At 43.9% G+C, this 120307-nt stretch overlaps 1 protein-coding gene across 1 annotated transcript; it reads left to right on the forward strand.

Annotated features, from left to right (window-relative positions):
• Positions 1-49497: 49497 nt before the first annotated feature.
• Positions 49498-107980, forward strand: SYT3 (synaptotagmin 3). Its single transcript, XM_030198018.1, has 7 exons — positions 49498-49651; positions 59917-60286; positions 62254-62803; positions 98716-98836; positions 101568-101739; positions 102124-102253; positions 107894-107980. Exons 1-7 carry the CDS (start codon positions 49498-49500, stop codon positions 107978-107980), a joined length of 1584 nt encoding a protein of 527 aa, XP_030053878.1.
• The last annotated feature ends 12327 nt before the right edge of the window (positions 107981-120307 follow it).

Here is a 120307-nt window from a genome sequence, read left to right on the forward strand (position 1 = left end):
GATGCAGTTTTCTGCTAGCGTGTAGTATTTGCAGCCCTTTTTGTTTTGTTTTGTTTCACTAGGTTGTGTACTTGTGTTTTAGAGCCCGGTGTAATTACAGTACTGCCTTTCCACGCATAAGGTTGTAGCTCATCCTGTCCTTGGAATTAGTGTTGTTATGGTTTGGTAAGGTTATGAGTGTATTTTTGCACAAGTTTGTGTATAGTGTTTTGCAGTGGAGAGATTGTGTGTTGGCCTTACTGAGATGGCACCAAAACATCAGAAAGGGTGTAGAGCCTAAATCATGGCACACTACCTCAGTGATGGCGAACCTATGGCATGCATGCCAGAGAGGGCACGCAGAGCCCTCTCTGTTGGCATGCGCGCCATCGCTGGTCCGCCCACCCGCCCTCCCTCCCACCAAGCACCAGCCCGCCCGCCCGCCATCCTTCCAAGCATCAGGGCCCCCCCCTCCTCCGAAATTTAAAAGGCATACCTGGTCGGGGTTAAGGTGGCGTCGGCAGCGGCAGCGAAAAGTGTGTTATTTGCTCGGTGCGCCTTCGGCCTTCCCTTCTGTCTCTCAAGCTCTGGTCCAGCCCTCATTTCCTGTTTACGCAAGGGTGGGACCAGAGCTTGAGAGACAGAAGGGAAAGCCGAAGGCGCGCCGAGAAAACAACACACTTTTCACTGCTGACGCCACCTTAACCCCCGACCAGGTATGCCTTTTAAATTTTGGAGGAGGGGGGGCTCTGGTGCTGGGAGGGAGGGAGGCCTGGTGCTGGGTGGGAGGGAGGCATGCCTGATGCTGGTTGGGAGGGAGGGAGGGAGGGAGGCCTGGTGCTTGGTGGGAGGGAGGCCTGCCTGGTGCTGGGAGGGCAGGGGGAGAGGAGGGTGGCTGGACATGGGTGGCTGGAGGGGAGGGCAGGGGGAGAGGAGGGTGGCTGGAGGGGAGGGCAGGTTTAGAGGAGGGTGGCTGGACATGGGTGGCTGGAGGGGAGAGGAGGATGGCTGGGCATGGGTGGCTGAAGAGGAGAGGAGGGTTGCTGGACATGGATGGAGGGCAAGAAATGAAGAAGAAAGGAGGAAAGTAAAGAAATAAATGGAAAGGAAGCCCTGGAAACGGAGTTAAGAGAACAGATAGAGAGCAGCAGAATCAGAGACTAGGACCAGTATGGATAGAAGAACAAAATCACCAGACAACAAAGGTAGAAAAAATCATTTTATTTTCATTTTAGTGTTTGGACTATGTCCAATTTGAGAATTTACATCTGCGGTCTTATTTTGCACTGGGTATACCGGAGCTGTAACAGCTTACAGAAATGATTTACAATGAAAAAAAAATAATGTTATTTTTTTCTCCTATACTAGTATAATATTTTCAATGATGTCTGTTTATATGCGCCATGGCTGGTGTAAGGGGTGTGGCTATCATAGGGGTGGAGTCATATGTGGTGACCCCGCCCATAATGAGTACCGGCACCAGTTATTCAGGTTAAATTGCCCTGTTGGCACTTTGCGATAAATAAATAGATTTTTGGGTTGCTGTTTGGGCACTCGGTCTCTGAAAGGTTCGCCATCACTGCACTACCTCTTGAAGGATCTACATATGGTCGTTAATAAAAGGAGCTCATTGTGAACACTATCCACCCTAAAAGGGTGTTTTGTGGCTCTACATGAGAATGATCCCTTGTTTCAAATTGTTGACGGTCTGCATTTTCCGTATGGGTGGTATATTGGTGTATTAGGGTCTGCCCAGTGTAATATTTATGGTACAGTAAGGTTCTGAGTGTGTTTTTGCACAAAGTTGTGCATGGTGTTTTGCAGTTGAGCGATTGTGGTTAGTATATTCTTTGAGCAACCACTTTATTCTTTGACATATGATACATATCTAATATCTAAATGTAATAAAAGGTATTAATTGTGACAATTTTATTTTTACTTATTTTTTTTCTGTGTTTTGTCAGACAATTTTGGATGTAAGCTCTGCCCCTGGCCCCACCCCCTAACCCTTTAGCCTCCCCAAACAGTTGGGCCACTGACCGCTTATGGTTATGCTATTGGATTGGATGGGAATGAGTAGGGTCTGGCTGTGGTTGTATTTTTGGATTGGGTGTAGCTGAGTTGGATTGGACTGAAGTTATTCTATTGGATTGATGGGGTTGTGTGGGGTTGGGCTGCATTTATGTTTTTGCATTGGGTGGTAGTGTGTAGGGATTGACTGGTTATCCTGTTGGATTGGGTGGGGTTGTGTAGGAATTGACTGTGGTTTGCTGTTGGATTGGGTGGGGTTGAGTAGGGTTGGACTGTGGTTTGCTGTTGGATTGGGTGGAGTTGAGTAGGGTTGGACTGTGGTTATGCTATTGGATAGGGGAGGTTGAGTAGGATTTGGGCTGTGGGTGTGTCTTTCGATTGGGTGGAGATGAGTAGTGATGGACTGTAGTTATTCTTTTGGATTGGTGGGGTTGCATACGGTTGAGCTGCTTGTGTCTGGATTGGGTGGAGCTTATAGGGTTGGGCTGTGGTTGGGTGGATTTGAGTAGGGACTTTGCTTATACTATTGGATTGGGTAGGGTTGAATAGAATTGAGCTGTGTTTGTGTCTTTGGATTGGGTGATGGGTGATGTTGAGTAGGGATAGAATGTGGTTATGTTATTGGATTGGTGGGGTGGGATAGGGCTGGGCTGAGCTTGTGTATTTGGATTGGGTAGGGGATGAGTAGGGTTGGGCTGTGGTTGTGTCTTTGGACTTTGTGGGGTTGAGTATGGTTGAGTTGTGCTTGTGTCTTTGGACTGGGTGGGGCTGAGTAGGGTTGGGCTGTGGTTGTTTCTGGATTGGATGGATTTGTGTAAGGATGGACTGTGGTTGTGTCTTTGGATTGGGTGGGTTTGAGTAGGGAGGGACTTTGGTTGGTTTTGCTCTTGAATTGGCTGAGGATTAGTGGGACACTTTGGTCTAGGCTGTGACAGATGCTTCTGAAGATTTCTCCCTTTCACTGTTGGCATCTCGTTTTATCATTCTTGTCAGACAGTCCAGCACCGACTGGCACACTTAATGGGACGACTGCAGAATTGGCCTGTTCCCATAGAAACCGTTACCATGAAAACTGCATTTCTCACCCCGTCAGCTCAGTATTTCCTTTTAGAAGTTGCAGCCGTCAAGCTGCACACACGTGAAGAAAATACACATATGTGTACCCTGTGACACACACATTCTAGAAATATACACACCTTATGAATATGAGCGGATAGAGGTAGCCTTTGACACACAAATCCTTAGGATGTAGACAAAACACCCCTCAAACAGTCATACATGGATTTGCAAGCACAGTTATATCACTGACCCACAAATACACCTGCAGAGTAATTCTAAGTTAGTCTGCAAACTGATTTTGAAAGAGACCCCCCCCCTTCAGAATTTCTCTTTGAAAATCCTGTGACTGGCAAGTGCCACAGGGATGTTTTAATCTACATGACTTGCAGGTGCAAAGTCTGGAGATGAAACAAAGTGAAAACCCTGTGCAGATCACAGCAGGTCTTCCCGCAGAAGTGTGTGTGTGTGTGTGGGGGGATTTCATTTATACCCCCCTCTCTGGGCACACAGAGATATATTCATGCTGACAAAAGAAGCACATGAAAATACACACACACACACACACAGAGACAAATACATACAGAAGCACATACCCACATACATACACGTGCACACATACACACATGCATGGACATACACACACACACATATACACACACACACACCCCCATGTACACAAACCTAGACATGCACTCTCACACCTACACACACACATTACTGGAGTAATTCTATAAAGTGCTCATAAAAATTATATGCATATTAGTATTCGCCAATAAGATTGATGGGAGCCGTTCCCAGAGATGCTTCATCCTGTGCATTTGTCCCACAGAGGTATTTAAATGTCTCTATTGTATCTCCCCTCCCCCTCCCTCTGTGCATTTATACCACACAGGTATTTAAATGTCTCTATCCTATCTCCCCTCCCCCTCCTCCTGTGCATTTATAGCTTAGGGGTATTTACTCCACCATATGGCAGTCAGTGGGGTTTTTTAAAGCACTCACCTTCACTGATTAAGTTAGAGGGGGACATTTAGTGCTGGGTAATGTCCGGGTACTGGCTTTGAATAATTACATCTGACCAGACCTGGCTGCTATTACTTGTGCAGATATCAGCTGAATATTGGCCTGGATTCACGTAAGGGCAAATGTCGGACCAATGCACCTGATTTGTCAAGGCCCTCTTCTCCAACCCCCACAGCATGACTCCCCATCTTGTAGTCATTCCCCCTTTCTAATCCCACTCAGAATCCCCACTTCTCTATTGTAGCAAACCCCTGTCCGATACCACCAGAAGTCATACCTGGTGTCTACTGGGGCGGGATTCGAACTGTCCCTTTTCTCCTGCCCTATTGCTTCTGGGACTCGGAATGGTGGCACTGGCTCCTAGTGGTAGTCTTATGGTACTGCTGCTAGGGTCAGCCTTCCATAGCCCTCATATGCTAGACCTCCATGGGGGCTCAACAGTCCTTAAATTGCTGGGAATAGCTTCCTTGTTCCCAGCAACACCTTTCCTAGGCCTGAGGACCGATCCACTTCATAAAGGGCAAATTTTCTGGTTCTTCCAGCACACCTGGTGCAGCATGTGCTCTGTTTTTATTCATTTCGTGAGCGCCCCCCAGTGGCCTCCAAGCTATTGAAGCCCCCCCCCCCCCCATTTAAATGACAGCTATTGTTAACCTAGCTAAAAGTACACACGTGGGAAGGGAGCACGTGGGTTGTTTTCCGTTGGTAGAGGAGAAGGTTTACATAATCCAGTCTACCTGAGTACATCAGCAGGTTTAATATCTTTGAACATTATTTATTTTCTGTTCTTTTGTAACATCAATTGCAGTGTATTCCGAAGTTTGCTGATGTGCATGAGGCTTTAAGCACTAGTGCACGGTGTGTGTGTGTGTGTCCCCAAAGATGAGCAGCTGATCCCCACATAGCTAGCAAGACTCGATCTGTATTAAGTCATTGAATTTCTCAGCTACCCCAGAGGACCCTCTGCCTCTCTGAATGTGTTAGTAAGGACATGACCCCCTCTGACAACTTTCTGTGTGACACTGTTATAATCAGAACGTGCAGGAGACAGACAGGACTGCTGACCATTTCAGCTAAGCTAGTGAAAGACCGTAGAGAGGTGAGGTGGTGTGGTTGAGTATCCGCTTCGCTGCATCGAGTGTATATCACAGCCAGAGGGTTGCTTTCAAACTGCGTCCAGTCGGCCACCCACTGATCCCGTTTTGTGTCTGGACTGCAGATATTGACGATAAATACTGTGCAGACATGTGAAAATAATTGTGTAAAGCGGATTTCCTAATTGTTCCACAGGTCACTGTTCCTATTGAGACCTGTTCAGAGACTCAGCTGCTTTGATTTTGAAAGAATAATCATGCTCAATCAAATTGTGTTAGTTCTAACTATGTGGGGTGCGGGGAACTTTTCTGGATGTCACTCACTGGAATTTTCTTTGTGCTGCAGAAGAAAAGCCAGACTATCAAATGCAAGAAAGAGATTAGAGCTTTTCGGATAAGGAAAACCGTAGACAGGAAGGGCAGTTCTGCTTCCTGCTCTGCAGAATGCATAGCAGCTTCAAGAAGACTCAGGCGCCACCTAGGGGCCATAATTCTTTGGGGTATTAGCCTGGGCCCTAAAACACAACCAGAGCTTCTGCAGACCTTTCCGAAGCAAAAGCTCATGTAAGTGGGAGGGACGTGGTCTAGCTTTCCAATAAATGAGAAAGAAGAGCAGTTAAAGAGTGATTTGACTGACCTGTATCTTGGGTCAACATTCTCAAAGGATATCACCACACTCAAAGTTAGCAGGGCTGAATAGTTTATCCTTTCTTTCCTCAGAGCTAATCCTGGCACAAGGCTAATGTACAGCGAGCAAAGCCATTATCTTGGGATTCCAAAGAGACCCTCCAAGAGATCCCTGGAACAGAAACTTAATGCAAGTAATTGGCGTTCAAGCTTGCATGGGACCGACAGTAAAGGGATCTGTGAGATTAGGGGTTCTCAACCCATCCTTCGAGGCGTCTTATCTAATAGTTCGGCTTGTGCGTAGCTATTGGACTTGTTCAGTGATAACGGAACAGAGGCTTTCTTTTTGTGAAGAGAAGTCCATGATATCAACATGTGTTTCTGGCTTTGTGGCTTGAGGTATTCTGTCCTTCCCAAACTAAAAAAGAGATGAGCTTAGAGTTTTCATTGTTTACTTTCTGTGTCATGGCATTAGATTTGGGGGGAAATAAGTTGACTTTCTCTTGAGGCAAGCATGCTTGACATTGAGTGCTTGTATCATTTGACTTGTGATTGCTTCTATGATATCACTGATGGACCTGTATTTTTATTGTATCTTTGTTTGCTTGTACCATATTGTTTGAGCTGTGATTGCTTATATGGTGTCGCTGTTTGGCTTATGATTTTTCTTTGATATCACAGTTTGGCCCGTGATTTTATTGTATCACTGTTTACTTGTATCGTATCATTGTTTGTCCTGAGTTTGTATTGTATCATTGTTTTACATAATAACATAAGAGTAACCATACTGGGTGAGACCAGTGGTCCATCTAGTCCAGTATCCTGTTTTCCAAACAGTGGCCAAGTCAGGTCACAAGTACCTGGCAGAAACCCAAATCATGGCAACACTCCATACTACAAATCCCAGGGCAGAGCAGTTGCTTCCCATGTCTGTCTCAATAGCAGACTATGGACTACATTTGCCCAGATCTTTTTTAAACCCAGATACGCTAACCGCTGTTAACACATTCTGTGGTAAAGAGTTTCAGAGCTTAATTATTTGTTGAGTGAAAAAATATTTCCTCCTATTTTGTTTTAGAAGTATTTCCACGTAACTTCCTCGAGTGTCCCCTAGTTTTTGTACTTTTGGAATGAGTAAAAAATTGATTTACTTCTACTTGTTCTACACCACTCAGGATTTTGTAGCCCTCCAATCGTATCTCCCCTCATCTGTATCTTGTTTGTTTTGTATCATTATTTGGTCTGTGTATCTTTGTTTGATCTGGGATTATTGTCTCGTTACATGTCTATGGATACAATCTATTCCTATCATCCAATGCTTAAAATAATACTCTTATAAAGAAAGTAAATGCTGTGCTTTGTTGTCCAGTGACATGCTTTGTGCTAGGAACGTCTGACTGAACTGGAAACTTGGCAAAATGCAAGTGCAAGATGAAAAGGTGAATTACGGCTCTACCCGAGAGCAGATCTCACACTGGGATTTACCACCGAGCTGACAGCACTATCAGAAGGAAACTCATCATGACAGTAAGAGTCCTGCTGGGAATAGCTTGGGTTATGACTTTTAGAGAACAGTGACGAATAATGGAGGCATGTCTGAGGAGAGTGTGGTTAGGTCAGAATAGGATGTAGTGGAGAAAGTGATTGCCAGGAGACTGACAGAGGATCAGAAAGAGGAAATGTTTAGGTATGAGGAATGCTAAACTAAGTTCCTGGTGTTCAGATGAATGTCTCGGCATTTCCAACCCCCAATGAGATGTAAGTAAAGCCCTACTGCAGTCAGTGTCTCCTCCGCTCACGACCATTGTGTGTAGATGAGATTTTAAAGCTGCTTGGGGCAAAGTGTGTAGGAACCCCAGGGAATGGAAGATAAGAACTCAGGAATAGCCATATTGGTTCTGACCGATAGTCCATCAAGCCCAGTATCCTGTTTCCAACAGTGCCCAAGCCAGGTCACAGGTACCTGGCAGAATCCCAAAAAGGAGCAAGATTCATACTACCGATCCCAGGAATAAGTTGTGGCTTTCCACGGCTCATAATGGTTTATAGACTTTACCTCCAGGAACGTATCCAAACCTTTTTGAAACCCAGCTGCATTAACTGCTTTTATCTTTTGCTTCGGCAGTGAGTTACATAAGAATAGCCATACTGGGTCAGACCAGTGGTCCATTTAGACCAGTACCCTGTTTCCAACAGCGGCCAATCCAGGTCACAAGTTCCTGGCAGAAGCTCAAATAGTGGCAACATTCCATGCTACCAATCCCAGGGCAAGCAGTTGCTTCCCATGTCTGTCTCAATAGCAGACTATGGACTTTTCCTCCAGGAACTTGTCCAAATCTCTCTTAAACCCAGATACACTATCAGCTCCTACATCAGCATGTTGTGCGGGGCCTGCAATATCAATGTTACTGCTTCTATAAATATGGTAGCCGAGCTGGCACCTGCTTGGTGCATTTGGTCCAAACGAGGGCAGGTCCTTGATTTATTTCTGTATTTAGAGATCCGGGAGGTTGCTCGGTTGCAAAATGTTTACTAATTATTATAAGATCCTGTATATTTATTTATTTATTTGCAACATTTGTATCCCCTATTTTCCCACACATTAGCAGGCTCAATGTGGCTTACAAGTCACCGTATTGTGGAGCTCCAATACAGTCGATGTTAAAAAATACAAATAGAATCAGGGTAAGGGAAGGTAGGGGTAAATGAGAACAATAAATGGCAAAGATATAAGAAATAACATTGTCTTTTAAATCAGTGCAGTGTTGAGGCTGTTAATCAGAAACAGCAGGGTAGGCCTTACAAAACAGATAGGTCTTCAAAGTTCGCCTGAATTGTAGATGGTCATGTATCGTTTTCACTGCTTTTGGTAATGCATTCCACATTTGCGTACTTAAATAGGTGAAATTGGACGTGTAGGTCATCTTATATTTAAGGCCAATGCATTTAGGACAGTGACGATTCATATAGGTACGAGATGAGCTGCTACTATTCCGGGCTGGTAGATCAATGAGGCCAATCACATAACCAGGGGCATCACCGTAGAGTATCTTGTGAACTAGAGTACAAAGTTTGAAGGTAATGCGGGACATCATAGGGAGCCAATGCAGTTTCATGCGAAGAGGCGTAGCACTATCATATTTTGTTTTGTTGTATATCAATCTGGCCGCTGTGTTCTGGGCAGTCTGCAGTTTGTTCAGAAGCTGGACCTTACAACCCGCATATAATCCATTACAATAGTCCAAATGGCTTAGTGCCAGTGACTGCGTCAAGCGGCGGAATATTTCCCTCGGGAAGTAGGGTCTTATACGCTTAAGTTTCCACAGGGAGTAAAATATCTTCTTTACAACGGCTGTTACTTGACTTTCTAGGGTAAGATGGCTATCGAGAATAACACCTAAGATTTTAAGGCTAGTTGAGATAGGGATAGAATAAGCCGGGGTGTTTAGGGTTGTAGGCTTATAAGCAGTAAAGGGAGATGAGATGACAAGGCAATGAGTTTTTTCGGTGTTCAATTTCAGCTGAAATGAGTTGGCCCAGGAGTCCATGATGTTCAAGCAACGTTCAATATCATTTGAGATATTAGAGAGGTCATGACTGAAGGGGATATAAATCGTAATATCATCTGCATAAATGAATGAATGGATAGCTCTCTCTGGCTAAGAAGTTTGCCAGTGGGGACATCATTATATTGAAAAGAATCGGTGATAATGGGGAACCCTGAGGCACTCCACACTGTGCTCTCCACGGAGAAGAATGAGTAGTTTCTGATTTAACTTGGTACGTTCTCGTAGTTAAGAAACCCTTGATCCAACGAAGAATATCACCTCCAATCCCAAGACGATCAAGTAAACGGAGGAGTATGCTATGATTTATCATATCAAAAGCGCTTGACATGTCAAATTGGAGGAGGAAAACATTTTTACCTACTGTCACTTCCTGCTTGAATCTAGATACGAGAGTGACTAGGACAGTTTCTGTATTGTGTAAGGGACGGAATCCAGACTGTGATTCATGTAATAATGCAAATTTGTCCATGTAATCCATTAGTTGTTTGGACACCATACTCTCCATCAACTTCACTTCTAAAGGGATGGAAGCCACAGGACGATAATTAGTAAGGTCGTTTGCTTGTTTCTTTATGTCCTTAGGTACTGGGGTGAGGAAAGTGTTGCCATGATCCTCTGGGAAGAGACCCTTTTGAAGCATGTAATTTGTATAGGATGTAAGGTCTTCAATGAAGCATGTAGGTGCAGACTTAAGTAGATAACTGGGACAGGCATCTAACTTGCAGTATTTAGTGGAGAATTTCCGAAGAGCAGTGGTGACTGTTTCAACAGAGATCGGTGCGAATTTGGACCAGTAGCGATCAGCTGGAACTAATTCACTGTAAGAATACAGTCCACCAAGGAATATCTCCAAATCAGAGTTACATAAAGGAAGTGTATTACGCAGTTCAATTATTTTGTCCCTGAAGTAGTTGGCTATGTCTTGCAACAGGTGGACTCCCTGACTCGGGTGGCCTTTCTGGAGAGTAGATACAGATGTCTGATTTGGTTACTGTTAATTCTTCTCTCCATGAGCCAAAGTTGTTGTCCTATGACCTTCTTTGCCAGAGGTTTGATGACACATGGCCCTTGCCAGCAGTTCATAAAGGGTTTTTGGATAGGTATTATGAAACTTTGAAACAGCCCTTAGGCTGTTCTCCTTTTAAGTCTTTGCAGTTCCGTTGAACATTAGCAGAAAAGACTAAGAGGGTACTTGGCTAGTGGAGAATTTTTGATGTGGCTCTATATACATTCCTTTCGAGCACGTAAGATGGGCCACAGAGATGGACATTGTATGTGGGACTTTGCCCTTATAAATATATTTTGGGAGGATGTATGGACTTTTCTCAGTTCTATCTATAATCGGAATTGGGTGGTGACTCCACAGATCTGCCTTTTGGACATTGCAGAAGGTGTCCGGTTTGTTCCTCCGCAAGACAGTAATTAATAGCTAAGTGAGGCATGTTATTAGTGGACTCGTGGTGTTTCTCCTTTGTTGACTTTGTGGAGGAATCAGATGTACGCTTTAACTATGGAACACCTCTCCCTAAATACCAGAGGATGCAAAGCAAAGAAGCGATTTTTAAACATGTGGACTCCTTATCTAACACTCTTGCTCCACGTGTACGTTCTTCATTGTGGAATACCATTCGCTTTTAACTCTTCACTAATCCATTAGGTTGCTCGCTGTTGTTATACCATTCGTTGTGAGTGGTGTTGGGTTTGGGTGGGATTCAGGGTAGTTTGAAGTGTTTTGAGATTGAGACTTGGAGGATGGATGAATTACGTTTTGAAAATTGTTCATTGTCCTGTTTGCTTATCCATGGCTTTTGATTGTTGCTTCTTTGTGTGGATAATGAAAATAAGGATATTTAAACATAAACCCAGATACACTAACTGCTGTTACCACATCCTCTAGCAACAAGTTCTAGAGCTTAACTGTTCGTTGAGTGGAAAAATATTTCCTCTATTTATTTTAAAAGTGTTTCCCTGTAACTTCATTCGGTGTCTCTTATTCTTTGTACTTTTTGAAAGAGTAAAAAAATTGATTCACTTCTACTTGTTCTAGACCTTGATCATATGTCCCCTCGGCCTTCTCTTTTCCAAGCTGAAGAGCCCTAACCTCCTTAGCCTTTCCTCATATGAGAAAAGTTCCATCGCCTTTATTGTTTTGGTCGTTCTTCTTTGAACCTTTTCTAATTCCGCTATATCTTTTTTGAGATACAACGACCAGAACTAAATGCAGTATTCAAGGTAAGGTCACACCATAGAGTGATACAGAGTCATTAATAGTATTCTTGGTCTTATTTTGCATCCCTTTTCTAATAATTCCTAGCTTCCTGTTTGCTTTTTTTGGCCGCCACTGGACTTCAGTGTGTTGTCCACAATGACATCTAGATCTTTCTCCTGACTGCTGACACGCCTAAGGTGAACCCTGTTTCATGTTAGTCCTATCAATGTGCTTTTTTTCAAGTTTACCTCATTTACTGTATTTATGTTTATTCTCGGTTATTTTACTGTTGTTATGCTGTTAACAAAATTGTAAGTTTTATATTAAACTGTACCTGCTGTCCACTGCCTTGGGTGATTCTCTTCATAAAGGCGGTTAATAAATCCCAATAAATAAATAAAATTATCAGTACTAATTGGCAATAATTTAGAATTTATGTGCATATCTTTTAGGTGCATGAATTCCAGTTAATGCATCTGGAAAGGGGGCGTGGCTTTGAGAGTAGCATGGGCGGGTTGAAGGCGGTTCTAAAATTTACGTGCGTTGTTATAGGATTAGGAGGTTCTGTGCCCAATTTACACATGAGGAGTTCCACCAGATTTTCATTGGTGTAAATGGTCGCGACGGTTCCTGTGGAAACAGGAAAAAGAGCTTTTAGCAATTCCAGAAGATTTGGCCTTCTGGAAACAATGTGATGCCTGGAAATTTTCCCCCAGAGTTTTTGTTAATACTTAGTTGATCTTCTGTCAGATTTATTTATAGTTTTGCCATCTTCTTTGGCTTTACCATTTTTACTTGATTGAGTTTGTTTTTGTACATTGTGTAATTGCTTTACTGTTTGCTTTTGTTTAATTACAGTTTGTTTAGTATTGTGTAAATCGCCTGCAGCGGGTTGTTCACGATGATTAAAAAATGTGAGGTGAGATGGAGCATGTGCTAATTATGTTTCCTGCAAGATACTGCTGTTTAATCTAGTGAATATTCTACGTATTGGGCCTAGCGTAATGCGCTATTTTGGAAAAGTGTTCTATTGGAAGCAAAGCACTGAAACAGCCCGAAAACGGCAAATCTACTACTACTACAAATCATTTCTACAGCGCTACCAGTTGTACGCAGCGCTTCACAATTGAACATGAAGAAAAGACAGTCCCTGCTCAAAAGAGCTTACAATCTAAATCAGGACAGACAGACAGGACAAATAAGGGATAAGGGTAGGACAGACAGATAGGACACATAGGGAAAAGGGGACTATTGAAGAGAGGAAGTCAAGATAAAGGTTATGAGCAGGTGATAAGTTAGGAATTAAAAGCAGCATCAAACAGGTAGGCCTTTAGCCCGGATTTGAAGGCGGCCAGGGATGGAGCTTGACGTAATGGCGCAGGAAGTCTATTCCAGGCATAAGGTACGGCAAGATAAAAGGAACAGAGTCTTGAGTTAGCGATAGAGAAGAAGGGAGCAATTAGGAGAGATTTTCCTAGTGAACAGAGTTCCTGGGAAGGAGTGTAGGGAGAGATGAGGGTGGAGAGGTAGTGAGGGGCAGCAGAGTGAATGCACTTATAGGTCAATAAGAGGAGTTTGAACTGTATACGGATAGGGAGCCAGTGAAGTGACTTCAGAAGAGGGCTGATATGGGCATAGCGACTTTGGAGAAATATTAATCGTGCAGCAGAATTTTGAACAGATTGAAGAGGAGAGAGATGGTTGAGTGGAAGACCTGTGAGAAGCAAGTTGCAGTAGTCCAAGCGAGAGGTGATGAGAGTGTGGATGAGGGTTCTGGTAGCGTGCTCAGAAAGGAGAGGGCGAATTTTGAGGATATTATAGAGGAAGAAACGACAGGTTTTAGCAATCTGTTGAATATGTGCCAAAAAGGAGAGGGAGGAGTCGAAGATGACCCCAAGGTTACGAGCAGATGAGACAGGAAGAATGAGCGTGTTGTCGACAGAAATAGAGAGTGGGGGAAAGGGAGAAGTTGGTTTAGGTGGGACGATAAGGAGCTCAGTTTTGGACATATTGAGCTTCAGGTGGTGGTGAGACATTCAGGCAGCAATGTCAGACAGGCAGGCAGATATCTTGGCCTGGATTTCTGCCGAGGTATCTGGTGTGGAGAGGTAGATCTGGGAGTCATCAGCGTAAAGGTGATATTAAAAACCGTGGGCTGAGGTCAGAGCACCAAGGGAGGAAGTATAGATAGAGAAAAGGAGAGGTCCTAGGACAGATCCTTGAGGTACGCCCATTGAGAGTGGAATAGTTGAAGAGGAGGATCCACCAGAGTATACACTAAAAGTATGCTGAGAGAGATAAGAAGAAAACCAGGAAAGAGCAGAGTTCTGAAATCCAAGTGAGGACAGCGTGCCAAGGAGTAGGCTGTGATCAACAGTGTCAAAAGCAGCAGAAAGATCGAGAAGGATGAGGATAGAGTACAGCCCTTTGGATTTAGCCAGGAATAGATCACTGGAGACTTTAGCAAGTTGCTGTTTCAGTTGAATGAAGGGTGCAAAAGCCAGATTGGAGTGGATCAAGAATAGCTTGAGAAGAAAGAAAGTCAAGGCAGCGACGGTGGACAGCACGTTCTAGTATCTTGGATAAGAAAGGGAGGAGGGAGATGGGGCAATAGTTGGAAGGAGAAGTAGGATCCAGAGAAGGTTTTTTGAGGAGTGGGGTGACTACGGCATGTTTGAAGGCATCAGGAACAGTTGCAGTCGAAAGTGACAGATTGAGGATATGCCAGATGAAAGGGGTGACAGCAGGAGAGATAGTGTTGAGTAGATGAGTGGGGATAGGGTCAGTGGGGCAGGTGGTTAATTTTGAGGATGAAAGAAGTAAAGTTTCTTCAGTGATTTTAATTTTGAGAACCTTATCGTGGAAGTAATCAGCCAAAGTCTGGGGAGAAAGTGAAGGGGGAGTTGGAGGAGAAGGCACTTTGAGGAGAGAGTTTAGCGTGGCAAAGAGATGTTGAGGGTTTGAACCAATAGAGTTAGTCAATTGGATATAATAATCCTGTTTGGCAAGTTGGAGAGCAGATTGGAAGGAGGTCAGCAAGAATTTGAAGTGTATGAAGTCAGCATGGACAGATTTAAGCCAAAGGTGTTCAGCAGAGCGGGCACAAGAGCATAGGTAGCGGATAGTAGGGGTCAGCCAAGGCTGGGGTTTGGCACGTTTTACAGGACGAGACAAGGGAGGAGCGAGAGTGTCCAGAGTAGATCACAGAATAGTATTATAGGAAGAGACAGCCTCATTGACGGACTTGGTTGATATAGCAATAGAGAAAAGATTAGAGATACTGGAGGACAGGGTAGAAGGGTACATGGGTGGGTGTGGGGTTCCCTTAAAATGTGTGCAGTGGGATCTGCACCCAACTTGCACCCTGGGATTTACACCTAGTTTTGGTTGGACGTGGGTTCTGGAGTTACGGACTGTTCTATGAAGGGCGGCCCATCCCATTCAGTGCCAGTTTTTTTTTTTTTTGGGGGGGGGGGGGGCACCATATATAGGATCCAGCCCTATATGCCTTTTTTGTGGATAATTTCCATGTAGTGTACGTTGTTTTGACTTCACACATTGTAAGAGCAATCGGGGGGGGGGGGGGGGGGGGGGGCTATTGATCAAGCTGCCTTTTTTGCCCCTTAATACATGTTAAAGGGCTGTAATGCTGGTTGCTGTGTCCTAACAGTCACATTTAGGTCACCTTGTGCTATATAATAATGAGATGCAAAACATGTAAATACATGCAAAGCAGCTTATTACTATGTAAATACTAGTACTAATCATTTCTCTAGTGTAACTAGACATACAGTGGGGGAAATAAGTATTTGATCCCTTGCTGATTTTGTAAGTTTGCCCACTGACAAAGACATGAGCAGCCCATAATTGAAGGGTAGGTTATTGGTAACAGTGAGAGATAGCACATCACAAATTAAATCCGGAAAATCACATTGTGGAAAGTATATGAATTTATTTGCATTCTGCAGAGGGAAATAAGTATTTAATCCCTCTGGCAAACAAGACCTAATACTTGGTGGCAAAACCCTTGTTGGCAAGCACAGCGGTCAGACGTCTTCTGTAGTTGATGATGAGGTTTGCACACATGTCAGGAGGAATTTTGGTCCACTCCTCTTTGCAGATCATCTCTAAATCATTAAGAGTTCTGGGCTGTCGCTTGGCAACTCGCATCTTCAGCTCCCTCCATAAGTTTTCAATGGGATTAAGGTCTGGTGACTGGCTAGGCCACTCCATGACCCTAATGTGCTTCTTCCTGAGCCACTCCTTTGTTGCCTTGGCTGTATGTTTTGGGTCATTGTCGTGCTGGAAGACCCAGCCACGACCCATTTTTAAGGCCCTGGCGGAGGGAAGGAGGTTGTCACTCAGAATTGTACGGTACATGGCCCCATCCATTCTCCCATTGATGCGGTGAAGTAGTCCTGTGCCCTTAGCAGAGAAACACCCCCAAAACATAACATTTCCACCTCCATGCTTGACAGTGGGGACGGTGTTCTTTGGGTCATAGGCAGCATTTCTCTTCCTCCAAACACGGCGAGTTGAGTTCATGCCAAAGAGCTCAATTTTTGTCTCATCTGACCACAGCACCTTCTCCCAATCACTCTCGGCATCATCCAGGTGTTCACTGGCAAACTTCAGACGGGCCGTCACATGTGCCTTCCGGAGCAGGGGGACCTTGCGGGCACTGCAGGATTGCAATCCGTTATGTCGTAATGTGTTACCAATGGTTTTCGTGGTGACAGTGGTCCCAGCTGCCTTGAGATCATTGACAAGTTCCCCCCTTGTAGTTGTAGGCTGATTTCTAACCTTCCTCATGATCAAGGATACCCCACGAGGTGAGATTTTGCGTGGAGCCCCAGATCTTTGTCGATTGACAGTCATTTTGTACTTCTTCCATTTTCTTACTATGGCACCAACAGTTGTCTCCTTCTCGCCCAGCGTCTTACTGATGGTTTTGTAGCCCATTCCAGCCTTGTGCAGGTGTATGATCTTGTCCCTGACATCCTTAGACAGCTCCTTGCTCTTGGCCATTTTGTAGAGGTTAGAGTCTGACTGATTCACTGAGTCTGTGGACAGGTGTCTTTCATACAGGTGACCATTGCCGACAGCTGTCTGTCATGCAGGTAACGAGTTGATTTGGAGCATCTACCTGGTCTGTAGGGGCCAGATCTCTTACTGGTTGGTGGGGGATCAAATACTTATTTCCCTCTGCAGAATGCAAATAAATTCATATACTTTCCACAATGTGATTTTCCGGATTTAATTTGTGATGTGCTATCTCTCACTGTTACCAATAACCTACCCTTCAATTATGGGCTGCTCATGTCTTTGTCAGTGGGCAAACTTACAAAATCAGCAAGGGATCAAATACTTATTTCCCCCACTGTATACAGCACTGGTCACATTATATGAAAGTCTTCTTTCCTCTGTCCCTTGTAGTGTATATCTCGAGCTGTTTTACAGCTGCTAAAATAACCCCAGCTGAAAGCCTGGGTGCATCGGGCAGCCAAGTCACATGTTAAAGGGGTAAAGGGGCCAGTAGTGGCCAAAGCCCCCACCCTCCTGATATCTGTATGTGACATTATCAGCGTGAGCTGCGCCTGTGTTTTGTATGACTGTGATGGATGATTGGAGTGAGGTGGTGAGGGGGTGGGTGAGTTGGGGGATGGATGGGTAGATTATTGAAGTGGGGTGGATGGGTGGGTATATGGTTGGAGTGGGTGAGTAAGTGAGTGGGGTGGGTGAGTAGGGGATGGATGGGTGGATGATTGGAGTGAGGTGGGTGGGTTTATGGTTGGAGTGGGTGAGATGAGTGAGGGGGTGGGTGATTTGGGGGATGGATGGGTGCATATGGTTGGAGTGGGTGAGTGAGTGGGGTGGAGGATTAGAGGGGGTAGGTGAGTAGGGGGATGGGTAGGTGGATAATGTGAGTGGAGTCGGTGGGGTGGGTGAGTGAGTAGGGATGGGTGGGTAGATGATTGGAGTGGGGTAGGTGAGTGAGTGGGGTGGGTGGCTGATTGTAGTGGGATGGGTGAGTGGAGTGGCTGGAAGGGAAGATGTAGTTGAAATTCATCGTAACATCTAGATGCAGACACTGTAATTTCTCTTCAAGGAGCTTTCTGACTGAAGTCTTCTACCCCTCCCGATCGCTGTCTCCGTATCCTTCTGTCCCGGGTTTCCCCTTCCTTTCCTCAGAAGAAGAATAGAAGCCATGTGACAGCTGTGAGCAGATGTGCTGAGATAAAAGGTTTGCTCTGGTTTGTAAGTGGCTGTAAGGAAGGTTTCTGTCTGTGGATATTAATACTCTCGCTGCATTGTCTACTGTCCATCATGCCTCAGAACATGGACATCGGATTCTCACTTGGGTCTGAGCTGGCTGAAATGCAAAACAAATAGACGGATGTTTATTTGGAAGCAGGCAGCAGATGTCCTGTAATTGTAAGAGTGTGCCAAATTTCACAGAGCCCTGCTGCCAAGCGTAAGGTACAGGAGCTGAGGACTCCCCATTTCCATTTTGAAATATTGTGTGTATGCGGCACAGAGACACTGCAACATTTAATGCACATTTTCCCTTCCTCTCTGGCAATTCAGATCATAAGTAGAAGCTGTCCTCGTCAAGATACAGGGTTACCTCATTGGAGTGTGGCCTAGTTACAGTGATCGTGCACCAGCTTCTCTTATCCCAAGAGAAGGATCTAGATTTTCATGAGGGGGTGACGGGGTGTAATACATATCTCCTCTCTGCATTTGGCTGTTGGATTTTTTTCACTCACCTACCCAAATCCAAGCTCAAAGTGAGTAACATAGTAAATGTCAGCAGATAAAGGCCCTCCCAGTCCATCCAGTCTACCCCATAAGGTGGCCAGAATTGAATCCTGCAGTCTGGACATGTTCTGCTTCTTCATGGTTCAACACTGGGATACTTTATTTCTGTCTCTCCCTGCCATGTTGGACACAGCCTGTAAAAATCTGCCCTGCACTGTTTGTACTTCCCATCTACTGGAGTTCCTCTCGAAGACCGCTCCAGCCTTGAACCTGATCTGTCTTTCCCATTTATGAGACTTGGACCGTAGAAGCCTGCCCGGCATTGGTCTTACTTCCCAACCTCTGAAGCTGCCGTTGAATCTCACTCCAGTTAATGAGGTAATTTAAGTTTTGCTTTAATTGGATTTCATCCTTTTCCTATATAGTGATCCGCTGTGTTTACCCCACTCGTTCTTCAAAACGGTCTCTGTTTTTATTTTCGTAACCTCCTCTGGGAGGGCATTCCAGGCATCCATTATCTAGGTGCAACGTGAATTTCCCTGTTCACAAGAGCGTACAAATGTCTTTTTCTGCCTTCCTGGCTGTTATGTTCCTGCAGGTGCCCTAGTGCGATTAGGATAATGTTCAGAAGCAGACATGATGGGAAAGGAGCAGAATAATAAAGATTCCTTTTGATGGACATTTAATTTACCACCGTAGTGCTAAGACTTGGGGAATTTGCAATGTAAGGGTTGTTCTCTGAGGTCTTCAGCCACTGCCACCACCACGGGCAAGAGATTAGTGCCGTATACTGGAGGGGAAGTGATTTCTAAGACAAGAAAGACCCCAATCAGCCTTCATCTAGCATGAGGCAGCGAATGCAGGCTGCTTAGCACAGCTGATGGATGTTGCAGTTGATTAGGTTAGAGTCAAACATCTTTATCTGATGAGACGTGGAGAGACTGTATGAAAGTGGATGTTTTTAGCAAGTCTGAAACTGCTCTCCTGCATCTGAAACTGAGCATATTTACCTATGGGAAGAAAGAGAAACAATAAGCCAGTGATAAAATGGAGAATCATTTTGAAAGCATCTACATGTGTAAATTGTGTCTTATTCATGCGTAAATGGTCATTTCGGAAAGCTGCTATTTAAACACGGGACACAAATATTTCAACTGGGTGTGGATGTATTTAGGAAGGGCCCAGAATGACTACATAATTTATCCAGTGGGAATGTGCAGCTACATGAGCAAATTTTCCCATCAGCAAGGCGCACGCGGCATAAATGAAATTGCTCATTTGGCCAGGATGTTACACAGGGGATTAAAGAGTAGTTTTTCCTAATTTTGCCATAAAAGTAAAATGAATAGCTTTGTGTGGCTTCCATAAAGGGGCATAGGCCCTGAATGGGCCCTGGGAGGAAAACTTAAGATGAACCCTCTCTAACACCATCTCTCCCAAGGAGTGGAGACTGGGAGGAGGGGAGAGGAAACCCCTTCAGAGCTCCAATAAACAAACCCTGTAAAAAGCAAACACATCCCAGGCCTGTACAAAAAAAAAAAAAGCCTGTCACAGTAATAGAAATAGAAACTGAAATGCAAGATATCAGAAATTCACATTTACCAATAAATTCAGAAAAATTACATTTTTCTACATTTGTTGTTGGAGCGTTGCTTTAGTCCCAGTGTCACTTTTCTGCTTTTCTCAGGTTGTTTTTTTCTAAACTCTCTCCAGGGTCTCCTGTCCTTTTGACGTGGTTTCTCTCTGTGTCCATCATCTGTCTTTCCTCTGTCTCTCTTATCTTTCCTGTCCAGCATGTCCCCTCTGTCCCTGTTCCTATCCTTCCCCAATGTTCAGCATCCTCATTCTTGTCTTTGTTCCTCCCCTTCTGTCCAGCAATGAAGTAAAAATGATAAAGCCAAACAAAAGCAGCAAAATGTAAATAAATCTGACAGAATTCCTACCGATCATCTAATCATTAAGAAAAAGTTATAGGAAAACAAATTCCAGACTTTGCATTGCTCTCCCCGCCCCAGAATCCAGTATCTCTCTCCCTGCCTTGGGTCTCTCTCTCTCTGCTTCCCCTCCCCCCCCCCCCCCCCCCCCCCGATCTGCATGGCTTCCCCTGCCCTAGGTCGATCTCTCTCTCCTCTCTGCTTTCCCTCCAGCAACTATCTCTCCCCTTCTCTCCCCACTGTGTGGGTCTAACATCTTTCCAGCCTTCCCCCTGCCAATCCTCCAAATACATGGCAGTACTGAAAACAGGCTGCCTCTGTCCAAACCGCCATGGCAGGGCTTTTCCTATGCTATATCCCTCCCACAGGTTCACAGGGTAGGGGACACCAGCCTGATACATTCTTCCCTTTTAAGTTTGAACCATAAAAACTCTCAAAGAAGAAATTTGTTTTTCAAACAAGTCTTTAGGATTGTCTTAGCTGTTGTCGGTAAAGAATATGCCACAACAAAAAAAGCACCAAGGCCATTCAAGCATGGGATAGTGAAGAGTCCTTTATCGATATACCCGACATGGTTTTCTTCACTCAACGTGTAATTAAACTCTGGATTTCGTTGCCAGAGAATGTGATAAAGGTGGTTAGCTTAGCGGAGTAAGGTTTGGACGGCTTCCTAAAGGAAAAGTCCATAGACCATTATTAAATGGACTTGGGGAGAATCCACTATTTCTGGGATAAGCAGCATAAAATGTTTTGTACTTTTTTGGGATCTTGCCAGGTATTTGTGACCTGGATTGGCCACTGTTGGACACAGGATACTGGGCTTGATTGACCTTTGGTCTGTCCTAGTATGGCAATGCTTATGTACTTATGCTGTGTTTCGGCATAACGCCTGCAGCAGGGGTCAATGGAATAAATGTATATGTCTGAGATAATATCAAATAAAAAAACATAATTCATATAGAGGGGCATAATTGAAACAAACGCCCATGTGTAAGAACATCCATCTCCGAGAACGGGTCTGTGAAGGGGTGGGCCGAATCGTATTTTTGAAAAAGATGGATGTTTATCTTTAGTTTCGAACATACGGTTTGTGCCAGGCAAATGCATTGGATGTGGGCGTTTTTGAGATGTGGGCGTTTGTTTGAGCTGGGCGTTTTCGTTTTTCAGCGATAATCGAAACCGAAGCGTCCCAGCTCAAAAACGACCAAATCCAAGGCTTTGGGTCGTGGGAGGGGCCAGGAATTGTAGTGCACTGGTCCCCCTCACATGCCAGGACACCAACCGGGCACCCTAGGGGGCACTTTAAAAAATAGGAAAAAACATTAAATTACCTCCCAGGTGCATAGCTCCTTTACCTTGGGTGCTGAGACCCCCAAATCCCCCCCAAAACCCACTCCCCACAACTCAACACCATTACCATAGCACTTAATGGTGAAGGGGGGCACCTACATGTGGGTACAGTGGGTTGGGGGGGGGGGGGTTAGAGGGCTCCCATTTACCACCACAAGTGGTACAGGTAGGGGGGATGGGCCTGGGTCCGCCTGCCTGAAGTGCACTGCATTACCCACTAAAAGTGCTCCAGGGACAGGACTTGTTGCTGCTGTATAACCTTGGTACAGCAGTTCACACTGTAAGACTAATCTTGCTGAAAACGTCCTTTATTTCAATAACTGCGTTTACTCACAGTTAACTGCAGATCAGAGGTTGTGCCCCACTGGCAACGAGTGTCCCTGGTACTAAGATTAGCAGTAGCTCAGAGCTGGCAGAATGGTGTACAATGCCCTCGTTCAGCAACATTCAAGGTAAGAACTAAGTTCTGTAATGTGGCTAACACACGAAAGGGATCTAAAACGGACTTACAAAAATGGCCACTACCTCGTGGACTACCGGAAACAAAACAGGGCACACTCTGACCCAGTAAGCAGAGGGAAAAGCACCATGGGAGAAGAGCCTACCAACATCGTGAGACTGTAACACAAGCTAGTGAATTCACGGAGCCCAATACCCTACACCCAACACAATGCAATGCTGATGTGACCCTGCAGTGCACCCGAGAGCCACATCTGACCCAGGGAAAGGCTGTGAGAGGATCGAACACATTCTGCTGTCATTGAGGTGGGTACGGAATTTGAGGGTGGCATAGAGACTGGGAAATAAGGTTTTTGCAAGTGTTTTTTTTTGGTGGGAGGGGGTTAGTGACCACTGGGGGAGTGGTCATCTGGTCATTTAGGCCACTTTTTTTGGACCTGTTCGTGAGAAAAAAGGGACAAAAAAGTGTCATAAATTCTCACTAAAAACGCCTTTCTTTTTTCCATTATCGGCCCATCTCTGCTCGGCCGATAACCACACCCCAGTCCCGCCTTCACCACGCCTCCGGCACGCCCCATCAACTTTATTCGTTCCCGCGACGGAGTGCAGTTGAAGATGACCAAAATCGGCTTTCGATTATACCGATTTGGCCGCCCACGGGAAACGGACGCCCATCTCCCGAACATGGGCGTTTTTCTCCTTTCGAAAATAAGTAGGATGGTCAGCCAGCCGAGGCCGATTCAAAATATGTCATTTGCAAAAACAAGAGTGCGTCACCGCAAGCTGTTATCCTGAAATTTGTTTGAATATCACTGTTACCTGCCTGGAAATTCAATGCTGTTGTGCAGAGAATAGCCAGGGCCAAAGATCAGAAATCATTTAGCTGAAGTGGCAGTCGCAGATTTGAATACTGACCGGTTACCCTGCAAGCCCTTCAGGGACAGGGAAATACCTAGTCTGCCTGAATATGATATCTGTGACTGAAAGGTGGATCAGGAGCGCCAATAGGAATCCCATAGAGAAATATCGGTGGAAGTGGCTGAACAAGTTTATAAAAAGCTCTTTCCCCCATGGGAAAACCTTTATAAAATGATCCAGAGAAAGAAGTGCAAATGTCATTGGCTATTCAGAGGTCTCTGTATACAGTTACTGTGCCTTGGTTGGCGCAAGAGGCAGAATTACAAACCCATTCTTCAGAGTCAACTTGTGTATGTGGCTGAGGCTTGCGTTTGGGGCTGTTGTGTCTGCCACTGGGATTCCTTAATTCCTCTGAGTTGGAGAACAAGGGACTAAAAGGGGAAGAGAACCTGAGTCGGTGCTCAAAGAGTTGCCTCAGCTGTTCTGTCAGCAGTGCATTAAGGGGGCAGAAGGAGCTCTGAAGCTTCTGGTCGCTGGGGAGAAGGTTCCTGATTCCCTTTTTCTTGTGCATTCGTTTTCTGGAAGCTCCAGACTGCCCTCTGTCTGCCGAAGGGGGAAGGACAATGGAGGAGATTTCAGGGCAAGCTTCTGTTCTCTTCCTTATTCACTGGCAATAAGAGAAAGGGAGACAAGGAGGGAGAGAGAGAGAGAGAGAGAGAGCGAGGTGCACATTCAAACACACGTACATGCTGAGAAGCCCAGAGCAGTAGAGGGACACGCACAAACACACCCACCCACCCAGTGAGTAGGCAGGCAAGGAAGACATGCAGGAATACATAGCATCTGAAATTCTTGTACAGCTCAGTGACTGAAAAGGGCGAGAGCTGGCAGCCGAGGCCAGGGCTTGACAAGCTTGATTGGAAGTGCAGAAGGATCTTTGCTGGTGACTGTACCCTGTTTCTTCTTTAGGAGAAGAACGAACGAACGGAACGCCTGTGCAGGTAGGGAGCTGGTGCTCATGGCTTGCTCATTTTTTTTTTTTGGTTGCTTGCTGCTGCCAGAGAGCAGGAAAAAGAACAGAAGTGGGGGAGGGAAGGGAGCACTCCAGTGCTGTTTCCCTGATGCAGATGTGTCTTGGGGGCTTACCTCAGAGACACAGGCTATAATTAAAAAGGCTGGAGAGTAATACTTAGCTCCTGACAGTCAGGCTGCAGTAATGCTACTGAGGGCTTTGCAGAGGCTCCTGAACAATAGAGCAGCTAATGCTTGTTGTGCCAACAGGCTTCTAATTCAATTAGGATGTAAATCAAGGCACAATGCCACAGACAATCCATTCACAGACTCGGTGTGCCTCTCCAGCCCCCTTCAGTCGCCCACTGAGGGGAAGATCTCACATGGGGGAGGGGTGCTTGATGTTACTGCCTCCACCGTCCCTCAGCTCTTCGGAAGAGTTGGAGGCGATGGTGGTGGCACAGCAAAGGTTTTGAGTAAACCATAGGATGCCAAGTATGTGCTGGAGAAATCAGACAGCTCTGAAATTCCTGCCTGATGCCCAGGGCTGGAGCTGTACTGAGACTGGATCTTTGTCCATGGTGCTGAAGTGGTGACTCCGTTTCTGGTTTCATGGGATGACCAGCAGTTTACCTCTGGATAAGGTGAGCGACTCGCAACCAGAATGGGCTGTGTAAAATCACCGGGATTGGGAGCAGATATGTACATGGTAAATTTTAGAATTCTCCATCGGTAAATACATCAAGGTGGTTTACCTACAGAGACTGATTAGAAGACATCATCAAAAAAAGCATAAGCGTTATAAAGAGGTTTAGAGTGTGCATGATGGGGAACAGAGCTGGGGAGATGGGAAGCGTTATAAGGAAAGCTGGTGAAGTGTGTAAAGAGGCCCCAGTGAAAACAAACTTTAGCATTATAAAGGGGGCTGGCGAAGGTATAAGGAGCCAGGATTAGGTGTAGGCTGTTGAACTAGTGATCGATATAGATTATATGGTTGGATAATTCATACTGACATTATGAGGAAGAGACAAGGACCAGAAGGTGTTATAAAAATGGTTTGAAGGATATACCGGGGCCATGGAACAGAATTGAAGAGCAATTGAGCTAAAGGATATATAAAAACATTAAAATTGCCCATTGGGAGTTTAGGGTCTTTATATTAAAAAGAATTGACTGGTATATAATGGAAGAGAAGAGACATTCAGCAAGTGAGTGTTACCGATAGGTTTGGGTACTCTTTAAGAAGCTGCAGTTGTGACAGAGTTGGGGGCAGGCTGATGTGTATTTTAGGAAAGCCTGATTGGGGCACAGTTATAGAGCTGGGCTGTGCTGTAACAGGAATGAGGGAGCTATAAAGGGGGTGTGATTGAGACCCCAGCTGGGAGGTTTAAGGATTCACAGCGTGAGTAATTGTGGAGTGAGGTAAGTCCTGCATGCTCCAGCTGTAATCTGTTTTATGGATGGTGAGACAGAGGTGTGAAGGATCCAGCTAAAGCATTTCAAGTGATAAAATCTGAGATGAGGTTGACAAAGTCTCGCCTTTCACCATTTGCTAGATATAAGGTTCTCAGAGCATGGGATGAAGATGGAGATGTAGTAAGTTGCAGTTTAGGGGAGGGGTGTAGGAGGATCACGTTCACGTTCAATTAGATGGGGAAAGGGAGATGATGGAGGATCTCAGCCATGGGTAAGGAGGAGAGACAATCCTAGCATCAGGAAAGGGGGGTAGACCCAGTTCCAAAAAGGGGAAGGAGTGGAGGAAATTATGGGATTGAGGGGGATCCTAGTGGGCTGACCTCTTTTTCTGGTGAAGGAGTGGGGGAAATGATGGGATTGGGGGATCCTAGTGAGTGGACATCCTTTGTTGAAGGAGTGGGGGAAGTGATGGAATGGGGGAGGTCCTGGTGGACATATTTTGTTGGTAAAGGAGTAGGGGAAACAATGACATTGGGGGAGGGGGAGCCCAGTGGATGCTCCTGTTTTGCTAGTGATTGTCATAAGTAAGGTTTAACTCTGCTTGTGAAGTGGTGTGAAAGGGCAGAGTGGGACTTGCCAATAGCAGCCAGTGAGTCGTGAATGTCGGCTCTGTGTGAATGACTTGTGAACACTGTTTGCAGGTTGAGCTTTTGTTCTGTGCTTAAATACTCTCACTTCCTATTTTTGGCTCTGGAGTCTCATTACTCTTGTGTATGTTCTGTAGGTTCCCTGTTCAGTTATTCAGTCATGAAAATTGTAGAGTACTTAGACTAAGATTCAACTCCTATTCCAAGTACTAATTCTTTGCAGAAGAACAAGAGATTCTTGCGTGGGTAATGGGTAGAAATATGAGGAATAGGCCCATGTGTTGCCCCCACAATATGCAGTCAATATATAAATTGCCTCCCATTGATGCCACCCAATCTTTCTCTACTAATCATGTCCATCGCATTATTTGGAACTCTGACCCACTCTTTGGTTTGGTTCTAAGAGTAATAACGACCCCCATGATGGGGTCTGTCTGTGAAACCCTTTATGGTTTCTTCTCACATACAGTCTTGCTCTTGTAGACGGTCCCTGCGCATGAGGAGCGATAAAGTCTTCTTTACCATCGCCCTGTGGTTACATCTCCACTTCATTTGACACATGGGTGAACCCAAGCTTGGAATTTACGATGTAAGTGCAAGGCAGTTCTTAATTTTCCTTGCAACTCTGGGAGGTAGAGCCTTGCACATTGTTCAGTATTTCATAAACTGGAAAAGAGGGTGCTACAGACACAACGAGGTGACCCCCCCCCCCTGCACTAGATGAAGACTCTCCATCTAGTAGTGATATTGTACCACTTTTCCAGTCTTAAAAAATGCAAGAATATGGTCAGGTTTACAGCCGAGGTTCACATAAAGAACGAGGTTTGTGCTGCAAGACCATTGGCTTGAATTGGCCTCCCTGTATCTGCAGTATCGTTTAAGACATGCTGGAAATTAGTTCCTTCTGCATGCATGCTTGAGATGTTTATTGGAGGCTCTGGCTCTAACTTGCCAGTTCAGGTGTCACTTGTGGTGGACTTTTCCCATAGGTGAGGTTATCAGCTTTACTACATCTTAGATTCCCTCCCCCTCTTCCGACTGGGTAATGGTTCAGAAAATTTATTCTCCTCTTAACAGGCAGACAGTATCTGATTATGCAACGTGAAGCTATTGCTTTTTTTTTTTTCTTATATTGTCTAAATTGCTCTAAATATAACTAGATCCCTTGACTGTAACAGGAAACGAACACATCAAAGCTCACTCAGCTCTGCGTCCAAACTGAAATGCTACCTCGCTTCTTCAGCACTAAAAATCCTCAATTCTCGTTAGGTCCTCTCAAACCTTGATACCAGGGTCTCCTGTGTGAAAAGACCCTTCAGTCAGGAAACGATTCTTTGGTTTCCACGTTTTATTGTGGAAGGATGTGAGTTAACAGGCAGAAAAACAGTAGAGGAGAAAAGAAAAGAACCTCTCACAGATGGTATCCATCTGCGAGAGGTTCATTTCTTTTCTCCTCTTCTGATTTTTTGGCCTGGTGCATGAGGTTTTTTCTTCTGTTTGTGGCTGAGGATGTGAGTTAATACATATATAATATTTGCCCCATTAGGGTGTCGATATATCACCACAACCACCTCCTTTCTTGAGGATGGTGCTTACTGGGGACATTTTCAGTAGGTCACCTAACTTTTAGTCTTTAATACCTACTAAGAGCTTGTGAAGGAATTTTCAGTGTTAACTAAGTGGGTTATTTTTTAGCAGGATGGCTCGTTTGTGCTGCAGGTATGTATGTCAGGTATTTTCTGGATCTTGACAGGTATTGGGACTGGGATCTGCACCAGCTACTGTTAGAAACAGGATACTAGGCTTGATGGACCTTCGGTCTGAAGGTACAATGTGATACTACATATATATGCTTGAGCTTGATTTGTCCTTGCCATGCAAGTCTGCCCAGCCCTGTCCTTGTTCTCCAATACTGACGCTGTCATCAAAGCCTTTATTCCATCTGTCCAGCCACGATCTGGACACAGACCATAGAAATCTGCCCAGTACTAGCTTTGCTTCTCAATTACTGGTGTTGCCACCAAATTATTCTTAAGCTTGTTTGGTTCCAGGCCTTCTATACAGGATTCCTTTGTGTTTATCCCTCGCATTTTTGAATTCCGTTACAGTTTTCATCTCCACTGCCTCTCTGTGAAGGATTTCCAGGTATCTACCATCCTCTCCATGAAAAAGTACTTCCTGACATTATACCCGAGTCAGCCCCATTCAACGTCAATTCATGTCCTCTACTTCTTCCACGTTTCCATCTCTGGAAAAGGTTTGAATGTCTGTATCAGATCACCCTTGTCTCTCCTTTCCTCCAGGGTATACATAATCCAGTCTCTCCTCATACGTCTTATGACGCAAACCCCCTACCATTTTTGTCACCTTTTTCTGAACCATTTCAAGTCTTTTTACATCCTTAGCAGGAAGTGGCCTCCAAAACTGAACACAGTACTCCAAGTGGGGCCTCGCCAACAACTTGTACTGGTCGAATTTGCTAAACAAAAACTGCTTGTGTTCTTATGTACTTAAAGTGGAAGCGCACACATGGTTCCTTTGTGAAAATCATCCCGTAGAGAGAATCACGCATGTGAGTCCGTATTTAAACACTGGAGCAAGCATCTCTAGATTATTTAATGTTTTAAACACACAGATGCTTGCTCCAGTGTTTAAATACGGACTCACATGCGTGATTCTCTCTACAGGATGATTTTCTCAAAGGAACCATGTGTGCGCTTCCACTTTAAGTACATAAGAACACAAGCAATTCAGTGCCACCCTCCCAACAGGCAGTGTTGATAAATATAAGTGGACAGTTCTCCTGCCAGGGACTGTTAGGGCAGCAGTGATATTCATACACTAACCCAACTTAAACTGTGTCACAATATGGATAATAGTTGGATTTTGCTGTTTTTTGTACTGCTGATTGAAATATCTTTGCTGTGCCCCAGCTGGAATAGTTAGAGGTTACTGTCTGCATGCTTGTGTTGTTGGGATTGTATCTGTCATGCAGTGCAGGCATGTGTTGTTGGGGTTTTATCTGTTGTGTAGTGCAGGCGTGTGTTCTTGGGGTTTTATCTGTTGTGTAGTGCAGGCTTGTGTTCTTGGGGTTGTACCTGTTGTGTTATTGGGGTTCTGTCTGTTGTGTTGTACAGGCTTGTGGTGTTGGGGTTGTATCTGTTGTGTAATGCAGTCTTGTGTTGTTGGGATTGTATCTGTCATGCAGTGCAGGCATGTGTTGTTGGGGTTTTATCTGTTGTGTAGTGCAGGCGTGTGTTCTTGGGGTTTTATCTGTTGTGTAGTGCAGGCTTGTGTTCTTGGGGTTGTACCTGTTGTGTTATTGGGGTTCTGTCTGTTGTGTTGTACAGGCTTGTGTTTTTGGGGTTGTATCTATTGTGCAGTTCAGGCTTGTGCTGTTGTGGTTGTATCTGTCGTGCAGTTCAGGCTTGTGTTGTTGTGGTTGTATCTGATGTGCAGTGCAGGCTTGTGTTGTTGTGGTTGTATCTGATGTGCAGTGCAGGCTTGTGTTGTTGTGGTTGTATCTGTCGTGCAGTGCAGGCTTGTGTTCTTATGGTTTTACCTGTTGTGTAGTGCAGGCTTGTGTTATTGGGGTTCTGTCGTGTTGTACAGGCTTGTGTTATTGGGGTCCCATTCCCACCTACCTTCTTAATGCCATCTCTCCTGCTCTTATTCCTTTTATCTGTCACATTCTCAACCTCTCACTTTCCACTGCGACTGTCCCTGCTGCCTTTAAACATGCTGTGGTCACACCTCTCCTTAAGAAGCCTTCACTCGACCGTACTTGTACCTCTAATTACCGACCCATCTCCCTCCTTCCTTTTCTCTCCAAATTACTTGAGCGTGCTGTTCACCGCCGCTGCCTTGATTTTCTCTCCTCACATGCTATTCTTGACCTACTACAATCTGGTTTTCGCCCTCTCCACTCAACCGAAACTGCGCTTATTAAAGTCTCCAGTGACCTATTACTGGCTAAATCCAGAGGTCAATATTCCATCCTCATTCTTCTTGATCTTTCCGCTGCTTTTGACACTGTTGATCACAGCATACTTCTCGATACCCTGTCCTCACTTGGATTCCAGGGCTCTGTCCTTTCCTGGCTCTCTTCCTACCTCTCCCTCCACACCTTCAGTGTTCACTCTGGTGGATCCTCTTCTACTTCTATCCCTCTGCCTGTCGGCGTACCTCAGGGTTCTGTTCTTGGTCCCCTCCTCTTTTCTATCTACACTTCTTCCCTTGGTTCATTAATCTCATCCCATGGCTTTTCCTACCATCTCTATGCTGATGACTCCCAAATCTACCTTTCTACCCCTGATATCTCACCTTGCATCCAAACCAAAGTTTCAGCGTGCTTGTCTGACATTGCTGTCTGGATGTCTCAACGCCACCTGAAATTAAATATGACCAAAACCGAGCTTCTCATTTTCCCCCCCAAACCCACCTCCCCGCTCCCCCCGTTTTCTATTTCTGTTGATGGCTCTCTCATTCTCCCTGTCTCCTCAGCTCGAAACCTTGAGGTCATCTTTGACTCTTCTCTCTCCTTCTCTGCTCATATCCAGCAGATTGCCAAGATCTGTCGTTTCTTTCTTTACAACATCCGTAAAATCCGCCCCTTTCTTTCTGAGCACTCTACCAAAACCCTCATCCACACCCTTGTCACCTCTCGTTTAGACTACTGCATTCTGCTTCTTGCGGGCCTCCCACTTAGTCACCTCTCCCCTCTCCAGTCGGTTCAAAACTCTGCTGCCCGTCTCATCTTCCGCCAGGGTCGCTTTACTCATACTACCCCTCTCCTCAAGACCCTTCACTGGCTCCCTATCCGTTTTTGCATCCTGTTCAAACTTCTTCTACTAACCTATAAATGTACTCACTCTGCTGCTCCCCAGTATCTCTCCACACTCGTCCTTCCCTACACCCCTTCCCGTGCACTCCGCTCCATGGATAAATCCTTCTTATCTGTTCCCTTCTCCACTACTGCCAACTCCAGACCGCGCCTTCTGTCTCGCTGCACCCTACGCCTGGAATAAACTTCCTGAGCCCCTATGTCTTGCCCCATCCTTGGCCACCTTTAAATTTAGACTGAAAGCCCACCTCTTTAACATTGCTTTTGACTCGTAACCACTTGTAACCACTCGCCTCCACCTACCCTCCTCTCTTCCTTCCCGTTCACATTAATTGATTTGATTTGCTTACTTTATATATTTTTTGTCTATTAGATTGTAAGCTCTTTGAGCAGGGACTGTCTTTCTTCTATGTTTGTGCAGCACTGCGTATGCCTTGTAGCGCTATAGAAATGCTAAATAGTAGTAGTAGTAGGTTGTATCTGTTGTGCAGTTCAAGCTTGTGTTGTTGGGGTTCTACCTGCTTGAGTCAGGTTTTGATATCCTTCTCATTGCTGAAATGAGTCTATTCCATGATATTTTAATTTTTAAAAACTCCACCTGTTTTTCCAGGCCTTGTTTTTCTCTCTCTGTCTTATTCTCTCTGTTTTGGGCCTTCAGTGTTTCTTGGGGTTTTATGAAGTCCATCTTACCTTTTACAGGAGTGGACTGTCCTGCTGTGTTATTTGGTCGTTATTATAGAGGTCTAGTGAGCAGGTGTAACATGCACCTCGATGTTTGACCTACAGCTCTTGTAAGCATTTAGCTAATAAGCTGTGCGTTCCAATTTGTCACTGTTTTGCTGTTTCCGATGCAGGAGTTTGGTTTCTATGGTTGAAGCTCTTGGAGAGCAGCTTGTGTTGGCTACTGGCATGACCTCGATGTATCCTGCTGTCCTCTCCTGTCTGGTGAGCTGGGGAGTTAGGGCTCAGTTCTGTCTTGAAGGGCTTTCCTGCCATGTTTCCATCCAGAAATGATTCATACTGTGGAGGAGTAAAAAAAAAAAAGCCACCTCAAGTTTTCTCTGAATAGAAGTTTTTCCAGAAATCCCATGTAGGCGTGAAACTCACGGCTCCTAAGAGATGATTGAAGAGCTGCCATGAGTGGTCGGTATGGGTATCTGTGAGTGGGAGGGTGGAGGTGGGGAAGATTCTCTGTGTGGGCATTTGTGAGAAATGAAAGTCTAAGACTCAAATTGACATCAAACAAGGGAAGGAGAATAGAGTTTGGATTTAGGTTATGCCTAAGTGGAGTGGAAGAGTAGCCTAGTGGTTACCGCAGTGGACTTTGATCCTGGGGAACTGAGTTCGAGTCCCACTGCAGCTTCTTGTGACTCTGGGCAAGTCACTTAACCCTCCATTGCCCCTGGTACAAAATAAGTACCTGAATATATGTAAACCGCTTTGAATGTAGTTGCAAAAACCTCAGAAAGGCAGTATATCAAGTCCCATTTCCCTTTCCCTTTTTCATTTGTACCCCAAGAAGAGAAAGTTTGAATTTTGCTGTAGGAAATGATAACTTTACAACAGGAAATCTAATGGTCTAACCCCTCGTCTCCCCTTACTGCCCTGAATTCCTGTCTCAGTTCTGTCTCTTCCTGGCTCAAAGAGAATGGGCTCTTTCTGAACGCTTCTAAATGCGAATCCATCGCTTTTGCAAACCCACTCTCCCCTCTTCCTCCAGCCCCCTTGCTCGACAATAAACCTCTTACCTTTGGTGACTCCATTAAGATTCTGGGTCTTCTCTTTGACTCCAAACTAACCTTTAAGGCACAGCTCAATTCTGTGGTACACTCTGCTTTCTTTCCTCTCTGTCGCATTCACTATGTCCGTCCCTTCCCTCTCTGCTCTCTCATTCTCGCCCAGGTAATCTCCTATCTTGACTACTGTAATTCTCTTTATGCCGGCCTCTCTCTCTACTTTATGAAACACTTACAATTGATGTAGTCCACGTCTGTTAAACTTATCCATCACGCACGTCATTTTGATCATGCCACCCTTCTCCGCCTCAAATACTGGCTCCCTGTGTCCTTGTATCCATTTCAAGTTCCTTATGTTAATTTTTAAATGCCAATTTCCCTCCACCCCTGCTTACTTTAAACAAGCTCTTAATTCCTTACTCCCCCTCTCGCCCTCTCTGTTCTTCCTCTGATAACTTTCTCTGTGTCCCCTCTCCCTCCTCCCTTCAGCTTTCCCTCTCACGTGACACTGCTTTTAGTTATCTTGGGCCTAAGCTCTGAAACTCCCTTCTTTCCTCCCTTAGATCTCTTCAGGCTTTCTAGGCCCTCCTCAAAACCTTCCTCTTGTCTGTTTCTTTTGATTCCTCTCCCATTTCTACTTCCAGTCTATCCTGCCCTACTAACCCCTCTCCACCCCTCTGCCTTCCTCCCACCAACATTGAATTGTTTTTGTTTGTAAACTGCTTAGTCGCCAGTACTGGATCTATTTGTGGTATATCATATGCAATAAATAAATAATTATCTGTTCTCCAAGAAATTTTCTGATAAAGGAAATTGGTCCTGAAATTGTGAGAAGAGAAAAGATGGAGGGATAATGGCACAAATATTCAAAAAGTACAGTGGTACCTCTGTGACTGAAGAGGAAAAGCACCAGAAAGAGGTTCTAGAACAAGAGAAGGAGAAGGCTCCGGATCTTAGGCTGAGGGCATGGGGCAAGGATGTTATCTCTTCCTCCTGGCAGGGGAATTTAATATCCCAGAGGACTGGTATGGATGAGCCTTGGGACTAATGTCCCTACGCTGGAGTAGTTGTATACATAGTATAACAGAAATGAACCTCACTCCTAAACCAGGGTTTTCTGGAGACAATCTCACTCTTTCAGATTCATTAATGATGCTCATCTCAATGCTTGTGTTATTCCGAAGGAGTTCATAAGTTGTATTTTTTGTTATTCAATATACTAGCAATCAAATAAAATATCTAAGCAGCTTAGAAATCACAGAAACATTCAAGAGGAGAAAAGGGAGGTACAAAAGGTGACCTAGTTTACAAAATATTTGCAGTAGATAACACCAACTTCTAAACAAGTAGGACAAATCCATATAGGCTAAGACACAGGAGGGAGGAAGGGACAAAGGGAGAGAGAACTCGAGTTTTAACAGAAGGGCAGCGGACAACACTCAGTTGCAAAGTGTCCCTAGAGCCAAATGTATTCACGAGGGAATGCCCTCGGAGTAATGTGGAATGTATGCAGGCAACATATCAAGGTGCACTTGGAAACTGGTTTAAACCAGGCCAATGGCACCAGGTAGAATTGGGGCAACTTCTATATCTTTTCCAACATTTTCTTGGTCTGTGATGGCATTTCGTATTCAGTTTGTTACTGGCACAGTTATCTAGGGATTTGCTGAATTCTGATTCCTGTGCACCTTCGAAAGAAAATTTCTAAGTGTGTTCCTCAGGGGCGTTACCCTCTCAGACCGCTGCCACTATTTTCTAAAACACATTTATTGAGTTTGAGGTCCACACATGGCATGCGCTTTCAGTGGCTTGTGATCGAAAAAGGTTTTCTGCCGTTTACCAAAAGTTTTTCTCTGTTGCTTCTCCATGAATTTGGATGGAACATTTTTGGTGTTTTTGAATTCTTTTATTTTCTAAGTACATAAGTATTGCCATACTGGGGTAGACCGAAGGTCCATCAAGCTCAGCATCCTGTTTCCAACAGTGGCCAATCCAGGTCACAAGTACCTGACAAGATCCCCAAATAGTACAATACAAGTTATGCTGCTTATCCTAGAAATAAGCAGTGGATTTTCCCCAAGTTCATCTTAATAATGGTCTATAGACTTTTCCTTTAGAAAGCCATCTAAACCTTTTTTAAACCCCGCTAAATTAACTGCTTTTAATACATTCTCTGGCAACGAATTCCAGAGTTTAATTACATGTTGAGTGAAGACATTTTTTCTCCGATTCGTTTTAAATTTACTACTTTGTAGCTTCTTTGTGTGCCCCCTAGTCTTAGTATTTTTGGAAAGAGTAAACAAGCAATTCACGTCTACCCATTCCACTCCACTCATTATTTTATCGACCTCTATCATATCTCCCCTTAGCCATCTCTTCTCCAAGCTGAAGAGCCCTAGACGCTTCAGCCTTTCCTCATAGGGAAATCTTCCCATCCCCTTTATCATTTTTGTCGCCCTTCTCTGTTCCTTTTCTAATTCCACTATATCTTTGAGATGTGACAACCAGAATTGAACACAATATTCGAGGTGTGGTCGCATCGTGGAGCGATACAAAGGCATTATAACATCCTCGTTTTTATTTTCCATTCCTTTCCTAATAATACCTAACATTCTATTTGCTTTCTTTGCCGCCGCTGCACAATGAACTTGTATTTGTATTTCGTGTTTGTGGTTATTTTGTTTCGTACACTACGTACAGTACTTTTGTATGAGGGCCACAATCCACTTGGGTTTTCAAGGTTTCCACGATGAATGTGCATTCACTGCCTCCATTGTTTCCAACTAGATCTCATGCATATTCATTGTGGAAATCTCGAAAACTCGACCTGGCGAGGGCTGAGGTTGGAACCCCTGGTATAAATGAACATCAGCTGCCTTCAGCTCTTGGGATGCACAACCTTGGCGTACACTGGTCTCCAGTGGTGTGGATACCTAGGTGTATTGAACGGTGCTGAGCCTGTTATAAGGTAGGATAAGAGTCTGCACACATCGCTAGTTTTGGGTACAAAGTGAGACACCCCCAGATATGCAGAACTGATTTAGGGATTAGTAATTTTTTTTTCTGTTTTTTTAATTTTATTTTAATTGCATTAAAAAATATAACAACCATTACACTTGAAAAGAAAAACACGTTAGAAATATTTGATCAGAAAAAAAAGAAACTCCAAATCTGTTCTCATATGCACATTGAAAGAAAAAAATTGGTGTTTATCAGGCCACAAAAAGGAAGAGAGAAGAATCCAAAAAGCAAAAGAAAATAAATCCCTGAAGCCTGAGATTAAATAGCAAGAAATTAAACCACAGATTTTTTTTCTTTTAATATCTACCCAGCTTTTTCACATCTACAAACAATTTCAACTGCTCTTGGTCAAAAAAGACATATTTTTTAGAGGAATAGGCTACACAACATTTACATGGAAAATGTAATAAAAAATAAATTTCTTCCTGCGGTCTTGTGTAGCCTTTGTTAGATCAGGAAAAACCCAAATCTTTTGTCCTATGAAGAGCTTCTGTCTATGGTGAAAATAAAGTTTCATAATAAAGTCTCTGTCTTGTGTAAAAACAAAAGTTACAAGGAGAGTTACACGAGTCACATTTTTTTTTCTTGATTACAAATGTGCATTTTTAAAATGGTTTAGTGCAGACATATGAGGCTGAAAGAGGAGAGACTCGGAAAAAAGGTCAGGCAATATTTTTGTATTGGGCAGCTGGGCAGTGTCCAGCCCAACTAGCCATGACAAAGGCGAAAGTATTGGAAATGGTTCAAGAATTCAGACCTGCCTGGGACAGAGACAGAGTGGAGGAAGGGTGAAGTAAAATGAGGATGGTCTCAAAGGGAGATGGGAATGCCACATGCTTAGAGGATAGCAGCTCTTCTGATTTTAATAGGAAACATTATCTGTAATGAATAACCCTACAGTTGAAAATGAAATTCAGAACTTCAGTAAGCGGACACTTAGCAGGAGAGTTGTCGGTAAGAGAAAGTAACATTCATGAAGGTAAACAGATATATTGCATATCCCTCAGTGTGAATAAAGAACACATGTGGGAAGAGATGTCCCTTGCAAGGATTGTATTTTCAAATCTATGCATGCTAATTGCATGAAAAGTAATGAATGCAGCAGAACTGGGAGGGTTCAGGACAGAATCAAAGGTAGGAGTAACACAAAGCTTCACCACCCAAGGTCAGGGAGATGTGTGGTAGAGACATTGCCAGTGAAGTTAACTGAAGGGAAGAAAGGACTCCCTGAGGTGCAGTTCCAGGAAATGAATGGGACGCAATGAATGTGGTGCTCAGATCAGTTTTAGGATTCCTAAGTCACTGGGTTTTCAAGATACACTGATTCCAGTGTATGAAAATGTACATCATGCATGTTCATCTAACTGGCTATTGGGGGATCTGAGGACACATTTGCCTTCCTGGCAGGCCTGTGGTGGTGGTGGGGATAGAAGGAGATTGGAACAGAGATTTCCTGTTGAAGCCCCTGGGAGGAGTTTCACACTCCTGATCACAGGGGTGATGGTGGTGTGTGTGTGTGTATGTGGAGAGGGGGTGGTGATGGAAGGAAATTGGAGCAGATTTCTCATTGAAGCCCCTGGAAGGAGTTTGGGGCTTCTGATCCCAGTGGTGGTGGTGATGGGGGAGAAGGATTGGAGGAGCTTAGACTAGAGATTTACCGTTGAAGCCCCTGGAAGGAGTTTGGGGCTTCTGACTTCAGTGGTGGTAATGGTGATGGGGGAGAGGGATTGGAGGAGATTGGAGTAGAGATTTCCCGTTGAAGCCCTGGGAGGAGTACGGGGCTTCTGACCACAGGGGTCGTGGTGGCTCATCTTGGATCTCTTCAGATGTTCTAAATCCAGGACTTTTTTTGAGGGGGTACTTGTGGGTACTGAGTACTGGCACCTTTTACAATGTCTGCTAAAATTGACCCAGGGACCCCAAATTTTAATGAAAGAGCTCAGGATGTACACACCAATTCTGCCGTGTCATGGATTCTTTGGTGCAGGGGGCCTGGCTATTGTGAGGTGGGTTCTACAGTGATCATCCCAGCCCTGAAGGGTGAACTAGCATTTGAGTACTGACACCTTTTTTGCTAGAAAAAATGCACAGTCTAAATCCCAGCCTTAAACTAGGACATCCATCTCCTTGATGTTTTGCTGAGCAAACTGGACCCTTTGTTTTCCTGGTGGAAAGTCCTTAACCTGTTATTAAGATGGACTTGGGGAAAATCTACTGCTTATTTCTGGGATAAGCAGCATAAAATGTATTGAGCTTTTTGGGGATCTTGCCAGGTATTTGTGATCTGGATTGGCCACTGTTGGAACCAGGATACTGGACCTTCGGTCTGTCCCAGGTCAAGTTATTTCTCTCTCTCTCTAACATGCAATTATTTGCTATTTATAAACAGCTAAATCCCTAAGTAGATCCAAAGCAGTGTACTCTAGGCCTTGGGTCTGTATATGGATTACTCTGTTCATATTAACCCTTGTGTCTGTATATGGATTACCCTGTATCATCTTGGCCTTGTATCAGTATATGGGTTACTCTGTATGTTTCAGGCCTTACGTGTGTATGTGGGTTACTCTGTGTTTTTTTTTGTTACATTTGTACCCCGCGCTTTCCCACTCATGGCAGGCTCAATGCGGCTTACATGGGGCAATGGAGGGTTAAGTGACTTGCCCAGAGTCACAAGGAGCTGCCTGTGTCTGAAGTGGGAATCGAACTCAGTTCCTCAGTTCCCCAGGACCAATGTCCACCAGGCCTTACGTGTGTATGTGGGTTACTTTGTGTGTTTCAGGCCTTATGTGTGTATGTGGGTTACTCTGTGTGTGTTTCAGGCCTTACGTGTGTATCTGGGTTACTCTGTGTGTTTCAGGCCTTGTATGTGTATATGGATTACTCTATACTAGGTTTTATAGACTGTATTCTCTGAGTCTTGTTTGTGTTTACAGACTACTCTGGGTTTTCTGGTTTGTGGACTGCATTCTCTGGGTCTTGTGTGTATTCAGAGGTTTCTCTAGGCCCTTGTTTGGGTTATTCGCTAAGGGTAGGGTTACCATATGGGCTCCAGAAAAAGGAGGACGGATTGAGCCAGCTGGGTTTTACTTCCATTGTTTTCCATTGAAAGCAATGGAAGTAAAACCTGGCTGGCTCAATTACTTCCATTGGCCTTTTGCCTCTATCTAGGTAACTGTTTGCTAGGGCCCTTAAAGGCCTCAAGGGGGGGTGGGATTGCTCTTCCAGCCTCTGCTATGCATTTGCATTGACAGGGAATGGGGTTTTCACACTTATTGCTTTGTTTTGCTCCACATGTGCTCAATTTGTTTTTGTTTTAGAATTAGCTTTAAAAAGTGAAGACGCATAATGTTAGCATGGTTATTTTTAACTCAAGGCTCTTATGTTCAAGTGAGAAACGTCTAAAAATGTCCACCAAGGTCTTTTAAATCCAGCAGTGGTGGTTAAATTGTCCTGGGATATGTGGTGGTCATATCCAGACACCAAGCAGCACTAAATATACGTTTGAAACCTCTGTTTCTATGCAGCTGAAACTGTGCCTGCCGTGAAAGTCCAGGCTCTGCTCTGGATTTGACTGACTTAGGCCGTGTTCCTCTCTCCAAAATGCTAAAGTCCTGTCGGCTTCTTATCCTGGCATTGCAGTTCTTTGCTTCCTACTGCTGTGGAGGGGAGATTAGGGAATTTTACAGGGAAGAGCAGTTGCTAACACTTTGTCTTGCTAATTGGAAAGTGCACCTTTGCTGGTGAACTGCTAAATAGAGTCTTGGCGTAGCTACCGGATTCTTTTTCAGGATAAGAAATTAATTTTGCCGCCTCCTGCTGAGGCTTTTGATGAATGAATCTGAGCGAAGGCAGACTGGGGGTGAGGGAGCGAACAGTAGCGCTGGTTGACTATGTCCTGTTTCATTAGGGCAGGCCTGGTTTCTGCTCTTGGCACACCCTCTGCTTGGGTGACTTCTGGATCCCAGGACTGTACAAAAAGGTAGCTCAGTTCTCTAGGGAGCAGTGGGCTCATGCGTCTGGCATTAGCTGCACACAGTGGTCTTCACTCCCAGTCCTTGGGGGCCACCAGTCAGGTTTTCAGGATATCCCTAATGAATGTGCATAATAACAAAATCTAGGTAACTGAGTTTCCATGTAGTTGCAACATCAAATAATCAAAATACTCCCCTGTCAATGACATTTAAAGGAAGAGAGCGGTATAGTGGAAACATCAGCTACATAAGTACATAAGTATTGCCATACTGGAAAAGACCAAAGGTCCATCAAGCCCAGCATCCTGTTTCCAACAGTGGCCAATCCAGGTCACAAATACCTGGCAAGATCCCAAAAAAGTACAAAACATTTTATACTGCTTATCCCAGAAATAGTGGATTTTCCCCAAGTCCATTTAATAATGGTCTATGGACTTTTCCTTTAGGAAGCCGTCCAAACCTTTTTAAAACCCCGCTAAGCTAACCACCTTTATCACATTCTCTGGCAACGAATTCCAGAGTTCAATTACATGTTGAGTGAAGAAAGAAATTTCTCTGATTCATATTAAATTTACTACTTTGTAGCTTAATCACATGCCCCCTAGTCCTAGTATTTTTGGAAAGCGTAAACAGACGCTTCACATCTACCCATTCAAGTCCACTCATTATTTTATAGACCTCTATCATATCTCCCCTCAGCCACCTTTCTCCAAGCTGAAGAGCCCTAGCTGCTTTAGCCTTTCCTCATAGGGAAGTCGTCCCATCCCCTTTATCATTTTCTTCCCCCTTCTCTGTACCAAGCTCTAGGAGTAGATATTATCCTGGTTGTACCTAGGAGGACACCACGGCACCCCCTCTGTATTCAGCATGTTGGACTCCTTTATGTTTTTTCATGGCTTTGACAAGAGTCTTACCGAGTGAATGCATCGACGAGGATTTATTAACTGTGCTTTATTCTGTTGACCATACTGACACCATAGTTGTCGCGGTGGAGGACAGTGTGGACCCTGTTGGAAAGACTATTGGAAGGACTTTGGAGATAAGTACACCATTTATTATTGGGACTTTCAGTTGTTCGCTGCATGAGGGGGTGTGGGTTGGTACTGTTACTTCATTGATGCTGTTCTGTTTTTTAATAGTTTGGGTATATGTATATACATGAGTAGGGAAACTGTACTGTCGCAATATATTTTTTAGATGTTTGGATAATTTTTATTACTTTTGTTATAATTAGAATAAAAATTTTTGTAATTGGTCATAGTTGTGAGAGTATTTTGATTAAGGAATATGCACGAGAGAGATTTGCAATGCATACAGAAAGCATTCAGATCTATCCCATGTATTTTCATTGTGGATATCATGAAAAACCGAATGTCCTCCTGTTGGATGGACATGCATGAGCTTTTAGAAGTTTGCTGAACGGTTAAATAGCATTTCAGTGCCTAACCGTGAATATTCACGAAAGCCAGTTGGTCACTCTGCTGAACATTCATAGTTGGCACCAACAAGTTATTATTATTTAGATTTTGCTCACACCTTTTTCAGTAGTAGCTCAAGGTGAGTTACATTCAGGTACTCTGGATATTTATCTGTCCCAGGAGGGCTCACAATCTAAGTTTGTACCTGAGGCAATGGAGGGTTAAGTGACTTGCCCAAGATCACAAGGAGCAGCAGTGGGATTTGAACCGGCCACCTCAGGATTGCACTAGGCCACTCCTCCACTCTTAGCTAGCTATATCGCTCAATAACCAGCAATATTCAGCACTGACTGGCTAAGTTTAGCAGGTAAATCAGACAGTATGAACAGCTTCTATCTTTGCCCGCTATTAACCGGCCAGTGCCTGAATATTCACTTAGCCAGTTGGGTTAACGCCGGCCAACATAAGTACATAAGTACATAAGTAATGCCACACTGGGAAAAGACAAAGGGTCCATCGAGCCCAGCATCCTGTCCACGACAGCGGCCAATCCAGGCCAAGGGCACCTGGCAAGCTTCCCAAACGTACAAACACTCTACACATGTTATTCCTGGAATTGTGGATTCTTCCCAAGTCCATTTAGTAGCGGTTTATGGACTTGTCCATTAGGAAACCATCTAACCCCTTTTTAAACTCCGCCAAGCTAATTGCCTTCACCACATTCTCCGGCAATGAATTCCAGAGCTTAATTACGCGTTGGGTGAAGAAAAAATTTCTCCGATTTGTTTTAAATTTACTACACTGTAATTTTATCGCATGCCCCCTAGTCCTAGTATTTTTGGAAAGCATGAACAGACGCTTCACATCCACCTGTTCCACTCCACTCATTATTTTATAGACCTCTTATCATATCTCCCCTCAGCCATCTCTTCTCCAAGCTGAAAAGCCCTAGCCTCCTTAGCCTTTCCTCATAGGGAAGTCGTCCCATCCCCGCTATCATTTTAGTCGCCCTTCGCTGCACCTTTTCCAATTCCACTATATCTTTCTTGAGATGCGGCGACCAGAATTGAACACAATACTCAAGGTGCGGTCGCACCATGGAGTGATATAACGGCATTATAACATCCTCACACCTGTTTTCTATACCTTTCCTAATAATACCCAACATTCTACTCGCTTTCCGAGCCGCAGCAGCACACTGAGCAGAAGGTTTCAGTGTATTATCGACGACGCCACCCAGATCCCTTTCTTGGTCCGTAACTCCTAACGTGGAACCTTGCATGACGTAGCTATAATTCGGGTTCTTTTTTACCACATGCATCACCTTGCACTTGCTCACAGAAAAACGGATATTCAGTGCCAGTCACTGGAAACAGCGTTGACCTTGGCACTTATGCGGGCTGCCTCCAAGACCTGGGAGCATGAAAGGGAGAAGAGTAGAATTGGGTGGAACGGTTAACTAGAAAACTGCTGTTTAACCTTTCAAAGAACAGAAAGTTGAGAGGAAACTGCGTAAAACTAATGACCAACAGATTGGAAGCAAATCATAGCCTAATGGCTCAATTCCCACTGCTCTTCATACGATCTTAGCCAATTCGATGTGAGTGTGATTCTGTAAATATTTAGAATAATCAACAACAAAATGTTTCTCTTCCAAAAGAACTCGCTTGTATCTCAACTAAAATAAACATAGAGCAGGTAGACGCAGAAATGATAAAAGAAATCAGAGACCCCTTTTTAAACTCTGCCAAGCTAACCGCCTTCACCACGTTCTGAGGCAACGAATTCCAGAGTTTACGCGTTGGGTGAAGAAAAAGTTTCTCCGATTTGTTTTAAATTTACTACACTGTAGTTTCATCGCATGCCCCCTAGTCCTAGTATTTTTGGAAAGCGTGAACAGATGCTTCACATCCACCTGTTCCACTCCACTCATTATTTTATATACCTCTATCATGTCTCCCCTCAGCAGTCTCTTCTCCAAGCTGAAAAGCCATAGCCTCCTTAGTCTTTCTTCATAGGGAAGTCGTCCCACCCCCGCTATCATTTTAGTCGCCCTCACTGGAACTACTGAGAAAGGGGTGAATTAAATCCAAAGCCCTATTTTTTCTCTCAATGCCAGGGCTTCAGGTAGGGATTCTGGAGGAAAAGTCCATAAACCATTATAACCTGGTACACTTGAGAAGCCACCACCTGAGAGTGAAGAGCATGGAACTCATGCTCAATTTGTAATCCACTGGGTTCTTCTTAATAACCCGGCTTGGCCTTGGAGACATTGATGGAATTTTTGTCTAATCCAGCATGGCGCCCTTATGTTTTTGATTTTAAAAGCATACAGATAGGGGCCAGGATGGGGCTTGACTGGTGTGGAGATTTTTCCCATTTACTTATTTTGCTGTTCGTGTCACATTTGTCTTTGTACATTCAGTTGTATGTTTAGCTGATTAGGGTGTAAATAAATATTGTGTGTAAGGCAGGTCCTGCTGTATGTCCAGATTCGGGGGGGGGGGGGGGGGGGGGAATTGCTCACATAAAGAATTTCTTGGCTTGGGACCAGGGCCGGGCATGACACAGGTGGGAGGCCATAGACAGTTTCACCATATGCTCTTCACACTCTGTTCACACAGTAAGGAAGACCACTCCAGGTTTGGTGTTCTGAACTAACAAATTTAGTAAAGTCTTCTTGATGGTGTGGATACCATGAGGAAGGACCTAGGAAAGCTTAAAGAATGTTCCAAAATTTGGCAGTTAAGATTTCATGCAATAAATGCAGGGTCATCCATTTGGGCGTCTAAAACCCAACGGAGGGGGTGAAGACCTTTTGTGCATGAAAGAGGAGCAGGACTTGGGTGTGATCATATGTGATGATGTTAAGGTGGCCAAACAAGTAGAAAAGGCGAAGGCGAAAGATAGAAGGATGCTTGGGTGCACAGGGAGAGGAATAGCCAGTAGGAAAAAGGAGGTGATGATGCCCCTGTATGAGACTCTGGTAAGACCTCATTTAGAATATTGTGTACAGTTCTGGAGACTGAAATTTCAAAAAGATATAAACAGGATGGAGTTGGTCCAGAGGGCGGCTACTACAATGGTCACTGGTCTTTGTCATAAAGTGTCTGGGGACAGACTTAAAGATCTCAATATATTTGTTTTGGAAGACAGGAGGAAGAAGGGAGATATGATAGAGACATTTAAATACCTATGCAGCATAAATGCACAGGAGACAAGTCCCTTTCAATTGAAAGGAAGCTCTGAAACGAGGGGGCATAGAATGAAGGTGAAAGAGGATAGAATCAGAAGTAACTGAGGAAATACTTCTTCACGGAAAGGGTGGTAAATTTGTGGAATGGCCTCTCCCGGTGCAGATGAAAACAGTGTCTGAATTCAAGAGAGCTTGAGACAAGTACATAGGATCTCTGAGGGAGTGTTAGGGAGAGTAGATGGCATGGATGGGCAGACTGGATAGGCCGTATGGTCTTTTTCTGCCTTCATTTTTCTGTTTCTATGTAGTTTCAATAACAAAGGCAATTATTTAAAAAAAGTATTTACAATATCTCTTTAGCTTTTTCTACTCCTTTCTCATGTTCTCTATCTTTAATTATTCTTTCCTTAACACTCTCTTTTAATAGATGTAGTAGAAGGTTTTCCCTTTCAGTCTTTGTTAGAGGTACTGAGAGACTTGGGGATGCCGAGGCTCTGAAGAGGCAGTTCAGGTGGCTTGATCCTAGCCGAAAGCGGGTTGGTCCCCAAGAGACATGTGGTTCTTATACCTTCAGCCCCTTGGGTGGTTCCAGGATCCTCATGAGATGAAAGGAGGTCCTTGGCACCCTCTTAGAAATACACATTTAAAAAAAATCATATAAACCGCAGTTACTATTCAGTTTCAAAACGGGTAACTATAAGAGCAAGTACACAATAACTCGGAATTACATTAAAATAGAAATTATTATAAAAATCAACACAATGACATACATCCAATGTACTGTAAATCCACTATTTCCCCAGGAGTGGGTACAGTGAATTTCTCGTTCCCACTATCTTGGCAACAGTACAAAGCTTAAACGGCTGCTCTTACTGCTGGATGCTCTTAGGTAGCTCCTAACTGTTCTGTATAGAGTAGCCAGAACTCTCTTTTATACTTATGCTGTAGCTAGTTGGCTGTTAGACTGGATGGGATCTTCCCTCACATGCAGGTCAGTGGCCAGGGAGGCAGGAGCCAAAGACAAAGAATTTAAATTGTATTAAAGGCTTTATCCCAAAACTAATCCCCTCCCCTTGGTCAAAGGGGATCCTCCTTCTTTCTAGAAGCAGTGAGGTGATAGTAAAGCTGTAGTAGGTGTCACTCTGGGTGGCCTTAATCAGGACCCTAGTTCTCTACATGTGCATCACATGTTAAGTGATGTCTTAGTGCCTCTATTGTTTAGAAAGATTATGCTAAGAAGTGTTTGCACTGCATCGATCCCATAATATTCATATAGCTCTGTTTTTATTCCTCTCTAGACCTTGCACTTGTCTAAACAAAGAAATGGACCAGTGTGATCAGTGGCTGGAAGGACACCCAGGTATATCACCTCTTCCTTCCTTCTGTCCCTTCTATCCATTTATTCTTGGCACATCATGGTGCACTGGCTTGAAAACTCATCACAGAGATGTTACTCGAATGTAAAGGTTTCATCTTCTGCCTAGCTATTGACCTGTATTTCTGCGTATCTAAGTGGACAAACATGGCCACCAGATGATGACTTTGTTCTTTAAGAAAAGCAAGGCTTGGGGAGTGCCAGGGGACACACAAGCACGTTTGTGACCAAGTTGTCTGGTTAGTGGGGGGAGGGGGTGATGATGGATGCAATCTAGAAAGGCCATAGGGGGAACAGGAAGATGGACGTCTGGGTTATACCTAGACTGGTGATTGTGGCTGTTTTTGATTGTTGTGGTTGGACGTGGGAAGGGAGGGGGTGTTACTGCAGTCTGAGATCTTTAGACAGGTGGACTCAGTGATGGAAGATGGTTAACACTATCCCACGTAGAGAGATCCTATGGGAAGAATACTGGGCAGACTGCCATTCAGAGTGGAGGGGGGGGGTGTTTAATTTTATAAAGGTGTTTCCATATCATGGTGGTTTTCCATGTGGAAAAGACCTTTTATAAACATGTCCCTCAGTATACACGTATATCAGCACACATTCTAACAAGACAGCATGAATTCGTACACACACTGTGTGCTTTGGGGGTTTCCCAGAGCTTGGGCAGAGCAGATAGAGAGTTGAGGTCCACCTCCATATTTTTATGAAATGCCAACACATGTTTACAATTGTGTTGGTGCAGGTGTAAATTAAATTTGTGTGTGAGCATTACACACTGTTGGCGTTGGGTCTGGGAGCCTGTTGACGGTATCTATACACCTATCTTGCTTTTTAAAATAGGCTTTCAAGAGATGCCTTTTTGGACTCCTCACATAGACATTCTGTTATAAAATCAGGTCTGTTGTGTTTGTTCCATGGCAGAGGAAATAGTTTCTACCCATTCATGCATCCAAGAAACACAGAAAAATGTAGGCAGATAAAGACCATATGGCCTGTCCAGTTTGCTCGTCCATGCCACCTACTCTCTCTATCACTCCCTTAGAGATCCTATGTTCTTGTCCCAAGCTCTCTTGAATTCAGATACTGTTTTCATCTTCACCACATCCACCAGGAGGCCGTTCCACAAATTCACCTTCCTTTCTGTGAAGAAGTATTTCCTCATGTTACTTCCGAGTCTGTCCCCTTTCACCTTCATCCTGTGTCCCCTCGTTCAAGAGACTGGCCTCCTGTGCATTTATATTATGGAGGTATTTAAATGTCTCTATGATATCTCCCCTCTCTTGCCTTCCTTCCAGAGTACACATATTGAGATCTTTGTCTGTCCCCAGACGCTTTATGACTAAGACCACTGACTATTTTAGTAGCCGCCCTCTGGACCGACTCCATCCTGTTTCTATCTTTTTGAAAGCTCAAGCTCCAGAATCGTACATAGTACTCTAAATGAGGTCTCACCAGAGCCTTATACAGGGGCATCATCACCTCCTTATTCCTACTGGCTGTTCCTCTCCTTATGCACCCAAGTATCCTTCTGGCTTTTGCCATCACCTTTTCTACCTGTTTGGCCAACTCAAGTTCATCAATGGACTTGAATCCCCAATCCTTTGTTACAAAAGCAGGAATGCATTCCAGTAGGCCACCACTGACTCAACAATGATAAACATCTGGCTATCTGGATGATTATTTTGCAGTTCTAATGGCTGAGGTGTTGAGAATTCCTCTGTCTCTGTTGTAGGATGTGGGTAGAAAGTGCCATGGAGGGAAGGGACCGAAGACTCGTGGAAATATGTTTTCACCAAATGGTACTGTTGCCTTCCCTATTTCCAGCAGGTCACTGAACAGCAGAAAACCTCAGAGCTGGTGTATGGGATCGTGGTTTACCTTGTACTTCCATCAGCTGGAAGAACTGGAGACACATCCATGAGAGAACCAGGCTACAGCTGGGAACCCTTTCCAGCAAAAACCTACTGGAGGAAGAAATGCAATGAGGGGGAGCATGAAACCCACCAGCAGGTGAGGGGAAGAGAGAGAGAGAGAGAGAGAGATAAGCAAAGAGTCTGACACCTACCAGCAGGTGAGAAAGAACAAGAGATAGAGAGTGGTAAGAAGGAGCCTGACACTCACCATCAGATGAGAAAGAGATAGAGAGAGATGAGAAGGAGCCTGACACCCACCAGCAGGTGAGAGAGAGAGAGAGAGAGAGAGAGTGGTGAGGAGGGAGAGGGAGGGAGCTATAGATAGGGAAGGTGGTTGGCATGAAAAGATGTCAAGAGACATGTGGAGATAGAGTATGAGGGGGAACAGGATACTCAGATCATGAGAAGGAAAGTGTGAAATGGCAAGTTGATGTAGTGGGATATAAGTGACTGGTTTTCCCCGAAAAGGCTTGTGAAAATGGTCACCAAAGCCACTCCGCTGCAGGTCCCTCATAGAGCCCCATTTTTTCGATGTCATTCACTCTCGCATCTGTCAAACTCCTTCCAAACTCTCACACAATGGCTTCAGGCTGAAGGTGGATTTACATCAGTTGAGTTCGGTCGTTTTTTGATGTTTTCTGCTGTAACACCCTACTTGCTGATTTATTTGCCTGGTGGGGGAGGAATTCTGTGCAAAAGGATGTAAAACTTCTGCCTACTTTATAATTCCTCACGTTTAGTAATAAGTAATTTAAACTGTAATATAGAAAAGTTACTGCCCAAAGATACAGAATGCTTCATGACTTGTACAGAATTTCTGTAGTTTTGTTTTACAGGTAAATGTTCCTTCATCCCCTTCTCATCTTCACTTCTCTTCTAGGGACTGTTGGATTGCGAGTTGCCAGAATTCTAGGCAAGGAAAGTTGTAGCCGACCGGCTGTGCTGAGTAAGTCCTGCCAACTGATTCTCAATATTCTTCAAACACCTCTAGATTTTTACTTTTGTGCTCTTAAACCCCAGCAGAGGGACCTTATTCACCCCTCACCCTCCAGTATTTGAGCCTCATTCACCCCTCACCCTCCAACACAGGGACCTCCGTTACCCCTCAGTCTCCAGCACAGGGAACTCTGTTACCCCTCAATCTCCAACACAGGGACCTCCGTTACCCCTCAGTCTCCAACACAGGGCCTCATTCACCCTTTCAACCTCCAACACAGGGGCCTCATTCAGCCCTCAGTCTTCAACACAGGGGCCTCATTCAGCCCTCAGTCTTCAACACAGGGGCCTCATTCAGCCCTCAGTCTTCAACACAGGGGCCTCATTCAGCCCTCAGTCTTCAACACAGGGGCCTCATTCAGCCCTCAGTCTTCAACACAGGGGCCTCATTCAGCCCTCAGTCTTCAACACAGGGGCCTCATTCAGCCCCCAGTCTTCAACACAGGGGCCTCATTCAGCCCCCAGTCTTCAACACAGGGGCCTCATTCAGCCCCCAGTCTTCAACACAGGGGCCTCATTCAGCCCCCAGTCTTCAACACAGGGGCCTCATTCAGCCCCCAGTCTTCAACACAGGGGCCTCATTCAGCCCCCAGTCTTCAACACAGGGGCCTCATTCAGCCCTCAACCTTCCTACGAGGGATAGTCATATCTTGTATTGAATTGACGGTGCTTCTTTCTCTTTCCACTCCCTGTGAGAAATGGGTTTATATTATACTCTGTTGATTGTGTTTATTTTTCTTTTCACTCCCCGTGAGAAATGCTTTTATGTTGTAGTTTTTTTGATTGTGTGTGTTTTTCTTTTCATTCCCTGTGAGAGATGCTTTTATGTTGTAGTCAGTTGATTGTTTTTCTTTTCATTCCCTGTGAGAGATGCTTTTATGTTGTGGTCAGTTGATTGTTTTTCTTTTTATTCCCTATGAGAAATGGTTTTATGTTATAGTCTGTTGATTGTGTGTATTTCTCTTTTTGGTCCTCCGAGAGATGGTTTTGAGCAATGTCCGGGGACGACGACGAGACTATTTGTCAGAGTGCCCTGAATCTGATGAAAGAGATCTGTTTTCAAGGGTCAACGTTCAAAGACCATAACAAGTGCCTGGAGTTCTCTGACCTTCTGCGCAAAAAAGGAATCCCCCTGCCCACATACTCAGGTAATTTCTTCTGAATGATTCCCATGGCAGGAGGGTTTGCAACTTAGCTCTAAGGGGAGCACCCCCCCTCTTGCCCACTCAGGTAAGTGGAGCTGTCCCAGGAGGGGTTTTGACTCATTTCTGTGGGATCCCCCTCCTCCCAACTACATAGTTATGTAATATCTGTTGTCACCAGCTCTGAAGGGAGGGGGGCGTGCTCTTACTGTGTCCTAATGGGAGGGACTTAGGGGGAGATGGGAACGGTAGCCTGGAGCTTCAGTGTGAATGTACCTCTAGGTGAAATGTAGTTGTTCTAAGTTCTAACTGTATTGAACAGCAGAACCGTGATGTGATGAGAAGAGGGATAAGAAAAAGATGGTGTTTATATAGAAAGAAAAGACATGTTCTAGCAATGTTTTCAATGTGAGAAGAGAGCAGTGCAGGCCAAGGAGATGGGGAGGATCATGCTGGGTGGGGGAAGTTTCTTTGGGAGAAGTAGGGAAGATGTTCTGTCTTGGCCATGTCATTGAAAGTGGTAGAGGGACATTCAGTCTGAGACTGGATTGCAGATGAAAGTTCTGGCGTAGAGAGATAGATCTGGATGTTATTGGTCTAACGGTAATATTGAAAGACATGAGAGAAGATCAGATCAACACGGGGAAGGCACATAAGGAGAGAAGAGGACTCAAAGGAGAGCCAAATAGGGAGCACGGCGACCAGTAGAAGGAGACAGAGCTGAGAAATCGGGTGGGACTGATCTTCAGTTTAGATCCCGAGAGGACAAGACATTTTCTGCTCTGTGACTGTAGCAAGAGGAGAAAGTCTAGGAAGAGGGTAAAGGGACAGGAGAATGGAGTGGGAGGGCGGAAGGAGGAAGGGAGGAGAGAGAAGAAGGAAAATGGAGAGGGAGGGCAGGAGCGGGAAGGAGGAAGGGAAAGGAGGGAAGGGGAGAGAGGGAGGCCATCAGAGGCCCAGCGAGCAACTCTCTTTGCACATGGTCTCACTTTTCAGCCCATCTGACTTATGCAAGTGAGGTTTCATAATAAGATCTACACATGGCCCCACACCCCTGGAGAGGTTGCAGTTCTGCAGTTGGGACGGGGGGGGGGGGGGGGGAAAGTTTGGAAGGTATATTTGGAGTTGGTCCTGTGGGTGGAGAGGAGGGGATACCACTGGAGTCTCTCTGGATTTTATGGTCAGGGGAGGGGGTGAGAGATACCTCCTTGGGTCCTATATTTACAGAGGTGGAGGTTGTTGAAAGGTCCCTCAGGAATTTTATATATAGGGGAGGGGGGTGGCAGGTACCTCAGTGAGTCATGTGGTTGTGGGGAGGGAGGGAACCTGTTCATTTTATGGTTGGAGGAAAAAGATGAGTGGTATCTCTGTGGATTATGTGGGGGGGGGGGGGGGGAGGGGGTTTGAAAGATAGCCATGGAGTCTCTGGATTGTATGGTCAGGGGTCACAATTTTTCCCAGTCTGTCCCTTCCTCAACATTTTCCTTCCACCCACTCCCAACTCCCCTCTGTACAGGAAACAGACCCCTCTCCCTCCAAGAATAGAGGGCAGTCCTCAGATATGTAAGTTTATCTGTGTGAATTACTTTGAACATCACCCTCTAAGTGCTTTTTTAGGTATATTAAAAGCAAGAAACCAACAAAAGAATCAGTTGGACCTCTAGATGACTGAGGGGTAAAAGGGGCACTCAGGGAAGACGAATGAATTCTTTGCTTCGGTGTTCACTGAGGAAGATGTGGAAGAGATACCGGTACCAAAAATGGTATACAATATTGATGAGTCAGAGGGACAGAATCAAATCTTTGTAAACCTGAAAGATGTAATGGGGGCAATTTCACAAATTGAAGAATAGCAAATTGCCAGGACCGGATGGTATACATCCCAAAGTATTGATAAAATTGAAAAATGAACTATTGTTAGTAATGTGTTAAATTGTCAGTATTCTCAATGGAGAAGGGTAGATAGCGGTGTTCCCCAGGGGTCTGTGCTGGCACCGCTGCTTTTTAACATAAATGATCTAGATATGGAAATAACTAGTGAGGCAATTAAATTTGCCTACAACACAAAGTTATTCAAAGTTGTTAAATCACAAGAGGATTGTGAAAAATTGCAAGACAACTGTACGAGACTGGGGAAACTGGGCATCCAAATTTCAGATGATGTTTAATGTGAGCAAGTTCAAAGTGATGCATGTGAGAAAGAGGAACCCAAAAAATTAGCTACATGACACAAGGTTCCGCGTTAGCAGTCACTGACCAAGAAAAGGATCTAGGAGTCATCGTTGATGATACGTTGAAACCGTTTGTTCAGTGTGCTGCGGCGCAAAGAAAGCAAATAGAATGTTAGGTATTCTTCGGAAAGGAATGGAATATAAAAATGAGGATGTTATAATGCCTTTGGAGGTGTAGTCTAGTGGTTAGTGCAGTGGACTTCGATCCTGGGGAACTGAGTTGGATTCCCACTGCAGCTCCTTGTGACTCTTGGCAAGTCACTTAACCCTCCATTGCCCCGGTACAAAATAAGTACCTGAAATATATATAAACTGCTTTGAATGTAGTTGCAAAAACCTCAGAAAGGCGGTATATCATGTCCCATTTTCCCTTTTCCCTTTCCATGGTGTGACTGCACCTTGAATATTGTATGCAGTCCTGGTCACTGCATCTCAAAAAAGATATAGTGGAATTAGAAAAGGTACAGAGAAGGGCGATGAAAATGATAAAGGGGATGGGACGACTTCCTTAAGAGGAAAGGCTAAAGCGGCTAGGGCTTTTCAGCTTGGAGAAAAGACGGCTGAGGGGAGATATGATAGAGGTCTATAAAATGAGTGGAGTTGAACGGGTAGATGTGAAGCGTCTGTTTACGCTTTCCAAAAATACTAGGACTAGGGGGCATGCAATGAAGCTATAAAGTAGTACATTTAAAACAAATTGGAGAAAATATTTCTTCATTCAACTTGTAATTAAAATCTGGAATTTATTGCCAGAGAATGTGGTAAAAGCAGTTAGTGGGGTTAAAAAAAGGTTTGGATAGTATCCTAAAAGAAAAGTCCATAAGCCATTATTAAAATGAACTTGGGAAAATCCACTGCCTATTTATTTATTTTTTTACATTTGTACCCTGCGCTTTTCAACTCATGGCAGGCTCAATGCGGCTTACATGGGGCAATGGAGGGTTAAGTGACTTGCCCAGAGTCACAAGGAGCTGCCTGTGCCTGAAGTGGGAATCGAACTCAGTTCCTCAGTTCCCCAGGACCAAAGTCCACCACCCTGGTTGACCTTTAACTTCCATAGAGAGAGAAATCATACCTGCTTGACAGCTTGTTGGAGCTTCTCCAGGTTGATTTCTTTGGCTTCTTTTAACAATGTTGTTTCATCCATCTGTAACATGGAAACTCTGTACTGGCAGAGCTCAACTACAACTACATCTGGCTGTACCTCCTGGATTGTCGTGGCCACATCTCTTCTGGGATAAGCAGCATAAAATGTATTGTACTGTTTTGGGATCTTGCCAGGTACTTGTGACCTGGGTTGGCCCATGTTGCAAACAGGATACTGGGCTTGATGGACCTTCAGTCTGCCCCACTATGGCAACACTTGTGTACTTATGCCCCTGAATAATTTCCAAAAGAAAGAGGTGGGGTGGGGGGGGGGGGGGGGGGAGGGAGGGAGGGAGAGATGCTGTGAAGCTGAGAAGTAGCTGGTTAGGATGCAGATCTGGGAAAGGCTGCAGTGATCTCAGTTCATGGACTCCTGTGCTTTCAGATGAACTGTGACTGGGCAGTGCAGCTCCCCTAGGAAAGAAACCAGGGCAGAAGGACAATGAGAGACACACACAGAGATCCTCAGACAGATCCTGGCTCAAAGAGAGACTGCACACATTCAGATTAGACATACAGATGGCACAGGTGCATGAGAGACTAGTGGCTGAAGTTTTAAGATCCTGCAAAGCTCTTGAGAGCGTAGCTGGCCGAGGTTCAGGTCTGAAAGGGGCTGAGCAGCGATGGCTGGTCACAGAGTAAAAAGTTTCTGATCCTGGAAACAAACCTGAACATTCTCTTCACTCTGCAGCCATCCAGCACCGTCCTGGCATCAGGCCTTCAGGTCTCAAGGAGATCTCAAGGGCGCTGATTAGATCAGAGGTTCTAAATCAAATCCTCAGTGCGCACCAAGCTGGTCAGGTTTTCAGAATCCCCTGAATGAATATGCAGGAGTTGGAGTCAGTGCCCTATCACTGTGGATATTTTGAAAATCAGACCTGCTGGGTGGGGTTGAGAAACCCTGCTAGACTGATGGCTGTGGAGCTGAGCTGGCCCAAATTGTATGACTCCTGCAGATATTGTAAATGTGTCAATTTCATGAGTGCATGATGTTTGTAGGTAGCTTCCTGCAGATTGATTCTGTGCTAAGGGCGCTGGAGGTGGGGGCAGAGTTCAGAGTGGATGTAAAGATTACTTTCAGCCGCATGTGGTTTCCAGCTTCACTGCCTCCCATGAGCCCGGATCATATTTCAGTGGTTAATTCTGGTAAGGGATCATTTCCCGATGTAATAAATATATTTATTCTGCTTGTGCTTTCAGCTCAGTCAGAACCAGCCTCTTTTGGGCTACAGGACTAAGGGCCCTGTTTACGAAGCTGCGCTGTAGGCACTCTACAAATTAGTGCACGCAAACGCTAGAGACGCCCATAGGAATATATGGGCATCTGTAGCGTTTAGCGCAGGCTAAAAATGCTAACACACCTTACTAAATGGGGTCCTAAGACCCTTAACTCACGTCAACCCAGTGGTTTTCCTATTTTGACCTCCTCCCAAACCTGGCTAACATGGACACTGGTCAGAGTGTTATCTATGAAAATGCTCTGTCTTTCTCCAAGAGTTGGTGAATACCTTGACTTGTATCTTTCTTAATGAATTATGACCCCAGGAGAAAGTTTAGCTAATATCCCTAGAAATAAATAGACTAAGCTCACTGATTGGACAAATTCTTCAAACCCACTTATGTCTGTGAACACACCGTGTGCGGGGATGAAGTGCAGATACCCCTGTGCGCACGAATAGTTCAGAGGTGGGGGTTGAATTAAAAGTACATTCACTCTGCAGCTCCTCAGTATCTGTTGACTCTTATCTCTCCCTATATCCCTCCCCGGGAATCGGGTAAATCTGTCTTATCTTGTACCCTTCTCCTCCACTGCCAACTCCAGACTCCATTCCTTTTATCTTCCCGAGTCGGTACATCGAGCACCAGCTCTGGCCCTACTTAAATCTAGGCTAAAAGACCACCTTTCCGAGGCTGCTTTTAACTCTTGACCCCGTGTTCAGTACCTATGTTTGTTTTAATAATTCCCACAATAAGTAATTCCCTAATCCCTTATTTGTCCTGTTTTGTCTGTCTTCATTACATTGTAAGTTCTGTCGAGCAAAGACCGTCTCATATGTTTTTAATGTACAGTAACATAGTAGATGATGGCAGAGGAAGACCTGCACGGTCCATCCAGTCTGCCCAACAAGATAACTCATATGTGCTACTTTTTGTATATACCTGACCTTGATTAGTATCTGCCATTTTCACGGCACAGACCGTAGAAGTCTGCCCAGCACTAGCCCCCTCCCCCCCCCCCCCCCCCCCCCCCCCCCCGGCTCTGCCACCCAATCTCCGCTAAGCTTCTGAGGATCCATTCCTTCTGAACAGGATTCCTTTATGTTTATCCCACACATTTTTGAATTCCGTTTTCATCTCCACCACCTCCCGCGGGAGAGCATTCCAAGCATTCACCACTCTCTCCATGAAAAAATACTTCCTGACATTTTTCTTGAGTCTGTCCCCCTTCAATCTCATTTCAGGTCCTCTAGTTCTACTGCCTTCCCATCTACGGAAAAGGTTCGTTTGCGGATTAATACCTTTCAAATATTTGAACGTCTGTATCATATCACCCCTGTTTCTCCTTTCCTCCAGGGTATACAAGTTCAGGTCAGCAAGTCTCTCCTCATACGTCTTGTAACGCAAATCCCATACCATTCTCATAGCTTTTCTGTGCACCACTTCAATTCTTTTTACATCCTTAGCAAGATACAGCCTCCAAAACTGAACACAATACTCCAGGTGGGGCCTCACCAACGACTTATACAGGGTCATCAACACTTCCTTTCTTCTGCTGGTCACACCTCTTTCTATACAGTCTAGCAACCTTCTAGCTACGGCCACCGCCTTGTCACACTGTTTCGTCGCCTTCAGATCCTCAGATATTATCACCCCAAGATCCCGCTCCCCGTCCGTACATATCAGACTCTCACTGCCTAACACATAGTCTCCCGTGGATTTCTACTCCCTAAGTCTCCCGTGGATTTCTACTCCCTAAGTGCATCACTTTGCATTTCTTCGCATTAAATTTTAATTGCCAAACCTTAGACCATTCTTCTAGCTTCCGCAGATCCTTTTTCTTGTTTTCCACTCCCTCTGGGGTGTCCACTCTGTTACAAATCTTAGTATCGTCCGCAAAAAGGCAAACTTTACCTTCTAACCCTTCGGCAATGTCACTCGCAAATATATTGAACAGAATCGGCCCCAGCACCAATCCCTGAGGCACTCCACTACTCACCTTTCCCTCATCCGAGCGAATTCCATTAACCACCACCCTCTGGCGTCTGTCCGTCAACCAGTTCCTAATCCAGTTCACCACGTCAGGTCCTATCTTCAGCCTGTCCAGTTTATTTAAGAGCCTCCTGTGGGGAACCGTGTCAAAAGCTTTGCTGAAATCTTAGTAGATTATGTCTATAGCACGTCCCTGATTCAATTCTCCGGTCACCCAGTCAAAGAATTCAATGAGATTCGTTTGGCACGATTTCCCTTTGGTAAAACCATGTTGTCTCGGATCTTGCAACTTATTGGCTTCCAGGAAATTCACTATCCTTTCCTTCAGCATCGCTTCCATTACTTTTCCAATAACCGAAGTGAGACTTACCGGCCTGTAGTTTCCAGCTTCTTCCCTATCACCACTTTTGTGAAGAGGGACCACCTCTGCCATTCTCCAATCCCACAGAACCTCTCCCGCCTCCAAGGATTTATTAAACAAATCTTTAAGAGGACCCGCCAGAACCTCTCTGAGCTCCCTCAATATCCTGGGGTGGATCCCTTCCGGTCCCATGGCTTTGTCCACCTTTAGATTTCCTAGTTGTTCATACACACTCTCTTCCGTGAACGGTGTTCTATCCACTCCATTCTCATATGTACTTTTACCAGTCAATCGCGGTCCTTCTCCAGGATTTTCTTCTGTGAAAACAGAACAAAAGTAACTGTTTAGCAAATTTGCTTTTTCTTCATCATTATCTACATAGCGGTTCGCAGCATCTCCCTTTTTAGTCATTCTCCTTTCACTAATATACCTGAAGACATTTTTGTCACCCCTCCTTACCTTTCTAGCCATTTGTTCTTCCGCTTGCGCTTTCGCCAGACATATCACTCTCTTGGCTTCTTTCAGTTTCATCCGGTATTCCTCTCCATGTTCCTGTTCTTGAGTTTTTAGGTATTTCTGGAATGCCAACTCTTTAGCCTTTATTTTCTCAGCCACTTGCTTGGAGAACCATATCGGTTTCCTTTTTCTCTTGCTTTTATGTACTCTCCTTTCATAAAGGTTTGTGGCTCTATTTATAGTTTCTTTCAGCCTGGACCACTGCCCTTCCACTTCTCATATGTCCTCCCAGCCCATCAGCTCCTTCCTCAGGTATTCCCCCATTTTACTAAAGTCAACATGCTTAAAATCCAGGACTTTGAATTTTGAGTGGCTGCCCTTCACTTTAGCTGTCATATCAAACCAAACCGTTTGATGGTCACTGCTGCCCAGGTGAGCACCCACTCAGACATTTGACACACTATCCCCATTTGTGAGCACCAGATCCAGCGTCGCTTCCTCCCTCGTGGGTTCTGTCACCATTTGTCTGAGCAGAGCACTTTGGAAAGCATCCACGATCTCTCTACTTCTTTCCAATTCCGCAGATGGAACCTTCCAATCTACATCCGGCAGATTGAAATCTCCCATCAACAGCACCTCTCTCTTCTTTCCCAACTTTTGAATATCTGCGATCAGATCTTTATCTAATTCCTCCAATTGTGTCGGAGGTCTGTAGACAACACCCACATGGACAGAGGTTCTATCATCTCTTTTTAAGGTGATCCATATAGCTTCTTCCTTTCCCCAGGCCCCTGTCATTTCAGTCGCTGCAATATTATTTCTCACATACAGAGCTACTCCTCCACATTTACGACAATCTCTATCCTTCCTAAATAGATTATAGCCTGGTATGTTTGCATCCCATTCATGGGAATCAGTGAGCCACGCCTCCGTGATTGCAACGTCTAAGTCTGCCTCCAACATCAGGGCTTGAAGGTCATGAACTTTATTGCTTAGACTGCGAGCATTTGTGGTCATCGCTTTCCATCTACATTTCCTGGTATGTGTTTCAACATTAGTGATTTGGGGGTGTCTTTTCTCTTTGTGTACCTTCATATCTTTTTGTTCTACCTTCATTGCTTTTTCTTCCACCTCAGTTCTATTTTCAGGAACATCACAGTGCTGTAATGGAGCAAAAGAATTCTGTAGGGGCAACACTTGTGAGAGCGGATGCTTCTGTGTCACATAACGAAGTCTGCCTGAATCTACAGTGAACCATCTATTCTTAGGTGGTTTTATCCTTTGAGGCAGTGGTGAGAATTTGGTATGATTCTGTGCAGTATGATTTTGTGCAGCCCTAGAAGCTGCTTTAAGTTCATCCAATTCCTGCTTTACTTTACTGAGCTCCTGTTTTAAATTAGCGAGCTGAAGACAGATAGGACAAGCCTTAAGTCTCCAGATGATTGGCCTTGAAACTAAAGCACCACAATTATTACAGAGAATAAAAGTGACTGTTTGAAATGGGTATGAACAGGTGTAATATGAGGGGTGGGGTGGGTGGGCGGGCTTAACCTTAAAACCTATGGAATGTGTTTGCTGAAACTTAAAACCTGTGGAATGTGTTTGCTGCATACAGCTCTGCATGTGTCTATTAGCGCTATAGAAATGATAATTAGCAGTGAGTAAACATTTTTGCATAGATCATTGTGAGAGGGGAAAGCTCAGCCCATTATCAGAAAACTGTTTCTCTGCCCTGGAGGAGCTGATGCCTTTCTCTTTTTCATCTCAGAGATGGTTCGGTCGACAAGCATCAGAGCTAGCTGCCTGCTTGCTGGGGATCAGGTTGAGATGTAGGGAAGGGAGCTAGGAGAGGTACTGATGAATATTTTCAGCATGGAGGGGAAGGTGTGATGAGTTGTCCCTTTCGGAAGAGCAGCTGGGCTGCTGGGTCCTGTTCTGTTTTCCCTTCCTTGTGTCCGTGAGCAAATCTTCCAGAAGGCCACGATGAGTAATTGTGGCCTGTTACTGCTGATTCAGGGGGATTAGAGAGCCTCACAGACATGTGTAGATTTATAATTTATCAGACAGAAGAGCAAAGCCATCCATTATTTAGCATTCAGATATCTCACGGAGCCAGGAGGAAAGAGAAGGGAGAAACTGTGCAGATGTGGGAACGTAACGGCACCCTCTTATCCCCAACTGAGGCCCCTGATCTGACCCTTTCCACTTGTACATGCCTATGTCTTTGCATGACAATGACATGCACAGACACACCCACTGTACGTCCAAATTGCGTGTCGCTGTGTGTTTGGGGTAATACAGCTCCAGGTCACCTCGCCAGAAAGGGTAGTGAGGACTGATGTCACCCTTGTCTTCTTGGCAGAAACTATTTGTAAAGTTAAATGTTGGAATCAAGGATTCCTTGTTTAATGTCATGAACTTAACCTGAGTTATTTGTAGAGCAAAGTAGGGAGCAGGGGGAGGGGAGGAGAGGAGTGACGAGAAAGTGTTGCTTTGCTGGACATTTTCTGACACTTGCCTGTAGTCTGAAGATGTAGTGATTTGCCTCACAGTGAATCTGGCCCTTGTACAAGTACTTGCGGATGAATGTATAACCACACTAAAAATGTAAGCCCTATTTCTCTCACCTCAGCTTTCTTGACATCAGAAGTGTCTCTAAATGGATTCTACCTGTGAAACTTTAAGGGCCACATTTAGCGTTTGTGCAGACATCCTGGTCCCTTTAATGCAGGATTTGGGGCTTAATTATGACATTTGTTTGTGCACGTTTGAATATGCAGTCATTTGATAGTCATGCTAAATTCACTGACCTTGGTTGTTTCTCTGATGTGTCTCCTTTCATGTTCTTCTCCTGCTCTCTCTTGCAGATGTCTCCGTTAGTTTGCTGTCCGTTATTGTCACATTCTGCGGAATCGTCTTGCTGGGGGTCTCCCTGTTTGTCTCTTGGAAGCTGTGCTGGATTCCCTGGAGAGACAAGGGGTCTTCACAGAGCCAACGCAAGGAGCATGGCCACCTCCATCACTCGCACTTTGGGGATCTGCTGGTGGAGCGGGTGGAACTGGGCCCTGAGTTGCCCGAACGCTCCTATCTGGACATGGACTCCTACCCAGAGGGCAACATTAAACTGAGCCAAACCTCCCCTGACATCCCTGTGGAGAACCAGCCTGTCCCCAAGGAAACCCAGCTCCCCAATGCCCATTCACACCAGCAAGTGTCAAGTATTGCACCAGCCCCCAGGTAAAATGTCATCCTCTTCCTCAGCTGATACAAGGTGGATGGACAGGTTGGGAACAGGTCAGGAATGATTAGTCCCTTTAACCGTTACCCAGTCAGCTATTCAAAGGTAGAGTCTTCTGCTGGCCCATACTGTTCTGTGTGCACCACAAGCTGTAACCAGTCCGTTTAACTGGAAAACGTGGGATATAAATGCCGAAATAAATAAGTAAATAATTTACGTAGAAATATGAAACATGGTGAAAGGCGATGACCCATCCAGTGTGTTCATTTGTGTCTTAGGCTGGAGTCTGCACAATCATAGCAGATCTCGTGATTTCCTGTTCCCCACTGGTACTATGTGACTTTTCATATTTTTGACCCTTTGTCTCCACCACCTCCCAGGGGAGGACGTTTCATAATCTGTTGCCCTTTTGATGATAAACTATTTCCCTGTGCCACTCACTAATCTTTCTCCTTCTAAAGCTTTCTTTCCACTAAAGAATGAGCGTTCCACAGTTATTGACTGTCTCTTTGATATGTTTGACCTCCGGGGAGACTTTTAAGTACCCCTTCATTTGTCATATGGGCTGGACGCTGCACTGTTTTCAGTAGCTCCCTCTAGGGATTGGCTGTTGGAGTTGAGGAGCAGGTGCAGGAATGAGGTGAGAGGAGGGAGAAAGCTGGTCTGCGTAGGGCATTCAATGAAACAAGGGCATCCAGAATCAGAAGCACTAACGCAGGTCCTCTTGGATGATAACGTTTGCAGTTTAAGAAACCGTAAGATTCACTAATAGGGCATCCGATAGGAGCTTATTCTAGAGAAGAACTTATGTGTCTTCTTCTTTATGGAATAGTAGCTCAACTACAGAAATGCACACCTATAATTTTAGGCACCTAAGTACCAAAGGTACGTGTACACCTTATGGTATTCTATATGGGTACGTGCGTAAGAGAGAGGCTCACCTCAGCTCTGCTCCTTGCAGATACTCATTGTGTAAGATAGTTCTTCGGGTTAATTTGGCACATACTCAAGTTACTACTCTAAACATTTACCCATGTTTCATAGAATGGCCCCTGAGATAGCAAACGTTATTCATTTTTATGTGGAGTGTTCTAGGGGGGTGTCTAAAAGTAATCAGCTGCGTATCAGACAACTTAGCCATCTAAGTCGGACTGCACGAAAAGCAATTACAAGTTGCCCATCTAAAGTTACGTGTTTATTTTCAGCGAACCTACTCAGATGAACAGGGTCACAGAAAGATTTGCAGTCTTCGCAGCACTAAAAATTAATCTCACCATCTGTCAGAAATGTAGAGTATGTGGGGCAGGAGGTCCCTGGGGATTTGAGTGTCTGTGGCATGAATTGGAATGGAAGTGGATGAACGGCCCTAACGTTATTGGGGGAAGGAATGTCCAAAGCGACAATCGGAGACAATATTCCCAATCATTTTTTATCTAGATAAACCCTCAGGCGCAGCTATTGAGTAATACCAGGGTAGAGCTGGAATGTACTGATAGTCATCCCACTCTCTAGTTAACTATTCAAGTAAAGTTACCTCAGAAAAGGTTCTTTATTTTAACCAGATATTTATCTCTCTACACAGCACTCTTAGTATCACCACGGTGGATGATGAATTTTGGGATTATCTGTAACCACCATGGCCTGGGTAAATGCCAACTGTGGCGGCTGAATTACGGGCTGGCTGATTAAAAAGGTGTTTTAAACATGGCCCTTGGTGGGAAAGTGAAGATAGCTCGGGATATTCTCGTGCATTGCAAAATATCGAGATGAAGGTGCCATCTCTGGGGTTCAGCTCTACAGGGCCCTTGGGTGATAAGTTATAGAGGGTGTTCAGGTTAATAGGACAGGAAGGCATCTAATTTAAGTCTGTTTTATAAAGACCCGGCTTTGGGCAAGGGATATCCTCACCTACAATGACCTGGTGAATTGTGATTTCAGCATTGGTGATCTGTCTTCTTTCAAACAGGTACAACACGCTGCCCCGCCCCACGACCCAGCAGCTCTCAAGTCCCGAATATGCAGGTCACGCAGATGAGAAACCGGAACAGGCAACAAGCATTGGCCACATCAAGCCGGAACTGTACAAGCAGCGTTCAGCGGACGCTGAAATGAAAAAGCAGGAAGCCACAAGCTGTGGCCGCATCAGCTTCATTCTCCGCTATCTCTACAGCACTGAGCAGCTGGCGGTCAAGATCCTGAAGGCCCTGGACTTGCCGGCCAAGGATGCCAATGGCTTTTCTGACCCCTATGTCAAAATCTATCTGTTGCCAGACCGCAAGAAGAAATTTCAGACCAAGGTGCATCGCAAGACTTTGAATCCCGTCTTCAACGAGACGTTTCACTTCAATGTCTCCTTCAACGAGCTGCAAAATCGGAAACTGCACTTCAGTGTTTACGACTTTGACCGGTTCACCCGTCATGACCTCATTGGGCAGGTTGTCCTGGATAATCTACTAGAGTTCTCTGAGCTCACGGATGACAAGCCCATTTGGAGAGACATCTTGGAGGCTAGCTCGGTAAGTTTGTCGCTTGCTTTATTCATCCTTGACTCCTTTCCGGAGTAGCCATTTTTCAGAGCATTGGAGCAACTATGTTAGAATGCCGGCCTTGCGTGTCGGGGAAGGATCACACAGTATTAATCTATGCTTGCTTTTATAGTTTAGTATATGTATAACTCCAACCTGTCTGCTCTAGTGGGGCAGTAAGAAAATGGTTTCTCCCAAGGGGCAGGAGCAGTGTCCATTCTTAATCTTTCTCGTTACCTGAGTGAACAGGATTGCTGGTTTGCTGGTGGGATATTTGTTTCTGTATTTGTTTTTTATTAGGGGGACTTTTTGAAGGTGTGTTTGGAGGGAGGGGGGCAGAGGGGAGGGGAGGGCAGGGCACGCATTGTGCAGTGATAGGCAAGAAATCCTAATGCTTCATATTGTAACTTAGTAAAGGCACATGTGGTCCATCCCAGTCTGCCCAACAAGATAAACTCATAAGAAGATAAGAATAGTCATATTTGGTCAGACCAATGGTCCATCTAGCCCGGTATTCTGCTTCCAGCAGTGGCCAATCCAGGTCACAAGTACCTGGCAGAAACCCATTTACTAACACTATTTCATGCTACCAATCCCAGGGCAAGCAGTGGCTTCTCCCATGTCCAACTGAATAACAGACTATGGACGTTTCCTCCAGAAACTTGTCCAAACCTTTTTTTTTTAACCCAGATATACTAACCGCCGTTACCACATCCTCTGGAAACGAGTTCCAGAACTTAACTATTCCCTGAGTGAAACAATATTTCCATTTAGTTTCATTGAGTGTCCCCTGGTCTTTCTACTTTTTGAATAAGTAAAAAATCGATTCATCTCCACCCACTCCACACCACTCAGGATTTTATAGACATCAATCATATCCCCCCTCAGCCGCCTCTTTTCCAAGCTGAAGAGCCCTAACCTCTTTAGCCTTTCCTCATATAGGAGCAGTTCCATCTCCTCTATCATTTTGGTTGCTCTTCTTTGAACCTTTTCTAATTCTGCTTTATCTTTTTTGAGTTACGGCAATCAGAATTGAATGTAATACTCAAGCGGAGGTCACACCATGGAATGATACAGAGGCGTTACACTATTCTTGGTCTTATTTACCATCCCTTTCTTAATAATTCCTAGCATCCTGTTTGCTTTTTTTGGCCACCGCCGCACACTGGGCAGAAGATTTCAGTGTATTGTCTACAATGACACCTAGATCTTTTTCTTGAGTGCTGACTCCTAAGGTGGACCCTAGCATCAGATAACTATGACTCAGATTATTTTTCCCCAATATGCATCACTTTGCGTTTGTCTACATTAAATTTCATCTGCCATTTGGATGTGCATTCTTCGAGTTTCCTAAGGTCTTCCTGCAATAGTCTGCATAAAAAATATTTTTATCAAGAAAGATACTTCTCAGTTCACCGCTACAATTTATAAAAAGCCTGCAGATAAAGATGCTTACCTTCACTATAGTAGTTTTCATAACAGAAATCTTGAAAATAATTTACCATATTGCCAGTTCCTTTGGCTGAAATGTTAATGTAAAGATTGGATAGTATTTATTTATTTGTTGCATTTGTACCCCACATTTTCCCACCTATTTGCAGGCTCAATGTGGCTTACATAGTACCGTCAAAGACATTTGCCCAGTCGGTGGATAACAATTACAAAGTTGTATAGTGATCGTATGAGGTATAAGTGGAGGGTCGGAATGGATGACGATTGCGTGTTGTCCTGTTCAATCATAGTCATGCTGTGTTGGTAGGTGAAGAGGGTTACGTGGGGTCGTTGGGGTAGGCCTTTTTGAAGAGGTTGGTTTTTAGTGATTTCCTGAAGTTCAAGTGGTTGTGGATTCTTTTCACAGCTTTTGGGAGCCCATTCCATATTTGTGCGATTATGTAGGAGAAGTCGGATGTGTAAGTTGTTTTGTATTTCAGTCCTTTGCAATTTGGGTAGTGTAGGTTTAGGTAGGATCTTGATGGTTTGACTTTGTTTCTTATTGGTAAGTCTATGAGGTCTGTCATGTATTCTGGGACTACGCCGTATATGATTTTGTGGACTAAGGTGCAGATTTTGAAGATGATCCGTTCTTTGATTGGAAGCCAATGCAACTTTTCTCGGAGGGGTTTGGCACTTTCAAAGCGTGTTTTGCTGAATATCAGCCTGGCTGCTGTATTTTGGGCGATCTGGAGTTTTTTTTTTATGAGTTGTTCTTTGCAGCCCATGTAAATTCCGTTGCAATAATCTGCATGGCTTAGGACCATTGATTGTATTAGGTATTGAAAAGTTGCTCTTGGGAAGAAAGGTTTTAATCGTTTGAGCTTCCACATTGAATAGAACATTTTCTTTGTTACAGAGTTTGCTTGGCTCTCGAGGGTAAGGTTGCGATCGAGTGTGACACCGAGTATTTTCAAACTGCCCGAGGTAGGGAGGGTATGTCCTGGAGTATTTATGGTTGTGGGTTTGTATTTGTTATATGGAGAGGAGAGGATGAGGCAATGTGTTTTTTTCGGTGTTCAGTTTCAGTTGGAATGAGTTTGTCCAGGAGTCCAATACAACATTACAATGTCAATACAATACGTAATAGAACATTTTAAGAGACAGTGTAGGGTAGAAGCAAAGATGGAGCATATAGATAGATAAAAGTAAGAGGATTTAGAAAATAAGGTGACTGATTTAAAGAAAGTTGCACATGAGGTCAGAGAGATGATTAAATATTATCTCAGGGCAGGTGTGGATAAACATGTCCTGCTGCAGTATGTGCAGCTTGTATCACTCCTTGTGTGTGTGAGTGAGACTAACAAGTTAGTTATTTCTTCCATTAAAGGCCTGGTTGAAGAGCCAAGCTTTCACCTGCTTCCTGAAGTTGAGATAGTCTTGTGTTAAGCGCAGCCTTTCAGGCAGTGCATTCCAGAGTGTGGGGTCTACTCCAGAGAAGGCTCGCTTGTGGGTATCACATCGTGTAATGTCTTTTGGAGAGAGTGTGGCTAAGGTTACCTCTTGGGAGGACCTTCGTCTCCTTGGAGGTGTGTAGATAGAGGGTCATCCTGTTCTTCAAGTACTTAGGTCCATTTCCTTTAGGAGCCTTGAAGATCACACATAGTGTTTTAAATTTAGCCCTGTATTGTACTGGTAGCCAGTGAAGTTTTTGCAAAAATGGTGTGATGTGGTCATGTCGCTTGCAACCTTCTGAATCAATTGGAGCTGATGCAGACCCTCTGTAGTCAGACCATTGTATAGTGCATTGCAGTAATTCAGTCTTGATGTTACCATGGCATGCACAACTGGGATAAGATTTACCTTCTCGATGTAAGGAGAGAGGCAGCGTAGTTGTTGCACATAGTAGAAGCAGCTCTTGAAGGTTGCTTGAAGTTGGGGAATTGGAGTAAGTGTTAAATTTAACTGTATTCCAAGGATCCTAACTTGTGATTTGAGGGGGAGTTCTTACTTCCCAAAAGAGATTTTGACGTCAGGTACGTTTCCACTTGTGTTAGGGACCCAGAGAAGGTTGGTTTTACTTGGGTTCAGGCAAAGTTTGTTGTGCTTATTCCATTCTTGAATTGATGTTAGACAGATAGTCAGTTTATTCAGGGCTGTAGGTAAGTCAGGTTCAATGGGTATGATGGCTGGACATTATCCACATAGATGTAGAACCGAGTGTCCACTGACTGAATCAGCTCAGCTAGTGGCTTGAGGTAGATATGAAACTGACATCCAAAATGCAATATGTCAATGAAATTATTTTTTTTTAAATATTTTTATCAAGAAAGATACTTATCAGTTCACCACTACAATTTATAAAAAGCCTACAGATTACCACAAATCAATGGCCCTCCCAATCCAACCAGAAATTCGAGAGCAATGGGCAGGTGATTTTCCTTTTCAATGGGCACAATCTAAAATTAAATATTTGGGGGTTTATATTCCCGTAGATCTCTCAGAGCTCTATAGGTTGAACATTACCCCCCTGAGGCAACAGACAAGCGAAGTTTTGCAAAGATGGCAAGCACTCCCGATTAACTTACTGGGTCGCATTGCACTGTACAATATGGTCCTATTCCCAAAGTGGACCTATGTGTTCCAGATGCTTCCTCTACTACTGCGGACTAGTGAGGGAAGTTGGCTAAGGAGGAAGCTAAATTACTTTTTGTGGCAGGGAAGAAGAGCTAGGATGCCACTATCTAGAGTAATGTTGCCGCGCTGAAGGGGGGGACTGGGCTTGTTAGATCTAAAGCTGTTCTCCATGGCTAGTAATATGAGACATCTGTCAGATTGGTTTCGTTCTACCAACTATTTTTCTTGCACAGAAGCAGAAGTGACAGCTTTAGGCAAAGTGCATTTTTCATATTGGCTCCATGCGCCTTCAAGGGAATTACCACAGTTAGGACCCTACAAATATATTTTTTCCCCGATGCGTGCCACGTGGAAGGGGCTAGGTAAGCTTCTCCACATAGATACCAAAGTTTCAGTATTATTGCCACTCAAGGGGAATTTAGCATTTCCGGTGGGAAGTTCCTCAATTTCTTTTCAGAAGTGGGCCGCAGCAGGGGTTAAGTACTTATTTCATGTGGTCACGGAACAGGGGGTTACAAAGTCATTCGAAGTGTTAAGAGAAGAGTATAAGTTGGGAGCAAATGAATGGCTAGCATATAAACAACTGCAACACTATATAAATTCCTTACCCACAGCCTCACTAAGTGCTGCTTCTTGGGAGAAGCTAAACGAACTGCTAGGACTGGATGCACAATTACGAGTTCCACTGAGGTACTTTCATCGCAATTTGAGAGATTCATTAAAGTCAATTGACTATCAGGTGGTGGTGCTCGCCTGGAATACAGAACTGCGGCTCAACCTCAAGGCAGAGCAAATTGGGGTGTGTCTCAAGTCCCTATACAAAATAACGGAGAACTCAGCTTGGTGGGAGATGCAGTATAAATTTCTGCTCCGTCTGCACATATCCCCCCATAGGGCATATAGAGCTACTATTAGAGATACGGATACTTGCCCAAAGTGCAATGGTGCTAATGCACATTTGGGGCATATGTATTGGAGTTGCACATTGATAAAACCTTTTTGGATTGAGTTGAACGCACACGTATCTCAGATATGGAATAATTTGTGGAAACCATCACCACGACAATTGTTTGATCTTTTCGGAATACAACAACCAGCCCCGGTGGGATTTAAAGCTTTTTTGAAAAGAGCAGTCTTGATGGCAAAGCGTGTCATTTTACAGTTGTGGTTGGTTGCGGATCGCCCAACCATATCCCACTGGAGGTCAGCAATGATTCAAGCCTGTGCGCTAGAGAAGAAAGGAATAAAGGACCTGGCCTCCAAGCGAGGCGAACAGTTTTGTGACATTTGGTCTCCATTTTGGGACACTCTCACTCCAGTAGCAAGAAGCAAAATATTGAACTGTTAAAATAAGGTCGGGAGGGTAGGTTTTGGGGGGGGGGGGGGGGGGGGGAAGAGGGGGGAAGGGGAGGGAGGGGGGAGGGAAGGGGGGGGTTTAGTTGAGACAAATGTTTAAAAAATCAAGCAACTCAAACACTGTACTTGTTTCTTGTTTAATCTGAGATTGATGTATATAGATATAGTTTGGCTTGCAATAAATAAGAATTAAAAAAAAAAAAAAGCCTACAGATAAAGATGCTTACCTTCAATATAGTAGGTTTCATAACAGAAATCTTGAAAATAATTTACCATACTGCCAGTTCCTTTGGCTTAAATGTTAATGTCCAGACTATAATGAGTTTGAAGAACAAACAGCAGCTATGAGTCTTCGATTCAAAAACAGAGGATACCCAACAATATGTACAAGAGGGGTATTCCAGAGCGAGAGCAATTATTAAATACACATACAGTGAGATCAACCCAATGGACCCAATATCCATTGTACATTGTGATATTCACATTTGACTAGTAATATTCAAAAAGTTCTTCAAAAACATTGGCACATTTTGGAGGGATACAAATGATTCAGAGATAAGAATGTAGTAGTTGCATATTCTAGGAGCAAAACTTTGTACCTTCAGCCCTACCTGATCTCCATTTACCAACTGAAGGGATTGATATTTTGGACACAAAAAGTGTGGTAAACGAGAACATAATTCAGATTGCAATGCGTCTCAAGTTCTTTCTATCATTCAGTGTCCATGCCCTCTTACGAATGTTGGAAAACTAAGAGGATGCTAAAGACACGTGTTGTTGAATACCGTAGATTTCTCTATGACACCTTTGGTAGACCTTTGGAATAAGACATGACGTACATTAGTGATTTACAATTTCTTGTTTTTAAGATCTTCCAACAAGGTTGGAGAGGGGGAGTTATGGACTCTTTCCATTTACGTGACGATATAAAGCTCGCTTTTTAATTGAACTCGATTACACCTCTTGGATTGAATGCAGAGATTGATTTTAACCCTTTTTATAAAGTTATATGTTCCTGTTCTTCCTTTTTTCTTAGCTGGTACCCTACATTTCTCCTTTTTTTCCTCTTCCATTTCGCAATTCCTCTTCTTCTCTTCCCCCCTCTCCCCTTCTTCCCCTCCACTTTCCCAACGTGTTTTTGGCATTTATTCACTGGGTAGCAGCATTCTTTTTTTTTTTCAACTTTAATAGTTATTGCAATGATGGAACATGAAATACAAAAAGCAACAGTACAATTCAAACAGTAGCTTATTACACACAAACCTCTGAAAGAAACCCAGTCAGTACCCCTCAACCCTTGCCCGGGTAGGTATGTAACCGCCAATGATGGTAGCAGGAATTGAAATAACCTAACTCCACCTACTGTTACCATGTAGTACCCCCTTAAACGAGTAATGAAAATCCCAGCACGTTCTATAGTACTTTCATTAACTAAACACAGACAAATTCATCCTCACTCCACCATGCTCCCCCTAACTCCCCCCCAATCCCCCATGTTCACAAACATGAATTGGATGTATGTCAAACATTTCAAAGAACAAATGAAATCAGGACAACAAATCCACACCTTACTAGAATATTGCGGAGCTAAGGACTCGGGTCCAGCGAATAGTTAAGGGGAACTTTGCTGCTCAGGATGTTCATTCAGCAACCACATGCCACTTATTCTCATAATGCTGCCCCTTTTCCTTCACTTCAAGAGTTATTTTATCAAAAATGCGAAACTCTGTAATGACTGACTTCCAGCTCCCTAAGGTAAGGCCCTCAGCTCCCCTCCAACACCTGGCTGTGCCCATTTTGGCAGCCAAAATTAGGAGGTCTGCTGCCCCCTGTGGAATCCCCTCTTCTGGAGAGACCTTGGGTGTGAGCCCCAATAAGCATGCCTGTTTATTATCCCTCCAGCCCTCACCCATCCATTTCTAGATGGCTGCCCAGACAGACCTCCAGTAAGTTTGGACAACAGCACACTCCCGTCACATATGCCCCAATGTTCCCCGCTGCCCACACAGCCTCCAGCAGTTACCTGTCCTCTCCCCCTCTCTATCTGGTGTCCAATATGTCCTGTGAAGATTCTGAAATTGCAGGGGAGCCCCACCCAGCTGAACCCTTTCTCCTCTTCCACCCATCGAGGACTGGGGTACAGGGAGAAAGCTCCGCATAGATATGGGATAGAAGCTTCCTTCTAGGCCCATCTTTAAACAATACCACTTCCATCTGGATCGGATCTCTGTGCAAAATCAACTTTAGTATTGGACCCTGAAAGAACTGGTAGAAGGGGATTCTTACTCCCAACAGGTCTTGAAGAATTCCTTGTGATATCAACCCCCCCCCCCCCCCTGAGAAAAAAGGTCTTTACAGGTAATAAATCCTACGGCTCCCAATATCTGACACAAACAAGAAAAATAAGGTGTTGACCATGGCTGGTAATCCTTCAGACTAAATGGATGAACCTTGCCTCCCGTCCTACATCCCACCCTCACCCTGCCTCCATACACCCACTAACAGAACAAGGAATTGGTGTCTTAAGGGGTCCTTGTTTCCACCCAGCCCTTAATTCCTTCCCTGACCCCTGAGTTCAAATATAGAATAAGGTTGCATTACACTTTTCTCCAGTGGAACCCAGCGCACCAAAGAAGCCTCAAAGTGAAATTCCCGCATGACCTTTAAAACAGCAGCTTGATAGTGTATTTTTAATTTGGGGAGCTCCACTGTACCCTTCTTCTTAGGGCATAATAGTTTGTTCCACCCCACTTTAGGCATCCGCTTGGCCCAAATAAAGGACTGCAACATCCTATCCCAGTGCTTAAACTGTTGGTTTGGGATTTTAATTGGTAGCTGGGCAAATAGAAATAAACATTTAGGTAACATCATCATTCGCAACACTGTGACCCTGCCCCTGCCCCACCAGGCTAACCAAAGTGAACTCCGTGAATCCAGGTCTCTCTGAATTTGGTATGGAAGCCTCACGTAATTCAACTGAAACAATTCAGAGCATTTATTAGAAAGAACGATCCCCAAATAATTAAATCCTTTATTCGCTACCTTAAAGGGGAACTGAGAGAATTCTGAGATCTCCACATTGACCAGCGGAGTCTCTGTTTTTGTCAATGTTAGTCTTGAAGCCTGAGATCTTACCAAAGTGCTCAAGTTCGTCCACCAGATGAGGCAGGGACTGGACTGGACCGGGTCTCTTTGCATACAGGAGAATTTTATGTGGATCTCCACTAATTACAATAGGTGCAATCAGTGAAGCATTCGGGCGGCTGCAAAGGGTTCAATAGCTATAGTGAAAAGCAGAGGGGACATAGAGCAACCTTGCCTGGTTCCCCTCCGAAGAGAAAACTCCTCAGAACAAATACCATTCACTAAGATGGTGCTGTTGGGCTTTGCAGATTGGCTAGGCCTTTGCCAAATAATGCTCCCTTTTCTTTCTGGCAGCCTCTTGAATAAGAATAGCTCTCATTAAAGGCTTTTCCAGTATCCCAAACTGTCCCTGTAGAGATTTTGCCGGTATCATGCCCCGGTCATGGAGGCGGTTGTCTTCCATAAGGACAAGGGTGGGGGTCATATGTGTCAAGCCAATGTGGGATTGTTGAGCAGACCAACCTAGTACTAGGTTGGTCTGCTCAACAATCCCACGCTGGCTTGACACATATGACCCCCACCCATGTCCTTATGGTAAACAACCGTCTCCATGACTGGGGCATGATACCGGCAAAATCCCCCAACCCCTCCACCACCTCCCAAGACCTTCCCCTCCTCCTGCCCCCCCCCCTCACATACATTCTCCAGTACTACACTCCATAAGCATAAGCTGCCATAATCCTGTTAATCCACACAAGCTGCCTTATACCCCTCAGACCCCCCCAACTTCTCTTCCAGCGCTCCGTTGGATGGAGCAGTCCAACTGGCCGTTATGCCCCCAAACAGTAAACACCCAAGGACTCAGTCTCCAGAAAGATACAGTAACAGCAACCGCCTGAGCTACCTTCACGCTATCAAAGGGTTAAGCAGATCTTTCTCTGTCTCTGCATGGTGAGGGCTGTCACCACCAGCCTCCTCTTGGTCATTTGACTGGGACCTCAGGCTCTACAGACATCTCCGATTCCCCCTCCACTTCTCTGGTTACCACTCCAGGATGTGGCAAAAAAGTCTGCCTCTGATGGGTCAAGGATTTGGCCTTTTGAACCAGCAGAGTAGATTTCTTTCTCTTCCACGTGGTCAAGCCAGGGCTCCTACTCTTCTTTTTAGGGGAAGGGGTCAGAGGAAGCTCTTTCTCCTCTCCACACCTCCGCGGGGAACTCCATTTTGCTAATGAGTATAATCCAGTGACTTAATAAAACTCTCAATGTCTTTACTAGAGTCGAAAAGCGTTTCTTCCCATTTTGTCGGGATATCACACTACAGCCTGGATGCCTCGCGTCACTAGCGCTTGCTTATAATTCCACAGCTCTCTCTGTTTGCGCTAAGGTCTGGGAAGACTTTGAGCTCCCAATTCTCAAATTTACACACTTTCGTTTGTTGAGCCACACTCAGCACATAGGCCAGCTCCGTGTAGCGTAAGAGCTTAACAATAAATGCCACGGAGGAAGAATAGGGTCGGGCCTGGGTCAGAGCTCCCGATGTGCTCTTTCCACCTCAAATTGGGGTTGGGCAGGGGAGTCCAGAAAACAGGAGCCCAGAACTTTTTGTATAAACACTATAGGCTGCCCAGCCTCTGTGTCCTCCAGAATTCCATCCATTCTGAGATTGGACCGGTGGTGCCTTTTTGGGTAACAACTGTAGGGAGTTAACCTGCGACTCCAGCGTATCTCCGCCATGCTTCTGAGCAACTTCCACCTCATGCAAGCTGCCCTCCAGACAGTCCACTCGCTCCATCAATTCCCCCAATTTGACCTCCAACTAGCTCATCACCCATCTCTACTATTTTGAGATTGGCCGCATGCAGCTCTTCAAGCACAAAGGTAAATGCATCATCCGCCGCTTTGTTGGGGGTGTGGGTTGAGCTCTGATCCCTGCTATCGGCATGTTTCCAGCCAGGCTCCTTGCTTTGGGGCCTTACCAGTGTATAGCTCCTTAATCAAAGGAGTGCTCCTGCCCTTCAAAACCCGTGGCATTTCTCTGCTTCAGGCTCGCACCTCCTCTCTCCTGTGTCTCACTGTTTCTATCACTCCACTGCAGTGGCATAGCTAGGTGGGGCCACAGGGACCTGGCCCCCCTAAATTTCTTCTGGGCCCCTGGTTTTGCTGACGGGGGTCCCCAACCCCTGCCAGCCGAATCCTTCATCAACGGCGGTCTCCGGCAGTGCCACATTGCCTACCCTGCTCTCGCTTCCCCTCACAAGCAATTTCACTAAAAGGAGCGTTCCGAACATGAGGGGAAGTGAGAGCAGGGCAGGAAATGCGGCGGCGCTGGAGACCGGCGCTGGACAAAGGCTTCAGTTGGCGGGGGTTGGGGCCCCTGCCAGCCAAGGTATTTGCATCGGTGAGGCGGTGGAAGGGTGGCACACCAAAATGTGCCCCCCCCCCACCTCGGCCTCTGGCCCCCTCCCACTGTGAGGTCTGTCTATACCCCTGCACACTGCAGTGGCTCAAATTAAGAGGGTAGTGAGTGGGATTCGCGGAGCGATGTTTACCAGTGTCCGCTCTGCATGGAGGCAAAACAGGAGGCTGGGTTGCAGCATTTATGATATACCAACATACATATCTCTCAGTTTCCTCCTCTGGCTGTATAAGTTTAATGTATATGTTTGTGAGCTTTTTCCTTTACATACATGTGCTTGTTTTTGATGGAAAGCTTCCCTCGTGGGTTTTACTGCCAGGACACTTTATATTCTTCACGGCTGTCTAATGGGTTTTTTTCCTACACTCGAGTGATGTACATCTCTTGTGTCGAGTTATGATAGTGAACTGTGTCCTTTCAAACTGAGACAGCTGTTGTTTTCTTAAGGTGTGCATGTGTGGCGTTTTGTTAGCGCATTTTGCGTAAGGATACTGGAGGATTCTTTGCCTCCGTAAAGGTAACGTTTGTTGATTTGCTTATGATTGAGATTGGTTGTGCGGCATTACACTGTTTAATTTTCACATTTAAGGCCCCCAGTGGTTTGAACACATTCAGCCTTTGATTTCATTATTCTTTCCACCTCTGTTCATGGTTGCTTTCGTTTGGTGACACTTTCTCAGCTGCCTACATGCTTTTATCTTTTTATATTTTTACATATCGTAGTTTGACACTTCTGTTCTTATTTTTAATGTGTGGTTTATATATATATATATATACACACATTTTTTACAACATGGAGACTTTTATATGAGTAACGATTATCTGTTTTTTCCTCTCGCTACAGTATTACATGAGTGTAGTTTGAACCACAGAGACTTGCATAATTTCATCCACCTCACATATCCCAGGGCAAGCAGTGGCTCCCCCCAAGTCCATCTCAATAATAGACTATGAACTTTTCCTCCAGGAACTTCTTTAAACTCAGATACGCTAACTGCTGTTACTACATCCTTTGGCAGTGAGTTCCAGAGCTTAACTATTCTTTGCGTGAAAATTTTGTTTTGTAAATAATTTAGGGGGGTCTAGAACCCCTCCAAGAAGGCTAGAGTGACCTTAATCTGACTCCATCTCTAAATAGCGCTAGTACTGGGGTAATCAGGGGGTTGTGAAGTGGGTTGTGAAGTTCTAAGAGGAGTTGCCACTGAGAAAGACGTTAGATCTAAGAGACCCGCATTAGTCCGCCTCTCAGCACTGGCAAGGAATAGATACCAGCCTTATGACAAACTGGATTTAGGTTACAAGTTATACAATGCCGCGAAAGATAGCCTGATATAGCAAAAGCATTTATACTTACAGCCTTTCATCATTAAGTTAAGCCCACAAATCATCATTTGGAATAAGGATTTTTATTTGCACATCAGACTTTAATCAGGTACATTCAGCAGACAGATTCTGGGTACAACCGGACAGAGCTTCGCTGCTTCCAATGTGTCGGGGACGGACTCCTAACTTAAGCCAAAATCACCCTTCTTTTATACTCTTTTCTCTCTATAGAAGTCTATGGCTGGACCTATTTTGGGACCTATTTTTTTCAAATATTTCTCAATTTCTGTGGTTAAACTGTCGTGTCCTGCCATCTGTTGTTCTGTACCCAACTCTTTCCGTTCCAGCTATTGCAAGTTATTTCGCAATTTCCTCTTTTGTCAACATGTTTTTCTCTTCTGCCAGAACATCTTATTCTTAGCATATCAGTTTCACTTCCCCTTTTTCTATTATCTTATGATCTAAGTTTCATCTTATAGAAAGACAAACTCCATTTTAATAAGTGCTACATTCAGTTTGTACGTTATCAGGCCTAGTCAGTGCTTTTCAGCTGTACAAAGCTATGTAGTTTGGCCTGCCACTATTCCAGTGGATAGATCTTAGGGTAGAACACATATTAACTTGCAAGAAAAGCAAGTCCATGCTCAGCCAGTCATAGATTTTTAAACCTAGCTGGTATTTTTACAGCCTGAGTCCTAAAATCTGGCCTTCCACCCTTCCGGTGGGCATCCAGTGACGGCCTCTTCCTGTACTATAATTATACATTCCCCACTTGTCACCCCCTCTGAGGAGGGGTGACACAAAGCTCGTCAAGCTTGTCATCATCCATTCCAGAAGGTGGCAAGCTATCAAACGAGAGGGGGAGTTTTGCTCTTATGGATTGCTAGCAGATATTATGCAAGACAGAAAACTTCATTCTTAGGTGGTATATTTTTGGGCATATGGAATTCCCTTTATATTACCCCACCCCTTGGGCTTAATCCTGATGACATCTCTCTTGAGACTTACTCAAACCTGTAGTGAGAAAGGTTTTATGAATGGGACAAATCCATGAGTTCATCTACAAAATCCCATGAAGTATAGGTATGCGGGTAATAGCAATTTCAGGTGGATCATACTAAAAAAACACTTTCAGGTCTTTCTATGGCTTCTAGTGTATCTATTGCATAGTACATGGGGAGATAATCTATCTATCTCAGTGGTCTTGAGAAGGAATAGTGGTTTTGATTAAGCATTGTTATGGTGCCTCAACAAATATATGGTTAGTACTCTGTTTGCAGGCTGTTTTAGGTTGTAGGTATTCAGAATCCTTAAACAGGTCGGAATTCCTGGACCTTACTATTACTCATCATTAGCATCCAATCATGAGCACTTAAAATTGGATAGCAAGTATGAGGTTGCCTCATACAGCAAAAATGGTGAATCCTATGAAACTATATATTAACAAAGGTCATGCATGGATCTTGACATATGCATAATGACCTGGAAGTATGGGACGCATTTTATATATCCGTTACCCCACTTGGAGCTTAGTCAAACCTACAGAAAGACATGCAGCTTAAGTAAGCCTACACCAAAGTTAAACAATTGCATAACTGGTTGATACTAACAGGGTTTACACCTACATTATGATATCATAGCCAGTATTAGGGTTTGATGTTACCCTTGTATCTGAGCAATATCAACGTCAATTTAAATTACATTAACAGAAATAACGGGGAATATTCTTAGAAAAACAATTAGAACAATAAAGGAAATAATAGGAAATAATAGGAAAAATAGAACCTTTTCAATATCTAGACAGGATTACTGCTAAACTGAAAATAAAACAAAATATGAATCTATAATGTCCATAAACAACAACAGTAATTCTCAAATTAAGTATCAGTTCTAAATTCTCTTTCATCGATCATGGTTGAGGCGGTGGAAGTGCAGAAGAATCTGGACGGAGATCTGGAAGATCTAACAGGGCTGGGTTTTCAGGCTGGCCTGCTGAAGGAAGTGGTCGGTCTTGAGATGGTTAGGCTGGTAACATCTGGTTCTGCGGCTGAGTAAACCTGTATATCTTTCACATGGACCCAAGACTTGTGGTCCAGTAGTTTGCAAGGTGTAAAGATTATTGCCACAACCTTGGGGGATCAAACATCATTTGGTCCTGGATAGATCTTGAAGACGTACTTGTGGTGTACAAACTTGGATCCTTCCATGTCTTTATTCTAGGCATATACCATCATAATTAGTCCATCAAGAATCAGAGGCTGGCAAAGGAATAAGCAAAATAACTGTATGCCTGAATGATACATTGCTATATCTTGGTGGGCATAATCAGTGTGAATTGAATAAGCAAAAATAATATATAAATGTCAAGAGAAATGAAAGACAATGTAAACATGGAGAAAACAGTGCTAATTAAGTGCAAAAGCAAAAGCGAAACCATAAGGATTCAATAATGAAGAGCCAATTTACATAAATAGCAATAGTATATATGAAATTATATCTCCTGATTGGTAGGGGTCAACTGCAACCCTCTTAATACTAGGAATTGGAATTTGCATAATATATCCCCACTTCTGGCTTGCATAATGTGCAAGACAGATTGGTAATTATTACAAAGAGATGATCAAATAACAATAGTTAAGTATATGGAACAAAAGAAAAGGGAACAAAAAAAACAATAAAAATTTAGAGATGATGGTAAATGTTCAAGTTATTGATGTATGGAGGGCAATGTGTTGCCATCTATCGCCAATAGATATGGAATCTTCACCTGCGATGACTAACATTCACCAAGGGTTGAGCCCTCAGCTGCAGGAGGCCAGCAGGACTTATGAGCTAGATGATTCAGAAAGAAGGGTAAAGGCCAAAGCTTCTTGCAACTCTAGTAAGTGGAGAGCCTATCTCTTTCGCTCATGGACCAATCGATGCATCTGATGAAACTCACACTCAATAATGTCTCGTATCTCAAACCAGGTAATGTTGGGGTCTGTGCATCTGTCCTTCAATCTAGCGATTCTTTGCTGCAACATATCTTTCAGATCAGATATATTATCGGGTAGCTCTTCTTTGCTGGAAGTCGTCTCCTCGGTGAGGGACGTCAACGGAATTCCTGTATCCATCTGGGGAAAGGCGAAACTTAAACAGTGCAATTTATGTGGTTAATTTATTGGAAGAAATCATAATGCTAGCGGGAGTCATGAAGAACCATTGCGTAAATACAAGAATTAGACAAGGGGTTAGGAGGCGGGTCGTGGGTATAAATGGGGGCCAGGGAGGAGGATATGAGGGAAAATCGGAAGGAGGAAAATAAATAAATTATGTAAGAGGAGAGCATCAGGGAAGAAAATAAAAAGGTGCAAGAGTCGGCAGAACATCAGAGAGGAGGGCCATGAGGTGTATCCCAAGTATGGTGTGTCCCCAAAATAAAAAAGCATCGAAAATGAAAAATTAAAAAAATTAAAAAATGGAAAAAAAACACTCTGAAGGGTGTAAAATAAAAATAGGCTTAATAAAAAAAAATAAAAATAAAAACCAAATATGATACATCTGAATTGCAGCAAGGCATATTCAGAAGGCAATGCCAGAAAAAGGTTCCTTGAAAAAGACAAATGGAAAAAAAAAAACATTCAAAAGTTATTGACCTTCACATAGAGTTTAAGTAACCCTTTTCAATCAATTAAAGAAGTAGGAAGAAGCATATTGCTTCAAGACAAAATTACCACGTGGCAAGAGTTAGTTGAAGCAAGGTGTTAGTTAAATACATAAAGCATAAATTCCAGGACCGTTGCACACAAATAATCTACACCAGTTTGTCTCACAATCACTCACAGTGAAAGACAGAGAGACAAAAAGAGCAATAGTTGGCATTCCAGGGGTTATTGTGATAACCTGTTTTAAATAGAAAGGAATCAGAAAGTGGAGTGCATAATTTTCCCTATTTATGTCTGAAAGCTTCACCAATTCTCAATTCAAGAATACTACAAAATCTATGATCAGCGCAAAATGTTCCCCCAAATGGCCAGTTCAAGGGAATATTTCTCGCATTTATTCCATATAACGAATAATGGTTATTAAATATTTCTTCTTTCTTAGACAAGGAAATAATGAAAAGCTTTCAGATATCACACACATCATAAAGAGATTTCAAAAATGAAGACTTTATATTCATGGAAAAAAACGAAAGAAGTAACGGTCAAATCAATTTAGACAGCGCAACAGTTAAAGCAGAAAACATTTTTAACAATGAGCAATACATAGCTTTTATTTAAAAGGGAACCCGTATAAAGTAAAATGGCATAAATAAGTCAGTAAAGGTATATATATACAGTATATATATAAACATAAAATGAATATCCTCTGGGGATCGCTCATCCCTGCAGTTGATAAGAACTCCCCAGGGAAGGTATGCATAAAAGCAAATAAAGAACTTGCTGACTCAGTTAGGTCATTTGTATGGTACCATAAATATACACATGCAATTAAACCAAGAGAAATATAAAATAAAAACATGTCACCTGTAATAGAAACAGAAACATCACAGCAACACATATACAGATAAATGGTTTCTGGATACTAAATGAGGAGCTGAGTACTATGAGTAACTGTGAACTACAAAATCAGATCGGGTTCGGAATACGCCTAGTCATTATGGACGGGTGGGGTGGGCGATTTTGATTTCTGGGCCAATGTTGAACTGGCAGAAGACATTTAGATGCATAATGTCCAATTTGACGGCAACGGAAACATGCCACACTAGCACGGCGATAGGGACTAGATTGGGAATCCTGGTTTCCAGCTTTAAGGCCTCTGCGATTGTCAGCATACCTGAATTGGGGGTTATGTTTTTCATAATCTGGCAAATCAGGGTAAACACGAGGGCAAGTAGTAGGTGAACTGGAACTAAGGATAGCAGGGTACCTAGTGCCATGAGGAGAGGAAAACAAATATAGGGTGGACGGGGTGCTAGAACTAGAAGGGGTGGAGGGGCTGATCTTAGAGGACATCTTAGCCTTCAAATCAGCAATCTGCAACATTGTGAGATTCCTGTGCAAAACCTGGTCCCGGCGGACCTCTCTTTGCCTATTCTCAATTAGTTGCCTGCAATAGTGAAGGATATGTTCCCGAACCTGTGGCCATTCCATGTGTTGTAAACCTATCGTCTTATCTAGGTTCTTCCTGACCTTAGAGGGTAAGGTCTGTTTAAGTAAGTAATAGAATACAGGGAGAGCATTGTCTGAGTCAAATCTTTCCTCAATCTCATCATGAAACAACTGCTGCATCCTAATTAGGTAAGCTTCAATCAGTTCTGACCCCACCTCCCATCGTTGTGAAGTGATGACGGAGAAATCTTTCTGGGCAGGGAAGGAAGTACGTATCTCTTGAAACAATTTTTCTTTAATCACTGTCAAGGGGGCACTATCATACTGATTCTCAGTCACAAGTTCAGCATAGCCTGCTTGTGTGAACAAATCAGTGATGCTAGCATGGGCGGTCCTGCCCAATATGACCTTCATATTTCCTACTGAAAGAGCTGTCCCTAGAGTGGCCTGTTGTAGTTTTAGTAGCCACTTGTTCCCTCCTTTAGTAATATTCGGGAGTCGCAGAACAAGGCCATTCAGCTCAGTTGCAGACAGGGGAGTAGTAATATACTCTGTATGAGGAAGACCAGCTGACATTCTATTCAGCAGGGGGAAAAGATTTGTAGCTCGGGAAAAGTTTAGCACCCTCTCCCCAGGAGGGGGTGGTGTGAGGGTGATCATATTGATTAAAATATCCAATGGTGGAATTTCAGCAATGATCTAGAACGTAGGTAGATAACTGTGGGCTAGAGCAAATATACATGAAACCCAGGCCTAGAATCAGTGGTTTGAAGCCATAAGTTAAGGACGGGACAAAATAAGTATCAGTGATAGTTGTATAGTTGTATAGTAGTGAAAATAAATTATATAATAATTTTTTCAGAGCCGCTATAGAACCCGATTTTGAACACAGTCCTAGGACCAAGGTTTTCAGAGAATACAGTAGAATTATGAAAAGAGCTAGGGGCGGTACGCCAATAGTTTACAAGAGCATGCGATACTCACGTGTCTTCTATTATACTCAAATTCTGTGTAGGAGGTCTAAAATATAAATGATCAGTCGGCATAAAGATCTACATACTAGTCGACATACAGAGGAGAGGTATAGAGAATTCATATTAAGATAAAGGTAAAGATAAGAATATACGCTAGTGTGTATGCAACTATGTATAAATACTGCCTTCCAGGGTAAGCCTCTGGTCAAGAGCCAAATAAGCGCCTCATCAACCACTCTAGTCAAGAGCCCACTAAACGCTTCATCAACCACCAGGAGCCAAAATACACGCATCCCCGGTGCCAGGAGCCACAATACACGCTCACTGGTAGAGCCCTAAATCAGGGAGTGCACCCATCAAGGGATTCAAGTACCCGTGAAAAAGGTACAGTGAATCCGGTAGGCAGTAACCCAATGAGTTTTCACGTGCTAGGAGCCTTAAACGCATCAAAAACGCATCAACTGTGACAAGAACCCTAAACGCTTCAACCAGCTCCCACTGGGTTTTCAATTAATCAAACTATAAATTTACGACCTCTGATTAGACTAGCTAGTAGGAAACGGTACAGAGGCGTCCCTCAGGAGTACCGGTGCTACAGGTTCTAGCCTAATTGGTAAAGAGGCAAGTGTTATAGACTGGGGGGCCGGGCACACCCTGAAAACTGGGTGGTATTAATGGCCCAATCCCTAACAATTTAGGTACCGTCATCCATCCAAAGGACAAAAATTTTGCCCCGTAGAGGGGTGTAAGCCCTTCCCCTTACCTTTTGCCGGGCATCGGTACGTAAGCCAATGGTTCTAGCGTAACACAAATAGGAATGAGAGTAAGGGTATAGTATGTATCAGGGAAGAGTCCCTAAAATATACTTCAGAAAAGGAAAAGAGGGGTGGGTGTGGATCATTAAAAGGAGTTTAGCCTGTAACAGGGGAAAAAAAAACTTTTGGGCACCTTATGGGCGGCGGCCGATCCAGAAGACTTTAAGGATCCAGCCACGAAATAAAAATAAAGTGTACATATTATATGGTAAAAACTGACCTACCTAATTTGTAATGTAAGGCAGAAAATAATACCGTAAAGTTATGTTGGGAGTTGTGTATGGAAACAAAATATAGACATTAAACAAAACATGATACTTCTACATACTATAATGAAAGTAACAGGGGATAACCATATATGTTACTGAAACACCGATTTCAACAAAAGGCAAGAAAATGTATATTAACAAAGACATTATAACATGTGTAGTCCGGAGCTATACCCCTAGAATAAATGAAATAAAGGCAAATACATATTAAATGCTTTTGGGGCGGGTACCGGATAGGTTGGAAGTAGCATCTAAACAGGAAAATATAAGAGAAACATATAAATCAATAAATTTTGAAACAGGACACCAGAATCGTGGTGCAAATATGACAAGTTAATACCCATAAGTATGACAAATTAATACCCATACACTCAGAAAAGGAACATAGTAAATAAAATAAACCCGAATGCGATGGCAGGAAGCTTTTGTGGCTAAACAGGTGAAAGGGGAAAAAAACAAATTAAAACATGTGATTCTTACACCAAGAACTTCCAATGATACGGCATAAAACATACATACTAATCAGTGACTAAAATGATATGTCTAAATGATGACAAACAGAACAGCTGCAGCATGAGAAGGAAAGAGAAGGTTGGGTTATAAAGAACCTACAGGAAATAACTGAAGAAGTTAAGCAACGCTGTATTCCCATGGCACGCAGCCATCATCTTCTCAACCGGAAAGGTAAAACATATTTTATATGCATATCTATTAAGGTAAAAGCAAAGAGATGCTTCTATATAGTACATAATACTTCTATTATCATATAAGTTATACAAGGGGTTATCTAGCTCTTAATGTAACAATAATCCATTGTAATTTCATGTGACTTTCTGTGTTGGATCCTAGTTCATATCAAACTTGTTATAAAGACTTACACAATTTAACTCTTTATAGAACCATATTATTTAAAAGCGATTGTCATTCTCAGGACGTGGAAATATTCATCCGGAAATATTATAACCTAGCTCATTATTACAAGTGTTTAAAATAAGCCAGTCCAGGCTGTATGCAGCCGGAGGACGAAAACCACAATGCAAGCGAGGAAGTGCAGTATATTAAAAAGCATCCTGAAAAAAACTAACACGATAGTACGGTGCAGGGGCTGTAACTTATATTTCTTTTAAATGAGTACACCATTAAAACAGAGCACCTTATCTAGAGAGTGAATAAGATCTCCTCATATCTAGCGCAGTATAACACAAACAGTAAAATGTCCATATATAGTACTAGCAATAGAAGCTGATGGGCGGGGACAGCATAACACCTAGCTTATAACGGGAGCAAGATATAATCTATATAGCGTCTAAACAGCAAACTGTAAAGGTATGTTTCCTAATTATGTCACAATAAATCAAACTACAAATTCAGGGAAACCTAGGCAATTATATATGAAATTATGCACAGCTTGGGAGAAAGAAACATCTGCTGGCATTGGCAACAACAGGAAACCGTAATATAAAAGTGAATTCAGAACCGATTACACAAGCTAGAAATGACCCAAAGCAAATGGCAAATAGGAAAATAAATGACAAATCTTAAGCATTATTAACTAAAAGTATAAAATTGTCCCAAAACTAATTGTAAATTAAAAGGGTGTGATAACAGCTGCTAGGACAAGTACAAATTTAATATTACAACTGAAAATAGTAGCCAAGAGACTATCAAAATTAAAAAGGAATATATTTCACAGTAGCGACTATTCAGGAGTAATTAAAAAGGACAAGCAAATAGAATAGCGACAATGAAATATCATTAGTTATATTTTATTTAGCACCTAGTGGATTAAACACGTAAAAGCAATAAAAAAGTGAGTTATGCAGACTGAAAGATGGCCGTATACTATGATAGCCAGCCATAAGTTACAGTATAAGCACTGACAATACATGAAGGAGAAGAGCATGCTTCTGAAGTCCAGATAGCTTAGAAAAACAAGTCACAAAGCTGGCCAAGAGTCCTTTTGCAAGGAGAAAGTATGGAAGTGAGATAAATTGCAACAGAATTTAACAGTCTTACAGCCGAGGCTGTGACAGGAGGGAGGGGGTGCAAAGTAACCGTTTTATCCATAGCCATAGCAGATTCCGCTACAGCATGGAAGTCAGTACAGTGTGAGGAAACATTGTGGTTAAGAGACTGCTTCCTGAAAGTACTATAGAGAGTTTGTAAAGAACCAGAACATATTTCAAAAATCAAGGATATGTACGGGTTTGCAGAAAATTGTTATAAGGATTTAATGTTGATGTAGGTGTTAGAGGGAAGGGAAATAAAACCAGAAGGGACGAGTGCTTCCTGTGCTTAATTTGAGTTCACCACTCACTGCAAGCATCGGACATTACGGCTACTGAAAATAGGACTATACAGCACACTGTAAGTTTAATTTTTCATTTTAAAACTTTATGCTGGTATAATTAATCAGGATAGGATTTTATCTAATCAAACATATTGCAGTTCTTAGAAACTATTATGTAAGGAACCAGGGAGTTAATGTTTGAGGAAGTATGACAATTCTAACTACGTTGCTACTTTAATTGCTCAGATAGACCGCCGTAATCATTCTGTGTTCATATGAAAGCTGAAACTGTAAATTCTACACTTGATACGGCAGCTCTTTAATGTCTTCTACTGTGTCTTTAAAATAACGGCAATCTAAATTTCATTACTACCAGTATATCACTTGATTCTGTAAAGTAAGGGTTAATTTTTAGTTTCCGGACTAAGGCTTCCTAGACGATTACAACTGAATTTATGTGCTAAGAAGTATTTTGTTTTGGCATTCTCTTGAGTCTCCCTCTGTTATAGAAGCAGAACAATCAAACTTAACACAATATAAAACCCATTTTTAGAAGGAAAATGCATTAAAAGGACAGACACTATAGCATTATATCCAAAGGGTTAGAAAGTAAAGGTCTAGGGATAAACGAAAACTGTGACATACACGCATTTATAAATGGAGAAGCTAAAGATATAGAAAAATGTGACTCAGGCAGAAATAAATCCCAAAAGCAGTGAGAAAGCAGTGGCGTGAGACACTAGAGAGGAAATTCTGGGTCTTACTGAGTGCAAGATCTACAGACAGATAGACATGAAAGCAGAACAGGAAAAAAACAATGGACGGCCCTAAAACACAGGGACAGTTGCCTTGAGAGGAGGACAAAGAATAAGGAGAGACGGAGATGACACAGGGATGGCTAGGAAAGCAGGAATAAAAAATGAGCAGCATAGCACATGCAGGAAACTATAGTAGGGAGATAGGTTAAACTGGCATAAGGTTAAAAACACCAGCTTCTTAACGGCAAAACAAATTTTGTGCTTTCATATGTAGCTTGCATCCGGAAATGCTACAAGTATAGGAAATCACATAAAGACATTGGCAAAACCCAATTACCGGAGTGAAAACCACCCTCTTTTGACTGGACCATTAATTAATCCTATAAGTAAAAGTAATTAGAAAAACCATTATACAGATGTTGTTTAACTGTAATGGCAGGAAACCAAATCATATTACAAAAGGATGTACCGCAATAGTAACAAAAGGGTTTCAGAGCAAAGCTGTAAAAAGACAGAATCTGAAATGTAAGGGTTTTTGTAACAGAGAGGAAATAGAGAGAGAAAGGAAGCTAAGCGAGCCATGTGTGGTCATACAGAAAAGTCAAGGTTAAAAATGCAGAACCACATTGTGGGTTACGATAAGATCTACCAGTATGTGTTTTGCAGCATAAAAAAATTATAGAGGGAAAACGAAACCCGTCTCTAAGTTCAACTGTTCAAAGTGTCAGAAAACGGAAGATTTAACTGGGGGAAGGGAAGAAGAAAAGATAATACAGCAGGCAAATGTGATGAGACTTGTTCATTTCTGCGTAAAGGGACTTATATTGAGAAAAAATGAAATAGAGTAGTAAGTCAGAAAAGGACAGCGCCCACAAACAGAGCAGCTGAGAAATGGGGGGGCAACGGCCTAATAGTATGGCGCAGGGAAGGAAAGAGTACTGCGCATTTGTAATTTTATAAGCCAGAGGACAAGTTCTCGTTGAGAGGAAGCAGGTGTTTCCAAAATACAGAGATGAGAAATAGAGAAATAGTCTCTCTGAGGAACGGGCAGAATAAGGAGAATTAAATAATTAAATAAAAGCATAAAACAAACGGAGTTAAGGAACACATAAGAAGGGGCAAGGGGAAGTGGACATGTCCGTGGTCTGCGAGGTGTCCGCAGAGCGGAACAGAAGTTGAAAAGGGGAAATAAAAATAACTACGCAGTTGTTAAAAGAACTAGGAAATGTGCATAACAGCTGACAAGATCACAGAGACAGTGCGGGACAATTTCTGACAAGGTAGAAGCAGAATCGGAGGTTTAAGTGCAGCGCTGAGAAAAAGAGCGCAGGTCTTTTTAGAGGGAGATCACAGCAGTGTATAGGCAGGAAAAAGGGCTGTCAGTAGTTAAGTACAGAAAAGACACAGATCAGAATGATTTCAGAGAACTGCAGTGAGAAAGAACAGAGATCAGAGTAAGTACAAAGATAGCCAGAATAGGCAAGTGAGACGAAAAGGAGGAGGGCAATAAAAACAGGGCAATTGGGGAGGGCAATCAGGACAGAGAGGTATCCTAGTTGAGAGCGCAGGACATACAGGAGGGCAGATGGAGTGTACTGTCCGAGAACTGCAGTGAGCAGTGAATGAAGGCTCGGACAGAGGTAGGAAAGGGAGAAGTTAGGGAGGGGAAGAAGGATGGAGAGAATTGCACACACCTCACAAATCAAAAGGATGGACAGAAGAGAGGGGCAGAAAAAGAACAGAGAAGAAAATGGAAAGACAGGAAAGAAATTTTTGAACACATAGATTTATCCCCTCTGTGTGCAAAAATTAGCGTGTAAAAATACAGCGTTCGAGGGTCACCAAATGTAAATAATTTAGGGGGGTCTAGAACCCCTCCAAGAAGGCTAGAGTGACCTTAATCTGACTCCATCTCTAAATAGCGCTAGTACTGGGGTAATCAGGGGGTTGTGAAGTGGGTTGTGAAGTTCTAAGAGGAGTTGCCACTGAGAAAGACGTTAGATCTAAGAGACCCGCATTAGTCCGCCTCTCAGCACTGGCAAGGAATAGATACCAGCCTTATGACAAACTGGATTTAGGTTACAAGTTATACAATGCCGCGAAAGATAGCCTGATATAGCAAAAGCATTTATACTTACAGCCTTTCATCATTAAGTTAAGCCCACAAATCATCATTTGGAATAAGGATTTTTATTTGCACATCAGACTTTAATCAGGTACATTCAGCAGACAGATTCTGGGTACAACCGGACAGAGCTTCGCTGCTTCCAATGTGTCGGGGACGGACTCCTAACTTAAGCCAAAATCACCCTTCTTTTATACTCTTTTCTCTCTATAGAAGTCTATGGCTGGACCTATTTTGGGACCTATTTTTTTCAAATATTTCTCAATTTCTGTGGTTAAACTGTCGTGTCCTGCCATCTGTTGTTCTGTACCCAACTCTTTCCGTTCCAGCTATTGCAAGTTATTTCGCAATTTCCTCTTTTGTCAACATGTTTTTCTCTTCTGCCAGAACATCTTATTCTTAGCATATCAGTTTCACTTCCCCTTTTTCTATTATCTTATGATCTAAGTTTCATCTTATAGAAAGACAAACTCCATTTTAATAAGTGCTACATTCAGTTTGTACGTTATCAGGCCTAGTCAGTGCTTTTCAGCTGTACAAAGCTATGTAGTTTGGCCTGCCACTATTCCAGTGGATAGATCTTAGGGTAGAACACATATTAACTTGCAAGAAAAGCAAGTCCATGCTCAGCCAGTCATAGATTTTTAAACCTAGCTGGTATTTTTACAGCCTGAGTCCTAAAATCTGGCCTTCCACCCTTCCGGTGGGCATCCAGTGACGGCCTCTTCCTGTACTATAATTATACAGTTTTAAAAGCATTTCCATGTAATTTCATTGAGCATCCCCTGGTCTTTGTACTTTTTGAATGAGTGAAAAATCAATTCACCTGCACCCACTCCACACGACTCAGGATTTTATAGACATATAGACAACTGAAGACCCATCTGTTTGAGACAATTTACGGAAAAAAAACAAAACACATAGAGTCCACACTCACTTACATCAATGCATCACACATCCACTTATGATCTCTCATCCCCCCTAATTCCACATTACTCATACATATACTTACAGAAATATGTACACCATGTGCCTCTGTGTCTTAACACTGCCCTTAAGCTTCCCATTGTCTCCTCCCAAAGTCTCAATGTTGATGTCCCATTGTGATATTCCTAATGATAATTCGATTATCTCGCATAACTTGTACAATGTAACCCATAACCAATTTGTAACAACTGTATTCTCATTATTCAAATCTTATTGTAAGCCACACTGAGCCCGCAAAGAGGTGGGAAAATGTGGGATACAAATGCAAACAATAAATAAATAAATAAAATCATATCTCTCCTCATCCGTCTCTTTTCCAAACTGAAGAGCCCTAAACTCTTTAGCCTTTCCTCATATGAGAGGAGTTCCATCCCCTTTATCATTTTAGTCGCTCTTCTTTGAACCTTTTCTAATTCCGCTATATCTTTTTTGAGATATGGCGACCAGAATTGAATGCAGTACTCAAGGTGAGGTCACACCATGGAGCGATACAGAGGCATTATAGTATTTTCGGCCTTATTTACCATCCCTTTCCTAACAATTCCTAGCATCCTGTTTGCTTTTTTCCAGTGGCCAAAGTGTTTTTTTTTTTTAGCAATACTATTATTATACTCATCAGCTGTTTTAGTCTTATATCCAAGATATCTATATATATATTTTAGGGGTAGTCATTTATAAGGTATTAATCTTTGAACATTAATCATATACACTAAGGCACTGAGATGTATGTTTTTACTTTTGATGTCTGTTTCAGTGGCGTAGCCAAGGGTGGGCCTGGGTGGGCCCGAGCCCACCCACTTTGGGCTCAGGCCCACCCAGCAGCAGCACATCTATGATGTGGCTGGCAGGGATTCCCAAGCCCCACCAGCTGAAAACTCTCAACAACTGTCTCTTCTGCATACCTTGTAAATAGAAGACCTTTGCCTGCAGCAAGCAGCGACTGATACATACTACTTGCACCGGCCCCACAGCCTTCCCTCTGACGTATTCCCACCTATGCAGAAACAGGAAGTTGCATCAGTGGGAAGGCTGTGAGGCCAACATGAGCAGTGTGTATTAGTTGCTGCTCGCTGCTGGTGAAAATCTGCTATGTAAAAGGTATGTGGGAGAGGGGGGATGTTTGAGAGACCATGTGGCATGCTGGTGAGATAAGGAGAGACCAAATCACCTTGCGGGACAGGGAGGGGTTCTTCTGCCCACCCATCTTGGGCCCAGGCCCACCCAAAATTGGGTGTCTGGCTACACCCCTGGTCTGTTTTGTTTGGCTGCTGATGTTCGCTATGTTTTGTTTTGGGTATTTTTTTATCATTTTATATTTCATTATCATTATTTATGCTGTCATATATTCTCATTTCAGCAGATATATTTTTCTCTATATGTATTTGTATGTATATGTTATGCTGTGATGCTCCGAGAGTTGTAGGATTGTACAGAATAGAAATTTTAAAATAAGTACATATTTATTTGTTTGTTTTTTCTTTTTTTCAAAGGATTTGAATGTTGGATGTTGTATCCAGACAATATGCTGTGACGCGATTGGTCATATATGTCTCTCGTTGACATCTTTTTTGGCTTAGATATCTTTTATTGATATGGTTTATTGACGTCATTTCTGTTTATTTTTATTGTATAATTTTTCTGTGTGATTGATATATTTTGTTCTCTTTTCTCTATATTTTTAGAGACAGTGACTCCTGATGCTACGTTTCCGTGTCGAGTCTACTTCGTTACTGGCACTCAATACATTTGCATTTTATCCAGTGTTGCCTCTGGGTTTCTTTCACGTATTTTCTGGTCTTTGAACTCTCTCTGACACTTAGAACAGAAACCATGGCACTATGGGTTCCCTTTTAGCTCATCTCCTTTTCCTGCGGATGCTCAGACTGTAATCACATCTCAAAAAATAAATAGTGGAATTAGAAAAGGTACAGAGAAGGGTGACGAAAATGATACAGGGGATGGACCAACTTCCCTATGAGGAAAGGCTGAAGCGTCTAGGGCTCTTCAGCTTGGAGAAAAGACGGCTGAGGGGAGATATGCTAGAGGTCTATAAAATAATGAATGGAGTGGAACGGGTAGACGTGAATCGTTTGTTTACTCTTTCCAAAAATACTAGAACTAGGGGGCATGCGATGAAGCTACAAAGTAGTAAATTTAATACAAATCGGAGACATTTTTTTTCACTCAACCTGTAATTAAACTCTGGAATTCATTGTCAGAGAATGTGGTAAAGGCGGTTAGCTTAGCGGGGTTTAAAAAGGGTCTGGCCAGCTTCCTAACGGAAAAGTCCATATTGACTTGGTAAAATCCACTGCTTATTTCTGGAATACAGTCAAACTGTTAATATCCTGTGGCAATTGTCTACTAGGAATCCTTCAATAGCAATACACAAACTAGTAGAGAAATAAGTATGCGTGCCTTATGCTAAGGGAACATCTCATCCAGTCGCCGGGGATTTTATTCACTACTTCCGGTGTACCCCTATTTTGCGCCAGTTATCATCATTGACATTTTCTCTCCCTCCAGCCAATGTGTTTTATGTTTGTGTTAATTTTTAATTTTAGTTTTTTAATTTTTTTTAAATTTTCAAGAGAATTTTCTCCAGTTTTTTCTTCTTCGTAATTTTTAATCGTTATGCTAGAACATTCATTTATAACATGGAGGTATTCTGTGTTGAAAAAATCGGGCTCGTCTATATCAATGTTAGTACTGAAATTTAAATTTTAAATTTTATCTTAGCTTAGGTTTCCAGGTTTTTGGGGGTATAACCTGCACCTGGAAACCTAAGCTAAGTGAATAAAATCCCCGGCGACTGGATGAGACGTTCCCTTAGCATAAGGCACACATACTAACATTGATATAGACGAGCCCGATTTTTTCAACACAGAAGTTCTCTCTAAGCGCTTGAAGATAGCAAGGATATATCTCCATGTTATACAGTGGTGGAAATAAGTATTTGATCCCTTGCTGATTTTGTAAGTTTGCCCACTGACAAAGACATGAGCAGCCCATAATTGAAGGGTAGGTTATTGGTAACAGTGAGAGATAGCACATCACAAATTAAATCCGGAAAATCACATTGTGGAAAGTATATGAATTTATTTGCATTCTGCAGAGGGAAATAAGTATTTGATCCCCCACCAACCAGTAAGAGATCTGGCCCCTACAGACCAGGTAGATGCTCCAAATCAACTCGTTACCTGCATGACAGACAGCTGTCGGCAATGGTCACCTGTATGAAAGACACCTGTCCACAGACTCAGTGAATCAGTCAGACTCTAACCTCTACAAAATGGCCAAGAGCAAGGAGCTGTCTAAGGATGTCAGGGACAAGATCATACACCTGCACAAGGCTGGAATGGGCTACAAAACCATCAGTAAGACGCTGGGCGACAAGGAGACAACTGTTGGTGCCATAGTAAGAAAATGGAAGAAGTACAAAATGACTGTCAATCGACAAAGATCTGGGGCTCCACGCAAAATCTCACCTCGTGGGGTATCCTTGATCATGAGGAAGGATAGAAATCAGCCTACAACTACAAGGGGGGAACTTGTCAATGATCTCAAGGCAGCTGGGACCACTGTCACCACGAAAACCATTGGTAACACATTACGACATAACGGATTGCAATCCTGCAGTGCCCGCAAGGTCCCCCTGCTCCGGAAGGCACATGTGACGGCCCGTCTGAAGTTTGCCAGTGAACACCTGGATGATGCCGAGAGTGATTGGGAGAAGGTGCTGTGGTCAGATGAGACAAAAATTGAGCTCTTTGGCATGAACTCAACTCGCCGTGTTTGGAGGAAGAGAAATGCTGCCTATGACCCAAAGAACACCGTCCCCACTGTCAAGCATGGAGGTGGAAATGTTATGTTTTGGGGGTGTTTCTCTGCTAAGGGCACAGGACTACTTCACCGCATCAATGGGAGAATGGATGGGGCCATGTACCGTACAATTCTGAGTGACAACCTCCTTCCCTCCGCCAGGGCCTTAAAAATGGGTCGTGGCTGGGTCTTCCAGCACGACAATGACCCAAAACATACAGCCAAGGCAACAAAGGAGTGGCTCAGGAAGAAGCACATTAGGGTCATGGAGTGGCCTAGCCAGTCACCAGACCTTAATCCCATTGAAAACTTATGGAGGGAGCTGAAGCTGCGAGTTGCCAAGCGACAGCCCAGAACTCTTAATGATTTAGAGATGATCTGCAAAGAGGAGTGGACCAAAATTCCTCCTGACATGTGTGCAAACCTCATCATCAACTACAGAAGACGTCTGACCGCTGTGCTTGCCAACAAGGGTTTTGCCACCAAGTATTAGGTCTTGTTTGCCAGAGGGATTAAATACTTATTTCCCTCTGCAGAATGCAAATAAATTCATATACTTTCCACAATGTGATTTTCCGGATTTAATTTGTGATGTGCTATCTCTCACTGTTACCAATAACCTACCCTTCAATTATGGGCTGCTCATGTCTTTGTCAGTGGGCAAACTTACAAAATCAGCAAGGGATCAAATACTTATTTCCACCACTGTAAATGAATGTTCTAGCATAACAATTAAAAATTACAAAGAAGAGAAAGCTGGAGAAAATTCTCTTGAAAATTTAAAAAAATTAAAAATTAACAGAAACATAAAACACATTGGCTGAAGGGAGAGAAAATGTCAATGATGATAACTGTCGCAAAATAGGGGTACACCGGAAGTAGTGAATAAAATCCCCGGCGACTGGATGAGATGTTCCCTTAGCATAAGGCACACATACTTATTTCTCTACTAGTTTGTGTATTGCTATTTCTATAATAAGCAGCATAAAATGTTTTGTACTTTTTTGGGATCTTGCCAGGTATTTGTGACCTGGATTGGCCACTGTTGGAAACAGGATGCTGGGCTTGATTAACCTTTGGTCTGTCCCAGTCTGGCAGTACTTATGTATTATTATTATTTATTGCATTTGTACCCCACATTATCCCACCTATTTGCAGGCTCAATGTGGCTTACAGAGTGTAGTTATGACATAGTCATGACAGGATCTTGTATACAATCAGTATTAAGCAGAAGATGTATGAGGAATTAGAGACGGGGGTGTTAGATAGGGTGGCGTAAGAGTTGCATTTTGATACTTGAGTGAGTTGGGTGGTGATTTGTGGCGTTAATATGTACTTAACCATATTAACTTCAGTGAGTGAAATGGACCCAGAAGTAGATTTTGGAGAATGCACAAGCCTCGGTGTCAGCCTAGTTGTGAAAAATGAGTCATGTACGTTAAAAAGACCATTGAAAAAGGGGGCAAATGAAGAGAAAAGTTTGACTGTGGGCGAAGAGAGAGAGTTCCTGGGACTTTTCTAGTCTACCGTAACACTCATCACGTCAGTTGGCTATACATTCCTGGGAAAATTCCAGCAGGACTTTCATGTATCAGTCATTTGGTCATGTTACGTGGTCCATTTTGTGTCCTTTTCCACTGGTTACATAACGATGCATAAAGCCGTTTGTACTAGGTGAGCAGACAATCGATTCAGAAAGACACTTTTCCTTTAACCTCTTCTAAACCGGCAGTGTAGGTTGCAGTTAGGCTTACTGAAAGTAGATAAGGACCAGAGTTGGCTTCTTTGATCTGCATCGTTGTCGCCTTTCTGCAGGTGTATAGAAACCAGTTTCCAAGAAAATGACTTTGAAATGAAAATTACAGCACTTTTTCAGCGCCGTCCTTTACCGCGCAGTTCAGAAAGGGAAGGGGGCATCCCAGTGACATTACATTTGTTCTCTGTCTTTTCATTCACTTATTCAATCTCCTTCAACATTTACACGCTCCGTCTCTCTCTCTTGTGATCTTTCTGGAGAGCTGAGCTATTCCAGCTTGTCATTAATTTAATTTATATCCCTAAAAATCCTACCTAAGCAAGGAGACTAGTTTTCCCTTTTTTAAAAGCCAATCAATGGGGCAGTGAGAGCAGGTTCGGCTTTGTTAATTCATTAGCCATGCCTTGTGCTGCAGTGTCTTCCGGGGCTTTGGGAATTCTTTTTATAGGGTAGAGCTGGATGGCCTGTTTCATCCACTTATAATATATCTTTTAATGCTGCCTGTTTTACTGCTCCTCTTCTTCCTCCTCCTCCTCCTCCTCCTCTTTGTCTCTTTCTTAAAGATCACCAGCTCACATTCAGAAAGTGTCCACCGCTATGAAGAGAGCTGACCTTCTGCCAGTATTCAGCTGTACTATCCGGATATTGTCATTGAAAATTCTTACAAACCACCTCATTGCTATCTGGATAGTGCCACTGAGAATTCTTACAGACGGCCTCATCGCTATCCGGATAGTGCCACGGAGAATTCTTGCAAATCACAGAGAATTCTTCCAAACCCCTCAGCACTATCTGGATAATACTACTGAGAATTCTTCCAAACCTCTCAGCACTATCCGGATAGTAAACCCCTTAGCACTATCTGGATAGTACCCCTGAGAATTCTTCCAAACCCCTCAGCACTATCCGGATAATACCACTGAGAATTCTTACAGACGGCCTCATCGCTATCCGGATATTACCACTGAGAATTCTTACAAACCCCAGCACTATCCGGATAATACCAGTGAGAATTCTTACAAACCTCTCTGCACTATCCGGATAGTACCACTGAGAATTCTTACAAATCCCTCAGCTCTATCCGGATAATACCACTGAGAATTCTTTAAAAAACCCTCAGCACTATCCGGATAATACCACTGAGAATTCTTAAAGATGGCCTCATCGCTATCCGGATAGTACCACTGAGAATTCTTACAAACCCCAGCACTATCCGGATAATACCAGTGAGAATTCTTACAAACCCCTCAGCACTATCCGAATAATACCAGTGAGAATTCTTACAAACCTCTCTGCACTATCCGGATAATACCACTGACAATTCTTACAGACGGCCTCATCGCTATCCGGATAGTACCACTGAGAATTCTTACAGACGGCCTCATCGCTATCCGGATAGTGTTACTGAGCATGGATTAAGGGTATTTCACCCAGCAATGCAGAGCAAACCCCAGCACTATCCAGATAATACCAGTGAGAATTCTTACAAACCTCTCTGCACTATCCGGATAGTACCACTGAGAATTCTTACAAACCCCTCGGCACTATCTGGATAATACCACTGAAAATTCTTACAAACCTCTCTGCACTATCCGGATAGTGCCACTGAGAATTCTTACAAACCCTTCGGCACTATCTGGATAATACCACTGAGAATTCTTACAAACCCCTCGGCACTATCCGGATTAATACCACTGAGAATTCTTACAGTCAGCCTCATCGCTATCCGGATAGTGTTACTGAGAATTCTGAGCATGGATTAAGGGTATTTCACCCAGCAATGCAGAGGGCCACTGGCTGTAAATATTATCGGTATTAATTTATGCCAGCATAAAGGTTTTCCTAACTTAAATCGCATAGGTATATGGAAAAAAGCTGAACATCGGTACCTAAAACTCAGCCCAGGAACATCTGCATTATACTCCACTAAGACTGCATGTGCTCTTCACCCCTCCCTCCCTCCCCCCCCCCCCCCCCCCCCCCCCCCCATGTGGACTTTCAGCTGGCTGGGCTGGGTGCTATTTCAAAGCTGGTTCTGGGTAAACAGCTCCTATGTTTCAAAACAGTGGCATTATTTGCCAGATCTATTTTGAAATATCTGCCTTCAACCATACTGTAGAGACTGATCAGGGATGTGCAGCTGAACAGGGGGCATTTGGGGTCATGGAGTGTCTATCCGGGGGAGACAGATGAGATATCTCTGGCTACCGAGAGGATTGGGGGGGGGGGGGGGGGGATATCTGGATGGTGTGAGCCGCTAGTCACCAGCCCAAGGTTCCTTTGTATTTCCCAAAATACCTGCAAATAACCCACTCAGATGCTTAGAAAAGGTCAGATAGAATATTTAGTTTTATTGCATAATGGATATAAGTGAAGCAGATAATCACAGCAGTCAGGTACAGCTGTCAGGAATCGGATAAGCTGCAGGCAGGGCAGGCTCAAATCCCACTCTGCAGCCTTCAGACCGAAGGGACGGACACTTGCGCTGAGGTCATGAATCCTCTTTCCAGGCAAATATGCTTCTCTCCAAACACAAACATAGCAAATATTATGTCCTCTCTGTGTAGGGGATGATGGTAGCCAGAACCAATGAAAACGGGTATAACTGTATTTTAAAATATGTATGTTTTCTTCTACACTGCCTACAGCTGCATTAGCTGGGCTGAGAGGTAAGAAAGTAATGTGAATCTTTGTTTCCTGTGCCAGTCTGAGACAGGGCAGCTGAGAGGGGAGGGGCAGGGGGAACAAAATTCCAGGAGCCCGGGCCTCCAAGGGGGGCCCAGCACCGGGGTCTCTCTCCTTCTCCTGTTTCCAGGCTGCTGGTGCTGCAGTCCCTGGCCTCACCTGCCTGCCCTCGGCTCCTTCGACAGCCCCCCTCTGTACGCCACCGAGCCCCCTGCATTCAAATCGGCAGCGCCTCACCTCCGTGTGAAAGTGGCAGATCGCCTCCCTTCGGGCCTTCCCTCCCTGTGTCCCGCCCTTGTCTGATGTAACTTCCTGTTTCCGCGAGGGCGGGACACAGGGAGGAAGGACCTGAAGGGAGGCAATCTGCCGCCTTCACATGGAGGTGAGGTGCTGCCAATTTGAATGCAGGGGGCCCGGTGTTGGACGGAGGGGGGCTGTCGATGGGGATGGGCGGGTGGAGACTGGGGACTGCGATGCCGGCAGCCTGAGTAGCGATTTGGGGGGGGGGGGGGGCGGTGGCAGTGGGATCCCCGGGGGCGGTCTTGCCCCGGGCTCGGCTCAGTCTCTCGGCGGTCCTGGGCCGTAGCTTAAAAAGACAATGACTTAGTAATGCTATGCTAACTTTGTCTAGGATGTAGCCTGATCTTTCACAAGTTTTGTTTCAGTTCACATCACTGGTTTATCTCAGATGAAGGAGGGGATGTCAGATTGAAGGGGGATATGTGGGACATTTCAGGGAGTGGAGGGGGAGCAGTGCAGTGGGTTCAATTCCCGCTGCAGCCCTTTGTGACTTAATCCTCCCCTGCCCCAGGTACAAAAACTTAGATTGTGAGCTCACCAGAGGCGGAGAAAGTTGCTGCATAGAATAAATGTAAACGGCTTAACTTTGCACTGCTGTGGCCCAATTCTTAAACATCCAGAACTATTTGAGTCGGACCAATGCAAAGACAGACTGTTTGCTTTTTACGTGACTTAGGATGTGATTGTAAAAGGATTTTTTTTCACTTGCTTTTTCATTGATGATAATATTTTCAGCACTTTAAGGAAGTTTTTTTTTATTAGGCTTATTATGATTGAATAAAAACTGAGCAGTGTCAATTATGCGCCCAGTTAAGGTTCTGAGGCTTTTTCATTCCATTAAGATATTAATTAGATTGGATTTATGTCGTATACATTTTTGGTATATTTATTTTTTGGTATTACTTTATGAAAGCCCAACTTATTTGTTTCAGTTATTTTTACATAACAAACATAAGCCGAATGTGAAATAAATAATAGAGGGAATATCTGAGATATTTGGGGTGATGAAGGATATTTTTATTTTATATGCTTTTGTTTATTTGATATCTTGGGTGTTGCACTGTTGCTGGCTTAATTATACAGCTGATGAAATGGATGCTTGGCGTTCACAGCTCACACCCTCTTTACGGTGCCACCTGCCTCTCTGATTTTTGGAGGTTATTTTCCTGTAGGTTTTGTGCTGGTCAGCGCACCTCAGTGATGCACACGGGCATTATTTCCACTTACAGACTGGCAGGACAGCCCACCGGCATGCACTGTCTAATATTCATTGACACGCTGGCACACACTGTGATAGCAAGGGTGACAAAAGATTGAACAGCAGACGATGTCCAATGTGTTGTGGCTTTATTAACATCCGAGACTCGACATGAGCCGTGTTTTGGCCAAAAAAGGCCTTCCTCAGGAGTCTTCTATTGGATGTACGGGAATTCTTAGCTAACCTTAATGAAATGCACGTGATGTCTAATACCTTTGCTGTTTGCTTCTGAAAGAAAGTGTGAACGCTTGAACTCTCTGGAGTACAAACCATACATCCAATAGAAGATTCCTGAGGAAGGCCTTTTTTGGCCGAAACACGGCTCGTGTCGAGTCTCGGATGTTAATAAAGCCACAATATATTGGACGTTGTCTGCTGTTCAATCTTTTATCACCCTCGCTGGATTTGACTTGTTCGTGTGACTGCAAGGGTTGCTGTTCTTCTGTTTTTGTTTTTTTTTTGTCGTGACACACTGTGATAGTACCAGCCTTCATTGCCTTTTATTTTTCGTTCTTTCAGGAGAAAGCTGACCTGGGTGAAGTGAACTTCTCTCTCTGCTACCTCCCGACTGCAGGAAGGTTGACCCTGACCATTATCAAAGCCACGAACCTGAAGGCCATGGACCTCACCGGCTTCTCAGGTTTGTGCCTGCTTCACGTCTCCAGTGACGTGACCGCCCGGTGAAGCCTCTCGGCTCCGTTTTAGGTGCGCCTAGAGCCGGGTATTGCATTGGATAGTTACCCTTTTCGTGGTGTCTTTCTTTTAATCTGTTTGGTCTACCTTCATGGTTCTGCCATATCATAGGCTTGGAAAAATCCATTTGCATCTTCTGTCCCTTGGGGCTTGGGTGCATGAGGGCACGCAGGATGGGAACATGACTAGGGGGCTTGAATTTGTTTCAGTTGCTCTGACATATCATCTTGGGAAAGCAGTACAACTCAAATAGCCGCATAAAATACATTTTGTAAGGGTGTTAAAGCCGCTTATTGCATCCCTTGTTTTTGTTCTTATGGAGTCTGTACAAGAAGTTGCTGTATCCACCGACTAAAGCCTTTTCCCCTCACTGCTCACTAGTTCTTGTGTGAATCCAGGAATAATTTCCTCTACAATACAGCACCCTGAGGCATCGGGTGCAAGCAAGGCAATCGCCTAGTGTGGCAGCTTCAAGGGGGACAACAAAGACGGGCTGCTGTAAAAGTGAAACTACCCCTTCATTCTGTAACCTTTTAACACCTAAACCTAAGTTCCATTTTTATGCTAAAATGATAGACCAGCGGCCCAGAGGCTGTTATACCATTTGCACTCAATGCCCTGCATTTTGGTTTCTGAATTTGGGTGACCAGTTGCCCCAATATGTTTTTGACAGCCAGATAAACTCAAAAGACCTATCAACAAGCGCTTTTACAGGGACAATTTGCAGAAGCCCATTTGCCCTTGGAAATGACTTTGGAAATTGCGCTTCAAATGGTACAAAACACACATTTTAAAATATTCAAAAGTATGATGTTCAAATACATGGAGTAACTATTCCACTGGCAGCATTTAGCGTGTTTTTATGCCCCGATATTCATTGCCAGGTCATGTCCAGGCTCCAGTAACGAGTCTCTGGGTTTGTGAGGCTGATTATTTTTTTATGCCGTTGTGTGATATTCTGTCGAAGCGAACCCAGATAAAGATAGGGCTGAGTTTTATGCCTAAAATTTGTTTGCTTAACTTAGGCAGTTAAGTACCAACTCCACCCCGGACCTGCCCATAAAAAATCCGGCTTTCAGTTGAGCAGTTGGCGCAGAATATCAGTGGACAGCCCTCTGAAATTGCTGTTTTTATAGGATTGTTCTGGGACTAGTGGGGTTGGGTTGATCGTTGGGGGCAGGTGGGGTGGGGGGGGGGGGAAGGTTGCTTGGAATACAAAAGATAATTGAAAGGGGGCACAGGACTCCCACAACGCTGTATTTAGCTGTGCAGCTCCACTGCTTTGGTAGTCTCTCCCTCTAAATGTAAGGAAGGAAAGAGTTCAAAGCTGGACTAAAGATGTGGATTTTTAGACAAACTTTTAATGTATGATTTGTGATGGTTAAGTAGAGAGAGATCCTGATGTGTCACAGATTGTTGATTTGTTAAATACTAGTGGGACTTTGTTGTGTTTCCATCCCTTCCTATCATTTCTTAATTTTTATTTTGTATTCTGTGGAGTTTGAGACGGTTCTTTTTATATATTGTAAACAGTTCTGATATAGTCTGTGAAAGGCCATATAAGAAACACTGCATAAGCAGACACCAGATTCTGACGTGTTCTCTTGATTTCACAGTTTTCTTCTTTCATCTCTCCTTCACTCTTGTATATTTTTCTGGGTTATTTCCAGTCTTCAAGACACCTCAGACTGGAGGTATCCCGAACACAGGAAATTCCCAAGGCTGCTCTTAATATATTCACATCGTTTATCTGAACTCCTTAATTACCAGAGCTGTGCACTAGCTCTGAAGTAACCAAGAACACAGACCAAATATAATTAGAAGTATAAGAAGGTATCTTTTATTTCTTAGGCATCAAGTATGATTACAATTTAGCCATTGCTCTGTAGGTACAATTTACAGAACACCATTTGTCATGAGAAGTACCATTCAATTGGTTATAGGAATATTGTATCCCAGTTGCACATAGGTGCTTTCTGGGTCTTAGTCTTATGTGATATATTTTATCTCTCAAAGGTATTCATGAGAAAGCAATTGGGTAATTTGCCAATTCTAATGCGCTACATTGGTTTGTCATGGAGAGAGAGCAGCCGTGGCCACCCCTCTCTGACTTGAAGTAGGAAGTACACTAATTTGTATAGGTCCATTCAGGATACAGGTAATATGACAGTAAGCACACCTGATTGGATCTATGTTAATGTCATGGTTAACACTGATTGGCTATAGTAATGAAGTGGTTAGTATTTTACTGGAAAAAGCTAGCAATAGACCACCCCTTACTGGATGACTAAGTCATGTTCTTGCAAGACCCCTCATTTCTACATTTTTGACCACATCCTCCTCAAAACATTTTCTGTGACACCTGGTCATCTTCCCATGAAGCCATCTTTGTTCTGTTTCCCAAAAACAACTGTTACTACATCTTCCTGAGGAGCCATTTTGTACTGTTTTTCACTAACACATCTGTGGCCACCATGTTGCTAAATAATGTTACCCTGTCAGTTAGACCCAACCCTTTTGGTTTTTTGTTTGTTCTGCAGTGTTTCAACACTGAAGTTCAAGTGAGAGACACAGGCCTATAAGTTTTTTTCTCATTTTGGAGCCTGAACCAAAATCAGGCTTGGGTCAAAATAATACTATTATTCACTCTTTATCCTCCTTCCTTGAATTCCCCACAGATCCATATGTCAAAGCCTCGCTGATGTGTGAGGGCAGGCGACTGAAGAAGCGCAAAACCTCAATCAAGAAGAACACGCTTAATCCAACCTACAACGAGGCCCTGGTCTTTGATATTCCAAACGAGAACATGGAACATGTCAGTCTCACGATAGCCGTCATGGACTACGACTGGTGAGTGCTCCATCAGGAAACTTTGTGGGGGGAGACGTTACACTGATTTGCATGTGGTCTCTGGGGAGATCTGGGCTGGGTAAAAAAGTGGAAGCAGGACCTGTTTCTGGATTGCCAAAAATCTGGAAGCAGGGGACAGATTTGGATCACTATGATGTCTCTGTGCCTTTAATTAAAGGAGCTATGATGCAAAGATAATGAGAGGGACTAAGACTGGTCCTGTGAGGTGGAGAACTCAGGAATGAGCTGCTTTCTGTGATAGTCAAACTTCATTGTAGAGCATGAAGCTTGCTGGGACAGAAGAACTTTTTGTATGGCGGAATGGATACATTGCTCTGTGACTTGATGCTTCGTATAACGTTTTTTGTTGTTTTTTTTAAACAGCATAGGGCATAATGAAGTGATTGGAATGTGTCGAGTTGGTGGTGACGCCGACATGGCAGGCAGGGATCACTGGACTGAGATGTTAGGGAACCCAAGGAAACCAATAGAACACTGGCACCAGCTTGTAGAGGTATGAGAAAGCTGATAATTGAGAGGCATGGGTAACGATTGGCACTGACTGGATAAGTATTTTTGAATATTGGCAAAGAGGAACAAAAAGAGAGTCCAAAGTCTCCCACAAAAAATGCCAAATGCACAAACCAACAAACAAAAGCGGAAGAAGACCAAAAGACCAGACTAAAACCACAGATGGTAAGAGCACCAAAGAAGTTTTTATTTGGACCCTACACGGTCCATGTTTTGGCCAAAAGGCCTTCTTCAGGGGTCTTCAAATTGACGTATATAGATGTTCCTCTGAAACTCACATAAAGTAGAAAGACATGAACTCTGAGAAGAAGCTGATTGACTTGAATAATTCCTTTATGTATGCACGTGGTTATAAAAACAAGTTAATCTACATGATGTTTGCTGATCGGTTGGCTGGTCTTTTATTCAAGCCAATCAGCTTCTTCTCAGAGTTCATGTCTTTCTACTTTATGTGAGTTTCGGAGGAACATCTATATACATCAATTTGAAGACCCCTGAAGAAGGCCTTTTGGCCGAAACACTTCTTTAGTGCTCTTACCATATGTGGTTTTAGTCTGGTCTTTTTGGTCTGCTTCTGTTTGTTGGTTTGTGTGTTTTTGAATATTTGGCCATGGTATTTTCAATACTTTTCTGTTCTAGTCCAGCATAATATGTCCCAGCCTTAAGTCAGACCAAGCACAACATGATATGAAATTATCCCCAGTATGTCTGCAGTTGCATGGTTGAGTTCTTTTAGAACATGGCAGTGAATACCATCTAGTACATAAGTATTGCCATACTGGAAAAGACCAAAGGTCCATCAAGCCCAGCATCCTGTTTCCATCAGTGGCCAATCCAGGTCACAAATACCTGGAAAGATCCCAAAAAAGTACTAAACATTTTATACTGCTTATCCCAGAAATAGTGGATTTTCCCCAAGTCCATTTAATAATGGTCTATGGACTTTTTCCTTTAGGAAGCCGTTCAAACCTTTTTAAAACTCCACTAAGCTAATCGCCTTTACCACATTCTCAGGCAGCGAATTCCAGAGTTTAATTACACGTTGAGTGAAGAAATATTTTCTCCGATTCGTTTTAAATTTACTACATTGTAGCTTCATCGTATGCCCCCTAGTCCTAGTATTTTTGGAAAGCGTCAACAGACGCTTCACATCTACCCGTTCAAGTCCACTCATTATTTTATAGACCTCTATTATATCTCCCCTCAGCCGCCTTTTCTCCAAGCTGAAGAGCCCTAGCCACTTTAGCCTTTCCTCATAGGGAAGTCATCCCATCCCCTTTATCATTTTCGTCGCCCTTCTCTGCACCTTTTCTGATTCCACTATATCTTTTTTGAGATGCGGCGACCAGATTTGAACACAATATTCGAGGTGTGGTTGCATCATGGAGCAATACAAAGGCATTATAACATCCTCATTTTTGTTTTTCATTCCTTTCCTAATAATACCTAACATTCTATTTGTTTTCTTAGCCGCAACAGCACACTGAGCAGAAGGTTTGAACGTATCATCAACGACGACACCTAGATCCCTTTCTTAGTCCATGACTCCTAACATGGAACCTTGCATGACGTAGCTATAATTCGGGTTCCTCTTTCCAACATGCATCACTTGCACTTGCTCACATTAAACGTCATCTGCCATTTAGACGCCCAGTCTCCCAGTCTTGTAAGGTCCTCTTGTAATTTTTCACAATCCTCCCGCGATTTAACGACTTTGAATAACTTTGTGTCATCAGCAAATTTAATTACCTCACTAGTTACCCCTATCTCTAGATCATTTATATATATGTTATAAAGCAGCGGTTCCATCACAGACCCCTGGGGAACCCCACTGTCTACCCTTCTCCATTGAGAATACTGACCATTTAACCCTACTCTCTGTTTTCTATCTTTTAAGCAGTTTTTAATCCACAATAGAACACTACCTCCTATCCCATGACTCTCCAATTTCCTCTGGAGTCTTTCATGAGGTACTTTGTCAAACGCCTTCTGAAAATCCAGATACACAATATCAACCGGCTCACCTTTATCCACAAGTAGAAAGCTTCTCGTGGAGTACCTCAAGGCTCACCCCTTTCCCCTACTCTTTTCAACATCATGCTGATTCCTCTAGCAAAAACATTATCAAACCTAGGCCTCAATCCATTCATCTATGTGGACGTTGTGACCATCTATATCCTTTTTAAATCCACACTAGCTGAAATCTCCAACACAATAGCTGCTAGTTTTTCCATCATAGATTCTTGGGCTGCAGCGTTTCAATTCAAACTCAATAAAGACAAAACGCAATGTCTAATCCTTTCGTCCCAGCATAATAAAATTATCCCAACTTCACTCATCACTAAGGATTATGCTCTTCCAATCTCACAAAGTCTAAAAATCCTTGGTGTTTTATTGGATAATCACTTGGAGATTGAGGCATCTCAGGCAATTCCTCTCAAGGGAGCTCTTCAGAAACCCTTACACACTGGCTGGTCCTCTCACATATTGACTACTGCAGTGGTATTTATGTTGGTTGCCGAAATTTCAATCTACAAAAACTCCAGACTGCTCAGAACACGGCTGCAAGGCTAATATTATTAGGCAAATCGTGCTTTGATCATGCACAGGGCCGTGCCAATACGGTAAGTGGGGTAAGCATGGCAGGGGGGCGCCGTCCTTTGGGGGGCACCGCCGCACCATGCTTACCTCGTCCTCCCGCTCCCATTGCCCAACTGCCCACACCCTCTTCTCTCCCGCAGCAAGATCCCTTTCCTTTTTTAATCCTTTTAATTTTACCTCCGTCCGGCAGCGCAGCGTCAGTGCAGGAGGCGGTGCTCCCGGTCTAGCCTTCCCCTTCGCTCATGTTCCGCCTTCTTCTGACGTCATTTTCTTGATGTCAGAAGAAGGCAGAACATGAGCGAAGGGGAAGGCTAGACACGTCGGGAGCGCCGCCTCCTGCACTGACGCTGTGCTGCCGGATGGTCACGGAGGTAAAATTAAAAGAAAAAAAAAAGAAAGGGAATAGTTGCCGGATGTCTGAAAATTCCCCTGCCCAATTCGGGGCCAAAAGTAGCCCAAAAATAGCCTGATACTCAAAATAGCTGCCTGAGGAGCTGGGGGAGGGGGGAAGGAACAACCAGCGAGGCAAAAAATTGCCCAAAAAAAGAAACCCACGACTGGAGAAAGAGCCACAGCCAGTCAATTCTGCATGAAAACTACAGAGTTGGCAACTCTGAGGAATGTTGGAAGGGGGGGGGGGGAAGAAGAGGGCGGGCAGTTGGGACATGGGAGCGGGAGGGCAGGGGAGAGAGGAGCATGCGAGGGCAGGGTTCATGGAAGGGAGAGAGGGGAATTGCTGGATAGGGTCAGGGATGAATGGAGGGGGCAAGGGACAGATGGGCATGGATGGATGGGAGGGTAGGGCCCAGGGAGAGAGGGGAATTGCTGGATAGGGATGAATGGAGGGGGCAGGGGACAGATGGGCATGGATGGGCATTGATTGGGAGGGCAGGGCTCAGGGAGAGAGGAGAAATTGCTGGACATAAACTGGAGGGAAGAGAGATGAAGGAGATGAAATGAGGGAAAAGGAAGAGAGGAGAAAAACTGCACATGGATGAAGAAAATAGGCAGAAGCTGAGGACCAGAAATGAAGAAGAAAGGAGGAAAGGAAAGAAATAAATGGAAAGGAAGCCCTGGAAACGGAGTTAAGAGGACAGATAGCAGCAGAATCAGATACTGGGCCAGCATGATCAGAAAAAGAAAGTCACCAGACAACAAAGGTAGAAAAAAAATCATTTTATTTTCACTTTAGTGTTTGGAATATGTCCACTTTGAGAATTTACATCTGCTATCTTATTTTGCAATGTATAGCAATTTGTTTCTAAGAATATTGCTGACAATTCCTGTCAGTTTGGCAAGTGGTGAGCGATCATTTTCACCGGGGGGGGGGGGGGGGGGGGGGGGGGGGCGCCAACTGATAGTCTGCAGGGGGGCGCCAGAGACCCTAGGCATGGCCCTGATCATGCACAACCTCTTCATTATCAACTACACTGGCTCCCCATTATAGACACTGGCTCCCCATTATAGACCATATTACCTTCAAAATCTGCTCATTGACTCACAAGATAATTTATGGGGAAGCCCCTGCCTACATGCTAGATTTGATAGCATCAAGAAATGTGTCGGTGACTGCTCGATCCTACCTTAATCTACATTACCCAAGCTGCAAGTCTGTAAAATACAAACTGCTCTTTTCATCTTCTTTCTCCTATGTCAGCCCAAAGTCTTGGAACATCCTACCAAGGCATCTAAAAGTGATTGATGACCACCAGCTATTCAAGAAATCCTTAACATTTTTATTCGAGAAAGCATATCGCCCCAATTAACGCTCAGTCTTCACCTTCCTCATATTACCAATACCCATTTAGCCAACGTGTATTGCCCTCATGTTCTTTCCCGTCCTTCAGACTTTTGTGTCCTTACCCTCCTTATATTGTAATCTTTGTAACATTGTAAGCCACATTGTGCTTGCTCTAGTGGGAAAATGTGGGGTATAAATCTACCAAAAATAAATAAATAAATGTTTGTTCACCCCTTCGAAGAAATGTAGTAGAAATCCATGTTGGCTTTGTCTCATTAATCCATGCTTTTGAGTATGCTCTCTAATTTTGTTCTTAATAATAGTCTCTACCATTTTGCCCGGCATTGACGTCAGACTCAGTGGTCTATAATTTCCTGGATCTCCTCTGGAACCTTTTTTAAAAATCGGCGTTACATTGGTTCTGGTGATTTGCTAGTATTAAGTTAGTTCTAGCTGGAGGAGTGGCCTAGTGGTTAGGGTGGTGGACTTTGGTCCTGGGGAACTGAGGAACTGAGTTCAATTCCCACTTCAAGCACAGGCAGCTCCTTGTGACTCTGGGCAAGTCACTTAACCCTCCATTGCCCCATGTAAGCCGCATTGAGCCTGCCATGAGTGGGAAAGCGCGGGGTACAAATGTAACTAAAATAAAATAACATCTTCCAATTTCACTATACATTAAAGGGTCAATATTCAAAACCGATATTCAGCACTTAAGGACCACATAAAATACAGTCCTATCTTTATGTGGTTCACCTTAGCCAGCTAAGTGCTGAATATTGCTGTTAACCTGTTAAGTTTTATCCCGCTGTATATGCCCGGATTGATTACATTACTTATCCATTAATAAATGCACACGAAAGAGATATGCCTTCAAATATTTCCTAAAAAGTGAATCTCCCTAGCTCTTTAAGTATAGCGTTCCAAAATGTGGGCAGTTTGATATTGTCACCATATAATTTCTTTAGGCTGATTCGAGTTGGTTGAAGGTAATGTAAAATACTTCCATCTCGTAAGAACTGATTGGATCTTCTGTTGGAAACTTCAAGCGTGGCTGTTTGAGACATGGTTACAAGGCTCTTGTCGTATTCAAGTATTATGTTTCAGGTGTTTGTGTGTATTGTAACAGCCTTAAACTGGTTAATTGTAAGAAGCGGTAGAAAATGCTGTATAAAATCTAATTAATGACAGAGTATCAGCTGGAGAGTAAGATGTGGTGGGAGGAAAGTGGAGATACTGTGGCCTTTTTTCATGGGGTGATGTTTTTCTTCCTGTATGTGTCAGGAGAAGACTCTGAACAGCTACATGGCAAAGGGTCCTGTGACACGGGAGAAGCCCAGCATTATGGTGGAGAGTGGACAGTCTGACTGACCACTGCCAGGCCGAGGAGAGGAGATGTGTGCCAGGAGACCTGTAAGTTTGTTTTATGACTTGTGTGTTTCTCTTTGTGATCTGCTTAGATCTAGTGGATAATAAATAAGTGTAAAGCATCTCAGGGTCTTCTGTAAACCTGCAGCATCTGTGCAGACTTCTACGGCGTGGAAACGTCTCTGGAGGTGTATGATGAACAGAGACATGATGTGCACAGATCGAGCTTGTGGCCTTGCTGCTAAAACAGACTAAGGAAGCCCCATTTTTCCTCAGTAATATCCTGCCCACATTTGCAATTTATCCCAGGACTTCCACCTACACACTCGCTCCAGGCTCTACCTGTCATTTCTGTCTCTCTTGCAATATAAAGATCAGGACCTCTGAGACTGTTAACATCACATTCCCACTGCAGGTCCTTGTCACCTTGGGCAAGTCGTTTAACCCTTCATTGACCCAGGTATATCAACTTAAATTGAGAGCCCCATAGGGACAAAGATAGTATCTGCATTAGTGTGCTCAGTGCTGTGTACTCTAGTGGCACCATAGAAATGATGATTAGTAGTAGAGTCAAGGACTGTCTCTTACGTGTTCAGTGTACAGTGCTGTGTACTCTAGTGGCACTATAGAAATGATTAGTAGAGCAAGGACTGTTTCTTGCATGTTCACTGTACAGTGCTGTGTACATCTAGTAGCACCATAGAAATGATTAGTATTAGTAGTAGCACATGTTTTCCAGGAGTTCAATAACTCAAAATTAGGGAAGCAGGGTGGGGCTGCGGGATGGGATAGATTGACAGTGTGTGCGTGTTTCTTTTTGAGTGTGTTTATCTTTTGTGCGTGACTCTGATTTCTAAAATGCCCACCTCACTTCAAAGTTCACAGACCCCTTTTGACCCACAAACTTTGCACCAGTTTTTGAAGGGAAATTCCTTTGGAAAATAGCAGTGGCGTTCCTGGCCTGAATGGCACCCTGGGCGGAGCGCCGATGCGCCCCCCCCCCCCCCCCCCCCCCCCCCGCTAGATGACACCTCTCCCCCCCCCCAGTGCACGCCGCTGGGGGGGGGTGCCGTGGCGCACGCCTGCTCCTCCGAGTTCGCTAAACTTCGTTCGTTCGCTGCAGCTCCCTCTGCTCCGGAACAGGAAGTAACCTGTTCCGGGGCAGAGGGAGCTGCAGCGAACGAATGAAGTTTAGTGAACTCGGAGGAGCAGGTGCGCGCCGCGGCACCCCCCAGCGGCGTGCACCCGGCGCAGACCACCACCACCACCCCCCCTTGGTTCACCACTGGAAAATAGCCATGGCTACAAATCTTTGCAAAATCACACACTTAGACTTAAAGCTTCAATTCGTGTGTGTTCGTTTCATAAGTTGACCAAAACACACCCCAGGGACACCTTCCACATTATCCCGCAGGTACTTTCAGATGGAAGGAGGAAGGGCCTTTCAGGTTGGATTAATATTTGATATACTGCCCATCAAGCATTGTCGATTTATGTGTGAAGATCTTTATTATCATGGAATGCCCTCCCATGGGAGGTGGTGGAAATGAAAACAATAACAGAATTCAAACTTGCGTGGGATAAACACAAAGGAATCCTGTTTAGAAGGAATGGATCCAGGGAATCTTAGCAGAGATTGGGTGGCAACACCGGTAATTGGGAAGCAAAACTGGTGCTGGGCAGACTTCTACGGTCTGTGCCCTGATAGTGTGTGACGGTGGATATATCTGTATGTGGCTATATGCTGAGTTTGTGTGTCTGTGTGTAACTCATAGCAGCCCTTGTATCCAGCAGCCACAGAAAGGGGGATGAAGAGATTGGGCAGTTTCTATGGGGATTGAGGAGTGCAGTGATTGTACCTGGGGAACAAGAGTGAGGGATGCAGTGATTGGATAGTACCTGTGGAGCAAGAGTGAGGGATGCAGTGATTGAATAGTACCTGTGGAGTGAGAGGGAGGGATGCAGTCATTGAATAGTACCTGCGGAGCAAGAGTGAGGGATGCAGTGATTGGATAGTACCTGGGGAGCAAGAGTGAGGGATGCAGTGATTGGAATGTACCTGGGGAGCGAGAGTGAGGGATGCAGTGACTGGATTGTATCTGTGGAGTGAGAGTGAGGGATGCAATCAGGGTTGCCAGGTGGAAAATTTTTTTCCAGCCTAAAGGAGCCCAAAATCCAGCCCAAAACCCGCCCAAACTCAAACCCCGCCCCTGACACCCCCGCCCCCGCGTCATCACCCCCGCCCCCGCCGTCATCAACCCCGCCCCCGCCGTCATCGGCCCCGCCTCCCCCGTCATTGGCCCCGCCTCCCCGTCACTAACCCCGCCTCCCACGTCACTAACCCCGCCTCCCACGTCACTAACCCCGCCCAGAAACGTCATTAACCCCGCCCACCGCGGCCGAAAAAAGCCGGCGAAAAAACCGCAAAAGCCGGCGAAAAAACCGCCCCGAAGCCAAAAAGGAGCCCAAAAAACCGCAACCCGCCGCGGGCAAAAATTTCCCGCGGCGGGTCGCGGAAAACCGCCCAATTGGGCGGTAAAACCGCCCACCTGGCAACACTGGATGCAATGATTGAATAGTACCTGTGGAGCGAGAGTAAGGGATGCAGTGATTGGATAGTACCTGTAGAGCGAGAGTGAGGGATGCAGTGATTGGATGCTGTCTGTGGGGTCAGTGTGAGGGATGCAGCGATTGGACGGTATCCATTGAGCACAGCTATTTGCTTGGGGTGTACACAGTTATTTGTTTACTGCAGTGGTTCTCAAACCTGGCCCTGGAGGCCCCCCAGCCAGGCAGGTTTTTAGGATATCCACAATGAATATTTGTGAGAAAGATTTGCATACAGTGGATGCAAATTTCTCTCATGAATATTCATTGTGGTTATCCTGAAAACTTGACTGCCTGGGGGGCCTCCAGGACCAGGTTTGGGAACGACTGGTTTACTGGAATCGAGAAATGGAGGAGGAAACTGGGAGGAGGCTGGTCCTTGGCTTTTTAATGCTTGTTGCAGTGCACATCCTCCTGAGCAGTTAAACACAGAAAAGCATTATCAGTTCTGGTAATCGTTCTGTTTCCTTCATCATAAGAAAATTGAATTTAGGAACTACTTTCCTTCCGCTGTCAGTTTGCTAGAAAGTGACTCAGGGTGCTGCTGTTCTGTTAATCATCAAAGTCCTGAGCAACCTAGCATATGAGTACAGTAGGAGTGTCTGCTGAGTTGCTGCATGAGAATGAGAAGGGCAGGTGCAGCGGGAAATGCACAACACTTTCTTACTTCTGCCCTCCCCCCTTACCATGATATTTGGCTTGAAGCCTAGTTGCTGTCAGTCTAGCGGTGTGTAAAAGGTGGATGAAACTTGTGCAGTGCTTGACTCTGCATGTCTGAGAGAGCCGTGTCCTGTCCACACTCATCACTCTAATGAATTCTCTCTATTCCCTTCTCTTCCCCCCTCCCCGCCCCCCACTCCGTCTGTCCCTCTTTCTCATACAGGTTTAGAAGGGCCGTGCTGCTCTCTCTCTTCCCTCTGCACTGTTTCTTCAGTTCATACATCATGGACTAGGCTCATGAGAGCCGAAGGAAACAAGAAGACTACAGGCAGGAATCTGTTGGTCGTGAGAGAAGCATTTAGATGTTTTTGTTTTCTTAAAGCCATACAGTGCTGAGTTTCTGCTGCGAGAGGACCCCTTCCCCTGGTTGCAGGTCCTGGTGTCACGGGCTGGAGGAGTTCCAGCCGTGCCCTTGGTGTGGGAAGCAGGACAGAATCAGCAGTCAGTGTGAAGAGCAGGACTTAATCCTCCGTGAAACTGAATCCGTGACTGAAGCGCTTTCAGCGTCTTGCATGTTCTGGATATAAATTCCCTTTCTCTGCTTCTCTCCACCTCACTGCTATTTCACTTGCTCCCCGTCTGTAAATCATGCTTCATCCATCACAGCCACCGTTTCTGAGATGAAATCTTGAGCTATGTCTCCAAATCCTCCACTTAGCCTTCCCTTCCAATGCGTGTGCGCATACACACACACACACAAGCACACACATGTGCAGATACACGCAGATGCACACACGTGCAGACACGCATGCAGACACACACATACATGTGCAGACACGCATGCAGCCGCACGCGCATGTGCAGACACATGCAGAGGCACACGCATGTGCAGACACACACACATGTGCAGACATGTGCACACGCACACACATGTGCAGACACGCACACATAACACATGCACACACACATGCAGTCCTGCTCTGTAATTTGCCCCTGTGTGAGCTCAGATTGTAGATAAACTGTTGAGCTGGAAGGACAAGGGGAGACAGGGCCAGAGTAGCCCCCTCCCAAAGACACTTTCCTTGCAATTGTTTGTGTGGGGGTGGGGGGGGGGGGAGAGGAGGGGAAGGGAGAAGTGTGAGACCTGTTCTAGGGTTTGTGCTGATCTTTCAAAGTTGCGTAAAGTATTACAGTCTCTGAACTGTCTAAAAGCATGTGAGGCCCTCAATGGCTGTATTGTGTATGTATAGCTGGGCTGCGAAGTGTGGTCAGGACAGGTTAGCAGATGTAAACTGCTGACAATACTAGGAGTATTTTCAAGGACATGTGCTATTCTCTAAGCAAGCCAAAGTGTGCCACTGCTTGTAACATGCAGACTTCACGTCCATTTTCAAAGAGAAGCTTCCCGCCCTCTTTCACCCTGAATCTTAACGTAGCGTACACCTGGGAAGCACCCAACTACTCCAGAGCTACTCAGCCCCGTTCTGCTTCCTCTTCACCTCACATCCTGTGTCTACCTGACACCATCACACAAGAAACTCCCAGCAACAAATCTGCCTTTTCAGGACGTCAGAATTTCTGCAACATCAGGGTAGGACCACAGGAACTTTAGTGCGCCTTACAATTGTGAGTGTTCCCAACGCATTCAGAGGTTCTGGAAGAGACACACAAGAAGGGGGGGTTGAGGGGATCTGAAGCCTTCCGAATAGGTAATTGGGAGGTGTGGATCTTTCCATCCAGAAGGTCCGATCTGCTGTAATCATTACAGCCTTTTCTCGCTTTACCATTATGATCTGGAATGGGTGACCACATTTTATTAAAATTATCTCTCTCTTTCGAGTGAGGGAGAGGGGGTAAATGATTCCAGGACACATTGGTGCTAAGATTTTGTCTACCAGTCTAGAACCAATGTGGTGGGTAGAGAACATTCTAGCAGTGAGCCTTCCTGCTTATAAGAGACATGAGAACGTCCTCCCTTCTCACCCTTGGAGACGTCACCGTGACACTTGAAACCATTGCATAATTCAGGGACCCCAGAGAGCTTATTTTCTTATTACTCTTCCAATAACTATCAACCAGAACTGCTGACCATGTAGAGATGGTCACCAGGGATACTTCAAAGCAACTCTGTTTGGATCAGTCCCTGTAGATTGAGGGTTGGAGGAGGAAAAGGCTGGTGAAATACTTCATTTCCAAGTGGAAATTTTGAAATTTAACCAACCGTGGGCCACCATTCTGTGGAGAAAGCAGAACTGTGTTCCACTGGAGAAACCTTCTTGGAAGTGACTGAATAGTAACACCATTATAAGTCTTTATGTAAGTTATTTTAGGGGCTTTAACTCTTCTAAGGACTTCGCAGAGCCTGAAGGAAGGTGACCCCAGGCATCTGAACTACATGATCCAACTCATCTAAAATGATAGCCCAGTAGGTTTCTCCAGCCAAAGTGAGACTCGGTCCACTGAGCAACAGGAAGGAGAGACCCCACCGATCAAATCGGATAGCTGAACTTTCTCCCTTGGAGGTAAGCCAGTCAGAGTAAGCAGAGGATCCCACCCAGAAGCAAACTCTGAGCCGCAGCAAACAAAGGTGAAGGGGGACAAAGAAATCCCCAGGAGATGGATATCTAAACTCAAGAGTAGGCCATGGAAGATGTTGTCGGTTCTAGCAGGAACATGACATATTTTGAAAATTTCAAAAATTAGGCACTTGAACATGGCTAGATTAATTTCAGAAAAGAAATACTCTGAGCAACACATGAAGTGAAAACAAAATCTCTGGGCTAATGCTCCCCGTCTTCAGCATTAACTCAACTTATTGGATCAGCCTTGAATTTCTAACGCTCAAGCTCTGCCTGTAGCAAAAACTCAATCAGAGTGGGTAGTAATTGTGGAAAAGGCTTGGGGAGCAAAGTACACATGGTGAGTTCGCTTTGCCTTGGACACTCTGTTTAGCGCTTAGTATCAGGCCCTAGTCTGATAGCCAGGTAAAGGAGAATCCATCGTTGAGATCGCTGGTGCTAGACATGTCAGAAGGACATAAGATTTCAAAATGTTTTTGTTGAGTCTAGAATAGGAACAAAAGTGTAATAAATATGCAATATAGTCACTAAGAAAGTGGCAGAACTGGAAAGAAAGAACAGTAAGTTGTTGCTACACAAGTCTACTGTATGTTCTTGCTCCTCTCATATTTTCAGCCAAAAAATCAGATAGGGTCTTTCCTTTACTGGTTCGACTGCATTGGCTTCCAGTGGAGGCCCGTATTCAGTTTAAATTATGTACTGCCATATTCAATGGTATTCATGGAACTGTTCCCTTAGACACGATAAACTTAATAATTGTCTGACAGTCCCTAAGGTCAAATCACTTCGTAAATCTTCATTATTAGAGTTCCCTAATCCTAAGGGGATTCGTTCGTCCACATCTTTTCCCACTGTTGTTGCCTATGCATCTGCCAAAAATTGGGAGTTTTTTGCCGCCTCAGATAAGGCAACTCACCAAACATGACTTGTTTCGGAAAGCTCTGAAAATCTGCTTCCAATTTTTTTCTAATATCGTATCATCATGATTTTGTGCATCCTAGAGTTTATCTAGTCTCTTGATCACTGTAATCCACATCAAACAATAGATATTGTGGAATATGAGAATCAGATAGAAAGATAGACATCGGATGCATCATGCTTCGTTTCTTTTCCCTTCCTTCCCCTTCTCAGTTAGTTATTTCCCATGATACTGCCTTCTCATTCTATCGGTCATGAACTGTCCCATCCAGAGTTTAAGATGGCAATCAAAACTTGTCTCGTTCAGCTCGCCTCTAGTTCTCTGGTACTGAGCATTTCTCACCTTCTGATTCTTCCATCAAAGTGTTTTTCTTCCTCTTTTTCTTCTTTTTATTTTTGCCTCTTCCATCTTTCCCTCTTTGTCTCAATTTCATCTGTTTTCTCTTTATTCTTTTTTATTTTGTAAATACTTTCCTGTGCCATTGGCATTAGTTGGGGTATAACAAATGCATGCAATTAAATAAAATTCTTCATTTGGCCTGGTTGAAAGCTTTCTCACTATCTACTGAATGCAAATAAGATCTAGTTAGCCCATCTGGTCAAATTTTGGCAAAATGTATATGTTTAGCCATAATTATAGCATCAGAGTTTAGTTAGTGAAATAAGCTTGGCACACTTTTCTTTTATGTATTATGAAAATACAGGCCTCTGCAAAAATTTGGATTAAATAACTGCTCAAAATAGCATCATAAAACATTTGCAACACAACCAGGAAGAGTCAGTCTTTGCATTTCTTGTAAAAACAAACAAACAAACAAACAAAAAAACCTATTAGAAAGCCATCTGGTTCTGCAGATTTTCTAGTACTTATCTCCCTTGTCTTAGCTAATACTCTTTGTCCAATGTCTGTATCTGTCTCCTGTTTCTTCCAAGTGTATAATCCTGATCTGATAAAATGTAGGGGAAGTGGAAGAGATCTGTTTACAATCACTGACCAATTGCTCCCTTTACTATCAAAATACCAACTGAAGCTTTAAGCCTACCATGGTTTATCCCTGACAAGTCACTGCCTCCTTTCATTAGTCTCAATTGATGTTTCATTTCATTTACTAAAATTTCTATATTGTCAGTATGGTTTAAAAAGTCAACGAAAGCCGTTTAGAATAAGAATTAAAAAGAGACTTGTGTGCTATGAATCTTAAGAGTTACACCCTACAAAGAAGCAACAGACTGGGCTAACAAAGGAAAGCCTTCAATATTAAAATAGAGACATTGCCCACAGGATTTACTAAGGGTAATCCTGTAACAACGCTTTAAAGAGCCTGTGGGTCTCCTTTTCTCTACTATCCGCCATCCCTGCCAACAGTCCCACCCAAAGGACCATGAAAATTCTGCTCACCAGTCAAAACAGGAATCCAGAAAACTCACTTTTTTCAAAATCTTCTGCTAAAAATGTAATCTGCTATGTCTGTGTTGGCTGAACAAAGTCTCTCCCTACCTACATCAGTCTTGGTAACATTCGAACTGCCCTTTCCTGCCATCCCATACTTAAACTGATTTAACTGATTTCTAAGAAGAATGGAAATTTAGCGCCATTGGAGGAAACAGCTGAGTAATATATGTGGTTGTTATTCAGTTCCCTCTAAGTGGGTCTCTTGTAGCCGTGCAAAGGGGGCCTGAAGACTTCTGACATTGTGAAAAGGGATGTTCTGAAATCCTCTGGATCAGATCACACACACCGGGGTACATTTTCAAAGGGTTAACCTGGAAATAAGTAAACAGAATTGAGAGTTGAATCTGAATAAATGAAGTTTTAGGAGAGGAGTAGCCTAGTGGTTACTGTAGTGGACTTTGATCCTAGGGAACTAGGTTCGATTCCCACTGCAGCTCCTTGTGACTCTGGGCAAACCACTTAAGCGTGCCCCAGATACAAATAAGTACCTGTTTATACAGGGCAAATAATTAAAAAGGGGCATTGTCAGGCAAGTAACATTTGTTGGGAATAAAAACTACTTGCATTCATTGATTTTAGAAATCTACACACGCAATCAACGCCCGTACAATGCTTTCCCCCTGGAGAGAACGTTTGCATTCACTGATGTTTCACTACTGTATGCAGCGTATGTTGCTCTCCCCCAGGAGAAAACGTAGGAGATAATTCTATAACTTCACACTTTGAATTAAGTGCCACAGTGGGGTGAAATAAACACCAAAGATATCATAGAACAATGGTGTAAACCCTCTTTGTCACACCAAAATTTAGGTGTCTTCACTTACGCCAGCTCAGTGCCATGCAGCGTGCATGACTGAAAGTGTTCTGTAAGTTGTGCACGTCACTCGGCACCACACCCACATCTGCCCCCTTTGCAGTTATGTGCTACCGTATCGAATATCAAGAGCCCATTTATAGAGTTGTGTCTTTAAAGTGCTGCGTGAGATGAATTTTTATCCAGTTTCCCAACATGAACCATGCGGGCAGTCCAAGCTTAAAGATGAAGCGTGTTTGGTTATCTTAGGCACTTTACTGAAAATTTATTCAGTTGTAATCTCAGTTCTTTGTAATTCATTCTCAAATTACCTCACCGTCTTCGCATCTGCTTCAGTGTCAACAAGGACATGTGCTGATGTGTTATATCTGACATATTATAATATACAACTGAATGAAGTTTGAGCCCCCCACCCAAAAAAAACAAACAAACCAGGCAACAACCACTGGGAACCCAGCGGGTGATTTCAGCTCTTATGACACAAAGGCCCTGAATTACTGCCAAAAAAAATCACTAATGCCGCTCCGGTTCCTGGTGGACAGTGGCAAGTGATCCTTGAACCCACAATTCTGTCAGCTCTCTCCCACTCAGGACAAAAAGAGGACGCTTGGTGTAGCCAAAGCTTGGAGGCTGCATCCAGCCTACATCTGAAGACTCAGCTCAGAGTGGTCTTAAGAGATCCCACGTCAGGGTTTCTCACTGCAGTCTTCCACTCTCTCTCTGGCCACAGCAAAGACCTTCTGCCTTCCTTCAGCAAGGCAAAAGCTCTTCCCCCTGCTTTCCAGTTAATCCTGGATTGAAGAGGATAGAGCACAAACTAATAAACATTATTCTTGTGAAATCTCTCCTTGACGCCTCGAAACTGCTGACTGGCGTTATCAGCTTCAGGCTGAAGTCCAAGAACAGCATTAAGCTTCTGACCTTCACATCTCATCTCTCCAGACTCTCTGGTCGGCTTCACAGTGTGCTCTGTGTCTCACAAGTCCTGTCCCAGGCCATGCATCTGATTTTGGTTGCTCTCTGAGAACTTGGCACACCCTTTCTATCGCCAAATCCTTGTGCAGCAATGTTGGCACTGAATATACTATCCCACTGGTCTGGAACCTGTAGGGTATTGCATTCCTCCTGGTCCGACGTTCATCGTGTCTCACGGTTATTTTGTGTTGCATCGTGAAGGTGAAGTCTTGTTTTGCTGTGCTAAGCTCTTGTTTGACTGAGGAAATTGGCAACGTGAGAGACAGCTGGGTGCTGCTCACTGTGGCCCTCCCCCAGCTTGGTTTTAATTTATTTGGCTGCTTAATGCAGAGTTGGCCCCGCATTGGTCTTCCAGAGCTGTACAGAGACATGCTCTATTCCTGGCATCCTACTGCAGTTGTTGCTATTTCCAACTGGTTAGATGCTGGTCTGGTGGGGAGGTGTATTGGTGGGGGGGGGACGATCTGCTGCCTTGTGGCATTGAGCAACACTCTTTGCAGCTTCTGTCTTTCTAGCCATTACCTGTCAAAAACAAGAGGAGTGTGGTAGCCGTGTTAGTCCACTCTTAAGGTTATCAATAGAAATCAAACAAAATAAAACATGGAAAAGAAAATAAGATGATACCTTTTTTATTGGACATAACTTAATACATTTCTTGATTAGCTTTCAAAGGTTGCCCTTCTTCGTCAGATCGGAAATCTGACGAAGAAGGGCAACCTTCGAAAGCTAATCAAGAAATGTATTAAGTTATGTCCAATAAAAAAGGTATCATCTTATTTTCTTTTCCATGTTTTATTTTGTTTGATTTCTATTGATAACCTGTCAAAAACAAAATGTGCCTCCTTGCAGCTTGCAAAGAGCATGTAAAGCAGATGTGGACTGACAGGGAACTGCACCATACCCATTTTTTTCAAGACATTTCTCCTACTGCCTCATTAGCCAGTGGCCATTCAGGGTAGTCTGCATACAAAAATACATATTTGGGGTCAAGGGTAACGTGTGTGTGTGTGGTTAAAATAGTTTTAAAAATCCTGAGAATGCCCAGAATATTATGTGTCAGCCACTTTGTTTCCGTGTGATGCCACTTGGTCCTGTCTGAAACCTCATCCCAGGGCTTCCCAAGTGCAGTGTCGTTCAGACTGTATCCTGTCCTACCCTCACCTATATATCTGTTCATCGGTGCTCTTTCAACCCTGGAGCTGATAATCCCTACTAAAATCTGACCCTTTCACTCCTGAAGGTGACCTAAAGAGGCAATCTGCATTCCTGAAGGATTCTATTGCATGCATGCACCTTGTTATCTAGTCCCTCATGCTGCCCAAGCTGGGTCATTGCCTGGGAGGGGGGGACTTGGGCCACTAGAGGTGGTCTGGGAGGCGACCTAGATTCCTGAAGGATTCGGTTGCATGTATGCACCTTACCTAGTCCCTCATGCTGCCCAAGCTGGGTCATTGCCTGGGGGAGGGGGACTTGGGCCACTAGAGGTGGTCTGGGAGGCGACCTAGATTCCTGAAGGATTCGGTTGCATGTATGCACCTTACCTAGTCCCTCGTGCTGCCCAGGCTGGGTCATTGCCTGGGGGCGGGGGAGACTTGGGCCACTAGAGGTGGTCTGGGAGGCGACCTAGATTCCTGAAGGATTCGGTTGCATGTATGCACCTTACCTAGTCCCTCATGCTGTCCAAGCTGGGTCATTGCCGGGGGGGGGGGGGATTGGGCCATTAGAAGTGCTCTGGAGATGCGCTTCCTGTCCTCCCCTTGCTGGATTTCATGCATTAAATAGCCTTGGCCCTTCATCCTGCCCAGGGACGGGAAGGGCAGGGACAGGATCTGTCTGCTGCCTTCATGTCTTTACGAGGTCCGAATCATGAACCCATGCGCACGTTTGTAATCTGTTGGACCATTGTCTGTTCTTAGTGTGTGAGAAAAAGCTCGTTCTGATTCACCACTGTAAGCCATAAGAAAAAAAAAAAGGGAAAAAGAGAAGTGAAAATCTGTGTTTGACTATGTTTTTCTGTAACGTTTTGCAATACATTTGAATAAAGCTGCTGCTAATATTTACTTTAATAAAACACTTCTGACGACATTATCTCTCCTTTTCATTCTTAACTAAGTAACGGAAAAATAAAAAGGACTGTGAGTGAGGGAAGGCAGGGTTTCTTGATAGTGAGGTTGCAAAAGATACTGTAGCGGATTCAATGTCCTTAAATAAAAATAATAAAAACCAGACAAAAGATAGTAAAATAGTTCAACATGATGTGATAAGGAATAACAAGTCTAGCTTGAAGTGTCTATATGCAAATGCTAGGAGCCTAAGACATAAGA

The sequence above is a fragment of the Microcaecilia unicolor genome, chromosome 3 (assembly GCF_901765095.1).
Source record: "Microcaecilia unicolor chromosome 3, aMicUni1.1, whole genome shotgun sequence".
Taxonomy (NCBI): domain Eukaryota; kingdom Metazoa; phylum Chordata; class Amphibia; order Gymnophiona; family Siphonopidae; genus Microcaecilia; species Microcaecilia unicolor.

Excerpts from the sequence above, each read along its gene's own strand:
- SYT3 (XM_030198018.1), top strand. The coding sequence starts at position 49,498 with ATGTCCGGGGACGACGACGAGACTATTTGTCAGAGTGCCCTGAATCTG. Across the intron at positions 49,652-59,916 it reads CCCCCTGCCCACATACTCAG|ATGTCTCCGTTAGTTTGCTG; the intron begins GTAATTTCTTCT and ends TCTCTCTTGCAG. Across the intron at positions 102,254-107,893 it reads ACTGGCACCAGCTTGTAGAG|GAGAAGACTCTGAACAGCTA; the intron begins GTATGAGAAAGC and ends TGTATGTGTCAG.